Source organism: Erpetoichthys calabaricus, chromosome 5 (genome assembly GCF_900747795.2).
Source record: "Erpetoichthys calabaricus chromosome 5, fErpCal1.3, whole genome shotgun sequence".
NCBI classification, from domain to species: Eukaryota; Metazoa; Chordata; class Cladistia; order Polypteriformes; family Polypteridae; genus Erpetoichthys; species Erpetoichthys calabaricus.
Genome location: NC_041398.2, coordinates 238870581 through 239004785, shown reverse-complemented (window position 1 = coordinate 239004785; position 134205 = coordinate 238870581). Strand labels below are relative to the sequence as shown.

Here is a 134205-nt window from a genome sequence, read left to right as displayed (position 1 = left end):
CCAACCAATTTCACTCCAACCAAGCTCTTAATGAGAGGACGATTCTTGCTGTTAATTAAGCCCGTTATTTAATTCAATGGCTTGTTGCTGCTCTCATTCTGCCACAGCAGACATTTTCTAAAACTGTTGATTTTTGGTTTTTCTAAGAACACCGTTAAAATTTTTTGGTGACCTGAGAGATCTGCCTTACTGAGACCTTCACCTTTCTTTATTTTTCAGATATTGTGTGATGGGTACAGGTGGGCTGGTCATATGGCGGCTTGTTTTGTGTCTCATTATTGTTTGGCTAGTAATTAAGGAAAAAGAGACAACTAAGGGGCCTGAGTCAAGTGAATTAAAACTGAGTCAAAAGAAGTGAATTACTGCAGCAGCAAAAACTGGTCACTAATTAAGAAGATGGTTAGAATGAAAACCTGCAGCCACTGCAGCCCACCAGGACCTGAGTTCGACACCCCTGATCTACAGGTGCTGGTTATAAAATTAGAATATCATGACAAAGTTGATTTATTTCAGTAATTCCATTCAGAAAGTGAAACTTGTATATTAGATTCATTCATTACGCACAGACTGATGTATTTCAAATGTTTATTTCTTTTAATGTTGATGATTATAACTGACAACTAATGAAAGTCCCAAATTCAGTATCTCGGAAAATTAGAATATTGTGAAAAGGTTCAATATTGAAGACACCTGGTGCCACACTCTAATCAGCTAATTAACTCAAAACACCTGCAAAAGCCTTTAAATGGTCTCTCAGTCGAGTTCTGTAGGCTACACAATCATGGGGAAGACTGCTGACTTGACAATTGTCGAAAAGACGACCATTGACACCTTGCACAAGAAGGACAAGACACAAAAGGTCATTGCTAAAGAGGCTGGCTGTTCACAGACCTCTGTGTCCAAGCACATTAATAGAGAGGCGAAGGGAAGGACAAGATGTGGTAGAAAAAAGTGGACAAGCAATAGGGATAACCGCACCCTGGAGAGGATTGTGAAACAAAACCCATTCAAAAATGTGGGGGAGATTCACAAAGAGTGGACTGCAGCTGGAGTCAGTGCTTCAAGAACCACCACACACAGATGTATCATGGGTTTCAGCTGTCGCATTCCTTGTGTCGAGCCACTCTTGAACAAGAGACAGCATCAGAAGCGTCTCGCCTTTGGACTGCTGCTGAGTGGTCCAAAGTTATGTTCTCTGATGAAAGTAAATTTTGCATTTCCTTTGGAAATCAAGGTCCCAGAGTCTGGAGGAAGAGAGGAGAGGCACAGAATCCACGTTTCTTGAGGTCCAGTGTAAAGTTTCCACAGTCAGTGATGGTTTGGGTTGCATTGTCATCTGCTGGTGTTGGTCCATTGTGTTTTCTGAGGTCCAAGGTCAATGCAGCCGTCTACCAGGAAGTTTTAGAGCACTTCATGCTTCCTGCTGCTGACGAACTTTATGGAGATGCAGATTTAATTTTCCAACAGGACCTGGCACCTGCACACAGTGCCAAAGCTACCAGTACCTGGTTTAAGGACCATGGTATCCCTGTTCTTGATTGGCCAGCAAACTCGCCTGACCTTAACCCCATAGAAAATCTATGGGGTATTGTGAAGAGGAAGATGCAATACGCCAGACCCAACAATTCAGAAGAGCTGAAGGCCACTATCAGAGCAACATGGGCTCTCATACCACCTGAGCAGTGCCACAGACTGATCGATTCCATGCCACGCCGTATTGCTGCAGTAATCCAGGCCAAAGGAGCCCCAACTAAATATTGAGTGCTGTACATGCTCATACTGTTCATGTTCATACCTTTCAGTTGGCCAACATTTCTAAAAATCCTTTTTTTGCATTGGTCTTAATTAATATTCTAATTTTCCGAGATACTGAATTTGGGACTTTCATTAGTTGTCAGTTATAATCATCAACATTAAAAGAAATAAACATTTGAAATACATCAGTCTGTGTGTAATGAATGAATCTAATATACAAGTTTCACTTTTTGAATGGAATTACTGAAATAAATCAACTTTGTCATGATATTCTAATTTTATGACCAGCACCTGTATATGGTTGCGAGACATGGACGCTACCCAGTGACCTGAGACAAAGACTGGACTCCTTCATGTGTGTCTCTCTGGAAAATCCTTGGGTACCGTTGGTTTGACTTTGTGTTGCTCATGGAGTCCTGAATGAGGCACATGACCTGCATTGTGAGGGAGCGTCAGTTACGGCACTACGGCCATGTGGCGCGTTTCCCCGAGGGTGATTCGGCTCGTAAGATCCTCATTGTTGGGGACCCGAGTGGCTGGACCAGGCCAAGGGGTCGCCCACGTAACACCTGGCTGCGGCAGATAGAGGGTCATTTCCAGAGGGTGGGACTGGATCACGTGTCTGCCTGGGGGGTTCCAACTGGAATCCCGAACTGTTTCATCGTGTGGTGGGTGCGGCAACGTGCTGTACTTGTGCATGCTCCCCAACTTGACTTGACTTGACTTGATGACCTCGACTCTCTTGGTTGACTGATCCAAAGTCTTACTTGTGTTTCTGAGTGGATGAGTAATAATTTTCTCAAACTAAATAAGAAGAAAACAGAAATCTAAGTGCTTGGCAAAAAATGGATACAGTGAGGGAATCAGAAATAAACTTGATGCATTAGGCTTAAAACTGAAGACGGAGGTAAAGAATTTAGGGGTAATTATTGACTCTGACCTAAATTTAAAATCACATATTAATCAGATCACCAGGACAGCATTTTTTCACTGAAGGAATATAGCAAAAGTTAGACCCCTTATAACTTTGCAAGATGCTGAAAAATTAGTTAGAACATTAGAACACTCTAGACGAGAACAGGCCATTCAGCCCAACAAGGCTCGCCAGTCCTCTCCACTTATTTCTTCCAGAAAGACATCAAGACGAGTTTTGAAAGTCCCCAAAGTCCTCCTGTCTACCACACTACTTGGTCTCTTATTCCAAGTGTCTATTGATCTTTGTGTAAAGAAAAACTTCCAAATGTTTGTGCAAAATTTCCCCTTAACAAGTTTTCAACTGTGTCCCCGTGTTCTTGATGAACTCATTTTAAAGTCACCGTCTTGATCCACTGGACTGACACCCTTCATAAGTTTAAACACCTCACTCAGGTCTCCCCTTAATCTCCTTTACCTTAAACTGTAAAGTCTCAGCTCTTTTAATCTTTCCTCATAACTCATCTCCTGTAGCCCTGAATCAGCCTATTTGCTCTTCTCTGGACCTTCTCTAGTGCTGCTATGTCCTTTATGTGGCATGGAGACTAAAACTGCACCCAGTACTCCAGATGAGGCCTCACCAGTGTGTTATAAAGCTTGAGCAGAACCTCCTGTGACTTGTACTCCACACATCAAGGCGCTATATAACCTGACATTCTGTTAACTTTCTTAATGGCGTCTGAACACTGTCTGCCAGTTGATAGTGATGAGTCCACTACGGCTCCTAACTCCTTCACATATGGTGGACTTTTGATATTCAGACCTCCCATTGTGTATTCAAACCTACCATTTTTACTTCCTATGTGTAATACTGTCGACTAGATTATTGTAACGCACTCAACTCGCACAGAATGCAGCTGCCAGAATCTTAACTAGGAATAGAAATTCCAAGCACATCACATCGTTTTGATGTCACTACACTGGTTACCTGTGTCACTTAGAACTGACTTTAAAATACTGCTAATGGTTTACAAAGCCTTAAATCGTCCCACTCCATCCTATATCTCAGAATGTCTCTCACCTTAGATCTTCAAATGAGGGTCTGCTTAGAATTCCAAGAGCTAATCTTAAAAGAAGTGCAGAGGCGGCCTTCTGCTGTTAGGCACCCAAAATCTGGAATAGCTGACCGATAAAAATTCGCCAGGCTAATACGGTGGAGCACTTTAAAAAAACTGCTAAAAACTCATTATTGTAACATGGCTTTCTCATAGCTTCATTTTAGTGTAACCCTGTGTGACAAGGCGATATATAGGCGACCGACCCGACACAGACTGGACATGGAGGCACACGTAAAATAAATAAACTATTTATTTTTCTTCACCTGTGGGCACACGTCTTCCCTGTGTCCCACAGGCAGTACACAGTCCCAAGCACAAATACACCAAATAAAAGACACACTATTCTTCTTCCTCCACTACTCCTCCCAGGCAACCTCGTCCTCCTCCTCCTGACTCAGGCTCCCGGAATGGTGGCTGCTGGCCACTTTTAAAGTTCACCCAGAAGTGCTCCAGGTGCTCGATTGGCGAGTTCCGGCTGCACTTCCAGGTGTGGCGAACAAACTGCCCATACGGGCTCAGGAGTCCCAGCTGCAGCACCCCCTGGCGGCACCTGCAGGACCCAACAGGGCTGCACCCAACTCCAATTCCAAAGGAGCCCTGCGGGAAACCGAGGCAGCACTCCAACCCCGGGGGACGGCCATCTAGCGTGCAGGGGGAGGTATTGCAAAGTCCATGGCTGCTCCCCCTGAGCATATAACAAAGGGGCGTCCTGGCTGGTCATGGACCCCAGCCGTCCGCACACACCTGATATTTGGTATACAGGTGCTGGTCATAAAATTAGAATATCATGACAAAGTTGATTTATTTCAGTAATTCCATTCAAAAAGTGAAACTTGTATATTAGATTCATTCATTACACACAGACTGATGTATTTCAAATGTTTATTTCTTTTAATGTTGATGATTATAACTGACAACTAATGAAAGTCCCAAATTCAGTATCTCGGAAAATTAGAATATCAATTAAGACCAATGCAAAAAAAGGATTTTTAGAAATGTTGGCCAACTGAAAGGTATGAACATGAAAAGTATGAGCATGTACAGCACTCAATATTTAGTTGGGGCTCCTTTGGCCTGGATTACTGCAGCAATGTGGCGTGGCATGGAGTCGATCAGTCTGTGGCACTGCTCAGGTGTTATGAGAGCCCATGTTGCTCTGATAGTGGCCTTCAGCTCTTCTGAATTGTTGGGTCTGGCGTATTGCATCTTCCTCTTCAAAATACCCCATAGATTTTCTATGGGGTTAAGGTCAGGTGAGTTTGCTGGCCAATCAAGAACAGGGATACCATGGTCCTTAAACCAGGTACTGGTAGCTTTGGCACTGTGTGCAGTTGCCAGGTCCTGTTGGAAAATGAAATCTGCATCTCCATAAAGTTTGTCAGCAGCAGGAAGCATGAAGTGCTCTAAAACTTCCTGGTAGACAGCTGTGTTGACCTTGGAGCTCAGAAAACACAATGGACCAACACCAGCAGATGACAATGCAACCCAAACCATCACTGACTGTGGAAACTTTACACTGGACCTCACGCAACGTGGATTCTGAGCCTCTCCTCTCTTCCTCCAGACATGTGGGACCTTGATTTCCAAAGGAAATGCAAAATTTACTTTCATCAGAAAGCAGCAGTCCAGTCCTTTTTGTCTTTAGCTCAGGCGAGACGCTTCTGACGCTGTCTCTTGTTCAAGAGTGGCTTGACACAAGGAATGCGACAGCTGAAACCCATGTCTTGCATACGTCTGTGTGTGGTGGTTCTTGAAGCACTGACTCCAGCTGCAGTCCACTCTTTGTGAATCTCCCCCACATTTTTGAATGGGTTTTGTTTCACAATCCTCTCCAGGGTGCGGTTATCCCTATTGCTTGTACACTTTTTTCTACCACATCTTGTCCTTCCCTTCGCCTCTCTATTAATGTGCTTGGACACAGAGCTCTGTGAACAGCCAGCCTCTTTAGCAATGACCTTTTGTGTCTTGCCCTCCTTGTGCAAGGTGTCAATGGTCATCTTTTGGACTGTCAAGTCAGCAGTCTTCCCCATGATTGTGTAGCCTACAGAACTTGACTGAGAGACCATTTAAAGGCTTTTGCAGGTGTTTTGAGTTAATTAGCTGATTAGAGTGTGGCATCAGGTGTCTTCAATATTGAACCTTTTCACAATATTCTAATTTTCCGAGATACTGAATTTGGGACTTTCATTAGTTGTCAGTTATAATCATCAACATTAAAAGAAATAAACATTTGAAATACATCAGTCTGTGTGTAATGAATGAATCTAATATACAAGTTTCACTTTTTGAATGGAATTACTGAAATAAATCAACTTTGTCATGATATTCTAATTTTATGACCAGCACCTGTATGCATTCAATTATCATTTTCATCATGGCTCCACAATCTGTACTAAGCCCTATATTCTCTGCTGTTCTTTTTCCGGTTTTCTGTGTTGCTGATCTGCGCCCCCACCACCTGATCAAAGCACCATGCAGCCCCTCCATCGATGGATTGAAGGCCAGATGTCCACGTGACACTCATCATCTAATTCTTATACGTGAAGCCTGAACACCGTGAGGACTGATTGAGATCATTGATGTTAGGTAGAATGCCCAGTGGGGGGCTGGGTGGTCTTGTGGCCTCGGACCCCCTGCAGATTTTTTTTTCTCCAGCCCTCTAGGGTTTTTTTTTTTTTTTTTTGTCCTGGCCATCAGACCTTACTTTATTCTTTGTTTATTAGTATTGCCTAATCTTATTTTTATATTTTTTTTCTTTCTTCATCCTGTAAAGCACTTTGAGTGACATAATTTTTATGAAAACGCGCTATAGAAAGAAATGTTGTTGTTGTTATGCTGTAGCAATACATTCCCATTTTCTGTAGACATTTAACTCAAGAAGACAAACTCCAATCTTGACGTTTGCATAAGTATTTAAACCTCCGTGCTTTGGAACTCCAGGTTTATACAATTGTCAAATGAGTCACAAATGACACAGAGGTGACAGTCATAAGTAAACAGTAAACGGGTTCAACCTTAAAAAAGAAGTCCCCCAGGTGGCATACTGCATGCCCGACAATCGATGGCATCTATTCGAAGATTGTTTGGAAGGTGTGTCATTTCACGCAACGGTGACATTCCATGGCCTCCGAGATTCCCAGATCTCACTGTTTGTGATGTTGTTGCTGTGGGGACATCTTTAAAGCCAAGTGTACCGCACACGTCCTGCAACCACTGCTGAACTAAGAAGGAGGATTGAAGAGGAAATCGCTGGCATTCCTCTTGACATGTTTCGTCGAGCAATGCAGAATTTCCACAACAGGCTGTCAGAATGTGTATGGAGAAATAAATGGACAACACCTTCATGATGTTGTCTTCAAAACATAAAATGAATAATGATCACCATTAATTGTATACCCTGTACAATACATGTCATCATTAAAGGTATTTTGTAATGTGTTTATTCGTGCACTGAACGTCAATTTAAAATTTCCCGTTTCCCTCTGCCACCCTGTATCAAAGGGTTTGAATGTTGTAAGATACGGTCGGCAGCTCATCTCAGCCGGGACACACCTACGATGGAAGGATGGGGGAAGGCAGCTTCTCAAGGACACTGCCCCCTCCCCAATATGTTAGATGGCAGCTTCCCTGGAATATAGCAGTTCCCCTGGATGCCCGCAGGGCACTATGGGACTTGGAGCTCAGCAACACACCCCTGCTCAGTACCGTGGGTGCTTCCAGGGGATGCTGTGGGAGAACAAATTCTCACCTAGCCCTGAAGTACGATTGGATTATGACAACGGAAGCCCTGATTAGCTGATTAAAAACCTGAATTCCGGGTCAAGGACTATATAAAGGACTGCTGTGAACCCAGCAAGAGAGCCAGAGTCGGGACACTTGGTGGGAGGTGTGGAGAAGAGAGTATTGTGGTTGTTGATTTACTTGTGATTGTTGTGACTGTGGTGCTTTAAGGGCACTGTTTTGGAGAAGAAAATGATTAAAAATACTTCTCATTGCTTTTAACCTGTGCCCTGAGTGTCTGTCTGTTGGGTTTAAGGGGCAACATCGACCTCTAGCATCCACAATGTCCTGTTAAGCACATGTTGGATCCCTCATCAGAAAATGGAAGGTTCATCACAACACCCAGACTCTTACTAGAACAGGCCGTCCCTCAAAGCTAAACCTCAGAGCAGGACATCAACTGGGGAGAAAGAGACCACTGAAAATCCAACCGTCACTCTCATAAGTCTGCAGTGCTCTTTGGTTGAAACTCAAGTGAAGGTGCAGAGGTCCACAATTTCAAGAGCTCTCCACAAAACAGGCCTCTACATGAGGGGAGTAAGAAAGAAGCCATTCCTTAAGAAGGTCCACATAAAAGCACATATGGAACTTGCTACAAAGCAGGAGAAAGACCCAGTTAAGCTATGAGAGAAGGTTTTGTGGTCAGATGAGAACCAAAGCAGAACTTCTTGGCCAGAGTTATGTGTGGCGTAAAACTAATACTGCCCAATGACTCAAGAAACACCAGACCCTATGGTGAAATGAGGTAGTGACGACATCAAGCTGTGTTTCATGTGATAGAACTGGGTATCTTGTCAGAGTTGAAGGGACAACAGATGGACACAGAGACCCCACAATACTGCAGGAAAACTTGTTCCAGTCTGCTGTGAACCTACAACTCATCTTTAAACATGACAAGGTCCCTCAGCACAAGGCCAAAGCAATACTGGAATGGCTCAGAAACAGTAAGGTGAATGATTTGGAGTGGCCCAGTGAAAGCCCTGATCGAGAATCGGTGGCACTGTTTGACAACTGCTGTCCAGAGACGCCATCCCACCACAACCTAGAGGGGTCTCGATCAATTATGCCAAGAAGAATGGGGAAGGATCAACTGTGAACAATGTGCAGAACTGGAACAAACTCACATACCACAAAAGAATGAAGACTGTTATTGCAGTAAAAGGGGTCTCGACAAAGTATGAATGCTTGAACTTGAACTTTGTTCTTCTTCAGGTAAATACTGTAGCTAAAGAAAATTGTTTATTTAAACTTTGAAAATGCATTGTTACAGCATAAGAATTCACATTAAAAACGCGGAATGGATAAATATGTCTACAAATCTTATGTCATGCAGAAAATTAGGATGACTTTCAAGGGGACTGAATACGTTTGCATGCCACCGTATTTCTATTCAGATTATTTATGTGTTCTAAAAAGAGCACCAGCCCTAGCACTGACCCCTGCTGGACATCCCGTTGAACATCACCCAATTCTGATAAGGTTTCTCACACCATAACCCTTTCTTTCCTGCATCTTACCCAATTCAGCACCCATCTATACACTTCACCCTGAACTCCCACTTCTTTTAGTTTGGTACCCAAACTTATTACGTGCGTTCTGAAAATCAAGAAAGATGATATCGTATGTACGACTCTGATCGTCTGCCTGTGTTTCTTCCTCATTATATTAGTAGAACATGACCGTCCCCTTCTGAAACACTGACGATGGCTCCAGCCTCCCTGATTGCGTCCAGGAGCCTCTTGAACCAGGAACCGCTGATAAAAGAACCCAAGGATGAGCCTGGCAAATGAGGACACACACACACTGTCGGCAAGGGGTTTGGCACAAAGTGTTGAAGTGCTTTTATTAGAAATCAAACATACTATCCAAAATGCAGTGCAAAAGATCTAAAAATAAATAGATAATTCATAACATCAAAGTGAATTCCCTGAGTTGAAATTTTAATCACTAATCGTAAGGTAAAACTGAAAGAAAAACTCACAGTCGTTGGGTCCTTACTCATCTTTAAGTCTCGTTCATGGTGCCCAGCGCAACTTCAATTCTCCGGTCTCCCCCTGTTCTCCCAATGGATTGCTCGGCCAACAAGACCTCTGCAACTAGGCAATTCAATAGCTCTGCTGGACGGCCAATTGGATTGCAGATTTTTGTCACCTGGTTTGCTTGACTTAAGTCAGATGACTCCTCCCACATCCCTAATCTTAACCATAGTGTAACGGGGTGTTATCACTGATGTGTAACATAAAGCGACAACCTCCTCAATGGAGTGCCACTGTGGAGGTCCGCAGGTAGAGTTTGTTGCTGCCGGCGGAGACACCAGCAGCTGCGGCCCTGATTTACGACTCCATCTTGGCTGCCTCAGTTGGCGTCTGTCTTCCCTCAATTTCTCCTGGCGTCCTATGGATACCTTTAGGAGGACTCTACCACCTTTGTACCCACTCCTCCAGTAAGTCAGTGGGTAATGATCCACACCTAGCGCACTGATCGTTTGGTTTTCCAGATGGCTAGTGACCACTCTGCCTCCTCTCTCTCTCTCTTTGTCAAACTGGCTGTCAGTCACCATAAGTGAGCACTGTATCAGGTGACTGAGAGCCAGTATCACTCAGTCACCTGATACTGTGCTCAGATCTCTTTTAAAACCCCTGGGAGATGCAGATGTGGCAGTCAAGGCTCCAGCGTTTATAAGGGAATGGGTCAATCCCACACGTATATATGAGGATGCAGGATTGCACACTCCCACATCTGCTTCCGGAGCCACTCTGCCACACTGCCTGCACCCCACCTGAAAACACAAACACATTATCTGTTTACAGTGATCCCCCGCTATATTGCGGTTCAGCTATCGCGCCCCTGCGTCATCGCGATTCAGCTATCGTGCCCCTGCTACATCGCGGATTTATTAATATTATTATTACAAGTAAGCCCGCGATTTGCTGGCGAATCAGAAATCCAAGAATGGCAATCAGTTTCTGTTCCGTCCGATATCTGGATGGATGACATATCATGGAGGGCGGGTGCGTCTGGGGAAATGTCATTTAATTAAATAAGCATATCTGTACTAAAGCGGTCTCGTTTTGTGGAGACGTGATTCTGTTGCCTTTGCTGACACCGACTGCTGGCAGAGTGGAGCACAGCAAGTTTAGTTCACAGGTTGTGGTGTTCGTGTGCCAGCCACTGAGTCGGTGAAGCCGCTGGGTTTGAGTCTGTGACCGTCATGTGATCTATATTACTGGCACAGTGGATTAGAGCAAGTGCAGTGAACAGGTTGTGTTGTTTGGGCGCCACCTACTGATTCTGGGAAGCCGCCGCGTTTGACTCTGGGGCGTGCGCCATGGCACAATATGCGCCTCGGTGGGAAGCCGCTGCGTGATGAAATATCATGGAGGGTATATGCGATGGTGTGGGTGGTCGCGTCTGGGCGGCTGTACAACCTGGCGTGCACGCTTTACCTCAGGTTTAGTTCACAGGTCGAAGGAATGGTAAAGTTTCCATTTAATTCAATAACCCTATTTGAACTAAAGCGGTTTCTTTGTGTGGGCGCCTTCGTTCATTGTTTGTATCCATACGGGCTCGTTTACAGGTCGTAGCCATACGGGCTCATGTTTGTATTAGTAATCGTTGAGCTCCCTCCATTTGGATACGTGCCTCCTATGCCTGTGCTGTGTCAAAAGCGCGTTGTGGGCACGCTCGTTCATTGTCCGGGTGGCTGTACAACCTGGCGTGCACGCTTTACCTCAGGTTTAGTTCACAGGTCGAAGGCATGGTAAAGTTTCCATTTAATTAAATAACCCTATTATAACTAAAGCGGTTTCTTTGTGTGGGCGCCTTCGTTCATTAAGTCTAGTTTACAGGTGGTGTTGTTTGGGCACTCACAGGATGTGTCGTTTGGGCGCCACCCACTGACTCTGGGAATCCGTCGCGTTTTGGGAAGCCGCTGCGTTTGACTCCACAGGTTGTGTTGTTTGGGCGCCATCTACTGACTCTGGGAAGCCACCGCGTTTGACTCTGGGGCGGACACCACGGCGCAGTACGCATGCGCCTCGGTGCGTCCGCCGTGCATAAATTAACTGTGGTTTAGTAAGATAGATTATTACTGGGGGCTCCGCCCCTGCGTGCATCGTTCGCCCACCCCCGGGTTTGGTTTACCGGATAAACAATTTAAAGAGATTGTTATTTTCATGGGAATTGTTACATATACATTATTTTCATTTTTACTTTAAAACTTTTGTAAAAACAATATTTGTCCTTTATTTCCTGCCCTGGGCGATCGGATCAGCTGCTGTCTTGCCAGCTGTGTGTTGTGCTTGTCATGCTTTGTGTCAATCACTTAAAAAGCCTGTACAGCAGCTGTCATTTTGCCACTTCGTGTCTCTGCCGCTAGCGTTCTGAAGGGGTGCGGGGGGTGTGAGGGCTAAACGCACGCTAAGAAAGAAGCGCTCGGATCATCTGCTGGCTTGCTGGTGAGATACGTGTTCTGCTTGCCATTGTTTTAAGAGGTGAGAGCAACTGAAGTTTGTTTGCCAAAAGCATTCCTACAGCTGCAAGGTTAGATGTCAGTGAACTTGTTATAAATTGTTTGTAAGTAGGGCGTGACATACTAAAGTCACCGTCTCACAGGTTTCACTTCCTAAGGTTGTAATGTCTAGTCTTAAGTGTTGTCAAAGTGTCTCTCTGAGATCATCTGGTCTCGATCGCTTTGCTCACCACCAATCCCCCCCACCCCGGAGTCGCACTACGCCCTTGGCTTTTCACATCTCTCCCGTTCATGTTGTGAAGGAGTGGAGTTGAATGCACGCTAAGGAGAAGCAGACGGATCAGCTACTGGCTTTGCGCTGCTTCTGCCAAGATGCCTGTTCTGCTTGTCGCTCATTTAAAAGCCTGTACAGCAGCTGTCCTTCTATCTCACTGCCTTGTCTTGCGTGAAGTTAAAATGTCTCTCGAGGGATGTCAAATTGTCTTCTGAGAAGATCAAGCCTTGTCTCCCTGGTCTCCCTGCCAAGATTTTTTTATAATAGAGAGATGCGAGGGTTGTCTGGTTCCGTGCGGAATTTTATCGTTTGTCGAGTGTCAGCCTGTCGAACCCTGTTCTGCTCTGTAGAGGGATTATTCAAGTGGTTGCATGTTTTTGTTCAGATGTTTTGCTCCCTCTCTTCCTTCAGAATGAACACAAGAAGCAAACGATCATTCGACGAGATCTTGGCTTTACAAAGAAATGTGCCCGATGGGTTCCAAGGCTGCTGACTGTGGAACAAAAGCAAGCTCGCGTGGAATGGTGCAAGTTTTTCCTTGACAAGTTCAACAATGGCCAATCGATGACTTTCAAGATGATCACCACTGGAGATGAGACCTGGATCTACAATTTGGACCCTGAAACGAAGAGCCAGAGCATGGTTTGGTCGAAAAAAGGGGCGCCGCCACCACTCAAAGCTCGGCGAATCCGCTCGGTGAAACGCACCATGTTTGCCATCTTTTTCAACATCGATGGCATTGTCGCGTCAATTCTGCTGATGGAGAGGAAAACTGTGACCTCTGAGTGGTACTCGTACACCACTCAGCGCCTGCCTGACGTTTTTTCTGCGATGGCTAGAGGCCAGTCCAAGAACTTGCGAAGGCACTTTTTGCATCATGACAATGCGCCAGCCCACACGGCTAATGCGACGAAGCATTTCATTGAAGAACGTTTTGAACCCGCCACCCTACTCGCCTGATCTTGCACCATGTGACTTTTGGCTCTTCCCGAAGGTGAAAGAACCCCTGCGAGGCCACAACTTCGAAACTCGAGAGGAACTGATTGCAGCTGTCAAAGAACAGCTGGACAACCTCCCAAAGACAGCCTTTCGCGAGTGTTTTGCGGCGTGGGTCAGAAGAGCCCAAAAGTGCATTGATGTTGGTGGTGAATACTTGGAAAAAGTTTAAAAAGGATCGAAGTACATGAGAAAAATAGAAAAAAAAGTCCTTGGCTACTTATTTCGAGTGATCCCGCGCTGAACCCAGACAACCCTCGTATTACTCATATCCTTAGCCCGACATCCATATATCATATGTGTTTACAAAGTGTGTTTTAATACGTTTATATGTGTTTAAAACGTGTGGGAGGGGTATTTTAAGGCTTAAACTATAAAAAAAATGTTTATTTATATGGTCTTTCTATATTGCGAATTTTCACCTATCGCTGATGGGTCTGGGATGTAACTTCCGTGATAGGCGGGGGATCATTATATTTTAAATGCATGTGCCATAGACCCCTCTGTCTTACAAACCCTCATTGTTTTTTATGCAGCAATCTACTGCAAGATTCATTAAAAGAACTAGAAATTAAAAACAGATACAGTAACCCCTGTCCTCAAGTCCTTACACTGGCTTCCAGTTAAGTTTAGGGCTGATTTCCAAACCCTCTTTCTTACATATAAAGCCTTAACTGGGTAAGGCCCTGCTTACCTATCTGAACCTACCATTACTTACAAATCAGAGAGCACATTAAGATATCATAACTCACACATTCTAAAAATTCCAGGGATAAATAAAATCACAGTGGGAGATAAGTGAGATTTTAGTTACAGGGCCCTGAAGCTCTGGAATGATCTGCCTGCTTATTTAAGAGATGCCCCTCTCATAACTTTAATCTAGCAAACCCTGACTAGAGCTGCCAATGAACTGTTCATAATCCATCCCTGTTGATAGTCATTTGTACAAAAATAGACGTAACTCAGTAATTAGTCAAGAGGTCACTGGAAAGGGGTGTGTGGCGCTCCCGATATCTATGCAAAAGGATGAAGGTCCAAGTCCTTAGAGTCCTGGGGATTCCTGTCTGCTATATGGTTGCGAGACATGGATGCCATCCAGTGACCTGAGATGAAGACTGGACTCCTTCAGTACTGTGTCTCTTTAGAGAATTCTTGGGTACCACTGGTTTGACTTTGGAAATTCAGGAGGCACGTGGTCACCAATACAAGGTGTACGCTCCAGGACAGATGACAAAATTTACATCATGCGGGTCCCAGTGATGTGGATGCCTTAAGTCTAAACAAGCCTTAAGCATGCCAAATTTAAACAAAATCGGTCCACTGGGAGCCAAGTTGTTTTATGCACACAGACAGATGGGCACACATGTCTACGACAGCTGGTGCACTTTCATTATAAACAGACCAATTCTGGTGACTACTGAACTTGTCAGCCCTTTTAGTCTCCCTCCAGCTACATTTGAAGACCTCTGGGTGACCTCACTGCTCGTTCTTTCACATGATTCACCCAGAGCTCTTTAGTTTGGCACAGCTGGTATCGCAGAATGGCAGCTGGCCAATTTCAACACCTGCACGATGAGCCCCTGGAAGGGGTGACTCAATCCCACATGGTGCTGAGAAAATGTTCTGAATTCACTTGTCGCTTTGCTTGCAATTTAAGAATAATGTCGAAGAAAAATAAAAATGTAGGCCTTACTCTAGGCTGCTTCACAGATTCAGCACCTTGGGTTCACTTTCATTCCTGGTAACTGGCACCATGGAGTTTGCATGTTCTCTACTGTGCCTGCATGGGTTTTGCTCCTGCCTCAAAAGCGTGTGTGTTAGGCATACTGCCAATTCTAAATTGACCCCACACTGGTTTGTACATGAGAGGACCCTTGTGTGCCCATCCAGGGTTGGTTTCTTCCTTGTGCTTGATTCTGCTCAGACAGGCTTCAGTGTCCCCATGACACAGCACTGGATTAAACAGGCTTGAGGAAGTTATGTGATGTTACCTAACACTGCATGTAGTCCCCCCCTGCATTGGTATTAAAATATACTCAGAATGGAAAATGTACAGAGGAGAAATGAAGAGTTAATGGAGTGCATTTATTTAATGAAACATATCGTTGTTAATATTCTTTTGCTGTTGTTTCACTTTGCCAGGTATGTGTAATAGCTAGCATTATAACAGAATATTACACTCACCGGTCGCTTTATTAGTTATTAGGTTTCAACTGCTTATTAACTCTTCCATCCATCCATTATCCAACCCGCTATATCCTAACACAGGGTCATGAGGGTCTGCTGGAGCCAATCCCAGCCAACACAGGGCACAAGGCAGGGAACCAATCCTGGGCAGGGTGGCAACCCACCGCAGGACACACACAAACACACACTAAGCACACACTAGGGCCAATTTAGAATCGCCAATCCACCTAACCTGCATGTCTTTGGACTGTGGGAGGAAACCCACACAGACACAGGGAGAACATGCAAACTCCACACAGGGAGGACCTGGGAAGTGAACCACAGGTCGCCTAACTGCGAGGCAGCAGCGCTACCACTGCGCCATCGTGCTGCCTATTAACATAAATACATAATCAGCCTGGAGTTTGCATGTTCTCCCCGTGTCTGCGTGGGTTTCCTCCCACAGTCCAAAGACATGCAGGTTAGGTGCATTGGCGATCCTAAATTGTCCCTAGTGTGTGCTTGGTGTGTGTGTGTGTGCCCTGCGGTGGGCTGGCGCCCTGCCCAGGGTTTGTTTCCTGCCTTGCGCCCTGTGTTGGCTGGGATTGGCTCCAGCAGACCCCCGTGACCCTGTAGTTAGGATATAGCAGGTTGGATAATGGATATAATCAGCCAATCACGTGGCAGCAACTCAATGCATTTTGGCCTGTAGACGTTGTCAAGACGACCTGCATCAGAATGGGGAAGAAAGGGGATTGAAATTACTTTAAATGTGGCATGATTGTTAGTGCCAGACGGCCTGGCCTGAGGATTTCAGAAACTGTTGATCTACCAGGATTTTCACTCACAATCATCTCTATGGACTATGCAATGGAACAAGATTAGTTGTATTAAAAATTGGTCAAGCAATTCTAACGTAAAATTGTAACAGGCAACAAGAAAGGTAATGTAGTACATCTTCAGGGGATAACATTAGACACCAAAGGAGATTTTGTTGTATTAAAGCGTTTACTGCAATAAGATGCTGCAGATGTTCTATCAGACGGTTGTGGCGGTGGTGTGCTGGGGAGGCAGCATAAAGAAGAGGGACACCTCACGCCTGGACAAACTGGTGAGGAAGGCAGGCTCTATTGTAGGCACGGAGCTGGACAGTTTGACATCTGTGGCAGAGTGACGGGCGCTGAGCAGACTCCTGTCAATCATTGAGAATCCACTGCATCCACTGAACAGGATCATCTCCAGACAGAGGAGCAGCTTCAGTGACAGACTGCTGTCACCGTCCTGCTCCACTGACAGACTGAGGAGATCGTTCCTCCACCAAACTATGCGACTCTTCAGTTCCACCCGGGGGGGGTAAACGTTAACATTATTCAAAGTTATTGTCCGTTTTTACCTACATTTTTGTTATTTTTTAATTTAATAATGTTTTTTTGTATCAGTATGCTGGAGTATGTGAATTTCCCCCTGGGATAAATAAAGTATCTATCTATCTATCTATCTATCTATCTATCTATCTATCTATCTATCTATCTATCTATCTATCTATCTATCTATCTATCTATCTATCTATCTATCTATCTATCTATCTATCTATCTATCTATCTATCTATCAGTTTCCTGTTAGAATAGCTTTTGCTATGACAATTAACAAATCAAAGGGACAAACATTCGAAAAAGTCAGTTTATTTATTACAGAGAAAGAAATTTTCACTCACATGCAGTTATACTTTGCGTTGTCACGATGTAAGTCCAAACACAGAATCAAAATTCAATGCGATATTGATGAAAAGTTAATTGCAAATATTGTTTTAACTAAGTTTTAAAGTAAAAGTGAAAATAATGCATATGTAACAATTCCCATGAAAATAACAATCACTTTAAATTGTATATCTGGTTAACCAAACCTGGGGGTTGGTGTGCAAAGCGAACAGGGGGCAGAGTCACCTAGTAAACCCAAAAACTAAGCCTAAAATCTTTGTTGTTATAAATTTTATATTTACATTTTGATTGAGCTGGCACATTGTCTAATCATTAACCACATAATTATTAAATGACATTTCCAAATAGCCAATCACACAAAGGTACAGTCATATGAAAAAGTTTGTGAGCCCCTCTCAGCCTGCAGAATAATTGACTCTCCTTTCAACAATAAAGATAACAGTGGTATGTCTTTCATTTCCTAGGAGTACTGTGGTGTTTTCCGAACAAAGATTTTTAGTGACACAGTATTTAGTTGTAGGAAATTAAATCAAATGTGAAAAACTGGCTGTGCACAAATGTGGGTCCCCTTGTCATTGTGCTGATTTGAATGCCTCTCACTGCTCAATGCTGATTACTTACAACACCAAATTGGTTGGATGAGCTCATTAAGCCTTCATAGACAGGTGTGTCCAGTCATGAGCTATAAAGGTATTTAAGGTGGTCAATTGCAAGTTGTGCTTCCTTCCCTTTGACTCTCCTCTGAAGAGTGACAGCATGGGATCCTCAAAGCAACTCTCCAAAGATCTGAAAACAAAGATTGTTGAGTCTCCTGGTTTAGAGGAAGGCTACAAAAAGCCATCTCAGAGGTTTAAACTGTCAGTTTCAACTGTAAGGAATGGAATCAGGAAATGGAAGGCCACAGGCACAGTTGCTGTTAAACCCAGCAGGTCTGGCAAGCCAAGAAAAATACAGGAGCGGCATATGAGTAGGATTGTGAGAATGGTTACAGACAACCCACAGATCACCTCCAAAGACCTACAAGAACATCTTGCTGCAGATGGTGTATCTGTACATCGTTCTACAATTCAGCGCAATTTGCACAAAGAACATCTGTATGGCAGGGTGATGAGAAAGAAGCCCTTTCTGCACTCACGCCACAAACAGAGTCGCTTGTTGTATGTAAATGCTCATTTAGACAAGCCAGATTCATTTTGGAGCAAAGTGCTTAAGACTGATGAGACAAAAATTGAGTTATTTGGTCAGAACAAAAAGCGCTTTGCATGGCGGAAGAAGAACACCGCATTCCAAGAAAAACACCTGCTACCTACTGTCAAATTTGGTGGAGGTTCCATCATGCTGTGGGGCTGAGTGGCTAGTTCAGGGACTGGGGCCCTAGTTAAAGTCGAGGGTCGGATGAATTCAACCCAATATCAACAAATTCTTCAGAATAATGTTCGAGCATCAGTCACAAAGTTGAAGTTATGCAGCGGTTGGATATTCCAACAAGACAATGACCCAAAACACAGTTTGAAATCTACAAAGGCATTCATGCAGAGGGAGAAGTACAATGTTCTGGAATGGCCGTCACAGTCCCCTGACTTGAATATCATCGAAAATCTATGGGGTGATTTGAAGCAGGTTGTCCATGCTTGGCAGCCATCAAATTGAACTGAACTGGAGAGATTTGGTATGGAAGAATAGTCAAAAATACCTCCATCCAGAATCCAGACACTCATCAAAGGCTATAGGAGGACAGCGTCTAGAGGATGTTAGATTTACAAAAGGAGGCTCAACTAAGTATTGATGTCATATCTCTGTTGGGGTGCCCACATTTATGCACGTGTCTAATTTTGTTATGATGCATATTTTCTGTTAATCCAATAAACTTAATGTCACTGCTGAAATACTACTGTTTCCATAAGGCACGTCATATATTAAACTGAAGTTCAACCAATGAGAAACAAAAATCCAAAGAATTAAGAGGGGTTCCCAAACTTTTTCATATGACTGTATATTTATTGTTCAAATTAAAGCTGTTGTAAGAAATACTAATGTATTGGATTAAGGAATCGCCCCAGTTTGACTAGAGGCGGCACTGCACACAAAATCGCCAGTGTTACATTAACTCTTATTGTGTCAAAGTAACCAAAAAGTGTAAATATATGTAAAAAGTGAACCTACATACACATTTAAAGTGTTAATTTTACACAAGTGCAGCCCACAACTGTCTGAACAGAAGTGAAGATCGGCAAACTGAAGGTGGTCTGGACTTTCTTGTTTAATGTGTCAGCCTCTCAGAGCACTTGATCACAATAGGAGTGTGTGTGTGTGTGTGCGTGTGTGTGTGTGTGTGTGTGTGCCAGCAGCCTGTAGTGACTGAGACAGAGAGTGTTTGTCTTCTTCTGCACAGGGATAACTGTTGACCGTTTGAAACAGGTGGGGACCCCAGATTCTCTCAGGGAGTTCTATAAAAACAGCAACTAATTGGTCCCAAAAGGTTTCTAAAATGTGTCCTGAACTCATTTAAAGATCCACGGGAACAGATTGGGGCTGAATGACGAGGTATTGTAGAGGGAAGAGTTTTGTTATCTTGGAGAGAAAACGCGGACGTGATAAGATTAGGCTTCGGTGTGTAATGCGTGAACATCTGTATGCCACCTGATGAGCGCACACAGGTGCTAGTGACACAGAATGACGCGCTTCCCCTGCTGTGTCACGCCTTGACAGATCCATCTGTGTTTGCTCACTGTGGACGGCTTTTGAAAGCTTGTTAGAAACAAAGAAGAGGCAGGTCTCAACAGGAGGGGAAATGAAGGAAAAGAGTTTGGATCAACGTCTGGCCACAATAAGAGCACTTAATGAGAGGCGAAGCCCTCTCGGCTGGGTTTTATTATCTTGAAGCTCTGGTAGCAGACAGAAAAGCCCCCTGATCAGACACTGTAGTTTAAACTGGCAGCAGAGACCCACCTCTGGGTCGTGGGATGCTCCTACATCTCAATTAGGTTAACAACTCAAAACCATTCATACTGTGTTTTTGGGGGTGTTTTCACACCTACTTCATTTGGCGCAGTGTCTCCAAACTCTGGTTGTGATTTCCCTTACAATCTGATTCATTTTGGCAGATGTGAACACGCCAGTCGCACCAAAACTAGACCCTTTGGAAAAGGTGGTCTTGGAGCAGTCCAATGCAAACTCTCGAATGTAATGAATGTCTGAATGTAATCCGACACAGGACCCTAGATGAAATCCGTACATTACGCGTGACATTCTGTGTGCTGTGGTAGTCACACTGAGCACCCGCTGTCGGGAATTGGGGATTCTCACTCATAGCACAGTGAATTGAGGATTAGCATGGAGCAACAATAAAATGGTGAAAACAAAGTACAAATATGACACAATTTGCATAAAACGTCTTGCACAATCATTCGCTCAATCAGAGCAGCGCCTGATTCAGTCTCAGAGCCTCTCATGTGCGCAATGGAATGGAAAGATTTTGTAACGTTTGTGTAGATTTACAGGTAATCGGGTCGATCAGAACACAAAGAAGAAGTAAGAAACAAACAGTAGTGACCACTGAGCAAGCGTCCTAACCTTCCACCATGAATACACCATGGTGGGGTGTCCTCTCAATGCGCTCACTCTAACACTGACATCCATCCATCCATTATCCAACCTGCTATATCCTAACTACAGGGTCACGGGGGTCTGCTGGAGCCAATCCCAGGGCGCAAGGCAGGAACACACCCCCGGGCAGGGTGCCAGTCCACCACAGGGCACACCCACACTAGGGACAATTTAGAATCACCAATGCACCTAACCTGCATGTCTTTGGACTGTGGGAGGAAACCCACGCAGACACGGGGAGAACATGCAAACTCCACACAGGGAGGACCTGGGAAGTGAACCCGGGTCCCCCTTACTGCGAGGCACCAGCGCTACCCACTGCGCCACCGTGCCGCCCAACACTGACATGTTAATCAATATTAATCAAGCATTCAAAAATGAACATTAATAATAAATATGTACAATAGTTAAAACAGTAGGCCATTGACAAATAAAGAGAGGAAGTCAGAAAAAGGTTTGGGGTAGCCACCCCATATATTTGAAGATTAGTTATAAAAAAAGAGCAAAAATTCATCAATATCACTTTACAGAGTTGAGTCCAGAGAAAAGCCAAGCAAAATGACACCTTTTATTGGCTAACTTTGTGTAATCTTACACAATCTTATACAAGATTACATCTCGCCTGAAGAAGGGGCCTGAGTTGCCTCGAAAGCTTGCATATTGTAATCTTTTTAGTCAATAAAAGGTGTCATTTTGCTTGGCTTTTCTCTACATTCATAATGGCTAACACGGTACAACACCCTAGTACTACAGAGTTGAGTCCAAAACAGAACTGATGCATGGCTAACAAAATGGCATTTTTAAAGCCAGGTGGTGGAAGTGACGTGATCGGGCCCAGGTGCAGTTTCCCCTTGGAGGGTCTGCAGAAGAAAGAGAGAAATGTTTAGTGCACACTGGCACACCCCGGTCCAGGATGGAATTACCCTCATTTGAGCCCTTTAGCTGCCTCCCGTGCACATGTGTGTGACATCATTCAGCCTAACAAAGCTCCCAGTCCTAGCCACTTCTTTCGGCTGCTCCTGGCCGTGCTCTATGGCTACTTAATTCTTCTAAAATAGTTATAAAGGTCCATCAAGTCCTACTGTCTACCCAGGGCCAGCACCACCATTAGAGTGATTTAGGCCTTCACCTATGATGCAGATCATGAAGTGGGGAAACCCCAGCTGCATGGGTTAACTACCGAACAGTCAGTTGGTGCACTAATAAACTTGGCCTTGGGCGCAAAATAACCTCACACCAGCACTGGGTCTACCACACCACTTAGTCACTTATTCCATGCATCTGTGGTTCTGTGTGTGAAGAAGAGCTTCCTAATGCTTGTATGAAATTTACCATTCACAAGTTTACAACTGTGTCCCCGTGTTCTTGATGAACTCATTTTAAAGTCACCGTCTCAATCCACTGGACTAACACCCTTCATAATTTTAAACACCTCACTCAGGTCTCGTCTTAATCTCCTTGTGTTTAAACTGTGAAGGCTCAGCTCTTTTCATTTTTCCTCATCACTCATCCCCTGTAGCCCTGAATCAGCCGAGATGCTCTTCTCTGGACTGTTTCTAGTGCTGTTATGTCTTTATGGAGACCAAAACTACACCCAGTACTCCAGATGAGGCCTCACCAGTGTGTTATAAAGACTGAGCAGAACCTCCTGTGACTTGAACTCCACACATTAAGGTGCTATATAACCTGACATTCTGTGAGCCTTCTTAATTATTCTTGAACACTGTCTGGCAGTGGATGTTGTAGATAGTGACAGCTGCACTTGACTCCTAACTCCTTCTCATAAGGTGGACTTTTTATTTTCAGTCCTCCCATTGTGTATTCAAACCTCACATTTTTACTTCCTATGTGTAATTCTGTACATTTACTGACATTAAACTTCATCTGCCACAAATCTGCCCAAGCCTGTCTGCTGTCTAAGTCCCTCTGCGATGATTTAATGGATTCTTGTTTATCTGCCAATCCACCTATCTTGGTATCATCTGCAAACTGAACCAACTTGTTACTTATATTCCTATTTAAATTATTAATATACAGTATGTTCAAAGTAGCAGCACCCCAAGCACTGACCCCTGATGGACCCCACTCTTAACACCGGCCAATTCTGATGAGCTTCCTAGCACCATCACCCTCTGCTTCCTGAGTGTGAGCCAGTTCTGCACACCACACCCTGAACACCCACGCCTTTTAGTTTGATGCCCAACCTCTCATGTGACACCTTATCAACTGCTTTCTGGAATTCAAGTAATATCATATGCTCTGCTTTGATCATATCCACCTATGAGGCTACACTGTAAACATGTGACTGTAAATTTAGAGTAAATTACTGACTTTTATTTGCATTACTTTTACAGTATTTAACTGCATAATACAACAAAAACACAATATAATAAAGTGACTTCGCAGAAAACTGGGCTACAAAATTAATGTGTGTGGTAGTGTGCCTGCTAGGCATTAACACTTTAAAGCAGGGGTGTCAAACTCCGGGCCTGGTGGGCCGCAGTGGCTACAGGTTTTCATTCTAACCCTTTTCCTAATCAGTGAGTAGTTTTCACTGCTAATTAACTCCTTTTCCCTTCATTTTAATAGCCCTGTTATTAAGGATTCAGTCCTCTGAATTGATTTGTTTCTTCATTAAATGGCAGCCAAATAGAAATGAGACGTGAAATGAGCCAACAGACGACCAGCTAAACTGGGATTTCAAACTCCAACCAATTTCACTCCAACCAGTCTCTTAATGAGAAGCTGATTCTTGCTGTTAATTAAGCCCGTTATTTAATTCAATGGCTTGTTGCTGCTCTCATTCTGCCACAGCAGACATTTCCAGATCTGTTGATTTTTCCGTTTTTTCTGTCATATGGTGGCTTATTTGATGTTTCATTATTGTTTGGCTACTAATTAAGGAAAAAGAGACAATTAAGGGGCCTGAGTGAAGTTAATTAAAACTAAAGCAAAAGAAGTTAATTAGCAGTAAAAACATCTCACTAATGAAGAAGATGGTTAGAATGAAAACATGCAGCCACTGCGGCCCTCAAGGACCAGAGTTCGACAGCTGTGCTCTAAAGGAAAGAAAACATCCTAAGAATAGGGTAAAGTCCACTTACAAAATAAAAGTTAAACCACTTGCCTGTTTAAGTCGTTAAAGTGCAGGGCTCGCTTTCGTAGTCATTTTTACTTTGGTTTCAGCAGGTTCACACAGTGGGATGTTGGTGACCGGTCAGGCGCGCCTCCAGGTCAGGCCGGCTGGAGGACGCTGAACTTACCCCATTATAAATGCAAGTGTCTCTTTAGCCCTGCCGTTGGCAAAGAAAAAGGTGCGGAGAGCTTAGTTTGTGCATACCTTAGTGTGAGAAGGGGAACCTCAAGAAAAGGCAGCTTACTTTTGTAGTGCCTATAGGATCTTCAGAGGGGAGCATGTCGGGATGCACTCAAGTTTGCGCTCGTACTCAGTCGCGCACAAATGGGGCCGCTAGCCCTAATTAATACCAGCTTTTATCACTCGGTAAAATAATGTGAAAAGAGATTGAATATAATGTTTGGATTTAAACTTTATTTATTTTTTTAATTTTATTAATTTTATTCATTCCATACAAATAGATCAATTTTTACAAAAGATAGGATTGAGAACAAGTTGCCCCCCACCCCTGAGAGAGAGAGCATGGCCAACAGAGTAAAACTTAAGGTTTGTAAACATGCCTAAATTGATGAGTTTAATAGGGAAATAGAGATACATGGAGAAGAAAAAGAAATGTGGAGATAATTGCTGCCTCGGTGCATTACAAGCTTATTCTAAGATATTATTGATTAGATTCTGCAAGGTTTTGAAAAAATTCTGTACAGATCCTCTAACTGAATATTTGATTTTTTCCAATTTCAAATGGTATAAAACATCGGTTTCCCACTGACTTAAAAGAGGAGCGTTAGGATTCTTCCAGTTTAGCAAAATAAGTCTGCGTGCCAAAAGTGTAGTAAAGGCAATCACAGTTTGTTTGTCCTTCTCCATTTCAAGTCTGTCTGGAAGAACACCAAACACAAATGTTAATGGGTTAGGAGGGATTGTGACACCAAGGCGGTCTGAAAGGCACTTAAACATTTTGGTCCAAAATAATGTTAACTTGTCACAGGCCCAAAACATGTAACCCAGTGAGGCTGGAACTCGATTGCAGCGTTCGCAGGTTGGATCTTGCCCTGGATACATTTTGGACAGTTTTAGGAAAGACAGATGTGCTCGATATATAATTTTGAGTTGAATAATTGCATGCTTGGAGCATATGGAGCTCAAGTAAAGTCTCTGCATTGCTATTTTCCACTCCCTTTCTGATATATTGATTAAGAGATCTTTTTCCCATTGTCCTCTTGGATCTTTAAAAGGGAGGGACTGCAAGATCTATACTAAAAAAAGGCAAAGCCCTCACTGACTCACTGACTGACTGACTCATCACTAATTCTCCAACTTCCTGTGTAGGTGGAAGGCTGAAATTTGGCAGGCTCATTCCTTACAGCTTACTTACAAAAGTTAGGCAGGTTTCATTTCGAAATTCTACGCGTAATGGTCATAACTGGAACCTCTTTTTTGTCCATATACTGAAATAGAGTGCACCTCCATGGCCTTGGGAGGTGGAGTTGCGTATCGCGTCATCACGCTACCCACGTAATCACGTGAACTAACTGTGAACGCAGTACGAGAAACTTTTAAGTGCCGGGTCTTAGCTAACATTAAATAAAGCCGTGGACATCGCAACATCACACAAGAGAGCGGCTCACGTGAACATATGAAGCGACTGACGCATATAGACATATTCATGAGTGCAGGTACTTCGGAAACAAAGCACCGTGTAAACCTAAAGTTTAAATTAAGTTCATAGACCTACAAAAGGTTGCCATTGATTTGAGGCAAGATTGCTTTTCTCCTGTACAACTATACGTTGCATTCTCAAGGGTAAGCTTGCACGGCTTGGTCATATTACAACCGGAGTGCTGAACTGACAATGTGGTATACAAAGAGAACTATAACAATCGTAATAAACGAACAAAAAAACAGCGGAGAACCCGTGGATTAAATAAAAAGGCTGCTTCCTTGGCGAAGCAAGGAAAAAGGAAGACCTTATATGGCATTCGTTTATAAAACAGCGGAAAAGCTGTGTAAATGCTGCTTCACAAAAAAACAGCAGAGCGCCTTATATGAGCAGGCAGTCAGCTAAAGAAGGGAATCAATAAATAACTATAATCGTAATAAACGAACAAAAAATAGCGGCGAATCCGCGGACTACATAAAGGAAATGGGTACCTGAACAGAAAAGTGAGTCTCAAATAGTTACACAATAACTATAACAATCGTAATAAACAAGCAATAAAAGAATACAGAACTGCTAAGCAAGGAGAAAGGACGGCTTTATATGGCGTTAGTTTATAAAACAGCGGACAGGCTGTGTAAAGGCAGCTTCACAAAAAAACAGATCCTTAACAAATTGTTATTGGTATATTTTCCCTCAATTTAAAAAGGTTTTCTTTTCTTCTTAATAAAAATTTAAAAGCAGTACTTCGCCGCTGCAAAGCGCAGGGATTTGTCTCTCTCTCTCTCTCTCTCTCTCTCTCTCTATATATTATATATATATATATATATATATATATTATATATATATTATATATATATATATATATATATATGTAGATATGTATATATATATGTGTATATATGTAGATATGTATATTTATATGTGTATATATATGTAGATATGTATATATATATATATATATATATGTAGATATGTAAATATGTATATGTATATATATGTGTCTGTATGTGTGTGTATATATATATATATATATATATATATATATATATATATATGTGTGTATGTATGTATGTATGTGTGTATATATATATGCATATGTATGTGTATGTATATGTTGATATGTGTATATGTAGATATGTATATATATGTGTTTATGTATATGTATATATATGTTTACATAACCTCTTTAACACACTACTTCTCCGCTGCGAAGCGCTTGTATTTTGCTAGTAATTTTATATATTGCAGAGATGGTGTCTAAGTCCTTGAAATTGAGCAATATTTTTTCTGGTATGGAGGAGGGTGCAAGATGAGGAAAATTGGACAGGTTCTATTTAACAAGGTTCCTAATTTGAAGATGCTGAAAGAGATGTGTGGCTGGAAAGTTAAATTTGGAGTGTAATTGTTCATAGGATGCAAAGATGTTGTCTATATAAAGATCTCTAAGCAATTTAATGGATTTAAACTTTAAGTTGGAGACTTGCAGATCATCTAATTTGTGTTGCCATCAGGGAAAAGTAGTGTTTCTTCCCAAAGAAGAGGCGTAGCCGCAAGAATTAAAAGATTCCTAACTTTCAGTTTTATTACTGGGTGGCTATAAAAACCTGGACATGGACACAAATAGATGAACATACAGTATACAGGCTTGGTCTGCAATAGAAATAAAATCCTGCAGTACTTCTTTATATTCCTTTCTTCGTACCCCAGTAAGTACAAGTCATCGCCAATATACTTAACAACTCAATTGTGCTTCACTCACTCAGAATATGAACTAACATAGGAAGTATTTTAAGATATAGAAGCTTTTTATCTGTGGCACCTCTGCACCTTTTTCCACCCTCTCAAATGTATGCAGTTTTTAATGCCTGGAAAACATTTGGGATTAAATCACTTAGAGATCTGTACATAGACAATGTCTTTGCATCCTATGAACAATTACATTCCAAATTTAATTTTCCAGCAACACATTTCTTTCACTATCTTCAAATTAGAAACTTTGTTAAACAGAACCTGCCCAATTTCCCTCCCACCTACCACTATGCCGGAAAAAATACTGATCAGTCTCGAGGACTCAAACAGCATTTCTATAATATATAAAACCATTTTAAAGTCCCTCCCTTTCAAAGGTCCAAGACGACAGTGGGATCTTTCACTCAACATCTCAGAAAAGCAGTGGAAGGCAGCAATGCACAGAATTCACTTGAGCTCCATATGCGCAAAGCATTCAATCATTCAACTTAAAATCTTTTGTCAAGCACATCTGTCTCGTTTAAAATTGTCCAAAATGTTTCCAGGGCAAGATCCAACCTGCAAACATTGCAATCGAGCTCAGGCCTCACTGGGCCACATGTTCTGGGCCTGCACCAAATTAACATCATTCTGGACCAAAATATTTAAATGTCTATCAGACAGCCTTGGTGCCCCAATCCCTCCTAATCCACTAACAGCTATGTTTGGTGGGCTCACAGGGGTGACTTAAAGTGGAGAAGGACAAACAAACTGCAACTGCCTTTACTACACTATTGGCACGCAGGACTTATTTTGCTCAACTGGAAGAATCCTAACTCACCTCTTTTAAGTCAGAGGGTAACTGATGTTATATATTATTTGAAACTGGAAAAAATCAAATTCTCACTTACAGGATCTGTGCAGAACTTTTTCAAACCCTGGCAGGATCTGATAAATAACATTTTAGAATAAGTATTTATTTATTTATAATGATTTTACTAAAATCAGATAACATTCCATACACATAACTCAAGTTTTACAAGAAAAAAAAAGGTCAGAAACAAATCAAAACTTTATGCTAGTAAAAATAAGTGAACAGATAAATTAATAAATGAATAAAGATAAATGGAGTAAAAGAGGGGAGAGAACCTGCTTCCCCCATTTAAATGCTTATTCTAAAATGTTATTTAACAGATCCTGCCAGGTTTTTAAAAAATTGTGTACAGATCCTTTAAGCGCAAATTTGATTTTTTCCAGTTTCAAATAATATCTAACATCAGTTACCCTCTGACTTAAAAGAGGTGAGTTAGGATTCTTCCAATTGAGCAAAATAAGTCTACTAGAATAAGCATTTAAATTGAGGAAGCAGGTTCTCTCAACTTTTTCTTTTATTCTATTTATTTTTCTTAATTTATTCATTTACTTATTTTTACTAGTTTAAAGTTTTACTCTGCTGGCCTAGCTCTCTTTCTCATGGGTGAGGGTTGATTTGTTTCAAACCTAGTTTTGTAAAACTTGACTTGCTTTGTATGGAATGTTATTTTATTTTAATAAAATCAATTAAATGTAATAAATAAATAAATAAACAAAAAATAATATTTTCACTGGTGCCCTGTGTCACGCATGCACATTTGTGGACCACTCTCGGTTTATCTTAGGTGTGTAACGCTACTCTGAGTCAAGAGGGGGCGCTGACGCTAACATTCTCCTCTCTTGTTACCTCTGCTCCACGGTCTCTGCCCCTTCTGGTCTCTGAGCTATAAATCCTGCTGCTGCCTGAAGGAGGCGGTCGGCCTTGCACCAAACTCAACACAGGGCAGAGTTCCTTGCTAACTGCCTTTCTGTTACTTAGCCTGATGGCAATCTTGTTTAGAAGCTTTTTCTGTTGTGTGCTTAACCGCCCTTAATTTTAGCTGAGGTATTACAAAGAATTTTGTTTGGAATGAAATGGTAATGACCGGGTTGGTGCCCCAATATTTTCTAGTGGCGACTTGCAGTTCTTTAATTTGACTACACCTCTACAGTATAGGACTGCTTCATTCCTTGTGTCTATAGTGTCATTCCGTCCTGGGAACCACATGGTATCAGGTTGACCCTCCACATGTTTTATTGATATTGCAACCTAGATGAAGGAACACCATCTCCAGTTCAACTTGGCAAAGACAGACCTTCTTGTTGTCCCAGCTCGTCCAATACCCTATCTCTGTTCAGTTCACCTCAGCTCATTATCGCTAACACCCACCAAGTCTGCATGCAACCTTGGGGTGGTCATCGATGACCAGCTGTCCTTCCCTGACATGTTGAAATGGTCTCTCAGATTCACTCTATACAAGATCAGACCGTATCTGATAGAGTGAGTATGCAGCACAACTCCTGGTCCAGGCTTTGGTCTTGTCACGTCTAGACTGCTTGCAGGAGTACCGGCATGTGTCATCAAGATGATTCAAACTGCAGGGAAATGTTGTGTTGAACCAGCTGAGGCGGGCACATGCCACTTCTTTTTTCAGATCACTGCATGTAATCTCTGTGTATAGCAGCACATATTAAGTTCAAATCATTGATATATGCCTACAGAGTAGTGAAGGTGTCAGCACCAACGCATACACAGTCATATGAAAAAGTTTGGGAACCCCTCTCAGGCTGCATAATAATTGACTCTCCTTTCAACAATAAAGATAACAGTGGTGTGTCTTTCATTTCCTAGGAGTACTGGGATGTTTTCCGAACAAAGATTTTTAGTGAAGCAGTATTTAGTTGTATGAAATTATATCAAATGTGAAAAACAGGCTGTGCAAAAATGTGGGTCCCCTTGTCATTGTACTGATTTGAATGCATGTCACTGCTCAATGCTGATTACTTACAACACCAAATTGGTGTGATGAGCTCGTTAAGCCTTCATAGACAGGTGTGTCCAATCATGAGATATAAAGGTATTTAAGGTGGTCAATTGCAAGTTGTGCTTTCCTTTGACTCTCCCTAACCCTCTGAAGAGTGACAGCATGGGATCCTCAAAGCAACTCTCCAAAGATCTGAAAACAAAGATTGTTGAGTCTCCTGGTTTAGGGGAAGGCTACAAAAAGCCATCTCAGAGGTTTAAACAGTCAGTTTCAACTGTAAGGAATGGAATCAGGAAATGGAAGGCCACAGGCACAGTTGCTGTTAAACCCAGCAGGTCTGGCAGGCCAAGAAGAATACAGGAAAGGCATATGAACAGGATTGTGACAATGGTTACAGACAACCCACAGATCACCTCCAAAGACCTGCAAAAACATCTTGCTGCAGATGGTGTATCTGTACATCGTTCTACAATTCAGCACAATTTGCACAAAGAACATCTGTATGGCAGGGTGATGAGAAAGAAGCCCTTTCTGCACTCACGCCACAAACAGAGTCGCTTGTTGTATGCCAATGCTCATTTAGACAAGCCAGATTCGTTTTGGAGCAAAGTGCTTTGGACTGATGAGAAAAAAATTGAGTTATTTGGTCAGAACAAAAAGCGCTTTCCATGGCGGAAGAAGAACACCGCATTCCTAGAAAAACACCTGCTACCTTCTGTCAAATTTGGTGGAGGTTCCATCAGGCTGTGGGGCTGAGTGGCTAGTTCAGGGACTGGGGCCCTTGTTAAAGTCGAGGGTTGCATGAATTCAACCCAAATTCTTCAGGATAATGTTCAAGCATTAGTCACAAAGTTGAAGTTACACAGGGGTTGGATATTCCAACGAGACAATGACCCAAAAACACAGTTCGAAATCTACAAAGGCATTCATGCAGAGGGAGAAGTACAATGTTCTGGAATGGCCGTCACAGGCCCCTGACTTGAATATCATTGAAAATCTATGGGATGATTTGAAGCAGGCTCTCCATGCTTGGCAGCTATCAAATTTAACTGAACTGGAGAGATTTTGCTTGGAAGAATGGTCAAAAATACCTCCATCCAGAATCCAGACACTCATTAAAGACTACAGGAGGACAGCGTCTAGAGGCTGTTATATTTGCAAAAGGAGGCTCAACTAAGTACTGATGTCATATCTCTGTTGGGGTGCCCAAATTTATGCACCTGTCTAATTTTGTTATGATGCATATTGCATATTTTCTGTTAATCCATTAACGTAATGTCACTGCTGAAATACTACTGTTTCCATAAGGCATGTCATCTATTAAAAGGAAGTTGCTACTTTGAAAGCCCAGCCAATGATAAGCAAAAATCCAAAGAATTAAGAAGGGTTCCCAAACTTTTTCATATGACTGTATGGAGACACTTGTGAGGTCCTCTGCTCCTTCTCGACCACTCAGGTCTGCTGATGAATAACATTTGGTGATGTCACGTCTGTATGGCATCCAATCTCAGTCCAGACTCTTTCCAAGTGTAGCTCCTAGTTGGTGGGACAAGCTGGCCACCTTCACTTGAACTTCTGAGTCCCTCAATGTGTCTAATAAGCGTCTGAAGGCTCTCTTGTTTAGTAAATTTCAATCGAACTAATGTTAGGTTTTGGAACCCAGAAAGTGCAACAAGCTTGTGTTTTGTTCTGAGCTCTTCACCTGTGATGATCAGTTTTGTACCCATGTCTTGTAACACTTGTCCCCAAACAGTCCCCCAGACTGATGTTAACTTGATTATGTTGATACTCTTTTTTAAGTTGCTTTGGATAAAAGTGTCTACTAAGCAAAAAAATTTAAATGTAAATGCAGCCGAAATAGGCTCCATCTCCCTACAACATCCAGCTGCATTGAGCAGGCACTTTACAGTGCAGATTTGGATTTCTGAGAGCAGCATGGTAGTGTAATATTTAGTATGGCTAACTCTGTGGGGACTTTGCCTGCCTTCCCTGAATCAACGTACATTTTTTCTTTGGCTATTCCACTTTTCCTTTCATAACTCAAACACATGAAAGTTAGAGTGGATTGAGTGGGGACTTAAAAATAGGTCTGGGCATGAGTATGTCCTGTGATAAACTAGCACCCCATCCAGGGCTATTGTTGGCCTATTGCAGTGACGTTGAATGGGATGAGTGGCTTAGAAAATGGATGGATGGTGTAAAAGGCGCTATATCCGCGCCCGACCCGACACAGACTGACACGGAGGCACGTGTAAAAGCAACCAATAAACTTTTATTCTTCTTCACCTGTGGAGCACATTTTCCCCGTGTCCCCCAGACAGTACACAGTCCCATCGTACAAGCACAACAAAGTCACAACAACTCTCTTCACCACCACTCCTCCCAGCAAACATTGTCCTCCTCCTCCCGACTCAGGCTCCTGGAGTGGTGGCTGCTGGCTCCTTTTAAAAGGCACCTGGCTGCACTTCCGGGAGTAGTGAAAACACTGCCCACAAGGGCTCAGGAGTCCCAGCTGCAGCACCCCCTGGCGGCACCTGCGGGACCCAACAAGGCTGCACCAAACTCCGATTCCCATGGAGCCCTGCGGGAAACTGAGGCACTGCTCCAACCCAGGGGGTTACCATCTAGCATCCCAAGGGGGAGGTATTGAAAAATCCATGGTTGATCCCCCTGAACATATCCTGAAAGGGGCGTCCCGGCCAGGCATGGGCCCTGGCCTTCTGCCACAACAGATAGAAGAATGAGGGCAACAGAAAGCAAAACCCTTAGTGACTGAGCCCTAATGATTGTTCTTTTTTATTATGGAATACGTTACAAAAAGGGCTAAGTTTATGATTACATCTGGAGACTTTACAGCTACAGTTTATAACACCACAACCTCACACACTGTTAGTTCAATTTAGGATTATGGGAGCTGTAAATTGATTATAAGTGAAAAATGGACATGTGTGTCTGGTTCTTGCCCTTTGTAAATTTGGCGTTTTGGTTTGGTGATTAAAGTCTTTTCATATTGGTGTAACATCAATGATACTGACCTGGTAGGAGAAATAATAAATACACAGAACTAGAGTGACCTCTACTGGACAAGAGAAAAACAGCTCTCAGCTGATGGTGCAAGAAACACAATAAACAGCAAGACAGATGTGAAAGGCACTGTACCAGATAGCAACAGAAACCAAGACATAGAAAAGTTACGATATTGAATACTTAGATAGACAGATGTGGATGGCACAGGATAAGTGATAGACAGAAAAGACACTATATAATAAAAAGAAAAGGGCAGTATATAATAGACAAATGGCACCATATAACACAGAGAGATACAAGAATGAGAAAAGACACTATATTAGAGGCACTAAATACAGAAAAGGTACTACTGTATACTGTATAAGACAAAGACACTATATGACAGAGATATATGCAAAAATTAGAAAATGCACTATATTAGATAGTTGACTACATGACTGATAGATAGTAAAGGAAGGCACTATCCTTTACATAAAGAAACAAGCCATTATATCATGGATAAAAAGACCCTGTACAACCACAAATAGACACAATAATCAGAAAAGACCCTATATGACATTAATGTGGAAGATACTATATGATTGATAGAGAGGAAAAGGACACAATATAATAGATACAGAAAATAGAAATTATCCTATATTAGATCAATGTGGAAGGCACTACATGATTGATAGAAAGGAAAGACAATATATAATAAATAGAGAAAAAGTACTATATAATAGATAAAAAGGCTCTGTATAGCACAGATAGACATTAATCATCCATCCATCCATCCATTTTCCAACCCGCTGAATCCGAACACAGGGTCACGGGGGTCTGCTGGAGCCAATCCCAGCCAACACAGGGCACAAGGCAGGGAACCAATCCCGGGCAGGGTGCCAACCCACCGCAGGACACACACAAACACACCCACACACCAAGCACACACTAGGGCCAATGTAGAATCATCAATCCACCTAACCTGCATGTCTTTGGACTGTGGGAGGAAACCGGAGCGCCCGGAGGAAACCCACGCAGACACGGGGAGAACATGCAAACTCCACGCAGGGAGAACCCGGGAAGCGAACCCAGGTCCCCAGATCTCCCAACTGCGAGGCAGCAGCGCTACCCACTGTGCCACCGTGCCGCCCACATTAATCAGAAAAGACGATATGTATATATATATATATATATATATATATATATATATATATATATATATATATATATATATATATATATATATATATAATGGTTGAAATAGTTTACTGTCAAGTAATGCAAAGAGTACGTAACACATGTTTCGCCCTAATTCTGGGCTCATCAGGCATACACACTCACTGCACCCCCCTCTCGGGGAATGATGATCTGCTTCTCGCAACTGAAAGAGGGCACCGTGGCGGATGTTAGCCGACTTGCTGAACAACCACAAGCGTTGCCTGGTACGTAACCACGCATACAATCACATTGTGATTCACACTATGAATGCCATGAATGTAATTACCCCGATCTACATACTGTCAAATGAACGAACCACACGCTGTGGCGCAACGTTAGAGGCTTCGGCTCTAGCACTGACGTCCGAGGTTCGATCCCCGAGAGGGGGGTGCAGTGAGTGTGTATGCCTGATGAGCCCAGAATTAGTACTCTTTGCATTACTTGACAGCAAACTATTTCAAACATTCTATGATCTGCTTCTCGCAACTGAAAGAGGGCACCATGGCAGATGTTAGCCGACTTGCTGACCAACCACAAGTGTTACCTGGTAAGTAACCACCCATACAATCAGATTGTGATTCAGACTACGAATGCCATGAATATATATATATATATATATATATATATATATATATATATATATATATATATATTGTGGTCACCATATCTGACCCAGACAGATGCATAAGTCCAGCACAACACAGGCTTTTATTCCACTGAGGGAAACTCTTTTCTCCATTCCCCAGTTGCACAGCGCAACAATAAAACAAACTTTGTTTTCTTGTTGTCTCTCTTTCTCCCTCTCCTTCCACCTCCACTCCGCCTTTAGCAAGCTTCATCCCTTTTCCTCCCAACTCTGGCTCCTTGAGTGAAGTGAGGCGATCCCTATTATGCTGCACCTTGGGGGCACTTCAGGTGGCCCATCAGCATTACCCAGAAGTACTCTCAGGTGTGGTAGAAACCCAGTTTAGTAAGGCTCTGATGGTCCTCCAGCACCCTCTGGTGGCACCCACGGAACCCAACAGGGCTGTGCTGAACTCCAATTCCCCAGTAGCCCTGTGGGAATCCGAGGCCCTCCATCTAGCACTCCAGAGGAGGTATGAATATACCTGAATATCTGCTCCGCGAGTCATTCTATGCTGGCCAAGGGCCCCATATATATATATATATATATATATATATATATATATATATATATATATATATATATATATATATATATATATATATTCACAGCATTCGTAGTCTGTGTCACAATCTGATAGTGTGGGTGGTTATCTACCAGGTAACGCTTGTGGTTGGCCAGCAATCTGCTAACATCCGCCACGGTGCCCTCAGTTTGTGAAGAGCAGATCATAGAATGGTTGAAATAGTTTACTGTCAAATAAATGCAGAGTACGCGACACGTGTTTCGCCCTCATTCTGGGCTCATCAGTACACACTCCACTGCACTCCCTCTATACACATACACATATATATACTGTACTTCATGTTATTGTAAAGGTGTATACAGTCCAACTATTAAGTTTTAAACTGAAATGACGGATCCAATTTTTAGTGTCACCTAAAAAATGACAGACTGACAAATCAGAGGTTGTTCTAGATGTGTTTCTGCATCCGCTTGAGTTTGGATTTTAATGTGAATAGCCCAATGCAAATGAAAACAGATATCAGCAAGCAGGGTCACACTAGACACGCTTAGGACAGCTGAGGAGGAAATGTTTAAAGTTGTTACAACAGTAGACTTTACACCTTACCTCCTGTACACTTTTTGTGCTGTAGATTTCATTTTAGATTGATAAAATTTTCCATTTTTGCCCCATAGATCTACACTTAAAATAACCCATAATGACAAAGTGAAAACATGTTTTCAGAAAGGTTTGCTGCTTTATTAAAAATCAAAAACGGAATCATATCTGCCGATCTATTAATCATATACTGTATTTTGTTTTATAACTACTGTTTCGTATAAAGGTCTTCAAAGCGTTTCTGCCCTTCATTTCTTAAAAATATCAAATTCATTCCATCTAAATTTAGTGGCCCCGTTTACCAGTTAATTAATGCGAGTGGTCTACATGCTTCTCGATACTTTAAAAAGCTTCCGGTGTCACGTGACGCCAGATCTGCTCCACTTTTTTTATCCTCGTTCTCCGCATATCTGCAGCCATTCGTAGTTTCAAAGCGGCTTCTTGCACACTGCTGTCGGTGCGCATGTCGGTCCAAACGCTTTGCCCTCCTCTCCCTTGTCCACCCGTTTCTGTGCGTCTCTCACCATAGTGGGCGCGCACGCAGTGTTGGGGTGTTTCAGCACTTTCCACATTTTCTAACTTTTCGAGCCATACGGCGGTGCTTTGTTATTCTTGTGTAAAGCTGATTGACGCTCAGAGATCCTGAAACTTATCAGGAGCGCAGCAGCCACACCACACCGAGACGAGTTACAGAGTGGAAAAGGCTCGGCAATTAGGATATTGGCCAAAAACAACCAGGAAACAACACCGTGACAAAACACGTGATCTTCAACACTTGGACATACAAACAGACAGACCGGTTTTATACATCACTCGATCTTTGCAACTTTCTTAGAGAGAAAAGGCACTATAATTATTATCCATTGCCCGTTCTGTTTGTTATATGGTGCATCCATCCATCCATTATCCAACCCGCTATATCCTAACTACAGGGTCACGGGGGTCTGCTGGAGCCAATCCCAGCCAACACAGGGCGCAGGGAAGGCAGGAAACAAACCCCTGGCAGGGCACACACACACACCAAGCACACACACAAGGGACAATTTAGGATCGCCAATCCACCTAACCTGCATGTCTTTGGACTGTGGGAGGAAACCCACGCTACCACTGCGCCACCGTGCCGCCCTATATGGTGAATTCCATATCTAATAGTGCCATTTCTTTTAATATAATCTATTATATAATGCACTTTCTCTAAATTATATTGTGCCTTACTCTTTATAATAATAATAGTAATATAATATTATTGTAGCGTCCCGGCCAGGTTGAAGTCCGGGGTGGGAAGTGAGTTTTGGGTCGATCGAGGGAGGGCGGAGAACGGCGCGGAGGACTGACAACGGGGGTGTGATTGACGGTAAAGGGAGAAAAACGGGCGGTACACTGAACAGAGTTTCTGGATGGTTCGATGGAGAGGGCCGGGGACGTGAAGGTGGTGATACATATATGAAATTAGCGGGTTTTTTGGGTTCACTAACGGCGTTTCTCAGGGCCATAATAATGAGAGATTCATTGACAATTGTAAATAGTTCACGTTCAAAGTCGTTGGTTTTGCTTTTACAATTGTGTATTTTTGACTGTTCCAGTATGTTCTTCGTCCTTCAGTATTTCTTCCTTTTTGAACCTGTCACGTTGAGGTCGCTATGATATTATCTAGTCCTTTTACATTTATTTAACACTGTGCATTTACTAATTACCGTATGTGTTGTATTGTGCGTTTTTATCTGTTATATAATGCATTTTACGTTATTATAAAACACCTTTCCTTTCTGTCAATTATATAGTACCTTCCACATGTATTGTGTCTTTTATAATTATTGCATCTATCTTTATGCAGTCTTTTATCTATTTATGATGTACTGCCTTCCACATTTGTCTAATATAGAATCATTTCTAATTTCTGCACAAAGATGGCTACATTAGATCCTCAGTACCTAGTGATGTCTAATGGCAGACTTCAAGCAGTCACTTCATGTAAGGGATATGCGACAAAGTGCTAAATATGACGGCTTTAATAGACCTGCCATTGCTATGTCCCATATATTAAGGTGCCCTGAAATGGGGGGCTCATGTCTAAAAAGTGTTGTCATTTCTACGTAGTGTGACCGAAATGTGTGCAAATCCCCTTAAATGAAAGTTTGCAATGTGTACTTTAATGCACGTCTGAATTGTTTGCTTTATAATTATAAAATGTGGAGCAGAGGGGTACTTGTCTTTGTCCCAAGCATTATGGAGTTATATAAATACCGTATGTGGTCATTTACCACGAAGATATCACCTGCCAGTCCAATCTGCTCTGAATAATTATAGTTCTCAAAATTTATGGACATGAAGAAGAATCGATCTGACAGCATTTTCCACTTGATGGAGTAGCATGAGAAAAGACTGTCACATGAATTTGAATATTACGTTCTGGGGGGAAAAAACATTATTTTAGTATTTCTAATTTTAAACTTCCGTTATTTTTATTTTACTCATTTATGACGGTAACCTGCACCCAGGCATGCAATCAGGTCCTCTTGCAGGGGAAACTTGGGGGCTGGTGACAGTTTTGGCACTCCGGCCACTGTAAAAGACCTCACACTGTTCTAGTGTGGTGCTGAGGTGTCACCCGTTACATGGCTGTGCTCAGGTCCTAAATTGTGATCCTGATGTGTTTGTTGTGTGGTGGGTGCGGCAACGCGCTGTATCACTGCATGATCCCAACCTCCTCCTCCCCGTAATTATAATTTTCATTTACCAGTTATGTAGGTAAGACATTATAATAACCTTCATTTAAAAGTCATAAACTAAATAGTGGTTTATCTTATTATGCACTTTCAAGTTGTACATGTTGTTAAATATTAATTCATGTATTGGTAACTCTTTATAATAACCTTCATTAATAACCATCGATTAACATTACACAATATTTCTTCACTCCTTTACAATGAGCATTTATTTGTGGTAGATGTTTTTGCAGCACGCACTGTAAACCTGAAACTATCAATTCATTGTAGGCGTTAGTTAACAAATGAACATAATTCAGGGCAAAATCGCTGGTGGTAAAACTTTCAAGTGCATACGTTTGGCCATTTTTTTCATGCAGTGCCACATTAGACGCACTCGGGGAAAAATGAGGATGAAAAGTTGTAATTTGGACATTGTACAATTGTTTTTAGCAGACGCTTTTCTTGCTATAATTAAGCACGTCTGTTACAGGACGAGGTTACAAAACTGGTCATCAGAAGTGCAGGGCTCAGAAAAAAAAATGAAATTTTCTAATTCAAAACTTGTATTGATAACATCTGTACAGTATAATATAAGCCTATTTCTGCCCGTAAGGCCGTCACACTCTTACGTGATCAGCGTTAACGTTTGCTATGCGCCATCTCGTGGACTATAATGGTAATGCATGAAAGTAATAGAACAAATTAACATTTTGAGAAACCTCAAAATTAATTTCAGGTATTTTAAAACGAGTTTACGTTTTAAGATATCTGAAACTTTTTTCCAGCTATCTTATAAATATTTTAGGGAACGGATATGTGTAGCATTTGTGGTGGGAGACGGTCCTAGAGGGCTACAAATTTCAGGTTCGGCTGCTCGGTGGCTTTATGAGACGGATGGGTATTGAATGCTTGCAGGCTTTAGCGACTTGTACATATATGCTCCATGCTTAGGGCTAAAGCAACAGAATTCTGACGGTGATAACCAATGAATTATCTGCATTTTTACTGTTTATTGATTACTAGAGACATTGGGATTGCTGAATAATCTCGGTGTTGGAATCTGTTGTCGCGTGAGTATTTCACCTGTGCCAATTCAAAGGAAGTGCGCGACCGTATGTTTCTTTACATTTTATGATATCTGCATGACATTTTATGATATATCAAATGCATTTCAATATATCTTAAATCCATTTTCAGATATCGCAAATACTTTTTGAGGTATCTCCAAATGACTTTGACAAGCAGTCATTGCATGCAAGGGTTATAGATAGATAGATAGATAGATAGATAGATAGATAGATAGATAGATAGATACTTTATTAATGATACAATATGCCTGATTTAATATCCCTACCATTGCTATGTCCCAAACATTATGGTGCCCTGAAAATGGGGGGCATGTATAAAAAGTGTTATCATTTCTACATGCTGTGACTGAAATGTATGCAAATACCTTTATATTAAAGTCGACAATGTGTACTTAATCACGTCTGAATTGTTTGATTTGTAATTTTAAACTGTGGAGCAAAGGGGTAAATCAAGGGAAAACATGTCTTTGTCCCAAACATTATGGAGGACACTGTACATAAAACAAAGAATACTGAAAATTATAAACAAAAGAAACAGTAACATCCATCCATCCATCCATTTTCCAACCCGCTGAATCCGAACACAGGGTCACGGGGGTCTGCTGGAGCCAATCCCAGCCAACACAGGGCACAAGGCAGGGAACCAATCCCGGGTAGGGTGCCAACCCACCGCAGGACGCACACAAACACACCAAGCACACACTAGGGCCAATTTAGAATCACCAATCTACCTAACCTGCATGCTTTGGACTGTGTGGGAGGAAACCTGAGCGCCCGGAGGAAACCCACGCAGACATGGGGAGAACATGCAGACTCCACGCAGTGAGGACCCGGGAAGCGAACCCAGGTTTCCGAACTGCGAAGCTGCAGCGCTACCACTGTGCCACCGTGCCGCCCCAAACAGTAACATATATAAATCAAAAATGTGAAACAAAGACCCAAAAAAGCATTGGAACCCCTGCCAGGGGAGGAACCCTTGCTGAGATATATCATATTCTGTCATGGCATGTTTGCATTTCCAATAATGTTAACTTCCTTGAGTTATTTGTTTTTTATGTGCAGTCAGAAGGCGTGAGCCCAACAGGTGCTTGTTGCTGCTGTTCTTCTACGCAGAGGTGCCAATAAGTATCATTGATATCAGAGAGTCAAGTGCACTGCAGCGGACCGTACACCTCTCTATACTTCATTTGTATTGAATGAGTATGAACTATGCAATTGCATCGGCAAATTTAGAACACATGGAAGGTGCAGAGCAAATGCGCTCGCCGCTAGAAATATACCGTTCTTTGTTATCCAAATATGTACCTTACCTATGTGTATGTAAAGAATGCTGATAAGATATGAAACATAGTCAAAGTGCATGCTGGCAATTAAATAGTGAATAAGCTACTCTTTGGGGTTCAAATATTTGTAAATCCGACTCTGAAGGAGTCACCAACCATGAACCTCACCGCACATCACTGGTGGAATGGGTGGAGAAGAGTGACAGGAGTGATTTGTGACAGACGGTTATCAGGAAGGGCGGCACGGTGGCGCAGTGGGTAGCGCTGCTGCCTCGCAGTTGGGAGATCTGGGGACCTGGGTTCGCTTCCCGGGTTCTCCCCGTGTCTGCGTGGGTTTCCTCCGGGCGCTCCGGTTTCCTCCCACAGTCCAAAGGTGGATTGGCGATTCTAAATTGGCCCTAGTGTGTGGGTGTGTTTGTGTGTGTCCTGCAGTGGGTTGGCACCCTGCCCAGGATTGGTTCCTGCCTTGTGCCCTGTGTTGGCTGGGATTGGCTCCAGCAGACCCACGTGACCCTGTGTTCGGATTCAGCGGGTTGGAAAATGGATGGATGGATGGATGGGTTATCAGGAAGAGTGAAAGGGAAGGTCTACAGGACGGTAGTGAGACCAGCTATGTTATATGGGTTGGAGACGGTGGCACAGGAGACAGAGCTGGAGGTTGCAGAGTTAAAGATGCTAAGATTTGCATTGGGTGTGACGAGGATGGACAGGATTAGAAATGAGGACATTAGAAGGTCAGCTCAGGTTGGACGGTTGGGAGAGACAAAGTCAGAGAGGCGAGATTGCGTTGGTTTGGTTTGGACATGTGCAAAGGAGAGATGCTGGGTATATTGCGAGAAGAATGTTAAGAATAGAGCTGCCAGGGAAGAGGAGAAGAGGAAGGCCAAAGAGAAGATGTATGGATGTGGTGAGAGAGGACATGCAGGTGATGGGCATGGCAGAACAAGATGAAGAGGACAGGAAGATATGGAGAAAGATGATCCGCTGTGCACCACCTTACGGGAGCAGCCGAAAGAAGAAGTCTTTACTTTTGTAAAAAAAAAAAATAAAAATAAATTAAATAGGTATTATGAAACAAAGTTTTTTTAAGTTTTACAGTACATCCAATAGTACAGTACATTCCAAATTGTATGGAATCAGGACATCAGATCTTGCTGATGGATGTTAGATCACTTCATGGAGAGTTTATTAACAACGAAATTACAACCGAGCAGAAACTCAATGGCAAAAAAGCTTTTTTTTTTTTACTGCTATTCAAACTTACTGAACATGTAAAATGCACGGAGCGTCTACCCTCTAGTCGTCATTGCTATTGGAGACGCAGGAAGCGAGCCGGGGCGAGTTCCCGGATGTTGCAGCTCCCGCTTGAGCAGCGCGACGCGTCCCCTTCCGGGTCCGAGGTGCCGACTGCGCGAGAGAGAGAGAGAGGGAGAGAGAAGGGGAGGAAGGACCCGCATGGACTCGGCTTTCTTCACGTCTGTTTAGTAACCGGAGTAGCGCGTGCGGTTAAACACCCTACGGTTGGCGAAGACGCAGCAGCAGGTAAGAGCCGAAAACAGTGATCGGTGGTGGCAACAGGTGTTACGAAGCCGGCGACGTGCTCCGTAACCGACGTCAGATTGAAAGACTTACCTGTCTGCGCGAGCTTTTTTTAATGTAACTTCGTTTCAGAAGTGCCAGTGCTGACGAATGTGGGGATTGCGAGAGGGGTGGTGCGGTGTTGTTGCATAAGTTGGTAGGTTTGGGCGACTTGTAGGTTTCTGGCAACCCTCCCTGAGGTTAATTTACGTAAGGTGTTGCCGCAAAGGTGGGATTCATTGGGAGGAGAAGGTGGAAGGTGACTGTGTCGAGTGTCAGGTGCATTACAGAACGAAAAGACTTAAAAACAAGCAGCTTCAAAGACTATCCTTTTTTTCCACGGACGAGAAGTAGTTTTTCCCCTTCGAACCACTACCGTTGACGTGTCCAGTGCTTGTGTGAGAAAAATGTCAGAGAAAGTGCTTCCTTTTCCTTATCTTAAAGAGACAGTGTCGCTTTACAGTCTCTAGGAGGGCCGGCTTCGGACGTCATCCGGTACGGTGAAGTCTACGATACTCGTTAATTAGACAAGCTGCATGACACGATCGCCTACTTCATACGGTGTAAAAATCGACACTGAAAGCCGAAACGTGTTTTCCTCCTGTTTGTTGTAAATGTTATCTAACACTGCATAGTCAAGTTAGTTAGTGTTCAGTTTATATGACGAAACTGATAGTCCAAATCAGAGTTAGTTCTAATGAAATCCGCTGTTTCCCATATAACGCCATTCACATTAGCTTTTTAAAATATTTCTTTTGTTGTTATTGTTTTGTGAGAGTGGATATTCTCATTTGCTCGGCGTATTGTTTCCAGGTTGTGAACTGATAGTCCAAATCAAAGTTAGTTCTGTTAAAATCCGCTGTTTCCCATATAACGCCAATCACATTAGCTTTTTAAAATATTTCTTTTGTTGTTATTGTTTTGTGAGATTGGATATTCTCAGCTGCTCCGCGTATTGTTTCCAGGCTGTGATGATTGTCCTTTACATAAAGCTTTCTAATTTCCGAGTACAGTTCTGACTCCAGATTGTGCAGTGCTGCTTTTTCTTGTGTTTTATGAGTTAGTCCGCCTATTTCCTGTCTCACAGCATCCAGGCAAAGCTAGAACCACCCATAGACGAAGTGCCAGTTGAAAAACATTGACCAGACAAACCAATTATATTTGTTCTGTTTTGAATGTGCTGTCAGTATCTTCAGTTGTGTTCAGTCCCACTGTTTGTACAGATATTGTTTACATTCACAGCATGAAGAAGTGAGTTTGTCCAGGTGCTCTCCAAAGTCTGTCACTTAGGGTGATTTGCTACTTTAAATAAGAATTTTCCAAACTGGGTGTTGTCATACATTGTGTGTTGCAAAAGTAATGCTTATGTTTTTATATTGTATAAAAAGTTCAATTTTCACTACAAAGCAAAACAAAAATCTTAAGTAAGGCTGTCAAATTAGCCAAAATTTAAGATCTGAGTACTTGTGTTAAAAACAAGTTATATCAAGTAATATTCAAAAGAAAAACCCCAATCACACTACACAATTTCTCTAGCAATTGACAGTTGTAGCCTTCATTTGCATAATCTGTGTTCTGTTATTTTTAGTCGTGTAGTTTTACATCCTCAGTGATTCTGTCAAATCAGTCTGCGACACACCCCGACAAAAGTCACACCTACCTTAAGTTCTAGGGATGGGCTCTTGTGTGTGCGCAAGAGCTGACAACCAAATGAGTGCTCAGCCAGAAGTGCAGTGGGTACAATTTAGCAGCCACAGGTAATCCACCTGAAGCTAAGCATGTTTTGGCCCTGCCAGTGCTTGAATGGGAGACCATAAAGGAAAAGGATGGGTTGCTGCATTAAGAGGTGTTGGTGAGGCCATTAGACAGTGCCCTGTGGTCTATGCGTGGTTCCCAATGCGTCAGTGTAGTGTCAGGGATGCTGTGCTATAACAATTGACACTCTCCTTTGGAAAAGGTATAAAACTGAGGTCCCAACTCTCTGCTGTCATTAACGATTCGTGGGCATCTTTTAAAAGGAGTAGAGTGTTGACCAGTTGTCTTGGATAAACTGCCCACATTGACCTGGACCTTCTGGCCACCTAATCACCCAATCCCTTATTGGTTAAATATCTCTTCCAATTTCACCAATTAATAGCTAATTTGTGGTGAGGGTACTGGAGCAAAAATAACAGTTGTTTTATCACATAGGTTGATGCTACACATTGTTGGTAGTTGAAGTGATTCCCCCCTGTGTATGTAAAGTGCTTTGAGTAAGGTAGAAAAGTACTATATAAGCATATTTAATTAATTACCTTAATATTTGTTGCTGTCACACATCATTTCATATTACAGTACACAACTATGTGAAATATGCAAAGGAAAACATCTTATTTGTAGCTTAATAAAGAGACAAACTGAATAACAGTTAACAGTTCCATCTTACCCACTTCCAAACCTGGTAATATGGTTTAGGGGCACAAGGAGCCAGAGCCTATTCCAGCAGCATTCAGCACAAGGCAGGAACAACCCCCTGTCTGGGATGCCAGTCCATCATGGGTCATACCCAGCAGCATTGAATGCAAGGCAGGAACAAACCCCTTGCACCAGTCCTTCATAGGCCATACTATCGTAAATACCTGTACTCACTCCTACTGGGTGAATACCTGGAGTTAAGTGAGGGCTCATCTGGAGTCCTGTGTACAGTTTTGGTTGCCAGGCTATAAAAAAGACATAAAGTAGCAGTGCCAGGCAAAAGTCCAGAGAAGAGCGACTAGGTGGACTCCAGGACTTCATGGGATGAGTTATGAGGAAAGATTAAAGAAGTTTTCATCCATCCATTTTCCAACCCGCTGAATCCGAACACAGGGTCACGGGGGTCTGCTGGAGCCAAGCCCAGCCAACACAGGGCACAAGGCAGGAAACAATCCTGGGCAGGGTGCCAACCCACCGCAGGACACACACAAACACACCAAGCACACACTAGGGCCAATTTAGAATCACCAATCCACCTAACCTGCATGTCTTTGGACTGTGGGAGGAAACCCACGCAGACACGGGGAGAACATGCAAACCCACGCAGACACGGGGAGAACATGCAAACTCCACGCAGGGAGGACCCGGGAAGTGAACCCAGGTCCCCAGGTCTTCCAACTGCGAGGCAGCAGCGCTACCCACTGCGCCACCGTGCCGCCCTAAAGAAGTTTTCAGTTTAAGCAAATGGAGATTAAGAGGTGATATAACTGTAGTGTTTAAAATTATGAAATAAAATTGATCTGTGATATTTTATATTGTTTGTTAATTTGTTGTTAGACTAAGTTTAATTGCTTTATTGATTGTAATCCATTATTGTATATTTGTTACATCTTTTTCATTTGTGGCAATCAGCCTTTTGTTACCTGTCATACTACACTTGCTGAACAAACAAGCCCAAACCTACTGTTACTTGACTATGTTTACCACTTTTGTAAGTCACTTTGGATAAGTGTATCTGCTAAGCAAATAAATGTAACATAATTGTAATGAATGAAATTAGTACGATGGATTGAGACTGTCACTTTAAAATTAATTCATTAAGAACACGGGGCACAGGCTGGAAACTTGTTAAGAGTACATTTCGCATAAACATTTTTGGGATGAATGAAGGCGCCCAGAGTACATGTGTTGAAATGGAGAGAACAGTTAAACCCCACATGGGCAGTGCGCAGGCCTGCGTTTAGGTCCCAGGATTGTCACTTGTGTTTTTGTTTAAAGTAAAATTCACACTTTTTCTTATTAGTATGAAACAGTCAACGCAGCAGTTCAATTTTGTTATTGTAGTAAAACAGTTATGTTTTAAAGTAGAAGTTGATTAAAAGATAAGCAATTATTAGAACTCTGTTTCATGTAGAGACCAACAGAAACATAAAAAAGGCGAAAGTTTTGAATGCATTAATTTTAATTGTGGTATTACACAATTATACAATTACAATTAACTGTCCAATGCTTCAATTGTGAAAATAGCCAAGTAGTGTATAAAACGTGCATTACATTTTTGTCTGGAAAAATAATCTGCATACACTGGAGCAGACAGTCATTGTGCCTCTGCTACAAAGATTAATTACTTGCTCTGGATAAGCAGGTTAGGACAAAGGATGGATGGTGATTGCGGAGAAATTCCATTTGACAGTTTTTATGAAAAGTATTGTCATTTTTAAGTGAACAATATTGTGCCTTTTTCAGTAATAGAATATAAAATATAAATATTAATTGTAACAACAGCTTTGTAATAGTGATATATCTATCAAGTAATTAACCAACTATGTATTGCAATAAACTACTGTTAGCTTTCATAGATATCAAAATGCAATGCAGGGCTTCAATTTTAATGTGTGATAGACATGGGAATTCCTGAAGAGTAACAGCAAATGGGGGAATTGCAGCATAAGGGTTATAATGGACCAGCTATGCTACCCATCTAAGACAGGATGAAATGTAAGTAGTGAACATGGACCTCAGCGTTAACATTCGAAGTGCATCACGCAATACATATGTCTTGGTTATATGCCATTTGGTATGGAATTTGTAAAATCGGTCGAAATGTTTGTGATGAGCCATGTATTGGATTAACAAATGCAATTCAATGTATTACTAAAAATGTTTGTAATGCAACATTTTTCAAATTAGAGACATAACAACTGGACAGACACAGTTGCTTATCTTTTTTTCAATGTGGATGATGGTATCATCCTGGACTACCTTATTTACCTTGGCATGTGCACAGTTCAGATTTATTCTTAGATATTTACTCCTATATTTGAAAAATACTGCTTCAACTCAATACTAAAAATAAAAATTCAAACATTATTTTGTCTGTACTGTCCGATTAGTGAGTTACAAGGTAATTCAGGATCCTTTAGTTAAAACACCTCTTTAAAGTTGGTTTTAAAATCTGGTTTGTCAGAGAACCCATCTGTTAGGTTTGTAACATTTGCTATTGTAGGATATATAAGATTTATACTTGCATCATTATCAAATATGTCCCTAATCTTTTTTTTTTTAACATTTGTCCAAACTTAATTTTTTTTGTGTGAAATCAAACGTATTAGTTTTATAAGTTTATTTATTAGAAGATCCCCTATAACCACAATTTGTTGTACTGTTTTCAAAGTATCTTATATAACTGATAAGACTTTGTTATTGCTTAGCCTTGCACTGAAACTGGTAGACTGCATTACTGTCAGTGTACCTTTTAAATATACGATGTGTGCTTTCATTATGTTCATCACATTTAATGGGTTAGACTAATGGACATTAGTTTGGCTTCCAAAATTTAGTGTTTGCATAGTCATATTTAACAATGAAGTGTGCCATTTTCCGTATTCTGCTGATTTGCATAATCTGAGTGCTTTGAAGTACTAAATTAATTTTATTTTGGTATTAGCAAATGGGGCAGCTCATTGTATTGCCAGTGTAGACAAGCCAAATAGCCCCTACATTTGAATCTTACCTCAGTATTTACCTTCTACAGCTGTTACTAGTACTGCTTGTGTGCAGATTCCCATAGTTCTATATATGAGTAATAGTGGGTGCATTTGAGGTTTCCTCTGCAACTGTGAACTACTGTGTATAAACCAGTTAGAAAAAGAATGGATGTTTGGACCAGGTATTTGTAGATGTGCTCGATGCAATTAGAGAATGAATGTAAAGCCTCCATTACTTTTTTAAGGAGTGTGTAGGATATGCTACTAAAAAGCAATTCATCACACCATCATTGTTTGCTTTTATAACTTTGTGGCACTTCAAGTTAAATGATTACAACTCACATCTGATTGGTCACATGATTGTGCTTTCAAAGTCTATTTCTCTAATTGCACTGTAATAATATAAAAGTGCCAATAACAAACGGCATTTTGTATGTGTGTGTTTTGGCTTTTTTTTTTTAATTTAATAATAAGCATGATTCCCACCTTTGCCCACTGACGTTCTCCACTCTCAGGCACAAAGCATTTCTAGACTTACTTGCAGCAGCTTTTCTTTTTTGGCACGTGTTAATCTGGTGCTGTTGTATCACTACTGTGAGCCATTTTTATATGTTCTGTAGTTTTTATTCAGTTTGGTTCTTGTATTTTGTGTATTTGTAGTTATACATGAATGCATTATGGACATTCATTTGGAACTACTGATACTGTACAAAACCTAGTACTGTTATATTTTCGTAACTTTGGTAAAGAGTTGGTACTGAAGTATTAGTTCTTATGAAATCTCTACTCTGTTCTGTATTTTTTAGAAGTGTCTTTGGAGGAAAAATGTGTTTCAAAGCCAAAATCAAAACACTGCTCCCCTCCATTCCTAATTAACATGTAGAAGTTGCAAGAACTGGCCTCATTGTCTATTTCAACTCACTCTAGTTAATCCACATTAAACAATAATTGGTTAGCTTTATAACAGAATGCTGTATTTCTGAAATTGAAATGCACAGCCAAAGTAAAGATGATGAAACATTAAAAGATGGCGGGCATTTACTGTAGCTTTTACAAATAATCAAAATACATCAAAGCTGAAGTCCAACATTTACTCATTTAATACATAAAAATTGCACAATCTTTAATTTGTATCAACCTTGTCATAATTCATGTCAATAATTCAAACAAGTGCAAGTAATTCTTTTTGGATAAAATAAAAACAAAAGGCATAAAGCCACATCTAGTTTTATTTGTTTAAACCGTTTAATTCCTTATGTAAATTTATCCATCCATCCATCCATTTTCCAACCCGCTGAATCCGAACACAGGGTCACGGGGGTCTGCTGGAGCCAATCCCAGCCAACACAGGGCACAAGGCAGGAAACAATCCTGGGCAGGGTGCCAACCCACCGCAGTATGTAAATTTATGCATAATGGTTATTAATAATAAACAATGATTATTTTTTTTCAAGCAGCTTAATCTAACTCATAGTAAAAGGGATAAATCATGATCCACGGCTAAAAGAAAGCCTTTGAAAAGTGTGATACAAATACACCAGGCTTGGCATCCACGAGTAGCATTACCTCATTTGATAAATCACACCAGCAACATGGCTTTTACATAAACTGTCAGATTCTGAAAAATTTAAAAAGCACAGTTAAACTGTACTTAACTATGTCAATGAAAAGTTGTAACAGTGCCTTGCTTAATGGCTGCCTTTGTTTGTTCTTGTAGGTGGTATTAGTTTTAGAGGCTGCCTTGTCAATGTTAAAACCTTAATCTTAAAAAAAGAACATTGATTTTGCCCGGTTTTGATACTATGTGGCCTGTTTTATATTTTAACTAAACTTGATATATCTCCTTTTAGTTACTTAATGTTACTTTACCGCAATTGTTTGCTGTCCTGTTTTGTAATTTTATACTGTAGCTGTCCTATATCTCTAGAGCTCCTTTTATACTGTTCACAGGCTTTCGGGTTTACTTTCCAGCTTCTCCTGATGTCAGTGGTTGATTCATTTCTTGTAGTCGCTGTTTTTTTTCCTCCTCTTACTATGCTGTTCAATTATTGTATTTGACATAGTGGTATAGTTACACTAGCTTTGCACACATGTTGTTGTCGTGGTGCATGCAGTTAGTGATACAATATATTTTTTATAAATATATATGTAAGTATTAGATATTTGTAAGTATATTATATGCTGTATGTAAGTATTTTGACATTCAATATTTTAATTGATCTTGCAGTAATCGGCAACACTAAACAAGTAATAGCTATCCTCACAATGTGTAAAATTAACAAAGTGAAGTAAGGAAATTCTTTGCTGAAGTATTCAGATTTAGAAGCGTCATTTTTTTGTCTTTTAAGATGCTGATTAAAGCTAAAAAAATGTTTGCTTTTGGCATTGACTTAAGTTTTTATTTATTCACCTTTGTCTGTGTGTGTTTTTATCCTCCATTTTCTGAACTTATTATTTGTTGCATAGGGTAACAGGAAAAAGACAGCTATCTTGGCAGAGGGTATAAGCAAGTGAATAACTTGAGACTGCACACCAGTGTATCAGCTCACAGAGATCAATCACACATACTATATACCCACACTCAGTCACATTGGCATTGATTACAGGCCCTGAGCATCATACAATACAGTAGTTGCATTTCTTTAGATTTGGAGGCAAAGCGGTATCATATTTTCATACATTGGCTGCACCTTGAGTTGTGAAAATTTATCTTCGGCATAAATAATCCAATATAACGTTATTGTTAATTTGAACAGTTATGAAAAGTACAGTTATGGCTTCAAACTCGGGCCTTAGAACAGTACCATGGAGGTACTATACCAGAAAGGACTGCGCAAAGTTGCTGAAAGGGCTCGAGCGATGATAAGAGAATGAATGCATAAGGAAAAACACACTTTTGTGTCTTGTCAGAACTTGCTTTTGCTGCTTTTAAAATGAACATGACTGTGAAGGGCAACACTCAGACAGACACAAGAAAGGGTCAAGAGGCTTAAAATCTACTAAGAGAGCAAAACAGTCACCAGGGTATATGTAAAAGATAGAGGATCTAATGCAGCCTCGCATGCATTCTTCTGTGCTGTGTGAAACCCAGATTTAAGATAGCCGGAACTATAGAGCACTGTTTTTGATCAAGTACCCAATGGTTTATTCTCTGTAACTACAATTTATGCGTCTACAGCTTATCATCTATCTTTAGTTGTCTTCTGTTACGTCTGTAATTTTTTTGTATGAAAAAATATTTTAGAATTAGTGGTGTACTGCTTTCATATGGCACAATTTTAGAGAGATGTTTGTACTATTAAATAATAACTCGGTATCAGTGTTATAATTAAGTGAACTCCTATATATTCATGAACATAAGCATTCTTGTACAGGGCACATGCTGCTAGCTTCTTTTTATGAAGCCTAGCAAACCCAGGATGCTGGATCTGTGACACAGCAGCAGTACTTATTTTGCTATAAGGAGCCATTATAAACAGCAAACACATACATATACACACACACACACACACACACACACGCACACGCACACACACACAGACAGATGAGGCAAGATTTTAACTTTTTAGTAAAAGTGCACAGCACGCCAACAGCAAAACGCTTTGCTGTTCTTAGGAGCTGCATGACTTTTAGACCTTAAAGGAACAAGGAATTCCAAAATGCTCTGTAAAATATGAGGCATGTAGCTGAAGCTGAGAAGAATTTGGATCAGCCCTTTGACAGTGAACAGAAAAACAGGTGTTAATCAAAAATAGAATGGCAGAAAAAATATTCTGCATTTTGGAATGGTCAAGTCAGAATCTTGACACTAGTCCTACTGAAACTCTGACATAATCATTTGCATTCATACAAAATACTTCAGAAAAATAAATTAAAATAAGCAGTTCTATACTATTAGATATGGGCCAAAACTTTTTATAGGTTAAATCAGCCACTTCAAGTTTGATCTTAAAATATGTAATTATACTTCTAATGTTTTCTTGAGTGTTGCAGTTGGACTAATGTACAAGTGAGTTTGTATGTCTGTATATACTCAATGATACACTGGTCTTCCATTCAGAGTCTGGTTCATCATGAAGTGTTTCAAAAAAGTGCAGAGTTAATATTTTATTTTTGCTGTTAAATTGAGAATTATTTTTTAAACCTTTGTAACTATACCTATGCATAGAAAATGGCTTTTGCACATTTATTGACAAAGTCCAAATGACTAATGTAAATATGCTGCAGATGTGTTGACCAAAAAATGCTGCTTTCTATAGTTTGTCCAAGTCCTGTCTTTGACCCTTTTTAAGATAGTTCACATGCTTTGGAGATGTAGTCAAGTAAATTGTTCATATAGCCTGTCCCTCTCTTTTCTAAGCATCATATAAACTTCCATGGTATACTACACTAATATCACTTATTGTGGATTTTTTTCTGCTATTCAAAACATTTAATATTTAATCTTAAACATTTTCTTACAATGCATAACATCATAATATACAATAATACGGTTAAATATAATCTCAAGGTAATATTATATTCTTGATTAAGGTCTTGAATTTGAAAACATGAGAGTGATAGACCAGCATTTTTTCACAGATAAGTCATGCTGTTGCACAGATGAAAATTTCAGAGCATATACTATCACATGACACATTGAGGCCAAGTATGAATAGTTCTGAGGTTGTAAAATAATAAATGTGCATATGCATGATTCATGTAACTATAAGTGTAACCATAACACTTTAAAATCTAAAAAAAAAAAAAAAATGTAGGTGCTATTTCAAATGTGCCACAATTTGACCAGAATTAAACTTTAAGTCCCAGTGCATCTCTTGTGATCAGGCCAACAAAAATATGCCACCCCACCTTCCACTGTACATGTATGTGCCTACTCTGCAGTATTTTAGAAAGTTACCTTTTAAAAGAGTTGAACTGGAGTGCAGGACAAAATTACTGGAACAATTAGGAAATTTAAAAATGATATTTTCATCTTTTTGCAGAACTTCTATTTATTTTAAGTGCATGTATGAAAGTACACGTCATAGTAAAGCTAATTTAACAATTGACAGTTTCTGGAGAGAACTATTCATGTGACTATTTCCCTGACTTTGCCTTCTTCATCTGTGCTTTCTGCCTGTGTCGTATTTGTATTCAAACAAATTAAGGCCTCAGCTTTATTTGGCCATTACTGAATATTTAGCAGGGTAGCACTGTAGTGCAGTGGTGCTGCTGCCGCCTCACAACAAAGACAAAGGGGTTCAAGTCTCGGGTGTTACATGCATGGAGTTTACATGCACTCCCCATGTCTGCCTGAGTTTCATTCAGGTGCTGCAGTTTTCTCTCAAGACATGTTGTTCTTGTCTTGCGCCTGATACTTGGTAATACAGGCTCTGGATTCCCACAACAATCCTCTGGATAAGCAGGATTGGAGAAATAAAACATGGTGAGTGGATGGATTGATGAATATTTGGGTATTTATAGCAAAAAGGTTGCTTTTCTCAAAATATTTTAATATTGGAAAAAGCACAAAATGAAGATAAAAATCGGTATATAAGCAGGTAAAAGTGAAAAGTTTGTATGCTCCCATTGTTGGCTTCATAATTTACACTACTAGTATTATTTTACCAATATACAGTATATGCTGTCAAACCATTTAAACAAAGTACGTAATTCTGGGAAATTCCTAAGATAGAAGAATTTTAACAAAATTATTAATGGAGTTCCCACATGTAGGAGAAAAATATAAAGGAAACAACCACTGCCCACAGGTCTACCTAAATACAGCACAGGTCTACCTAAATACAGCATGTACCTCTTCTGTCAGTGTAAGGAGCTTAACTGCTTTCTCAATGTACAACTCAATATCTTTCTCTTTAATCTCATTATGGATTTGAAAATGACAAAGCAAAACACTGTTTAAGTGTTTGTTTCTTGTTTAAGCATATTGATCAATTATAAATGGTTCCAAGCTCCATGCCTTTTGTTTTAATGAGATGATCCTACAGCGTATCGGATGACTTGAAATTGAAACCTAGCTAAAGCCCAGTTCTGAGGCTAAAAATCCTCATTAAAAGCCTGTAAATTTGAATACAGAAAATATATTTAAAGCAACTAGAATTAATCATTTTTACTCACAATATATTCTTTAACCCCTGATGACACAAGGCACAAACCAGTCCTGGACTGGACTCCAGCCCATTAAACAGACTGCTTTTAAAGGAATTGAGTCTTCACATGGATAGCATCTTAGTTGAAAATTGAACAAAGGTTCAAACAGCTGGAATGCAGCACTACATTATACTGTGTGTCTGTTGTACCCATTCAATCATGAGAAATTTTAGAACAAGAAAATCACTTAGATACAAAAAGCCAATAATATAAACTCATTTATATTAATTAATAAAATGGAAGAAGCAGACTTTTATATTCCAGTCAATTTATTTTGCTGTTGTACTGTTCACTCCATACAGGCTCTGAGCTTTTTTTCCAAGTTTACTTACAACTATAAAGCAATGACATAAATAATTTAACTGTGTCATAAGTAATTAACTGTATATACAATTGAGTACACCGCAAAACAGAGCAAATTTCAATGTGATTAATATAAAATCATGACAAATTAAGTTTGTTAACATTATAATTTAAATGGCCAGGTAAGAAATGAGTAGAGGAGTCCGTTGACTGAAATTTTTCTATTTAAAACTGTACGGGCCTCACAAAGGACAGTTCTGATACACTTGATCCAGTGCGCCTGAGCAAAATGTACACACACGCTAGGAAGTCTAATAACATGATTAAGTCCTTGTATCACTGGATTCCATTCCTATTGTCTCTGGCGTCACTTCCCATGTGCAAACGCAGCAGCATGGGAATATAGCAGTGGCACAAAGTGCCATAGCAGAATACAGAGAAAATAGAATAGAGGCGGGTCCATAACATTACATAATGATAGTCATTTTGCACAAATATGCAAGTGTGACAATCAGAGATGCAAGTTGAATAGCTAATCAGCAGCTGTAATCTAGGTATGTTAGAGTAAAGTCATGGGCTGGATTTACAGTAAATGTTGAGACTGATGGGGCATCTCTTATTCAAGAAGACAGATCATTCCATAGCTGTAACTAAAAGCTGAGCCTCCCCCTTTTATTTATCATTAATCTTTAGTAGTCTGACATCATAACATACTTTCTGATATTGCATGCATCACCATCAGCAGAAAAGTAAGTTAGTTGGGCATACACCAGGGTTCTGCAAATTTTGGTCCTGGAGGGCCGTGGTTACTGCAGGTTTTATTCCAACAAGATTCCTAATGAGAAGTCAATTATTGCTGTCAAAGCACTTATGTTTATGCTTAGGTAATTTTTAGTATGCTTAATTGTAGTCATCTTGCTTGTTAAAATTCCCCAGCCTTAATTGCTTCTTCAGGTCCTAAACCCCTGAATTCACAGTTTTTAAATGTTCCTTCTCTATCTATATTATAAAACACTAATGTCTGTGTTTGTGGGTCTGGTTCTTTGGAGATATCTAATTGGTCAGTTTAGCTTTTATCCAGTTGGTCAGTTTAGCTTTTATCCAGTTGGTCAGTTTAGCTTTGATCCAATTGGTCAGTTAAGCTTTGATCCAATTGGTCAGCTTTGCTGTGGTTGCTCAGTCAAATACGATCAATGCAGGAAAGTGCTGGGCAAGGAAGGATGTAGGAGACAAACACAGGAAGTAGTGCTGGAAGGTATACCGGTTCATACCGAAAACCGTTTTTTATTTTTGTTATGATATGGATTTTTCTTATCCGCAATACCGGTTTAAATAGCCTAAACAACATTCAGAACGTGGCGCAGTGGGAAACTATTTAAGGGGGGACATTTTTCACTGCTACACCGCTAAACATGCATGCAACGGAGTACATGCGTTAGTGAAGGTATTGAGTGGTAAAAATGGACCGAGAACATTCTGAAACTTAAGCTGTAGCAGATGATAAAGTTGAACATGATTACACAGAAGAACTTTTGCCGAAGAAAGGAGCTGCGTCTGTTGTCTGGAGATTTTGGTTTTAAAAGATCGGATGTGGACCAAAAAGTTGTCGCTGGAGGCAGCAAAACGAGCAATTTGCTGCACCACCTTAGCCGCAAACATGCTTTGGAGTACCATGAATGTGTGGAACACATTCTGAAAAAGCTAGAGGACACTCAAGTCAAATGTTACTTGTAGACACATTTGCTAGAGGACTGCCTACGACAAAAAAAGCAAGCCGTGAATCGAGATGACCAATGCCATCACAATCCATATAGCTAACATGTCAGTGGGCACAAATTTTTAACATTAACAGAAAGTGTAGTTGGTTTACAAAAAATATTTACTATTTATTCCTTTTCTTAGACGTTGCTCAGTGCAATATAACTTTTGACAAGCACCTCTGGATATTTTACTAAATGCCTCTTTGGATGGTTGAAAATATGTTGTCAAAATTATAGTTTAAGTTGTTTGCAAACTTTGTTCAACAAAATGGTTCTATATTTTGATTGTAACTGTCATGCAATGTGATTCCTTCTCTTCATTAGTGCCACCCCCTTGAAAACTATCACTTTATGAGGCCATGCAAACCTGTATTAATACTTGTGTGCACATTAAAAATTGTTTTGTACAATTCTTATGACAGTGAAAAAGGTTATTATTAGCCAGTCTACTGCAGTAATTGCAGTGGAAAATGTGGTTAACATCCACTTATGCATGGGGAAAAAAAATATCGTTGAATACCGTGAAATTTGTATAATTTTGAAATATACCGTGCTATAGAATTTTGGTCATACCGCCCAGCCCTAACAGGAAGTATTCACAAGAATGCAAGTGAAGTTCACATAGCAGGTAATGGAGACCCATCTGCCATTGGTGGTATTCAAAAACCCAACAGCTGATGAGCAACACTCTTCAAAATGACAGAGTCTGAGAAGCAGGTTTTTTACGGAAGTGAGATTGAGAGAGGAAAAACTGGCCAACTCAGGTTGATTCACAGGATAAATCGAAAGAAAGGCATAGGATGAACACTGAGGATTCATGTAAGGCAAAAGATGCCAAGTATCAAATATATTTAAATGTATTCTCTTACCCTGCGGTGGGTTGGCACCCTGCCTGGGATTGGTTCCCTGCCTTGTGCCCTGTGTTGGCTGGGATTGGCTCCAGCAGACCCCCGTGACCCTGTTTGGATTCAGCGGGTTGGAAAATGGATGGATGGATGGATGGATGTATTCTCTTACCTGTCTTTGACAGGTAACATAGCTAGTTAGCAATAAAATGCAGATGACAAAGAAACCAGCTGTTCTGTGTATAACTTGTTTCTATTGTGTATTCATTATGAACTATTGTGGTTTAATAAAATATTCGAAGGAAACTAAGAGAAGGAAGTGAAAGACTGAGAATTTCTCATCCACTTTAGGCTACAATCATCCCTAAAACTTAACTGGAAGCCAGTATAAAGAGTTAAGAACAGGAGATACTGTATGTGATACTTTGTAAATGTAAGAATCATTACTGGAAATACATTTTTAATTAACGCAAAGCTACAAATGGAACAGTTTGAAGTGAACAGCCAATAAATAGCACGTTGCTGCAGTCAATTTTAAAAATAAATAGCATTTGTACATTTCTTTGTATTCTTCATTCTTAGGAAACATTACTTTTCCTATAGTTTTAAGACGTAAAAACAAGTTTTAGATTGTGTTCTACTGTGTTACCTAACAGGTAAACTGATGTCTACTAATTTGTTTGCTGATTCAGTAAAAATGTCTTAAAAAGTATCAGGACCTTTTTGTGTTTCTGGATTATTCTCGTCAATTAATAACATTTCTGATTTTTCTGTAGTCAAACATGTACTTATCACTCATCCAATTAATTGTTGACACGATTAAAGGTGAATTAGGAAAAGCATTGTTTTATTTGAAGAAAAGGTATAGTTGAATATCCTCTGCATATGTTTTAATGCAAATGATTTGTTTTCTAATGATAGTCCTCTGAAGGCAACATGCAATGTGAAAACAGTAGCAGTCCTAGTTCTTAGCCCTGAGGGATACTTTAGAATTTAATGATGGAGTATACCAAAATAAGTTTTGATAAATATTATCTAAATCCCAAGGGGAAAGTATGTGAGAGGCCTGTGTTTTTTTCAAAGCTGTGTAACACAATAAAGTGGCCAGTGGTGTCAAAAGCTAAGTATAAATCATGCAAGATAACTGTAGAATTTCTTTCATTTAAAGACATTAAAATATAACACAATACAATAATGTTATTTTCTACACTTTGAAAGCCAAAGTGTTTGTCCAACCATCCCTTTATTTTTCAAACTCCTGGTCAGGGCGCTTTCACATCACAGAATAAACACACACACACTTCAGAGGCCAATTTAGCATTACCAGTCCACTGGACGGTGGGAGACAAACATAGCACAGGGAGCATCAGGGACTCGAGCCCTGGTCTCCTGCTAGAGAGGCAGTGGCCAACGTGCTACCTTAAAGTAGTCTCAATTAAATTGTAATGAGTAAAGTGGCATTGATGCTTTGTGGCAACTTAATTTTCAGGTACTTTAGATGAACAAAAGGTAAATTTCAAATTTGTCTATAAATCCAAATCATATTATGTGATATCATCATCTACTATTAAATTCTGCTCTGTACTTGTAATATTTTTATTTTACTATTATTTTATATTGAGGATTACTTGTGTTTTGTGCTGTGTATTGTATCATGTATTCTTTTTGACACCCACTGCATGCCCAGCCTACCTGGACAGGGTGTCTCTTTGAACTGCCTTTCCCAAGGTTTCTTCCATTTTTTTCCCTACTAGGTTTTTTTTTTTTTTTTTTGGGAGTTTTTCCTTGTCTTATTAGAGAGTTGAGGCTCGGGGGCTGTCAAAAGGCAGGGCATGTTAAAGCCCATTGCAGCACTTCTTGTGTGATTTTGGGCTATTCACAAATAAATTGTATTATATAATTATTAAACACCAGTAACGGCGTACTGCACGATAACGTGCAGTGAATACACTTGACTTGAGCATTCCTAGTTCTCATCCTCTTTCTCTGTCTCTGTTTAGCATTCGTTTGCTCAGAGGTTGATGCGCTTGCTGTTTCCTGAGTAGCTCTTCTTTTCTCCACCCTAGCAGCCCGCTGCTTCTCTTGTTTCGTCGGCATCTTTTCGCGTTAAAATTGATCAAGTTAGTTTTTGTGTTGCAATTACTTAGTACGTTTTCTTTAATTATTTACTTAATCTGGCACTTAAGTCTTCAATCTGCCTCAAGAATGATTAGCGAAGGTGGTAGGGAATGAGAACGGCGCCCATACGCATGCGCCGCACGGCCGCCCTGTTGCACGCTGCCGAGAGTTGATTCTACAAAAAAATAAAATAAAAATAAAAGGAGTAATAAAAATCATCACCCCGAAAGCGGATAGTAGACGTCACGTAGTATATGTGTACCAAATTTCAGATCAATAGTTCAAATGGTTTGCGAGCTACAGGTGATTTAAAATCCTGGACAGACAAACGAACAGCCACGGTAGCGTATTATATAGAAAGATATTTGTGCAACTTAGCAACCTGTAGTGCTAAAGTTCTTGAACATATTAAGGGAATCATAAAATCAGAACGTTACCAGGGTATTTTACAGCAGAATTTGCTACCTACTATCAGAAACTAGGTGTGGGTTGAAGATCATCTCCTCCAGTAGGACAGAGACAGATATTGTACACCTAAAAGCACAAAAGAATAGTTAAAAATGAAAAAATGGTCCAATTGAAAGCATTTGGAATGACCTGAAATCTTCAATTTGGAAAAGGAATCTTTCAGAAATTCAAAGTTCAAAAGTTACAAGAAATTGGTAACACTTCAGTTTAGGTACTGCAAAAATGCATCTATTATTCATTTACCACTATGTAATAAGACCTTAACAGATGCTTATTTGGGTCTTCAGAACACTTACAAAGTATCAGTCAAGTGTTTATTCATCTCTGTGAGATTTATCTTCCTCTTTTATCCTAAAATTAGTCACACCTTGCCTGATGAAGGAGCCTTAGCTCCCTCAAAAGCTTGCATTTGTAATCTATTTAGTTAGCCAATAAAAGGTGTCATTTCACCCTACATGCTCCTGTACAACTGCAAATATTAAGTTTGTCTCTTGTGAGTTGGTGACTTACACATTATCTTTAATTTGTACATTATGTAAGCTTAATTTTGTGAACCAGTTACACCAAGTCATCTCATTAAGAGTGCCCATTTTATTTCTGAAAAATATATTTTATATGTACCTAATAGGTACTCATATATACACACTACAACTGCTGTTGCTGTATACAGTGGTGTGAAAAACTATTTGCCCCCTTCCTGATTTCTTATTCTTTTGCATGTTTGTCACACAAAATGTTTCTGATCATCAAACACATTTAACCATTAGTCAAATATAACACAAGTAAACACAAAATGCAGTTTGTAAATGGTGGTTTTTATTATTTAGGGAGAAAAAAAAATCCAAACCTACATGGCCCTGTGTGAAAAAGTAATTGCCCCCTGAACCTAATAACTGGTTGGGCCACCCTTAGCAGCAATAACTGCAATCAAGCGTTTGCGATAACTTGCAATGAGTCTTTTACAGGGCTCTGGAGGAATTTTGGCCCACTCATCTTTGCAAAATTGTTGTAATTCAGCTTTATTTGAGGGTTTTCTAGCATGAACCGCCTTTTTAAGGTCATGCCATAGCATCTCAATTGGATTCAGGTTAGGACTTTGACTAGGCCACTCCAAAGTCTTCATTTTGTTTTTCTTCAGCCATTCAGAGGTGGATTTGCTGGTGTGTTTTGGGTCATTGTCCTGTTGCAGCACCCAAGATCGCTTCAGCTTGAGTTGACGAACAGATGGCCGGACATTCTCCTTCAGGATTTTTTGGTAGACAGTAGAATTCATGGTTCCATCTATCACAGCAAGCCTTCCAGGTCCTGAAGCAGCAAAACAACCCCAGACCATCACACTACCACCACCATATTTTACTGTTGGTATGATGTTCTTTTTCTGAAATGCTGTGTTCCTTTTACGCCAGATGTAACGGGACATTTGCCTTCCAAAAAGTTCAACTTTTGTCTCATCAGTCCACAAGGTATTTTCCCAAAAGTCTTGGCAATCATTGAGATGTTTCTTAGCAAAATTGAGACGAGCCCTAATGTTCTTTTTGCTTAACAGTGGTTTGCGTCTTGGACATCTGCCATGCAGGCCGTTTTTGCCCAGTCTCTTTCTTATGGTGGAGTCGTGAACACTGACCTTAATTGAGGCAAGTGAGGCCTGCAGTTCTTTAGACGTTGTCCTGGGGTCTTTTGTGACCTCTCGGATGAGTCGTCTCTGCGCTCCTGGGGTAATTTTGGTCGGCCGGCCACTCCTGGGAAGGTTCACCACTGTTCCATGTTTTTGCCATTTGTGGATAATGGCTCTCACTGTGGTTCGCTGGAGTCCCAAAGCTTTAGAAATGGCTTTATAACCTTTACCAGACTGATAGATCTCAATTACTTCTGTTCTCATTTGTTCCTGAATTTCTTTGGATCTTGGCATGATGTCTAGCTTTTGAGGTGCTTTTGGTCTACTTCTCTGTGTCAGGCAGCTCCTATTTAAGTGATTTCTTGATTGAAACAGGTGTGGCAGTAATCAGGCCTGGGGGTGGCTACGGGAATTGAACTGAGGTGTGATACACCACAGTTAGGTTATTTTTTAACGAGGGGGCAATTACTTTTTCACACAGGGCCATGTAGGTTTGGATTTTTTTTCTCCCTAAATAATAAAAACCATCATTTAAAAACTGAATTTTGTGTTTACTTGTGTTATATTTGACTAATGGTTAAATGTGTTTGATGATCAGAAACATTTTGTGTGACAAACATGCAAAAGAATAAGAAATCAGGAAGGGGGCAAATAGTTTTTCACACCACTGTATGTCTATTAACCAGTGCTATGACCGGTGAACTACATTTTATTTTACCTGATTAATAAGAAAATGAAAACGCACCAGCTTATTTGCTCACTAAATGCATGCATTTTGTCACCAGTTCAATGTAAACCTTTTTTTTTGTCAAAAATAGGGTCATACTTTTTATTTTGCAACTGTTCATCTTTTCAGTTATCGTATTGAGGGGGTTGCCTCAGTTATTTGGTTTGTGGTACTTATCAGTTTCTTACCTTCTCTTTAGTTAGGTCAGCATGAAGCCCGGAAGTTGCAGTAGAGTTTCCTCCATTTGTATTCTGAAATAGCGGCCTGCCATTGCAATACTTTGCCACATGTTTGCCATTGCTATACTTTGCCATGTGTGCCACATGTTTGCCATTGCTATACTCTGCCATGTGTTTTGTTCTGAGGAAAATAGAAGCTCCTCAAACCTCATAATTGCACTAAGTTATTGGCACCAACTTTCTCTGTGTTCGTGGAGAAGTCTTGAATGGGAAATCACCACACTCAGCAGTGTTTTGAGACTACAGTTGTGAATATTGACAAAGGTTTTTGGCCAATTTCAGAGCATGTATGCGAATCACACTGTAGGTTTTAACTTTAAGGGTAGCTCAAAGATAGGCAATCTATTGAGCTTCCTTTGTGCTAATGTCCTGTATGTTTGTATTTTGAGATTAGGCCTTAAACCATCCAATGTATTAGATGTCACTAAAAGTACTATACTGAGAAAAAGTCTTAGGCCACCCAACAAGATTATTTTTAGAGCTAGTTAATCTGGCATTAAGTGTTTATTTGCTTATAAAACACTGTATAACATAAATGTAAATAACAAATATTAAAAATACAGTATAGTAAAATGGAGTAACTATACATACTGCTGTCCCTTGAGGAGATGGTTGGAAATGGCTAAGCTAACACATTTTGACGGGCATAAAATCATATGTTTATATTAATGAGTCTATATTCAACTAACAAAATCATACCAAATTGGATTATATGATATTCATGCTTTCATAAGGAAATATGAAAATAAAAAAGAGGCAGGTGAACAATAAAAACTCAAAAACCCATTTGAATCAGTGAACAGTCCTTCAAAGTCACTTCCTTAATCGGCAGTAGGAATTCTGGGGAGATGTTTGTGCAGTATTTGGCAGAGCCATCCAGCACCAAAGTCTACTCTTTGACCGTGTGAAGAATGTTCTTGTAGGGTATGTTGTAGAAAGGCAGGCAACGTACAGAAACAATTGTAGTGCACATATGTAAGAAGACAATAAAGAACTGTGGGAAAGTGGGAAAGTTTTATCTAGTAATGAGTTCAAATTTGAAATTTTTGATTTATAAAAACACCAGTATGTCAGAAGAAGATTTGGAGAGAAGTACATTGTTGGCTGACCATACAGTGGAGGCTGTAATTGTCTTGGGTACATTCAAAGTGCAGAATAGGGGATCTGGTCAAAAGTCTATTTAACGTGTGTGGATCCTGAGAAGCCTCACACAGTCACAGTATGAACACACCTTCACTGTGACGTGGCTGGGATTTCAAAAGACGTCTTTGGAAAGGAGAGTCTATAGTACTGACCCCTGTACTGCTGTGTTGCCATAAAGAAACGAGAGGCCATTTATATATATATATATATATATATATATATATATATATATATATATATATATATATATATATTCATTCATTAAACAATGCCTACACAGAAGACGCCAAAAAACTCAGCAAACAATTGACTCGAACCAGACCCCCCATCCCACCTGGTACACACTTCCTTATCAACACGGTGTGTCTGAAGGTGCAGCATGCATCCCGGCTAAATCAGGGATCAGAATAGCACACAAACCCACAAACTATCTGTGCACTGTCCTTTTCAACTCTAAAAACAAGAAATCGACAGCAGAAACCTGAAACACACTTTATAGCATTCCATGCAGTTCTTGCCTAGCGGTATACACAGGACAAACATCAAAAAGAATTGCAACACGTATGCAAGAACATCGTAATGCCGTTAGAAGGAAGGACTCACAATTACAGATCTATACGCATACAAAATCAACAGGACATACGTTTAACAGGGACAATGTACAAGTAAGATTTAAGGCCAGTACTAAAAGTGCCAGAGAATTGGCTGAATCTTGGCTATCAGACAAAAACACCATTAACAGACATTTGGACATAAACCCAGCATATGCAAACTTAAGTAGAACATGTTCATAATAAATAAAACATTATGACTTGTATCCCCACGACCCAGCTTCCCCCCACCCCCCACCTAAATTTGCTATATATTGCCTTTGATTCTTGTATGTCTAAGCATTATCCTCTGATGAAGGCTCCTGGTAGGGGCTGAAAGCTCAGGAATAAAAACTACTTTATGATACGTGATTCATTTTTCTCCCTTTGTGGATCTCCAGCTGCTAATATGCAAACCGTATCACAGACCTTCGCTTCCATATATATATCTATCACACACATGAGAACAGGATGGGGAAGGGTATGTGAGTACACATGAAGACATTTGCTTTTTGTTTAAAATGTCTTTTTGTTCTTGACATGCATAATTCTTTGGTGATAGGCTCATGATACTTCTGTGGAAGATAAATGGAAGAACCTTAAGTCCTGTTTATAGGTTTCTTGGTAGTCTAGGTTTGCTTTTGTCTTCCTCAGTAATGAATCACCAATACATTTAAAAGATCAGTTGTTAACTTTTTTTGTTTTACCAACCCATCATATTATTACAGAGGTCAAGATTTCGTGATTAACCTAATTACCATGACTTCTTCTATTTCCAGGTTACCCTTTGAGAAATTTGCCCTGGAGAAGTAAATGTGCTTCCCAACAACCGAGATGGGGCAGCTATACCAGTGTGGTACCAGTAGTCATTTCGGGGTGGGCAGTTATGGGTTAGCTTGTCATCACTGAATTTTCGGAACCTGGAAACACACAAGTGGGAATATTTTCCTCTATATTACCACAATTAGTTTATAATACGACTCAATGTTACCAAAAGTACAGGGTGAGTCAAAATTATGTTAACATTTGAATGGTGGAAACAATTTATTAACAAAACATACAGTACTTTATATGTGAAAGATAATTTACAGGAATGTCTCAACCTGTTTGCCATCATGTTCAACACAAAAAAAAAAAAAACAATGAGCAGCAGTACCATTTAAAGCCCGGACACACACTTCGCAGGGAATAGATGATACCACAGTCCGTATTCTATCCTTTAGGTCATTGATATCACAAACTTTCCTGCTATACACATGCTCCTTCATCATACAATGAATTACAACCTTGCACCAATTCTTCTTTGCTCTAGTATTAATCTGTCACCCATGGTGTACGTCTGTCTGCAGAACAAAAATAATCCATTAGTGTTAACATAATTTTGACTCACCCTGTACTTAATCAAAAATATGATATCTCCATCTGTGAAGAAGTAAACAAATATTTAAAACGCTCCCACTTTCAAACCAGTTACCTCTCTGCCTGGATTTCACCTGAAAGTAATGCCAAGAATGCATTTCTGTCTTTTTAAATTATTCTTTCTAACACAAAATACTGTGGCCTCAGAACAATATTAATGCTTGTCATCTTTATGCTGCATTCATGCACTTTCAAGGCAGATTTGTTGGTTAATGTAAGGTTCCAAGTCAGAAATTCCACGTGAACACCCACTTGGAGCTATGATAGGACAATGCAAAAAAAATGCAAAGTTACCCAAGTTCTCCAAATTATGATATAATGGTGACCTTTAACCTTGTATAAAATTAAAAATATAACCTGGTCATCCTCAATTGACATTTTTGTAGTTGAATTGCATTTGGAGCGAAGCAAGTGATAAAGATTTAATATGTTCAACTTGACCATTATTTTCACAGAAAAAAATACAGTTTGTCTTTAATTGCTTTTTTGCAGACCAGGTAAGAAATTTCTGAAAAATAAAACTGAAACTTCTTGTGAACACACTGAAGTGGAAAGTAGAAACGTCACAAGTCAGAGCTCCAAATACTCTTAATAGCATGTGAACGCAGGAATTGCGCTTAATAATTTATACCCTGGTCACAAAGCAACAGTAGATTCTTCAGTAGGGAGAAGATCTCCAAAGGTGCTGACTTTTCATGCTGTACCTGTTATACTCTCCTTTGGAACGCTGGGTACAGCACAAATACAATGCATCAGACATGAAGATCTAGCACCTGTAAAATCCTGTTTTCTTTTTGCAAGTCTTTAGAACAAATCTATGTAATATTCCCAATAAGCAAACTACTTATAGGAGAACTATAGGAGGTTTTCAAAGCTGAACCAATTTCTAAAGTTAACTGAAATTTTTTTAATGAAAAACTTCACATTATGCATTAATTTTACGATAATCTGATTTTGCACATGTCGGAAAATGTGTAGTTTTTGTGGTAAGTGTGAGGTTTGTCACATTGTTTCAGAAAGTCATATCACTACCATAATAAGTGAAAATTTTGGAAGGTTGAACGCGGTATCTTTGAAAAAGCAAGATATCTTAGTTACTTGTTTTGAAAGAATCTGTTTTGTGAAATAGTAGAACTTGCCTTTCAATATGTGGATTTTTGTAAACTGAACTTGTGACTGTGGCAAGATAAGAGTTACAACATGTCATTACAGCAGAGCATGTATTATGCTTGATGGAAAGATATGTGTCCGGATATTGGTCCACATTATTTCACTGTTACCAGTATTTAATCATTTTGTTTAAAGTAACCTAAAGAATTATTGCTTACCTCCTTTGTTGTTAAATGGACAGATATTGTTGTTTTTCATTTATGTTAATTAGTTTCCACTTAGTTTTTGATGTATTTTAACAAAGCTGCATTCTCATATGTGGTAGTTATATATTTAGTGAGTGATATAATTGTTGCGGTGCTCAGTGCCTGCACTTATTGAGGAGCACTGTGCAAGGACAAAGCATTTTGTAGTATTATATTGTATTTCTGAGGTGCCAGTGATAGATTGGCCATCTTGTACTGTGGAGAGGATTACTTGTGTTCTGTTTTGTGTATTGTATTTACCCCATTTTTGACACCTATCTCATGCCCAACTTATCCAGCAATGGGCCTCTTTCTGAATTGCCTTTCCCATGATTTCTTCCCAATAAGGTTACAGGGCATTTTTGGGGAAGGTTGATCTTCTTAGAGAGTTGTAGTTGGGGGGCCTTTCAAAAAACAGTGCCTATTAATCTCCATTTGGTCATTCCTTGTGTGATTTTGTGTGATGCAAGAAATAAATTATTGTTGTTGTTCAGTGTTCCAAACCATTGTTCTCCCTGTCACCCTTTTAAAGAGCTTACAATTTACTAACTATCCACTACACCCTGAACAATGCTGTTTTGTGTCAGTAAAGAGGTACCTCCCAGTTTCACTAAAGTTTTTAAACTTCTGGGTAGCAAAACACAATGCCTCTTTTATACTTTTTTTTTCCCAGTTCTAAATTAATGAACAGTTCCCCTTGCTGACGTCTACTTTAAAACAAAAGAAATTAACAAAATAGTAACTTCACTGCATTCTGAGTTGTAAAACTATAGTGCATTTCAATGAATAAGTTGCATCATAATGTAAATTGTCTATGAGCACTGTGCTCTGTACACATGTCCTTTTTTACACTGATTAAAAATCAAGTTGCATTAAAAAGCAGCAGCTTGTGATGTCTGTCCTTTTTTATCTTAATATTTCCTGACATATATGAAACATTAAAAGTATCATATGATATGCAAACAGTATTAAAGTATTGAAATGCTTAAGCATGTTTCTCAATTGATTGATAAGTTCAGAAATAGTTGAGTAAGTGTTCTGTGTCCTGACTAGCACAGGCATTTGCAAATATTATCTTGTCATGAACTGGAATAATCCTCTGAGAAATTTAGTTTTAATTGAAAGCTAACCCAACACTATTAAAAAGGTCAGATGTCCCTTTATTTTACTTTATGTACAGTATTAATCATTGTAAAGGCAATTGGAAAATTTAGAGGTACTTCATGTTAGGTGAGTTTAAATATTGACTACGGTTTAATACTGCTGTGCATTCACATTGGAACTGAACCCTCATAATCCATTTTTAGGTTGTTTGCATATAATGCTCGAAGCACCCATTGTGAAAGCCAATATCTGCCTCATGAAACAACTCATGGAGCCTCCGCCTGGACCAGTTTTGTTGAGATGTGGCACACATCACGGATATCTGGAACAGAGCTATATGAAATTTTAAAATTTCCCACTGAAAAGCATGGCATATTTGCGAAAACATCCATCTTAATATGAAGAATTCGTTTACTATTTCAATTTTGCCTTGAGAACAATCACTTGAACTTATGTTTTGTATATTTTCTTTTTTTAACTCATCTGACAGCCACTCAGATGCCCAATGCCAGGCAAAGCAAGTGCATGCAAACAGCTCACTCTCTCCTGCTGCTTTAGATTAGTTAACTGGTAGAATACAAAAAACTTAACTTCTCTAGAAATAAATGGAAGGGGAAAGCAATTATGTGCACATTTGTAAGACTGAATTGATTGAAGAATATTATCTGATTATTATTGTAAAGAACTGATGTTATCAACCTGCAGCTAAATGGTGTTTAAATGAATTAATATCATGAGAAAGATATAGATGCCCCAACTGATATAAACATGAGATGGGTTTAAAAATAGACAATGGTGTTGGGAGGTAGCGGGCTACAGTGGCTTAAGCCCTAGATCTCTGGCACCCAGACCCAATCTTTCAGTCCCAGATATACTATACACAGACAATTGCAGCAAATTCTGATCATTTTACCCATTGTTTACCATCCAATATACACTAAATCAGTTCCTTTCCAAGTTCTTACTTATTTATAATTTATTTATTTATCCATCCATCCATTATCCAACCTGCTATATCCTAACTACAGGGTCATGGGGGTCTGCTGGAGCCAATCCCAGTCAACAAGGGGCACAAGGCAAGAAACACCCTGGGCAGGGTGCCAGCCCACCGCAGTTTATTTATATAATTTTAATGAATTCCTGTGTGTTAACTAATATTACTAGCTAGATGGGAAGCTTATTTCAGCTCCTTCTCTTGTTTTCATATGGTAATATTGATACTGATTAGTATTGGTTAATTTGTAAGAAAAGATATTTTTCAATTGTGAATTACTGGATGCTACTCTATACTTTCAAAAATGCTATGGTTTAAGAAAACTGAAAATTAATCATAGACCCTCCACCACTAACGCACATTAGTCAGTGCCATTTTGTCATCACTTGAATTGTAATCTGTTGTTTATGAAAGCTATTGAGCCACGGTAAGCCTATTCATTTTAACCCCATTATAAATTGCTGTTAAAAAGCATGTTTAATGTAGTCTACTAACACACAGAATTGCATTTTATTATTGCTATTTTAAATTTGACTCATTGTTACAAATCTGTTTAATAAATTAAAATGTACTCACTGACTCTTGGATGAAGCAAATAAAAAAATGTTAAAACACTCCATCTTTCATATCATTTAACTTAGTTGCCTTATGCACCTGAATGTTACTCCACGTGTACATTGTCTAACTTGTTACGGTGATATGGAGATGTAGCCTACCCTTCCAGCATCAAGCGAAGGCAGGAACCAATACCAGATGGCAGGCCAGTCCATCAAAGGATCTGTCCATGTGCATGCTCATAGTCGTATACAGAGGGGTCTGTTCACAGTCCTTAGTTAACCAGTAACACATTTTTTTGGAATGTGGAGAGGAAGTGCAGATTACCTGAAGAAAAACCCACAAAGACACTATGGGAGTGTACAGTCTCACCACAGAAGAGAAGCATTAACCACTACCTCAAAAGATGTGAAATTTTAAAGCTCTGTATTCATCACAACACATTTTTCTTCATGCTGTGTTTTGTAGTCTCTAAGATAGTTCTAAATATTGTACATGTGCACACAGGCACTTTAATCCATGTAATACTTTATATATTAAAAAAGTTGAATGCATTGTGAACACTACCACTAACACTACCACTACCTGTCAAAGTCCAGCTGGCTAATTTCTTTTGTCACAAAAAGCCCTCGTTCCAGTAGCATTATAGTGAATATGTTTTGCCACATCATTCGCAGGTGCAGAAAATAATAGTTTACATGTATTGTGCATTCACACCTGCTTTCAGGAAATCCTTTTTAACTTTCCTTACCATTCTTACTAGTTTGTCTATATTTCTTCTAGGTTACATTCTGGCTTCTGCTTCATATTCTGGCTCAATAACATCTGTAGCACCCATTTAGGAAGGGTGTCCTGCTTGTACAGGTCTACAAAATCCCTAATTAGCCCAGATTATTAACACATTACACAACATAACGACTCGGAACAATTAAAACAGTTCGTCTACCTTTTATGCTGACAGCTGCTCTCTGACAGTCTGATTAAAAATCTTGGATAACTCCCTTGTTAATGTGACAAGGTATATTATATCTTGGAACTCTGCTCTTGTCAGATGAGTTTTAAGAATTGTTCCAGAAACTCTTTGACTAAGTGTAAATGGCAGGCGTTTGCAAGGTTTAAGCATTACTTTATTACCTTAACAGTGTTTTATCATGAGGTTGATTCTCTTTCAAATACAACATACATTGTAAGGACAACCTTATTCCCTGCCATGTTCTATATTTGCATTGATAATTAAGTTGAACTAAAATGCAGTAGCTAGTGGTGTCTTTATTTTAAATATTTCCTCAAAAATACATAGAATGTGAAGCAAAGTATCACATTTGATATGTGTGCAATATTACGTTTTTCAAATCTATACTAATAAAAGGCAAAGCCCTCACTGACTCACTCATCACTAATTCTCCAACTTCCCGTGTAGGTAGAAGGCTCATTCCTTACAGCTTACTTACAAAAGTTAAGCAGGTTTCATTTCGAAATTCTACACATAACGGTCGACAACGTCCGCCATGTTAAACTTTCTTATTTATTGCCCCATCTTCACGAAATTTGGTAGGCGGCTTCCCTGCGCTAACCGAAACCGATGTACGTACTTATTTCGGTGGTATGACGCCACTGTCGGCCGCCATATTGAACTTTCCAACGGTCTTTGTTACTTATGGGCCCATCTTCAAGAAATTTGGTATGCAGGTTCTCAACGCTACCTGAATCCTACTTACGTACATATATACGACCATAGCCTGCAGCTCGGTCGCAGTGTGAGGCGGCGTTGGGTCCCCCATCCCCACGCCTCTCACGTTGTTGGCTGCCTGCCTATATAAGGCCATCCGTCGCTCCAGTCTCTTCATTCCCTTCCTTGCTTCGCCACGGTATTCACATCACCCTGCTGATAACTGCAGCCTTTTTATTTAATCCACGGCTTCTCCGCTGTTTTATTGTTCGTTTATTACGATTATAGTTATTGTGTAGGTATTTTAGACTTAGTTTACATTGTTCAGGTACCCATTTCCTTTATCGTTCCAACCATTCCCCCATTAATATGTCTATCGAGGTGATCACCATCGATCAAAGAACTGTCACTTACCGAGTGGTTTCCATGCCTGAAGATGGCGACTGCCTTTTCCATTCTCTGTGTTACATATTGCACGGCCATATAAGGCTCACTCTTGATATCCGGAGGAACATTGTGTCTTATGTATTGAATGACTGGGACAGGTTCAAGGTGTGGACTGATGACGGTACAGGAGATAATTACACTACACAGGAGCACTATAAGAGTGAAATGCTTAAGCCCTTCACCTATGGTTCTGCATGTGAGTTGATGACTGCCTCTGAATTGTTTGGTTGTCGCTTTCAAGTGTACCGAAATGGCCAAATATTTTACACCTTTGGACAACCGTCAGTGCCTCTTAAACATCTTAGATTCACAGGTGACGATTTGAGTAGTGGACACTTTGATGTTTATGAATGTTTAAACTCTCAAAAGCTGGATGCGAAGTTATCGATGAAACCCATTTCAATTCAAATGCCTCCAATTTCCAGTAAGACTCTGCTTCGCAATGACAATTAATAAGTCTCAGGGACAGACCCTACAAAAGGTTGGCATTGATTTGAGGCAAGATTGCTTTTCACATGGCCAACTATACGTTGCATGCTCAAGAGTAAGCTCCGTGCACAGCTTGGACATATTACAACCGGAGGGCCAAACTGACAGCGTGGTATACAAAGAGATCCTTAACAAATAATTATTGGTATATTTTCCCTCGGTTTAAAAAGGTTTACTTTTCTTCTTAATAAAAAATTTAAAGCAGCACTTCGCCGCTGTGAAGCGCGGGTATTTTGCTAGTTAATCCTATAATACAATCATATAAGGACAACGGTAGTCTTCATTCCCATCCCATGTCCTATATAGTATTTAAAATAAACACTGACATTCAAGATATGCTAATAGATTGTAGCATATTTGTATCATAAACTCATAATGCAGTATTTGGTACTTGACATGGAATAAAAGAAAGAGCTAGTAAACATTGGCTTGCAAGCACTGTGTGACTGCATATTTGAGATTAGATAACAGGCAATTTTTTCCATGTTTTAATAAGGATTGAAGTAAGGAATGAAGATGGATAACCAAGAAGAATAAAACTCATCTTTCCCATCCTTCTGTACTTGTAGTAAAGTTAAATTGAATAAAGTTGTGTATTGTTTCAAGCTTATGAAAGTATCAGCACCATGATATAGCAACAGTAACAAAGATTTTAAAAATACTCTTTCATCGATATTAATCTGCTTGTTTTCAGGAATGTCTGAAAGTAGTGTTGAAGGAGATGCAGTAAAGGTTGATGCAGATGAATCTCAGAAGCATAATGACGATGCCTCTAAGGTGAAGTCGTATTTAAATTTTAATTCAGAATTAAGTAGTTCAAAAAATAGGAAGAAGTAAGTAGCTAGACATGCAAAAACAGGTTCATGCTGTTATGTCAGGAATGTGTTCATGTCAATTAACATTGGAAACTGGCCGTTCTGGTTTGGTGTTAGTGACATTCTGGAATTCTAAAATCCAATAATTTGTGTTTCAGACCTTTTTAACAGAAAATACATGTAAAATTGTGTTGATGCAACTAACAGCATGAATGTGTCATGGTGTCTTCAGTAGTTTGTAAATCATTTAAATAATAGGCTGATAAAAAATGATTAATCATTTCATATTTGGTGACATTTCTGAGGTGATTTTTTTCACTTTTGTTCTGTTAGTAATTTGTAGATACCATGAGATAATAAACAATAATTATTACAATACCTTTAAAGCAAAACTCAAATTTAAATAACTCTTTTAAAACTTCTGATTTTTCTGATTTTGAATTTCATAAATATTTCTCATGCTATCTTTTGAATAATTAAATATTAAAAAAATTCTATGAATTTTTAGTAGAATGTTTTCATTTGCATGTCAGTGTTCTTATACACACATAATAACCTTGAAAGAGTGTGCTTTTGTTTATTATACTTTAACAGAATAACCAGACAATATTTTACTATGAAATGCTGTTTATGAGCAAAATGTGATTTTATGAGCTTTGGTTTCAACAGTAATCTAAGAAGTAAGTGATTCCATTCTTCAAAGTGTGACTTTGAGATGGATCAGTAAGATAAAGCTTTGCAGAGTGTGTCTCATCTAGAGTAGGTCAGCATTCCTGGAGAAAAGCCTGGCAAGGCTGTGACATATGCCTGTCTGCACTCAAGGAAATATTTCCATACAGTGTATCCTCCAAAACAGATTGTATATTACAATCCATTTTTTTCTTTATAATTTGACGAACCACATACAAATTAATCACTCTTTATGTAGTATTACAGATTTCAGTAGTGTGCCCTATACAATGTGTATACAACGTAACCTTTCTGAAATATATTCTTTTATGTATAATTTGGTTACCATTACTGCTCAAAAAAGTTCAAATATTAAATGAAATTTTTCCTCTGTAAACATTTAGCCATAACAAATATTTAATTGTGCATTGAATTAACAAAGTATGATTTCTGATTTGCTTATAATTCAGGGCTGTATTGAACTGCAAATGGCAAGCGTAGCTTTTAAAGAAACATGTTATTTACTTGGGAGCTTGCCAAAACCTGTCTTGAACACTGTGGTGTGCTTTTTAAAATTCTTTGTCACAGATTGGTCACAATTCTTACACAACATTGAACTGTCTATAAATTAAAAAAAACATAAGCAGCTTTATTAGAAAAGGGCAGCACAACTCACAATATAATGTAGAACATACAATACAGAACAATAGCAGAGTGTAAAAGATGGAAGCAATTGAAAATTAACTTATCAGTTACCTTGGGGGAAAAAAAAATAAAAAAACAGAAAGCACCTTTTGTCTTAAAAACCTTCATTTTTGGGAACATTGTTTATATAAGTGTATCCATCCATCCACCGCAGGGCACACACCCACACACCAGGGACAATTCAGGAACGCCACTGCACCTAACCTTCATGCCTTTGGACTATGGGAGGAAACCGGAGGAAACCCACACAGACACAGGGAGAACATGCAAACTCCACGCAGGGAACACCCGGGAAGCGAACCCAGGTCTCCTAACTGCGAGGCTGCAGCACTACCGCTGCGCCACCGTGCCACCCTATATAATTGTATGCATTACATAATCAGTTGTGCTGAAAGTAGTCTTTATGTTCTCTAAGTATGTTCTCTAAGTGAAGAATGCTTTTCGAACAGAAACTGAAGTTTATTTAAAAAAATATTCGAAACTAAAACATTCATTATGTTTTCCGAAGACATACACTATGGGGCAAAGGTCTTTTAGACACCTGACCATCATGTCTAAATGAGGTTGTTGGACTTCCCATTCCGAAGCCATGATCTTTAATATGGAGTTGCTCCTTTGAGACTAGAACTATATCCATATACTATATGTTTTCAGAAGGCTTTCCACAAGATTTTGGAGTAAATCTGTGGGAATTTGTGCTCATTCAGCCAAAACAGCACTTGTGTGGTCAGCTGCTGATGTTGGACGATGTGATCTGGCTCACAGTGTGTGTTCCAGTTAATCCCAAAGATGTTCAGTAGGGTTGAGGTCAGGGCTGTGTCCAAGCCACTCAAATTCATCCATGCCAAACTTGTCAAAACATGTCTTTATGGGCCTGGCTTTGTGCACTTAGGCACAGTCTTATTGGAACAGAAAGTTGCCTTCCCCAAATTATTGCCACAAAGGTGGAACACGACAATTGTCTAAGATGTCTTTTTATGCTAAAGCATTGATAGTACCCTTCACTGGAACCAAGGGGCCTAGCCTAAACCCTGAAAACAGCCACATACCTTTAACCCTTCTCCGCAAAGTTTTACAGTAGGCACCATGCAGTCCAGAATGTAGCAATCTCCTGGCATCCACCAATCCCAACATTGTATATCAGACTGCCAGATACTGAAGCGTGATTCACACTCCAGAGAACATTTTTCACTGCACCAGAGTCCAGTGGTGGCGTACTTTACAGCATTCCAGCCGAGACTGTTAGGAGTACCAAGAACCTCGGTGTGCACATAATTGAGAAACTTGCATGGATGGCATAACACCTCATCACTAATCAAGCCCAGCAGAGACTACACTTCCTGAGGCGGCTGAAGCAAGCAAGTCTTCCCCCTTCCATCCTCACCATGTTCTACAGAGGCGCCATTGAGAGTGTTCTGACCAGCTGCATTACTACCTGGTATGGCAACTGCAACATATCCGACCGCAAGCGCCTGCAAAGGATAGTGAAGACGGCAGAGAACATTATTGGGATGCCTCTCCCTTCACTACAGGATATATTTTGCAAACAGTGTCCACAAAGCCTGCAGCATTGTGCAGAACCCCTTACACCCCTCACATGGACTTTTCACACTTCTGCCGTCCAAGAGAAGATACTGCAGCATCAAAGCCAGATCTGCGGGGCTGCAGGATAGTTTTTACCCCCAAGCTGTCAGACACCTTAACACCATGTTGCCACCTGGGATCTTCCACACGGCCTCAACCACCTCTAAAAACACTGTCCTGCAAAGACGAGTGTGCATGTAGAAAAGAACTGAAAATCTCATACTGACCTTTAAGTATTTTGACACTCTTGATATCCTTCTGCTATGAAACATTCTGACCTTTCATTGTTTACACATGTCTTAAACAACTATTATCATACACTGATAATTTCTGTATTATCTAAATCTATTATTTATTCATTATATTACATATCTATTGACTATATTTATGTATCTAGATTGCAAATACCATACATTCATATTGCTAACTACATGTCAGTATTGCTGCTACTTCTTTGTCTTGTCTGTTTGTGTTTTAATTTTAAATTTAAATTTTAATTCTATTTTTAATTTATTATTTGCACTTCATGTTATTACACTGTGGACCCTGAGCTTCGCAATTTCGTCTATCTGTATACTTGTATATGATTGAGATGACAGTAAAGTTCACTTTGACTTTGAAGTACTGTAGATAAATAAAACATAGCTGTCCACTACTATCCTTTGAAATTCCCTTATGTCCTCAGTTGATAGCAGCGAGTAAGATTTAATAGCTGTCCCAATTTTAAATATGTACATAGTCACGTGCAAAAGTTCATATCCATTTTGAGCATAGAGAAGATCTTCTCAGGTGTACACTATCTCAAAACACAATAGAAATGATAGTAGAAACTTTGTTCTGATTCTGTTGAGTCCGATGCAGGACTTGCCAAACAGGTCAGAACAGTATTGGAAGTCAGTATTTAGTCTAGCAGATATTTTTCATTTTCTGTTTACATTACAACACAGTGGACACATTTCATCAACATTTCTAGTGTACCAAGTGTACCTAAAGAATAGTACAAGGAAAGCTTAAAAAGGAAAACATTTGGAAGTATTAAAGTACTGTTGGAAAGCAAAATATTTAATCCAGTTTGGATATTAATAAAATAAAAGAACCAAACATGCTGAAAGAGCTATTGGAAAACAAAGCTTCAAAAAGAGAACGCTTGATTTTGCTTTTACTTATGTGCGCCAAAGCTCTTGAGCAAGCAACCATGGATACCAGTGATAAAATAATGGAATGTGAATCTTGGAACACAACATTGTTTGAAAAAAGTCCCACTAAGTAAAATTACTGTATAAGCATAAAATGTCTCTAAAGAGATGATTATAAGGATTCTGTTGGGGTTGGGTTGTGGGTGGGCTTCATGCTTTAATCTTTTCATTTTTTATCAAGATATTGAAAGATGGCTTTTATAAAAATCTTGATGTCTGCAGATCACATTGACTTTGTGGTAAAATTTCTTACCCAAGTGTACAGTCCAGATAATTCAGTGAGGCATCTTTACTCTCAAGTTAGTGAGGAGATAATTTTTTTCAGTGAAATGAGTGAACCTCTTTGATTGCAAGCTGTTTGTTTCTCTTCCGGTTTTAGTCACAAACAAAGGCTATCTTTCAGTAGCATTATGTTGTGGTTGAGAAATGTAGGTATTTGATACGTCTGTCATTACCAAGTACAATTAAAAGTCCCTACATGTGGTGAAATCCACCTGTACAGTACACCAAGTAATGCCAAATATTTTCTCAGCATTCACCATGAGGGCTACTAAGGTAAAAACGAACATACATTTTTATTGTAGTATTTTATATGTATCTGATAAAACAATGTCATGAAGGAGCTATGTTTCTATTTTATGGTGCAGGTTAGAGATGTAGAAATCTCCGCTGCTAATACGGAAAGCACAATGGCTACCAGGAAAGAGTCTGCGTCTCATGGTTTTTCAGTTTTATAAATTTTAAAAATATTTTTTGTCTGTTCCTGCTGCTTTCATTGGAGCTTAATGGGAACCCAGGATCCATATGTGATATAAAAAGCCTTAAAACTTAAAAATACACACATTTTTCAAGCCAGAAATGTTAAAGAATTGGTCTGTATCTTGAGAGAACGCACGTGTTACAAATCAGTATATTCATGTTATTTTAAGAAAAGGAAAAAAAGCCAAAAGATATACAGTATGGTCATTTTAAAAGGAGACTGCCTATGAGCTTTATATTTTCACCAATTCCCATTCGTCTTACTCTGCAGTACCATTGCTCTCTTTGCTTGGTAGACAGCTAGACAATAATAATGGAAAAAAATCACACTATTGATCACATATATTCTTTCACTATTTGGAAGACACTGCCTACTCCATCTGGATTGATGAAGCATGAGTGTGCTTCAGTGGGAGAGAATATTGAGCTTAGGTAGCAGACAATAAAGTGACAAAAACTAAACAAACGTTCTAGGCATACATTCTGTGTTTGCATGGGGGAAAGACAGTGTGGTGTATTGGTGTTTATTGCCCCACTTCAAGCCCTCATGCATTCATTTATTAATCCTTCCTGACACACTTACCCAGGGCAGCCTGAGCCTATCCCTGCAAGCATCAGTAAGGCAGAAACAATCTCTGAAAAGTGCACCAGTCCATTGCAGGGTGAACACACACACAAACACACTATAGGGCCAATTTAGCAGCACCAGTTCACCCAGGTTTAATCAGGATGAAGTTTAGTACAGATGCTTTAACATAGGCAGAGTGGGCTGTCATTCCAGCCTGACAGTTCCAGGCTCTACATGATCTGCATGTATTTACAGATCGATTGGCATTATGGTCAATGAATTTATTGTGTTCAGTTAATTTATTACTATATGGTTAGCAAGAGCAACTCGTTACACATTAAAAGGTAAATGGTTTGTGGCACTTCAATCTGCTCTATCATACATTTATTTTTCTGAGGGTTTTTTGTCTTGCTCATGAGTGTACAAAACACAACACAACAAAATCGAAGGCTTTATTAAAACTACAGTGCCATGTAATCAGTTCAGGTCAGATTTATTGTTGTGTGTACAAACTGCAATGAAATTACTGTGTGCTTTTTTCACTATGCTCTTGTTTGGTGAGTATCTCTCTTCACGGTCTATGTTAAATAACGACACAGAGTGTAAGGGGGAATTTCAGCATTATGTTGTCAACTTCTCAGCCATTGCCAGCACACACACTATCAAGAAATGTATCCTTACCTCAAAACAATAGGAGGAAGAATTGATTATTTTAAATTGATTATTTCTTATTTCCTTCCATTATCACAAGAATGCTTCCTAAACACAGATGGCACATTTTTGTAAGTCAAAATCTTCACTGCATCAAAGTGGACATATTTAGTAAGTTTTAAGGCTTTTCTCAGTGAAAGGAAGTTAAGACAACAGGGCTTGGGGTGAGTGTCACATTTTAATGCCATATTTATTTACTATTTTGTGAATTTACCAGAATGACAGGTTAAATAGTTCATTTTGAGCTTTTTGGGCTTCAAAATGTGAATATTTGGCAAGGGTTAGTAACTATCTATACTCACTAACTACCTAACTGATTGAGTTGCAACTGGGCTGCAATTTTAAATCTCTACTCTGTGTGGGAATTGTTCACACACACACATATATATGTATATATATATATAATATAATATAATTGTTCCCCATGAAAATGAATTGACTTTAAACTGTAATCAGAAACCTCTAGGATCATGCCAGGTGTCTTTGTTGTAATATAAAGGCTGCATGTGTGGATAATTGAGGTCTTGTCTTGAATGTCAAGAAAGAAAACAAGACTGTAATGACACTGTAGGCAATTTTTTGTTTTGTTCCTGAAACTGAGAACTTCTTGTACAGAGACTACTGTGTGCCATAAAAATAACATTTTGTATCAAATTGCCAGGGAAGAGAAAGAGGGGAACAAGTTATTAAGGGATTGAAATTCATAAAGGCATTTAGTTCCATCTTTTTCTTACTGGTTTTGTGACAGCTTATTGTTACTTTGAACTTTAAACTGAAGCATTAATAACGATGCTGTTCTTGAAAGCAACTTTCAAAATAAATGCCATAAATCTGCTAAAAAATGCAGGCACTGTGAATTTTCCAACTCACGGTAGTGGAGCATTTTGGGAGCAGTAACTCAAGGAGTCATTAGAATATGTTGAGTTTAGCTTTGTACTACTTTGTGTTAGTTCGTTTTTCTTATAAATAATTACAAACCGCATATGTGTTTGTAACTTTTAATTTCACATTAAATCTAGTTTTGCATGAAATAGTCAGATATGACTTTGAATATAAATAGAAGCAGGTCTTTTCAACTGTGAGCACTCTTTACAACCTGACCTCATTTTTGTTTATATTTTGAAAAACATGTAAGGTCAGTTAACAAATCGTTAATTTTTTCTGAAAGCATATATAAATTACTTCAGGAGGTGAATAATTTTCACTTTACTTTGCACTGAGGCTATTAAAGGGTTCTAGTGCAGGCCCTGAGAAGTATAGAATGTATAATTAACGTTCGTTAAGAGAAAAAATTTTGTGGAAGTCCAACAAAGAACAAAGTCATACTGATTTATTGTACCCGATTTCAAAGCCATGGAAGCACTTTGCTAATTGTTCACTTGTTTTGTACAGGAACACCCATTAATCAATCTGGGAACAACAACAACAAAAACATTTATTTCTGTAGTATATTTTCATACATAGGATATAGCTCAAAGTGCTTTACAAGATGTCAAAGAAATATTTACAAACAAATAAAAGTACAGGTAAAATTCCATTACAACGATTATCGTTACGACAAAATTTTCATTACAACAAATGATTTTTTACGGTCCCGACAGTTTTCCCATAAGACAGTCTATGAAAATCTCGTTACTACGAAATACATTCAGCAGATACTTTCATTACAACAAAGTGACCTTGAAATGCCTGAATGAATCCTCCACAGAGCAGTTACTGTAGTTCTGTGGCCGTAGCTCAGTTGTGCACAACAATCCCTGAACAGAAACATTGTACACTTTTCTCTCTTAGAACTTTCCTTGTACTGTTTTTTTTTTTTTTTGCTGTGTTTGTTTTCTGTGGTTTTCAGTGATACCTTTTGCTTATTGCTCTTTGACATTTGAAAAACATCCATTGGAATTTAACTCATTGTCACCCTCCTATAGAAATGGCAGACACGAAAAAGCAACTACAGCTCACATTAGAAGAAAAGCTTGACATTTTTGCAGCTCTCAATTCCAGCAAAAAGAAAAAAAGACATTGCCGGTGAATTCGAAATTTTGCAATCAACACTGTCAACTTTCTTGAAGGACTGACCAAAAATAGAAGAAAAATCTCGGATTGCACACCTTGGGCCTTCGGCGCAAACGTATACGAAGTGCTGCATTTGAAGATGTTGAAAACACAGTTTTTATGTGGTTCAGTGATGCTCATTCAAGAACTATTCCTATTAGCCTGCCACTCATTTAAGAAAAAGCAGTCACTGCTATGAGGTTTTTAAACTCTTTTGGGACCTCCCCCTACGAGACGACATGCCGAAGACCGTCCCAAAGCGCGATCACAACATCTGTGGAAGACTGTTTATCCGTTTATCCTCACAGCACTGCAGCGGCTCACTGCCGAAGCAACTACGAAAAGATCTTGATGGGTGATTTGGGCATCATTCACACCCTGAAAGCGTAATATCGTAATGAAATGCTGAGAAAAATTCTCATCAGCATAACTTTTAGGCAGGAGGAGATGAAAATTAACATGAAAGAAGCAATCAAAATGATTGTAATCGCCTGGATACAAGTTAAAGAAAGCACTACAGCGACAAATTCAGAATCTCATTACTACAAAATTTTCATTACAACGAAATATTTTTTAGGTCCCTGGCACTTCGTTGTAATGGAATTTGATCTGTATATTTAAATGAGATAAGAATAATAATGAATTAATAACATACAAAAATAAATAATGCACACTTACATAGGATAGATACATAATTAACAGAGAAGTGGAATCCTTATAAATTTAAGGTAGATAATGTAGTACACTCAAATACCCATGTTTCGCTGTGATTCTGCCCTGTTTTTCATATTTTCCACTATACTAGTGATTGTTATCCAAGAAACCTAGTATTTTATGGAAACCTGGTAGGTGAGGCTTTTTTGCTATAATTGCAATTTCATGTATCTTAATTGAGGAAAAACTCAGTCTGTAATAAAGGGTTATATAAAAAGAACATCCCATTTTTAATTTAGTTTTAATCTGGAAGTATCAATCTTTCAAATGCAGTAACAGGAAAAACTACTCCTTTTGTCTGTTATGCAAGTGGAAAAGTGCTGCTCTTTTCTGCTACCAGGTATAGTGTACGAGAAATGATAATAGGAAAATTGTTTGGAAACAAACCTGTACTTTCAGTGATTTGGGAAAAGGGATAAAAGCAAAGTGTGTAGAACTTTGATAATAAACATTTACATTTATTTGCTTAGCAGATGCTTTTATCCAAAGCGACTTACAAGAGATGTTAACACAATCAAGTAAACATCAGGTTGGAGGGACCATTTGAGAGCAAGTGTTATAGGAAATAGATTACAAAATTGATCATCTGAAGAGCTTAGGAAAAAAATGCAAGCGACATGTCCCTGGTTACAAGAACCTAACAAAAGCATTATCAATTAGAGAGAAACTTAAAGAACAAGAATATTCAAACACTTCTTAAACACATTAAGGGTGTCAGCAATTCAAATGGAAGTGGGCAGCTTGGTTCCAATAAGCTAGGAATTGAGATTTGATGACACACATAGATAGCATCACGGTATGCTGTTCATTATCAGACCCTGAGTGAGTAGGAGCATAGGATCTCACAAGTGTCCCTATATACAATATATAGATTCTAACCCTTTGACTATTCTATATGCAAGCATCAAGGATTTAAACTTCATATGCACTGTTACAGGGAGCCAGTGTAGTAATCTGAAAAGAGAAGTGACATGCCCACTTTGGTTATATGCATTTATACATGTAGCATTTATAATGTTCACCCCAAATTCTTATGTTAGTATTATAGACTGTACATGTGCTCCTTCTATGTTTCACTAAATCTCTAATAGCAAATACTGTAGCTGAATGCTTGCTCTCAGAACTTCACTAATTCTCTAACTATGCTCAATTGGTACAATAGTGTGGATTCCCATATAATCTTTGACTGTAACCTGTGATCTCCATTTCTGAAGGGGAATTCTCTACATCTAGTTTAGGCGTGCTTGAGAAATTTTTGTAGATGTGAAAATAAAACTTAGACAACTCTTAACATTAAAATAACCTGATGTTCCTAGAGAGGTTGGTGGCTCATTTTATTTTGCAGGGTGTCATTGGTGTAATTGATTCTACACACAAAACTGTAGGAAAAAAATAGCATCTCAAAAACATTCTAAATAAGATTATCTATGACCATACTTCTTCATCTTTTGGCTGCTCCCGTTAGGGGTTGCCACAGTGGATCATCTTCTTCCATATCTTTCTGTCCTCTGCATCTTGTTCTGTTACACCCATCACCTTCATGTCCTCTCTCACCACATCCATAAACCTTCGCTTAGGCCTTCCTCTTTTCCTCTTCCTTGGCAGCTCTGTCCTTAGCATCCTTCTCCCAATATACCCAGCATCTCTTCTCTGCACATGTCCAAACCAATGCAATCTTGCCTCTCTGACTTTGTCTCCCAACCGTCCAACTTAATCTAACCCTCTAATGTCCTCATTTCTAATCCTGTCCATCCTCGTCACACCCAATGCAAATCTTAGAATCTTCAACTCTGCCAAATCCAGCTCTGTCTCCTGCTTTCTGGTCAGTGACACCGTCTCCATCCCATATAACATAGCTGGTCTCACTACCGTCCTATAGACCTTCCCTTTCACTCCTGCCGATACCTGTCTGTCACAAATTACTCCTGACACTCTTCTCCACCCATTCCACCCTAAATAAGATGTGACTATAGTTTATTTATATAATACCTTTTGATTTAATTTTGTATAGCACTTTTGAGTGCTTTTTCTAATTTTAAATTGGTTTTATTTGGGGGAAAAATACAAGGAACATAACATACTTTGTATTGGCAAATTCTACTTAAAATAGGTTTATCTAAAATTTCTGTTTATATACAGTGGGGCAAAAAGTATTTAGTCAGCCACCAATTGTGCAAGTTCTCCCACTTAAAAAGATGAGAGAGGCCTGTAATTTTCATCATAGGTATACCTCAACTATGAGAGACAAAATGAGAAATAAAATCCAGAAAACCACATTGTCTGATTTTAAAGAATTTATTTGCAAATTATGGTGGAAAATAAGTATTTGGTCACCTACAAACAAGCAAGATTTCTGGGTCTCACAGACCTGTAACTTCTTCTGTAAGAGGCTCCTCAGTCCTCCACTCGTTACCTGTATTAATGGCACCTGTTTAAACTCGTTATCAATATAAAAGACACCTGTCCACAACCTCAAACAGTCACACTCCAAACTCCACTATGGCCAAGACCAAAGAGCTGTCAAAGGACACCAGAAACAAAATTGTAGACCTGCACCAGGCTGGGAAGACTTAATCTGCAATAGGTAAGCAGCTTGGTGTGAAGAAATCAACTGTGGGAGCAATTATTAGAAAATAGAAGACATACAAGACCACTAATAATCTCCCTCGATCTGGGGCTCCACGCAAGATCTCACCCCGTGGGTTCAAGAACGATGAGCAAAAATCCCAGAACCACACGGGGGGACCTAGTGAATGACCTGCAGAGAGCTGGGACCAAAGTAACAAAGGCTACCATCAGTAACACACTACGCCGCCAGGGACTCAAATCCTGCAGTGCCAGACGTGTCCCCCTGCTTAAGCCAGTACATGTGCAGGCCCGTCTGAAGTTTGCTAGAGAGCATTTGGATGATCCAGAAGAGGATTGGGAGAATGTCATATGGTCAGATGAAACCAAAATAGAACTTTTTGGTAAAAACTCTACTCGTGGTGTTTGGAGGAGAAAGAATGCAGAGTTGCATCCAAAGAACACTATACCTACTGTAAAGCATGGGGGTGGAAACATCATGCTTTGGGGCTATTATTCTGCAAAGGGACCAGGACGACTGATCCGTGTAAAGGAAAAAATGAATGGGGCCATGTATCGTCAGATTTTGAGTGAAAACCTCCTTCCATCAGCAAGGGCATTGAAGATGAAACGTGGCTGGGTCTTTCAGCATGACAATGATCCCAAACACACCGCCCGGGTAACGAAGGAGTGGCTTCGTAAGAAGCATTTCAAGGTCCTGGAGTGGCCTAGCCAGTCTCCAGATCTCAACCCCATAGAAAATCTTTGGAGGGAGTTGAAAGTCCGTGTTGCCCAGCGACAGCCCCAAAACATCACTGCTCTAGAGGAGATCTGCATGGAAGAATGGGCCAAAATACCAGCAACAGTGTGTGAAAACCTTGTGAAGACTTACAGAAAACGTTTGACCTCTGTAATTGCCAACAAAGGGTATATAACAAAGTATTGAGATGAAGTTTTGTTATTGACCAAATACTTATTTTCCACCATAATTTGCAAATAAATTCTTCAAAAATCAGACAATGTGATTTTCTGGATTTTTTTTTTTCTCATTTTGTCTCTCATAGTTAAAAGAGGCCTGTAATTTTCATCATAGGTATACCTCATCTTTTTAAGTGGGAGAACTTGCACAATTGGTGGCTGACTTAATACTTTTTTGCCGCACTGTATGGAAAATAAATTTTTATTACTGTTGCACTTGGTAGGAAGAGAGAAAAGACTTATGCTCAGAAACAGTTAAAATAAAACTAAAAACAAGGATGAAAAAAAAAAAATTTCTCTATGTGAACAGTTTTACCACACCTTTACAAGATCTTTCTGAAAGCTATTTGTAGATTTACCGGTCAGTTGACTGTCACATTCCATTAGACTATTTTTTTAGAATTTTAGAATTTTTTTTTTTAAGTAAGCCTGCACCAGACTAAATGTTCTATCTGAGGCTAAAAGCAGTCCCTGTTGCTATGGAAAATATTTGATGAAAATTTTCAAAATAGATATATACTCAATCTCTTAGAAAAATTATTTTATAAACTATACTTTTCTAATATAGTTAAACTATTTTTTGTAAATTTAGAAATAATTTTAAGAATAGCATATTATTTGTTATGTCCCATTTTCAAAACCAGAAGCCACACCTTGTTACCTAAATGTGTGTGCTTTGAAACTACCATTTATCTACTCCTGAACAAAAACTTAAACCTTTTTATTACTCAAGTTGTTCTCATTGATGAGATCATTCCACAGATAAGACTCTGTGTTTACTTTTATTCCACTCTACCTATTATTTCTTCATTTTATTTCTCAATTTTCCACTCTGTTTCCTCTCACATTTGCTCCCTTCACAGTCATTTTTCTGACACATCTCTGAATGCATTGCTGTTCCCTGTAAAAGTGGCCCCACAAAGGTAAAGTTTATCTTTAATATAGAAGAGTAAAAAGTCATAAGTGGGTTATTTCTTTATGTAGTTTTTGATTAAACCACTAGATGGTGGAATGTATCTTCAGAAGTGCAGATTACTGGTTTGTAAAGCCATAGCCAATCAATTGAAGAAGTGCATTTGACAGTTTTGCATGACATAAACCCCTGTAAATATAATTTAGCTAATTTAGGTAAATGTTCTTTTTTGCAGTAGTAACTCAGAAAGGTTAATACTACCTGTTATATTTCATATTGGCTTAATTTAACTAATTACTTTTATGATAAAACATCTCAATTTTTAGACAATGTAAAGATGGTTTTGCTTCAATTTTAATTTTTATTGTACAAGTCATTTAATACATTTGATTGTATGGAAAAATTTTACATTCGTTAGTTCCTTTTTTATTTCATAGATTGTTTCTAACCTCCTTTATTAATAATAAAAGTAAAAAAAAGTCAAGTTTAATGACATGAATACACCATAATGCAATAAAATACATGCTTGCAGGTCTCCTCTGACAGTTGACAAAAATAATAATACACCCAAATGAACTGAACTGCATTAAACTGAAGATGAACCTCTACCCCTCATTCTCTGGCCAAGAGTCCTGTGTTTAATTCAAAGTGCTATATTAAGGGAAAGCATTTCCTGTTCATGATGTACACTGATTTTTCCAGAATTATTTATTTAAAAGTATTTTAGCAAAAAATCCATTTATTTTGCACATTCTGAACATATGAGTGGACAACTAATACAAGGAATTATGCAACCTGAGTAGTGTGAGATGATTTTGTTTTTTTTTTCTTTTTTTCCATGGACGTTTTTCACATTGTTTGCCAGTGAACAGTATTGGTAACCATTGTGTTCTATTATATTATTAACCTTTTCCTTTCGGTTCTGCTAGCAAACGTGAGACAAATATATTTCTTGGCTATCACTACAAACTACACGGGGTAATAACCATTTTTGGAAGGAATATTCCTTTAAATAATAAATATATTTCTGTTGAGCAAAAAGTATTTGGACACCTGATTTTCTTCATTAATCTGTAAGTCTCATTATGGATGTTATCTAGATGTTCAGCAAAATCCTCACATTAAATAATAAAAAAAAAAATCTAAAAAATTGTGAATTCATGATGAATTTTACTCCGTGCTCTAGGACCAATTTGCCAGTACAGAGATTTCTAGGAAGACTGACCTGTCCTCAACTTCTCCATGTGAAATAGGTGGTTCTGTGGGTCTTCTGAACCTTGGAGCCAATTCTTCCCCTTTTGTTGAATACCTGCCTTGAAATGATTTGTTCTCAGTTTTGGGCTGCAAGTAGAGTATATGGGCTAATCTCACAAAAAATCACCCAAAGTTAACTGCAGAGCCTATCTGAATATGTCTAAATATACACGTTACTGAGATATTTTTCAAATAAATTTGCACAAATGATTTTCAAAAATTGTTTAAAAAAATATTTAACTTGAGTCAATGGTGTCTTTTCAGTTTAGTTGATTCACACATTTTTGCCTGTAGGGAGTTTATTCAGAAATTTAATTTGAGTGCAATAAAAAAAGGACATATGAAAGCAATATATTGCAGAATTAATTGCATAACCTTATATTTAACAAAGTATAAAAAATTATTTACTATACCCTGGCCATAGAATCGTAATATTGTATTGTGTTGTTTCTACTTCTGCAAAACAGCCTGAATTATATGCATTTATCTGTTGAAGGATGCATAATTTAATATTTGTTAGATTAAAATTTGCCAAGACAATGTTTAATTTCCAATATTTATATATATATTTGCAGGCACTTTTATCCCAACTAATTTACAGATGACGCATGTAAAGACTTAATCAAAATAAACATTCAAGCATAATGCCATTTTCTGTAGCCTGTAACACCTTCACCAAACTAACAGTAATGGCACTTGACTTTCATTCTTTCATCAGGATTTACTGTCTTAATTTCACCAAGTCATTTCTGTAAGCTTTGCTTTAAAGTGTGTGACCCATTTGTACTTAATTCTTGAACATTTATGTTGATGTGTTGAACAGATGTGTCTCATCCTCTTTACACACTCACTGTCTGTTAAGTCTTTGGCTCTGATACAGCTGGCCTTTTGAGAGACAGAGAACATTTCACATTTGGGTGTAATATTTTTTTGTTTTGCTACTGCAGTATATAGAATTAAAAACTACAAAATAAGCCTGTTTGCTAAAATGTTAATGTAACAAAAGTAAGCATTTTTCTGCCATTCTGAAATTTTTTTTATGTTTAAAATATATTTTGCAATTTTTACTTGTATTAGATGTGTAACAAAGGATTGAGAAATGAAAGCTTGTATTTTTATTTTTCTATTTGAAGGTTGAAATGGCCCAAGAATCCGTAAGAAGTTCAGCTGCAGAAATTCCTGTGACGAGTAATGGGGAGACTGATAACTTTGGTGAAGACCATTTATCTCTGGTAATTTTAACCTTTTTTTAAGCTTTTACATTCTCAATCACAATATTCAAAAGTCAAAATGAATTTAAAAAATCAAGCACAAGTTCATGGTCAGTGATATAATCCAAGATGCAGGTAAGATATGGACACATATTTACACACTTAAAGTATTTACACATATCTTAAGAAAGAAAAAAAATTCTTTGCATTGTGTTTAATTCTTGTTTTTAGATGCATCCTGAGTTTTGTGAAGTCTGATATATGTACTTAATCAAGAAAGCAATTACTGCGGCTAACGCTGTGATGAGATGACTACTTTTTAGTTTCTATAAAAGAACACATTAATTAACACAGAGGTCTTTTGAGCTCAGTCTTTTGCTGTTGTTACCTATACAGTATAAATTAGTATTCGTTTTTGCTAGAACATACTTCAGTGAAACAATCAGTCTGCATTTTTTGTATTAAATACCTTTGATATTTTAAATTGGCAAATGCAATTAGCTGCAGTTCTTGCTATTTTGCACAATTTCTTTTTGATTTTTTTACTTATTATATTAAGCATTTCATTTTTTTTTGTGGCTAGTGGCTACATACATGTAGTATGAAACAGACTAAAGTGATGGTCATAAAAACACCAAAAGGTAGCATAATATTTAATACTCCTGATTCACATAGCATGCACACTATGATTTGAAGTAATAATGAATAGTTTAATGAGACAAAGTCAACAAATGCTTTTCTTTCACAATAAATGCATTTAAAATTCATTCAACTATGTACTTCCCCTTCTGTGTTTGTTTTATCATACGCTGTTTAGTAATTGATTAGTACAGAGTGTATTTCACTTCGTTTATTAGTAATATATGTATATGTTATTGAAAAGAAATTATAAAATCTGGCTCAGATAAAAATATACCTACTATATACTATTTCCCAAATTAGGAAATCCTTGCCACTGAACAGAAAATATTAGCTGTACAGGAGGTTACAACAATATGCCTGAGTTTACCCAGAATAAATTGTTATAGTAATAATAATAATAATAATAATTCATTACATTTATATAGCACTTTTCTCAGTACTCAAAGCGCTATCCACACAGGGAGGAACCGGGAAGCGAACCCACAATCTTCCACAGTCTCCTTACTGCAAAGCAGCAGCACTACCACTGCGCCACCTGTGAGGACCTGTAACAGCTGGATGTGTACATAAGTAACATTCTGATGCGTATTATGTTTGAATAGCATTGTTTTATAGCTGTGTATCCACCATGTGTAAGTGATGATAACATGGGCATTCAACCATGTATTTTCTAACCTGCTTATCCAGAGTCATGGAGAGCAGATGCTTATCCTGGCAGTAAGAAACACAAGTCAGGAACTAACCCTGGACGAAGCGCCAGTCCATCCTAATACTCACACAAACACACACAATCCTAGGCCTGTGTAGTGCATACTGTGTTAAGAAATCATTTAAAAAAAAAATAATAATAATGTTGCTTTACAGCAATGTGCTTCAAGCTGTCTGTACACCCATGAATTAATGTTAGTAACAGCAATTTTTTATAGTGTTTTAAGAATACACATTATACTGGTAGGATTACATTGCTAGTGAGCTTGATTCTAGGCTTAGACTTACTCATTTAGATGCTGTAACTTAATGCATTTTCAGCAAAAATTGATCTTGCCGTGATCGTTCAATACTGAAATCCTCATTAAATGTCACTCATCTGTATATATCAGTTTGAGGTGGTACCTTATTAACAAAATTTTCTCTGACTCACATTAATCTCTTATTGAGCTCTGTTCTTCCAACAATTAATCGATAGCAGGGATCTGTAAATCTAACTCTTAAGACCTCCATTCTATTGAGCGTTCTGATACACTGTACACTCACATAGTATCTCCTGTCTCAAACTAGTATTCCTGTTAAATTATTGTACCATTTTTTTACCATCATTTGATACATTTGGACAGAACTGTAGATATGTAAATATTTAAGTAATACTAAGGCAGAGCAGTTTTTTTTTGGCTAAAGTATAATGTCTATTCTGTAGAAAGTTTATAGCAAAGTGGGAGCCACCTCTCTTGTGTTTCATAGGTGAATGTGACTGAGTAAATTTAGGATTGTCTTGAAATTCTGGTTTTATCAAACAGCACATGCTGTACATTACAGTATCTTCTTAGAGCCCATGATAGCAATCACATTTTAGGACATGTGCTCTATTCTCATTAGCAAAGTACTGTTTGACTGGTTTACTTCACTGTGTGCAAAAATAGAAGGGCAGTATATTCTTTTACTGTTGTGGATTATTTCTCTGGTACATGCTTAGACTTCAGTCACATTTCCACCACTTTAAACTAGAAGGATGCACTTTATTTATGGAGATGAGAACCAGCATAATTATGCTTTATGAGTGACTAACTGATACAAAACAATTTCAAATTTTGTTTTGTATGTGCATTTCTTATGCTATAGGAATGTCTGGTCACATATAATCCTGTTTTGGAAAAAGTCTGTTCAAGTGTTTGAATGAATGTTTGTATACGCTGTTGCATTTCCCTCTCTCTTGTTGGATATAGTGTTACCCAACACTATATTACAGTATTCTTCCTTTATGAGTATCTGACATTGTGTTTTGTTGTACCACAATTGTGATCATTTTCCATTATTCTTAATATTCATGCACTTAACTGAAACAAACATTTTAATATATTTCTTGGATAGGCAAGGTCAGTGTCAAGAAAATAGACATTGGGTGAGATGTGCGAGTAACTCCTGTGAAATCAAAGGTAAACGTTTCACTAACACCAGAAACTGAGTGACACAAACCCTGAATCACCAGGCGTGTTTGGTGACTGTTCGATTTTTAGAAATCACCTCAATCAGGGAGTGCTTGTGCGAGTCCATAGCGACATCATAGTTACTGATTGGTTTCAGTCCTTATCGTCATGCATATGACAAGTTTGCCTCCAAGTTTTATTTTTGCGTGCTGTTATGAAACACATTTTAGTCATTTAACCTAATACTTTTTATGTGAAATTAAGTAACGAGCTCATTGAATTCAAGATTAAGTTTAAGCACTGATTCAGAGTGGGAACCTATCCATAATGACATTGCATTGTACTGGAAAATATCAAAAAGACGAAGAAAGGGGAATTCTGTGCTTTATTTTAGAACATTTCTGACAAAAACAAGCCATTCATCTCAACAAGCTCAACAGTTCTATTAATTTAGAATCTCCAAAATAATACCAGTTTGAGATTTCAAGGTCCCTAAAGTCCTGCTCTCTACCACACTACTTTATAATTTCATCCATGTGTCTGTGGTAGTTTGTGCAGAGAAAACCTTTCTAGCATTAGGTTTGCCCTTAACAAGTTTCCAACCATGTCCCCATGTTCTTATTGAAGGTTTTATTTTAAAGTAGCAGCTGGGATCCATTGAACTAATTCCCTTCATAAATTTAAGCTGTTCAGTCTTGTCACCTTTTAATCTCTGTTCATTTAAACTAAAAAGGTTTAACTGCTTCAGCACTGAGAAAAAATAAAGCAGGCGTATAAAAAGCACAAATAACTGTTACCAATGCAGTATTTTTGTCTATAAATAACGTGTAACTAAATTACTACTGCAGCAGTTTCCTTCTTAATTTATCACATTGGTTTATATGCAAAATGTTACTCTCCAGTTCCACGACTAGTAAGGATATATACCTAAGTTGAGAAACAACGTAAATTAAATATCAGTTTATATGTATATAAATACTGTGACCAGTAGGGGGTGCCATTGAACCCCAAGCCCTCAAACACACCAACACAAGTCCCAGGTTCAAATAAAAATTTAACAATTACCTTCACCAAAGACTTCTTTGTATAGCTTACAGAAGAACGTAAACACAATTCTCTTCTCTCCCTCTCGTTCCACTCCTTGAGCTTAGGTGTTGGAGCCCTTTTATGCCAGACCTGGGTGTACTTCCGCTGTTACAGCCCTGCATGTCGGAAGCACTTCCAGGTCAGGTGAAAGTTCCTTAGACTAGGGGCGATCTGTCCCTGGAGCTCCTCCTGATGGCAACCATGAAATCCAGCAGGGCTGTCTCATGAGACTGCAGTTCCCAGCCTGCCCTGCGTGTATCTATGCAAGCACCAGGGGTATTGGTACCTATTGTATTTGGGGGAGCAAATAGTTCATGTGGGAATTCTTAACCTGTTCCTCCATTATACTGGCCTTCCGGGCAGGCAAGGTCTTTTAAACCACCCTGGGCAGAATGGCAGGCCAAGTTGGGTGTCCATGACACTACATGTACAGTATATAGGTATAAATTTAATGTAATTAGTGTATACAGCACATTGTTTTGAAGTCATGTTTATAATGTTAAAACACTGGGGATGAGGGCATTTGCTGTGGTCTATTTCTTTGTGTTAGTAGGGAAAGCACTAAAAAATATTTTTTTTATATTACCAGATAAACAGTATATTAATGTTCTGTATTAGCTGCATGGTATTTCATTTTGTCATTCATGGTTTAGTGTAGGCTGGCTTGTGATTTGTATCAAGCTGTTTGTTGTGAGGCTATGGCTTCATTGCGTGTGGTTCATCTGTGTTTTTAAGCTCATGAAAAACTCCCCTCAACAAAGCAAACATTCATATACTGTTAATACTCAATGCACAATGAATAATCAGTGATAATGAAGTGATGTATGTCTTAGTCAGCAGCACCCCTAGCATAAAGCTTCTCGCTTCTAACCTTGTTCACAGGCAAACTTTAACTTTCTGGTTTAGGAGTGAAATTCAGATGGAGATAACGTCAGTGAAAGCTTTTTAAAAATTGATCACAGCTCTCATTCACACTCTCAAAAAAATTTAAGTCATCATTTTTTGTACAAATCTGCCAGATGTATCTGGGTATTTGTAGAATTTCCACCACTAAAACCTCCTTTTTTACCCACAAATTTAAGGACAAATAATTTTAATGTCTCCACTGATTTACCTACCAAACATAATTCATGTAAATATAGATGTGTGTGTATATCAGGCACAGCCAATGAAAGCTATACAGCCAAAAAGTTGCATGTTTTTACCTTCTTTCCTTTTCAGCATGGAAATAACCTTCGCTTTTTACACACACACACACACACATATATACTCGTATATCTACGGCATATAAACTGTGTGCTGTGAGGTGCTGGGCTGGTAACATCACTTCAAGAGAGGCCCACCGAACTAACAAGCTAATTAAAAGAGTAGGGTCAGTTATGGGATACACTCTGGACCCTGTGGAGGTCATAGCAAAGGAGAGAATTAAAACAAAATTGAGTGCCATCATGAACAATGCTGCACATCTTCCAACTGACACACTGAGAATGTTCAGTGAATCATTTACCTTTAGCAGAAGTGTGCCAAGAAATACAACCATGGCTCTTGTATATCAACAGCAATATGCCTGTACAATGCCTCACTCCCAAGTCAGAACAAATAAAGTTCTGTCACTCATGTAAAACAGAGTTTTAAGACATAATAACCCTTTCACCTGACTTTTCCGATCATTGCTCTGCAAACAGTGGAATATAATTTTCACTCAGTGTTTGATGGGTAATAAATAAAAACTATTCAGAAGGTAAATGTTATAACCATATTGTAGAAGTAAGAAAAGCACTATATGATTTTTTTTTTCATTGCCACTTTGTGTAGGAGGACCTGAAGTTAAAAAAAAAAAAAAAAAAATGTTAGTTACATTTTTTATACACTTGTTATTATATAAATTGTATGTTTTTCCCATAACTTTAATGCCTAATTGATTTTTTTAATATTGGATCCCCAGACTCAGCTTACTTGGAAGATTATACTTGAACATGACCATTATACAATTATTTTGTATTACTACAAAATGTGTAAGAATTTCACTATACTTTGTACATATGACAAGAACTTCAACTTGATTTTAATTTCTATATGTAACAATTACATTTGAAATGATTGATTACACCACCATTTTAATCCATTTACAGTGCTACGAAAACAGTGATGTGTTGGAAAAAAAAATTGTTTTTACAAAAAAAGTGTTACTTGTTCTCTCAGGTGTCCTTTATCTAATATTAGACTTTTCTAAACATCTAAAAACAGTAAGTGACAAAAATTCACAGTCACATTTGAATTTAGGAAGGGGGTATTTTTTTTTTAGCACTGTAATTTATAAAGCTGAATTTTGTAATTTTCCAGTTAATCTTCTTCTTTCTTATTGTTCCCATTAGGGGTCGCCACAGCGGATCATCTTCTTCCATATCTTTCTGTCCTCTGCATCTTGTTCTGTTACACCCATCACCTGCATGTCCTCTCTCACCACATCCATAAACCTTCTCTTAGGCCTTCCTCTTTTTCTCTTGCCTGGCAGCTCTATCCTTAGCATCCTTCTCACAATATACCCAGCATCTCTCCTCTGCACATGTCCAAACCAATGCAATCTTGCCTCTCTGGCTTTGTCTCCCAACCGTCCCAACATGAGCTGACCCTCTAATGTACTCTTTTCTAATCCTATTCATCCACGTCACACCCAGTGCGAATCTTAGCAGTTTTAACTCTGCCACCTCCAGCTCTGTCTCCTGCTTTGTGGTCAGTGCCACCGTCTCCAACCCATATAACATAGCTGGTCTCACTACCATCCTGTAGACCTTCCCTTTCACTCTTGCTGATATCCATCTGTCACAAATCACTCCATACACACTTCTCCAGTCACTCCACCCTGCCTGCACTCTCTTCTTCAACTCTCTTCTACAATCCCCATTACTGTGTACTGTTGATCCCAAGTATTTAAACTCATCCACCTTAGCCAACTCTACTCCTTGCATCCTCACCATTCCACTGACCTCCCTCTCATTTACACACATGTATTCTGTTTGTTCCTACTGACCTTCATTCCTCTCCTCTTTAGAGCATATCTCCACCTCTCCAGGGTCTCCTCAACCTGATCCCTAGTATCGCTACAGATTACAATGTCATCAGCAAACATCACAGTCCACTGGGACTCCTGTCTAATCTCGTCTGTCAACCTGTCCATTACCATTGCAAATAAGAGAGGGCTCAGAGCCGGTCCCTGATGTAATCCCACCTCCACCTTGAATGAATCCATCACTTCTACCGCAGACCTCACCACGGTCACACTTCCCTCGTACATATCCTGTACAACTCTTACATACTTCTCTGCCACTCCCGACTTCCTCATACAATACCACAACTCCTCTCGAGGCACCCTCTCATATGCTTTCTCCAGGTCCACAAAGACGCAATGCAACTTCTTCTGGCCTTCTTTATACTTTTCCATCAACACCCTCAGAGCAAACATCGCATCTGTGGTTGTCGTGGCGAAAAATTGTCACCACAAGGCTTTTTACTTGAAATGAAGGCTATTAGGAGACTCAGGACAGGCAAACAGAGTCTATAGTTTTATTGCAATAAAATAACAATAATAACACAGACTCAACCCAATACGGCCAAATTGAGCTGAGCCCTGAACAGTTCAGATCCCAAAACTTATATAGTAAATTCTTATCACTCCCACCTCGCTCAAATTAGCTCATTCGCTGTTTTTCTCTGACTCCCCTCTGCACCTGTCTGGCCGAAACCTTGAGTTCTCATGGGAACCATTATTATCTCCTGACTTCCCCTACAGCTGGCCTTCGATATGTTACTGTCTATTGTCCAATTTTAGTTTCTGTTTTGCTTATTATGATTGGCCTACGCTGATCAGAAGTTCCCTTCTTCCATTCTTGGGCACTCTTTTATCATTTCCTTTCCCTTGGCCTTCAAGCTATTTTTTATTTAGTGGCTGAAGCTAAGCTTTAATTAAAAAGAAATATAGCATGTACCTTTATTTAATTCTTTGTGTGGCAGGCCTGACTTGCATTGTTTTCTGTACTGAGGTTAATGCTTATTTATTTGTCTATATTTATTTTTACTAGTACATGAATATACTAATTTTATTATGCATTACATCATCTTGACCTTGTTAGTAGCAATGCCTTTTGCTGTTTCTGCTGATTCACTATTCCAGCTGGCTTCTTACATGCCTACCTGGACCATTTTTCTATATTATGTCATTGGTATCGTTCCTCAGGTTCCTAACTTTTTGAACAACAGTTCCCCCTTCTTCTGTCCTCGATAGTTTCTGTGTGTCATTCTGTTTCTATTCTGTCCTTCCTTTCCCAAATTGATAATTCTGCTTCAAGTGTAAAAATAATGCAATATGACTAATGTTTTTTATTTAACTATTTGCTTGACATATCTTATTTGCTTGACATTCTAATTTATGCTAAATCTAATGCTTCAGAAGCTGTTAATTACTTTTATGGCTATTTATGCTAATATGCTATTTTATGCTAATATATTACATTTTTCTCTTCCATATGGTGCTCTTTTTTGACATGAAACCATACTGCTGCTCACTAATCATTACCTCACTTCTTAACCTAGCTTCCACTACTCTTTCCCATAACTTCATGCTGTGGCTCATCAATTTTATCCCCCTGTAGTTACTACAGTCCTGCACACCCCCCTTATTCTTAAACTAGCAAAATACCCGCGCTTCGCAGCGGAGAAGTAGTGTGTTAAAGAGGTTATGAAAAAGTAAAGGAAACATTTTAAAAATAACGTAACATGATTGTCAATGTAATTGTGTTGTCATTGTTATGAGTGTTACTGTCATATATATATACATATACACATATACACACACACACATATACAGATATATTATATATACATATACACATATATTTTTTATATATATATTTTTTATATATATATATATATATATATATATATATATATATATACACATACATACATACATATACACACATAGATGCACTTACAATAACATAGAAATCAATATAAACAACATTAACATCATTATCATATGAGAATATGAAGTAATATATAAGAAGCACATTTCATATAAATATAAATTATTAAACAGTAAAATCTTCTTCAATAATTTGCTACCGTGGCTTTTCGTTGGTCTGTCCAGGATTTTAAATCACATGTAGCTTGCAAACCGTTTCACGTATTGACTTGAAATGTGGTACACATATAATACGTCACGTCTGCTATCCGCTTTATGGGTGATGAATGTATTACTCTTTTTATGTTTATTTTATTTTAGAATCAACTCCTATCTGCGCACACCAGGGCGGCCGTGGGCAGATGCGTATGGTGTATTCACTCCATGTTATCGTGCATTGCGCTGTCACTGGTATTTTCATAAAAGAATTTGAACAATATATAAGAAGCGTATAAATTATTAAACAGTAAAACATTAACATTTAAGAAGTAAAGTTACATTGAGTACTACTGCAGTGCCTTCGGGTATACCTCATTTTTTCTTTGTCCATTACATGCTTAAATGTATACATTTTTTGGTGTACCTACCCGAGAACACGAGACATATAACCGACCGTGGGAGAAGCATGGATTTTAAACACGCGTTGAGTTCATCTGCTGGTCTCCCTCGTGGAATAACTGGTAATGTTTGAGTAAAATCTACAGCGAGTAAAACGACATTACCTCCTTTTTTTTTTTTACGATCTCTGAGATCTTGCTTTTTTCGGTTCAAGGCTTCATAAGCTCTTTTATGTTCAATGTTGTACTTAATAAGTACTAATTATCCCAAACCATCATCTTTGAATGTTGCAAGACTTTCGCCTTGTATGTAGATCGGGGTAATTACATTCATTGCATTCCTAGTCTGAATCACAATCTGATTGTATGGGTGGTTACCTGGCACTGTAGGGTTGCCACCCGTCCTTTAAAATACGGAATCGTGCCGCGTTTGAGAATGAAATTGCGCGTCCCGTTTTGAATCAATACTGGACGGGATTTATCCCGTATTTTTTTTATCATTTTTTTTTTTAAAGCAGCGCCTCATGCAAATCATCCCACACGCATTTTATGAAGATGCCTCCTTTCCTACTTTTGATTGGGTAATACTTGATGTCATCGTTAGTTTGATTGGTGTTTTTAACTGTCCAGTGAGGAGGGCTTGTCTTTTAAGTACAGTCTGCAAAGTGTTGGCACTGAGATGTTGCGTCAGCGCCATAGTTGAAGCCCCTAACGTTGCGGTCAGCAAGTCGGCTAACATCCGCCATGTGCCGTCTTTCAGTTGCGAGAAGCAGATCATAGAATGGTTGAAACTGTTGCCCCTAATGTTGCGCCACGGCGTGTGCTTCGTTTATACCTCGTGTCTTCTCATTAAACTTTTATCTCGCGAATATGTTATTGCAATCCGCAGCGGGAGCGTTTCTATTAACTTAATTTAAACTTACGTTTTACACCGTGCTTTGTTTCCCTTATGAACACGCTTGTATGCTTAACTCGCTCCGTTCTCAATTGTTTAATTAATTTTTTGCTCTTCGCTGTTTGCGGCTGTTCCTCCATTTCCCCCACTTCGTTCTTTTATCTCGCGAATATGTTATTGCAATCCTTAACGGGAGCGTTTCAATAAACTGATTGAAAATAGTTTTGCATTTACCTTTTTAGTAAAAGGCGAGCTTTTAAGCCTGAGAAATCACCCCGTAAATGCACACGTTTAATTGGACATGTGTTAATATGTATGGTTACACAGTATTAAAAGACAGTGAACAACGTCAGTTACCTTTCTTCCCGCGTTTGATAAAATGTGAGCTTTTAAGCCTGAGAAATCACCCCGTAAATGCACACGTTTAATTGCACATGTGTTAATATGTATGCTCACACAGTATTAAAAGACAGTCAAAAATTAACGTAACTTACCTTCGTTCCCGCGTGTGACTCGTGCTGTAAATGTCTTCCTTGTTTTTAGTTCACGTGATTACGTAGGAGGCGTGATGACGCGATACTTGACTCCGCCTCCTCCATTACAGTGTATGGACAAAAAATATGTTCCAGTTATGACCATTACGCTTTGAATTTCGAAATGAAACCTGCCTAACTTTTGTAAGTAAGCTGTAAGGAATGAGCCTGCCAAATTTCAGCCTTCCACCTACACGGGAAGTTGGAGAATTAGTGATGAGTGAGTCAGTGAGTGAGTCAGTCAGTCAGTGAGGGCTTTGCCTTTTATTATTATAGATATCGGCACCAGTACACTTCTTCTCCACTCCACAGGCATCCTCTCACTTTCCAAGATTCCATTAAACAATCTGGTTAAAAACTCCACTGCCATCTCTCCTAAACACCTCCATGCTTCCATAGGTATGTCCTCACAGGTGGCGCAGTGGTAGTGCTGCTGCTTTGCAGTAAGGAGACTGTGGAAGATTGTGGGTTCGCTTCCCGGTTCCTACCTGTGTGGATAGCGCTTTGAGTACTGAGAAAAGCGCTATATAAATGTAATGAATTATTATTATTATTATCTGGACCAATGGCTGTTTCATTCTTCATCCTCTTCATAGCTGTCCTTACTTCCTCTTTGCTAATCCGCTGCACTTCCTGACTCACTATCTCCACATCATCCAACCTCTTCTCTCTCTCGTTCTCTTCATTCATCAGCCTCTCAAAGTACTCTTTCCATCTGCTCAACACACTCTCCTCGCTTGTGAGTACGTTTCCATCTTTATCCTTTATTACCCTAACCTATTGCACATCTTTCCCAGCTCGGTCCCTCTGTCTAGCCAATCAGTACAGGTCCTTTTCTCCCTCTTTAATGTCTAACCACTTATACATCTCATCATACACCTTTTCTTTAGCCTTCGCCACCTCTCTCTTCACCTTGTGCCTTATCTCCTTGTACTCTTGTCTACTTTCTGCATCTCTTTGACTTTCCCACTTCTTCTTTGCCATCCTCTTCCTCTGTATACTCTCCTGTACTTCCCCATTCCACCACCAGGTTTCCTTTTCCTCCTTCCTCTGTCCAGATGTCACGCCAAGCACCCTTCTTGCTGTCACCCTTACTACATCTGCTGTATTTTTCCAGCTGTCTGGTAAGTCTGCACTACCACCCAGTTCCTGTCTCACCTTCTCCCTAAACTCAACCTTGCAGTCTTCCTTCTTCAACTTCCACCATTTGATCCTTGGCTCTGCCCTCACTCTCTTCCTCTTCTTGATCTCCAACATCATTCTACAGACCACCATCCTATGCTGCTTAACTACACTTCCCCCTGCCACCACTTTGCAGTCTTCAATCTCGTTCAGATTAACTCTTTTGAATAGGATGTAATCTACCTGTGTGCATCTTCCTCCACTCTTGTACGTAACCCTATGTTCCTCCCTCTTCTTAAAATATGTATTCACCACAGCCATGTCCATCCTTTTGGCAAAATCCACTATCCTCTAACCTTCTTCATTCCTCTCCTTGACACCATACCTACCCATTACCTCCTCATCTCCTCTGTTTCCTTCACCAACATGTCCATTGAAATCCGCTCCAATCACCACTTTCTGTCCCTTGGGTACACTGTTCATCACTTCATCCAACTCACTCCAAAAATCTTCTTTCTCATCCATTGCACACCCAACTTGCGGGGCATATGCACTAACAACATTCATCATCGCACCTCCAATTTCCAGCTTCATAATCATTACTCTGTCTGACACTCTTTTCACCTCCAAAACACTCTTGACATACTGTTCCTTCAGAATAACAACTACTTCATTTCTCCTCCTATCCACACCTTGATAGAACAATTTGAGTCCACCTCCGATCCACCTGGCCTTACTCCCCTTCCATTTAGTCTCTTGCATGCACAATATATCAACCTTCCTTCTCTCCATCATATCTGCTAACTCTGTCCCCTTAGCAGTCATACTGCCAACATTCAAAGTTCCTACCCTGAGTTTCACTCTCTTTACCTTCCTCCTCTCCTCCTGCCTCCGGACACATCTCCCCCCTCTTCTTCTCCTTCTTCTTCTTTGGCCAACAGTAGCCCAATTTCCGCCAGCACCCTGTTGGCTAACAGTACTGGTGGCGGTCGTTGTTAACCCGGGGCTTGACCAATCCAGTATGGAAATTTGTATTGTTGTCCGCATATTGATTTGGCAAAATTTTACACCGGATGCCCTTCCTGTAATTTTCCACTTAATATAAGCAGTTATTTTCATCTTTTATCTTGTTGTTGAGGGGAGAGATAAGCACTTTCTACAAATCTGTAGCTCAGTTGCTTTGTGTATAGTTATTGTTTTGCTAATCTGTTTTGCAATCACTATATTTACTACACTTTATTTTTGGGTGGCACAGCAGTAGTGACACTCAATGCATGGAGTTTGTTTATTATCTCCATGTCCAAGTGGGTTTACTCTCACAGTCCAAAAACGTACAAGTTAGGTAAGTGTTGCCAAATTGATCATACGTGTTCACATTGCGATGGACTGGTGCCCTGTGCAGGGATTGTTTCTACCTTGCACCTGATGCTTGCTAGGATAGGCTCCAGCTTCCAAGGAAGCTTGTTCTGGATAAGCAGGTTTGTAAAATGGATGGATATATTTTTTTGAATGGGATAAATAATGTACATGGTTTTCAGAACAAAAGAGTAAAACAAATAGCTGTGATCTTGGCAGCTGGTGGGTTGGGAGCATGCAAGAAGAAAAAGAATATTTATTTTGCATTCGTGTCTTACAGGACCTGAACCGCCATGTGCCTGGAGGATTGAATCTGTCTGAGACACACATCACCTCTAGTAATTATGGTGCAACAACAGAGGGAATAATAGAAGCTGAGCCATATAAAGGTAAAAAGCCGTTTTGGCTTTATAGCTCTTTATATTTTGTGAATTTTCTGAGAACTCTTTGGTTTTCTCTAAATGAAACAACTTTCAGTAATGTATTTTATGTAATTTTTATTTTTTTGTGGCATACTGTGATTAGCTTACCATTTCCCATTTATCCTAGACCCTTAAGCTGACTTAGAGTAGCTCATAACATTAACCAAGGAGATTATTGTGACGAGCTCCTTTCACTTCATTTCATTCCAGATTTATTCCACTTTTTTGATGTTGTCTAGGGACAGATATTGCTGGACAAAATGTATGTGGGAAAACTCACCAGGCCTTTGGCCATTTCATTGTGGGATGTAACGATAAGCCTGCTGTGCTAATGTGCTAAACATTTTTTTCTCGATTTAGCAAATTGCTTGTTTGCTTTAGCTGTCTAATGCAGTATTTGTGAAAAGTATTCAGCATGTAGAGGAAGGTGGATGAAAGGATGGTATTTTAGTAGACCCTTTCAGTCCCAGATTCTGTCTACCCCATCTAGAGCCTCATACGGCCCCTGGTACTGCCACATCTAAATATGCTTTGTAATAATATAAAAAAGAAGCTATTTGCTATTAAAGTGCATTTATACAGCCATATGATTTTTTTAGAGTAAATAATAACACGAATCATATCTTTTTTTGAAAACATTTAAAATGTTTTGTAATTGTTGTAAACGTACTTATTACTCTTTGCTCACAAGGTAAGGTTTCTCCCACAAGACAGCTAAGATTGTTGTTTTTTTTTCTTCTTGCTAATTGTCAAGCACTCTATGTAATAAACATTTTATTGAGCTTTTAATAGAAAAATGAAGTTCTTTAGGATTCATCTTTCTGTCATAAAGATTAAGTGAACAGTGGGCTCTGTTAATGTGACAAATTGTAACCTCCTCAATACCTTTTTCTCACTCTTTAATTATATTAGAAAGAAGCTAATGGTTCAGACATTTAATTGTGCAACCTGGTAATTAATAAACTGTTAACTTAGCTAATGGACACACTTTTGTAATATTTTAAGTAGGTTTTATTATTATTCCGTTAGGTAGACACACAGCTACTATTTTCTCTAATATTCCTTTTTAATCTTTCACCTGACCTAACTTTTAATATAGAGTATTTCTGTAGAATGACTAGTGATATAGAATCCCATGTCTTTTGTCCGTCCATCCATCTATCCATTCGCTAACCCTGCTGAGCAGGGTTTCAGGAAAGCACAAGCCTATCCCAGCAAGCATAGGACGCAAGGCAGGAACGTTCCTGGACAAGGCTCCAGACTGTAATCTTTTATTACCTCATATTTTCAATATTCATCTAAAATTCCCCTCTATTATCTATTACTACTTTTATCTTTTACATTGTTATTTTTATGCTCTGCCTCTGATATATTTTCTTTCTTAATGCCTTAATCAGATTTTCTATTATGCAGTACATTATAATTATATTTTTCTTTAATGCACTTTCTATGGTGGATTCTCTGTAATTTATTTAATTCAAGCATTTGTACATGTTAAGCTGTTTGCTTAGTTACTGTGTTATAGTTCTAAAATTGTGCATTAGTATGCTTGTACACTGAGAGAAAATAATTAGCTTCAAATTAATGAAATTGAAATTGGTGTTTGTTAATAGTCAGTCTTTCCCCATATAGGTTTTCATCTTTGTTTATAAATGTACTACTCCTTTTCTGTTTATTCTCGTTTATATTTATAAAATTACTGAGTGATTTATTAAAAAGTATGCCAGGTGTTGTTAGCCCATGTTCTTGAGTTGATGCGAAAATCCAGTGTCTAGAAATTAGCATTAATTAGTTTGCCTGAAGTGATGCCTGTCAACTTCCTTTGATTGAATTAAATGCTTCTTCTGTATTGTAGTTCAGCTAATGTTGAATTGTGTTTGGCTAAGATGAACATGAATATCATTGGAATAAATGCTGGGATTTAAAGGTGGTAGTACTCCAAAGCATTTGAAGCAGCTCAATAGTCTTACCTACACTATTCATGTTTCATAATTGGCCCCCTGTAGTCATTGTGTTGCAGCTGTATCACTGAGCCGTTTTACCATTCAGTAAGTATAAAAAAAGTTGTAAGCTGTAAGCAAACAAAGTATCCCAAACAAAACAGCTGAGAGGAAAAAAAAAAAGGTTTTTCAAATATTTAAAAATTTCAAGGTAAGGATCATGATCTGAATGTTGTGGCACTAGGGCAAAAGAAATTATTCTTGAAGTATTTCTGCTTATTAATATTGCATATGCTCTTTTAAGTTGGCTAGAAGGAGAGAGAACACAAATAGGTAAATAGTGTCCTCTTTCAAACAATATATATATGTAGAAATATTGAAAAATAGATGATTTAAATTAAGGTAAAGGAGTTCAAAGTAAAGGATGTAATCTTTAAAAATGTGTGAATGTTTTCTGGTTTAACCCAACGACCTTGAGTCTTCAGCATTTGTTTTTTGTTTTTGTTTTTTTTGACATTTACTTTTTATCATTTGTAGGTGATTAGTGTGGGTCAGTCCATGTGTAATGCAGCATTTCATTTCATTGACTCTCTTACATGGTATACATTCTGAATCTTTTCATTTACTTTTATTATGCAGAGACAATTTTTCTTCAAATTCCGATGACCGCTTTAGATCAACATTTTCAGACCTAGACTTTTTATGAACTCCAGAAGTTCAGTTCCGTAATACTGTGGTAGACACAATTACCTATAGTATTGTGTCTTTTGTCATGTCTTTCTTGAAGTGTAGCCATAGTCTCCATTTGATTAATGTTAACACATCTCATAGTATTCTATTAAGGAAACCTATGATGCCATTTGCTCATTTTTTTCTTCTTAGTTTAAGTTAGCATTACAAAAAAAAAATCCATGTCATTTTGTTTGGCATATACAGCCGCTGTCTTACCTAAGCAGAATGAATGTATTTCCTATTTATCTTCAGTGTACTGCCGTGCATTAATATTAATTACCTATCTAAGCTATTGTACCATATACACATTTGGTCAACTGGGATTTGATTCAGCTAACTCAGTCATTTACAGTATGTTCCATTTATATAGAAAGTCAATAACTCAACTGTGAAGATCTCCCCAGATAACGGCAGCAAACTAGAATTTGCTGTTTTTTACATTTTACAGTTTAATACCAACAAGAATAATATTATTAAGTCAGTGGTGAATCCTACATTGGGGAATATTTTGACATAGAAAATGCATTCTGAAAAATATAAATATAGCTCACGTTTTTGTGCAACTGAACCTGTTACTTATTTAAAAGAACTATAAGCATTACTGATTTTGACACATTTTATGCCCGTCTGTTGTACCATTCAATAAGAATGCTGAGGATTCTATAATGAAACAAATAATACATGGTTTTTATATCACCCAGTGTATAAGGGTGACCTGATTCAGGCAATAATGCCCACATATTAAAAGTGCGAATAAAAGGAACATGATTGTGCTTAGGAGACTGCCGTGACATAAGCCAGCAAGAACCCATGCATTTTACTATGAAATATGTATGTGGGGGCTGAATTTTGTTTTGCCTTTTTCCCTCCATTGTTTTCTCTGTGTTGATTTAAAAGTAAATGGTGGTGTCTGTTATGTTGTTGTTATCTCTCTGATTAAGTGGCATGCCTTTGAGATGTTCTGCTTTTCGAAAAAAATAATGTAACATGGGTACATGATAACAACAACAACAACATTTATTTATATAGCACATTTTCATACAAATAATATAGCTCAAAGTGCTTTTACATGATGAAGAAAAGAGAGAAAAAAAAGACAAAGTAAGAGTTAAAATAAGACAACACTAATTAACATAGAATAAGAGTAAGGTCCAATCCCCAGGGAGGACAGAAAAAAACTCCAGACGGCTGGAGAAAAAAAAAAAAAATCTGCAGGGGTTCCAGACCATGAGACCGCCCAGCCCCCTCTGAGGCTACGCCCACTGTTTTCATTTAAAACCCGCATTTGTAAATGAACACTATCTCTGTTTATATTTGAATTTTCACATCATCCAGACTAAAAGAACCAAAAACACAAATGATGTTCATATTCAACTGTAACAGTTATGCACCCATCAGCAGAAAAATCCTTGCAGTGATGGTAATGCCGCCAGCCATGGGATTTATCACAAAACTGCAGTGACCAGTAAATGACTGGCCTTTTGCATATGTATGCAGCATTAAGTCTGTAGAAAACACAATTTAGATGAATACAAGTAAGCAACACAACAAGCACCATAGAAAGTCATTCTGTTTTTACCTGCTATGTTGAAATGTTACGAGTAATGATCAAGATCCAATTACAGAAGGACTACATATTAAGCATATTTTCACCCGTCCAAGTAGCAACATCAAGCCAGTGTTTTCAGAAGAATTCAGCCCCATAAAGCATTTTCAAAGCCTTAGGTTATGGTGGTTAAAAATACTTGGGGTATTGTAGATGAAAGGCAGAAATGGAGACTAAAGTCTGCATTTTTAAATGAAAGCATAGTAGTGTAGATGTAGCCTTTGGTAGGTGATAAGTTAAAATGTATAGGCCAGCCAGCTGTTTCAGCATTAAGAAATGGATAATTTGCCTAAGATGGTGAGCTTCATTAAGGACTCCCATACTATACTGTTTTGTTTGTTCCTTAATGTTTCTTTTTGTTTTGTTAGTGTACCTCCAGTTATTCCTGCTTTCTTATGATGAGTGAAGTTAAAAAAAAAAAAAAACACGTTTAAAATACATGACCAACAAGGCTTTATGTGTGATGTTATATAAAAAAACTGCATACCTTTAAGATCATATTACAGACAGTACCGACTTCCTGTTTAGTGTCTGGAACAAGTCTTTTTGAAGATTATAAGAAAATTGCAAATGTAAGCCATTTTATGCTCAGAAAGCAGAAAATATTTTGATCATTTTATAAAAAAAAATGGCTTCTGTAAATACTTCCAAACGTTTATAGCTTTAATCTTGAAAAATGACTAAAGTAAGATGCTCTTAGCAATACAAAGAAAAGCTGAGACTGCAGAGTTGACAATTGGCAGTTGCATTTTTTGTTAAGCCTTATTGTCAAACAGGCTAATGAAGGATTTACAATTTGCCTTCTAACAGCTGATACTGCCCTTGGGGGATACATGTTTCAAAGCTAGTGGAAATCAAAGGTACTAAACCTAATAAAACAAGTTATATATTGCAGCCAAATTCAAAAGCTGTCTTTCTCACGAATATAAGAAAACATAATTAATTAATAACACATAGTATCCTAAAATTGGGTTCAAGCAGCAGGCCAAGTGCTTCTTTATTCTCCTATCCCGCCTTCTGGTATGCCTCCTCCACCCATCCCTTTAAGAGCATATTAGTTATTTAGTGTGTCACTTTCCTATGGAAATTGTCTTATTATGTCAAATTTGAATCATTCTCACATTTGTACCCTTTTACAGGCTCTTCAAGCCAGCCTTCATCACCTGTTGTCTCTCCTAGCAGTGTGGCAGCCAGCAGGTTAGCCGGAGCAGGAAATGATTTTTTTGGTCCAAGAGGTATACTTTGTGCTACCTGGAATATTAACTAGTTTCTCTCAACAGAAACTTACTTCTGCTTTGATTGCAGTTGTGCAAATGGTTTCTACAATATCCTGAAGCCTCTCTCTCGCTCTTTTACTTTGGTTTCTTCTTCTTGCAGCCCACTTTGTGCTCTAAATAACAACTCCTCCTCACTTTAGCAAAACAGCACTTTTTATACTTTTGCTGCTTTTACCTGCCATGTATGTTCACATTTTAATTCCGGATGAGAACTTTCTTATTCCCTTAATATGAAAAAAATTTTTTTTTGTTTGTTGTAATGTTTCTTTTACTTTCAGTATTGCTAATCCTTTACTTTGACCTTAGTCAAATGGAACTTTGTAGCCATCTTCTCTGCAACGAGACTGGAAATTTTCTTGGTATCTTTTCGGTCATTTTCAAGTTCAATCCTTGAGGTCAACTTTGGCTGCTGTTTTCTTCTTTCAATTTGACTCCTGCATTAATTAAGCAAACTGTTTGTTCCAGTTTGTGTATTTTTGCATCAATCCAGTAGTTATAAAAATAATTGTGCTTAATGTTTTACTGAACAAAGTAGTGAAAAGTCAAGTTGTATAAAAAGCTTGTATATTGTAATCTTTAGTTAGCCAGCTTCTCACTACATCCATAATGGCTAACACGGTAGAACACCCTAGTACTACTGAACAAAGCAGGAATTTATGGGCATAAGAATTCTTTTTTGCCTTTTCGCAATTAGTTATTTTTAATTTTCTGGTTATTTATGCAATTTAAGTGTGTAATGCTAATATAGGTGCCTTTTAGAAGTCAGGGTCACTTGTCCTGATGTCTGCTATGCCCTTCAATAATTGTCAGATATTTTTTGGACACAATTCAGTTGACAAACTCCACAGACAAAGTGAATTTAAAACAATGACATAGTTAAGCATCTTAAGATATGGCAAAAAATGCAATATTTCTTATAAATGTAAATTTAACACTAATGCATTTTTCTGAATACAAAATAAGAAAATAAATAAGACACTGCCAGAGAGGCCCACCCATTGACTAAGGCGATTCTTAAGAATATTATGATCAATAGTGTCAAATGCGGCACTCAAATCTAAGAGGATGAGAACAGATAAATGGCCTCTGTCTGCATTTACCCGCAAGTCATTTACTACTTTAACGAGTGCAGTTTCTGTGCTGTGATTTGTTCTAAAACCTGACTGAAATTTATCAAGAATAGCATGTTTATTGAGGTGCTCATTTAACTGCATAATGACTGCCTTCTCTAGAATTTTACTTAAGAAAGGCAGGTTAGAGATGGGTCTATAATTTTCAAGAGAAGAGGGGTCGAGATTATTTTTCTTAAGTAGGGGTTTAACTACCGCAGTCTTAAGACAGTCTGGGAAGAATAGAAAGAACAGCTAATTAAAAAATTAGAGCAATGAAAAGTAAAAACAACTCACTGATTGTCAAACTTGTTGGAACAAAAACCTGCGGCCACAAGTGGTACCCGGGACTGAACTTGAGAACCAGTGGACTAGATATATAATGTTTAATAAAAGATTAAGTAAAGCTCTGTTTTTTTTTTCTTTTTGGCACTTAATTATTGCTGTATAGTATATACACATAGCTTTCAACAACAACTTATAATCCGTGTCTTGATTTTTACTTTTCTGCTTGTCTCATGGTAATAGAAAACTATGGTCTTCCTTAGGTCTTTGTAATTTTGTTACTAATCAAATCTTCTTGGGTTAAAAATTCCATTCTTTTTCTTCTAAGATGTGAAGGCTTTCATGCTACAAAATCACATGTTCCTGTCTGCTAACGATTATCCATTTTTTCTTTGCTTTATTAAAATGCTTGTATTTGTTTATTGTAAATGTGTATATTTTAACTTGTAAGTTGCTACTAAGTAGCATACAGTGTATTTTCCCATATGCTGTGACCTAATGCTCATGGTCCCTTATACAATTTATATCTCTAAAAGTAAAAATCACCACTTAGCAAACTTGTATGTTCTGCTTCAGTAGGAGTGTCAGTTGCTTTACAAGAAGCTTGTTACAACACAAGTTGAAGAAGAAAGATAAGTGGCAACTGCATAGGTTTCTTTTACGTATTGCTTAGATATCCCAAGAAAACACCATTTCTTTGTCAAAGAAGCACAATTTAGTGTTACCCATTCTGTGGTTATTGGAGAAGAATTTTTAACATGACGTGCCATTTTTCATTAGTTGAATTTTGGAAAAAATTGAACAAGTTACGGAGAAGCTGGACAACTTAAGCAGAATTTGACAAAAGACTGTTAAACCACTTATTCTTTTCAGTTAAGCAAAATTTACTGAAACTTGACAATTTGAAGAAAAGTACATGGCATCTGTACTAAATTATCTTTTATTGAATGTATCTTACACTAATACTGTAAAAGGCTGGATATTTCTGCCAGAATGGATTAAAACCAAGACTTCTTTGTCCACTTACTTCACTTTGGTAGTTTTTGTTGTTTTTATCACAGATGGCATTCAGAATATCTCTTACTGGATTTTGTTTTTTTGCATATTTTGCTGTATATGGTTAAAATTAAGACATAATCTTAAAGCATTGTTTTAAGTACTTGTTTATATAAAGTTTTCATGATCATTTCATATTCAGGTAGATTTTCTCCCTTATGTTTATTTAACTGAGATATTTATAAGTTGCCTTTGCATGAGTTTGTGCCTCCGTTGCTACATCCTGGAAACATCTTTGCCATGGTGGCCAATCATCAAGGTTAGACTATGGCTCCTTGTGACATTGTATGGGATAATGTGCCCCAGAAAATAATACCATCATATAATTAACTTAGTTTTTGCAATTTTTTGCAGGTATGGTAAAATTAGATTCTCAAAGTGGGGCAGTGGTTGTTGCTGATGAGTTGAAGAATCCTGCCATTGAGAAACTGGAGCTGGTACGAAAGTGGAGTATTAACACTTACAAAGTAAGTATATCTGAAGAGTAAGAGGAAGTATTGCTCATTTCATGCCTGTGTGCACCTTTTCCCTTGAAAATTTACAGTGTAGCCAGCTTATGCAAGTAAAAACTTTTTTCCCCCCCAGTGCCCCATGATGCTTTGTGAGGTCAATATTACATCACAGCTATAGCAGCCACAGTGGATAGGGATGTCACTACCAGATCTGTGTTAACTTGCCCAGTTAGCTCTTCACAGGTACAGAACTTTCATGCATGCGTACTGTTGTAAGTATGTTCAGCGATGATAACAGGCTGAATGGTCTCTTTAGTCCTTTAGACGCAGCATCCATGTTTTCCAAAAAGAATTTCAAATTTCAATTCATCTTACCACAGAACAGTTTTCCACTTTGCCTCAGTCCATTTTAAATGAGCTTTGGCCCAGAGTAGACAGTGCCGTTTCTGGATAATGTTCACATATGGCTTGTTCTTTTCATGATAGAGATTTAATCTGCATTTGTGGATGGCACATTGAACTATGTTCACAGATAATGATTTCTGGAAGTGTTCCTGTGCCCATACAGTGATTTCCATGACAAAATCATGCCTGTTTTTAATGCAGAGCCTCCAGAGGGCCCAAATGTCACAGGTATCCAATATTGATTTTCAGCCTTGTCCTTTGCACACAAAGATTCTCTGAATCTTTTGATGATATTGCTTACTGTAGATGATGAGATATTCAAAGTCTTCACAATTTTATTTTGTGGAACATTATTCTGAAATTGTTACACAGTTTGTAGATGTAGATAGTTTTTGCAGAAATGTGAACCCTCTGCCCATCTTTACTTCTGAGAGACTCTGCCTTTCTAAGATGCTCTTTTTATATCTGCTCTTGTTACTGACCTTTTGCCAATTAACCTAATTAGTTGCAAAACAGCAAAATGTTCCTCCAGCTGTTTCTTTTTAGTACCATTTACTTTTCCAGCTTCTTGTTGCCTCCGTCCCAATTTTTTGAGACGTGTTGCTACCATCAAATTCAAAATGAGCTAATATTTTTCATGAAATAGTAAAGTGTCTCTACATTTGATATGTTTTCTTTGCTCTATTGTGAATACAATATGGATTTATGAGATTTGCAAATCATTGCATTCTTTTTTTATTTACATTCTACACAGAGTCACAACTTTTTTGGAACTGGGGTTGTAATTTGCAGTTTCTGTATCTTATGTTATATGACACAAGAATCTTCAACTCTACATTATTAAAGCAGTCTTGATCCTTTGTCTCTTCTAAAGGTCAGGATTTTAAGCCATCAGAATTGTTGACCTGAAACTGCTTGCTTGGCAAGCATAAAACAGCTAAAGAAACAGTTACATTTAGGCAGGTGCAACTCCAAGCATTAGTTAAGCATGTAGTATCATGAAATGTTTGTGAAGAGTGTTTGGTTGGCAACTTGGCACAGATAAAATTCTTGGCTCAGACCCCTATGAGACAGAGAGAGAAAAAAAAACTAGTAACTGGAGTACAGTGTTCTCCCTGGACAAGTAAAACAAGCAACTGTTCTTTTATTTAACAGATACAACAGATGAAATAGGGTCAAGGAATGCTTTGACCAAAAGTAGAAACCTGACATTTTAAAGACAATTGAATGCTTATTGGAGTTCAGGAACATTAGAAGTTGATAGAGAGATTGCAACCTTGTGTCCCAGTGGAAAAAGTAGACTCACCCCGCCGGTGCAAGTGGTTCTCAGATTTAAACACAAGTGACCTTGATCAGGGGTTTAGTCTAGGCTGGGAACGAGAGTTAGGGAAAAGGCCCAGTTTGGGCAGAAGGAGCTGAAAGGTATGAAAGAGTGCTTAAGTATACTTGAGCTGATCAAGTGGATAAGATATGCCACTAGGCAGTCATGGGTTCATCACCCATAAAGCTAGATAAAAGGGGGCTCTCCAGAACCTTGTTGTTTAATTGTTGCTTAATTGAACCTCTAGTTTTTCTTCATCCCTCCCTGAGTGATTTATTTGTAATAAACTCAGTTTGCACTTTTTTTGGGGTGGGGGGAGGAGACATTGTTTGGCATTATCCCTGTCGATCTGCACCCAGGCAGTTGCATTTAGTGCCCCTAATTTGGCCTAATTCGATAATAAAATGGATTGCTTAGTTAAAAATTTCTTAAATGTTTAAAGATGTGTTTGAAGAGAGAAATAAGAGTCTGAGCAGAGCAGTCCAATAACTTGTACCAACAGGAGTTAATTCATACAAGATACATTTGATAGTCCAAGATGTACTGTGACAATATCACCAAAATAGACAAATCAATTGGAAATTTAAACTGACTTTTAATTTGAGAGTCTTTATTAACTTTATCAAGTACCCCAGAATAACTATTTATTTTCTCTTTTAGTGTACAAGACAAATTCTCTCGGAAAAACTGGGACGTGGTTCAAGAACAGTGGACTTAGAACTTGAAGCACAAATAGATATTTTGAGAGATAACAAAAGGAAGTATGAACATGTGGTAAAACTTGCACAAACACTCTCTAACCAGCTCTACCAGATGGTACAAACACAGAGACAGCTAGGTGATGCTTTTGCTGACCTCAGTTTAAAATCTCTAGAACTACATGTAAGTTTGTTCATTCTAAAAATGTTATCTTACAAGTAAATGACATAACGATATATCAGATAATTAGGGAACCATAACAGTGATAATGAAGCAGTTTTGATTGTTAAAATAGGATGTTTTTTTCATAAACTTTGGAAAATTATTAATAGTATACATCACATGCTACTCAAATTAAGGGAAGTTTGATTTGAAGTAAGTTTTGGAAAATGTTATGTTTTACAAATGGGAAAAAATGAACCTATACTCACCGGTCCCCTTATTAGGTACACCTTACTAGCACCGGGTTGGACCCCCTTTTGCCATCAGAACTGCTGTAATTCTCCATCGAATAGATTCAACAAGGTGCCGGAAACATTTCTCAGGGATTTTAGTCCATGTTGACATGATAGCATCACACACTTGCTGCAGATTTCTCAGCTACACATCCATGATGTGAATCTCCCATTCCACCACATCCGAAAGGTGCTCTATTGGATTGAGATCTGGTGACTGTGGAGGTCATTTAAGTACAGTGAACTCATTGTCATGTTCAAGAAACCAGTTGGAGATGATCTGAGCTTTGTGACGTGATGCGTTATCCTGCTAGAAGTAGCTGTCAGAAGATGGGCACACTGCGATCACAAAGGGATGGACATGATGAGTAACGTTACTCAAGTAGGCTGTGGCATTTAAGTGATGCTCAGTTGGTACTAAGGGGCCCAGATTGTGCCAAGAAAATATCCCCCACACCATTACACTGCCACCACCAGCCTGAACTGTTGATACAAGGCAGGATGGATCTATGCTTTCATGTTGTTGACAACAAATTCTGACTCTGCCATCCGAATGTCACAGCAAAAATCGAGACTCCTCAGACCAGTCAATTTTCTGTTGTCCAATTTTGGTGAGCCCATGCAAACTGTAGCCTCTGTTGCTTGTCCTTAGCTGACAGGAGTGGCACCCAGTGTGGTCTCCTGCTGCTGTAGCCCATCTTCTCCAAGGTTCAACGTGTTGTGTGTTCAGAGATGCTCTTCTGCATACCTCAGTTATAACAAGTGGTTATTTGAGTTAATGTTGCTTTTCTATGAGTTCAAACGTGTTTGGCCATTCTCCTCTGACCTCTAGTATCAAGAACACATTTTTCCTAGAGAACTGCCGATCACTAGATATTTTCCCTTTTCTGTAAACCCTAGAGATGGTTTTGTGTGAAAATCTCCGTAAATATGCAGTTTCTGAAATACTCAGGCCAGCACCAACAACCATGCCATGTTCAAAGTCAATTAAATCACCTCTCTTCCTCATTCTGATGCACGGTTTGAACTTCAGCAGATCTTCTTGACAATGTCTACGTGCTGAAATGCATTGAGTTGCTGCTGTGTGTTTGGCTGATTAGGTATTTGTTTTAACAAGCAGTTGAACAGGTGTACCTAACACTGAACAGTCCACAAAGTAATGAGTTAGACAGAGCCTAACCACAATGAATTTAAGCAATGTTTATTAGTATTATTCATTTTATAACCTAGACTGAATATATACAGTGCATCCGAAAAGTATTCACAGCGCATCACTTTTTCCACATTTTGTTATGTTACAGCCTTATTCCAAAATGGATTAAATTCATTTTTTTCCTCAGAATTCTACACACAACACCCCATAATGACAACGTGAAAAAAGTTTACTTGAGGTGTTTGCAAATTTATTAAAAATTAAAAAACTGAGAAATCCCATGTACATAAGTATTCACAGCCTTTACTCAATACTTTGTCAATGCCCCTTTGGCAGCAATTACAGCCTCAAGTCTTTTTGAATATGATGCCACAAGCTTGGCACACCTATCCTTGGCCAGTTTCGCCCATTCCTCTTTGCAGCACCTCTCAAGCTCCATCAGGTTGGATGGGAAGCGTCGGTGCACAGCCATTTTAAGATCTCTGCAGAGATGTTCAATCGGATTCAAGTCTGGGCTCTGGCTGGGCCACTCAAGGACATTTACAGAGTTGTCCTGAAGCCACTCCTTTGATATCTTGGCTGTGTGCTTAGGGTCGTTGTCCTGCTGAAAGATGAACCGTCGCCCCAGTCTGAGGTCAAGAGCGCTCTGGAGCAGGTTTTCATTCAGGATGTCTCTGTATATTGCTGCAGTCATCTTTCCCTTTATCCTGACTAGTCTCCCAGTCCCTGCCGCTGAAAAACATCCCCACAGCATGATGCTGCCACCACCATGCTTCACTGTAGGGATGGTATTGGCCTGGTGATGAGTGGTGCCTGGTTTCCTCCAAACGTGATGCCTGGCATTCACACCAAAGAGTTCAATCTTTGTCTCATCAGACCAGAGAATTTTCTTTCTCATGGTCTGAGAGTCCTTCAGGTGCCTTTTGGCAAACTCCAGGCGGGCTGCCATGTGCTTTTTACTAAGGAGTGGCTTCCGTCTGGCCACTCTACCATACAGGCCTGATTGGTGGATTGCTGCAGAGATGGTTGTCCTTCTGGAAGGTTCTCCTCTCTCCACAGAGCACCTCTGGAGCTGTGACAGAGTGACCATCAGGTTCTTGGTCACCTCCCTGACTAAGGCCCTTCTCCCCCGATCGCTCAGTTTAGATGGCCGGCCAGCTCTAGGAAGAGTCCTGGTGGTTTTGAACTTCTTCCACTTACGGATGATGGAGGCCACTGTGCTCATTGGGACCTTCAAAGCAGCAGACATTTTTCTGTAACCTTCCCCAGATTTGTGCCTCGAGACAATCCTGTCTCAGAGGTCTACAGACAATTCTTTTCACTTCATGCTTGGTTTGTGCTCTGACATGAACTGTCAACTGTGGGACCTTATATAGACAGGTGTGTGCCTTTCCAGATCATGTCCAGTCAACTGAATTTACCACAGGTGGACTCCAATTAAGCTGCAGAAACACGTCAAGGATAATCAGGGGAAACAGGATGCATCTGAGCTCAATTTTGAGCTTCATGGCAAAGGCTGTGAATACTTTTGTACATGTGCTTTCTCAATTTTTTTATTTTTAATAAATTTGAAAAAATCTCATGTAAACTTTTTTCACATTGTCATTATGGGGTGTTGTGTGTAGAATTCTGAGGAAAAAAAATGAATTTAATCCATTTTGGAATAAAGCTTTAACATAACAAAATGTGTAAAAAGTGATGCGCTGTGAATACTTTCCGGATGCACTGTACCAGTGTCCCACCATAGATGAGGAATTGTCTTTGGTACACTTTTTGTCTTTATTCTTTAACAAAACAAAAGCAGTATTACATCTGAAATGAATTAGGTTAGTTAACATAATCATTGATTAGGCATTGACACAAAAAAATTAAATTAGCCTGCTGATACTGGTATTAAAAGCTTAGCTTGTTACTTCTAATTAAAACAGAAAACCTATGATTGTGTTACACTACTGAACATTGTTATCTTTTGTTTGTGTCGATTCATCCATTTTTATTGTGATGACTAGAGTATGCCTATAAAATTATGTATTTCATATTCTCTTAAAAAAATAAATTATTAGAAAATCGCATTAGTTTGGTAGGTATTTTTACAGTCTCTTGACATTTTTATAGATTTAATAAATTATGTTCTCCTGCAATTTGTGATTGATTGTTTTTAATCAAATATCAAAATTTATGCAAAGTCATTGATCATATTTTTGAAAATGTCTCTGATGGGATTGTGGCTAAAATCTAATCTGTAGTAAAATTTTCATAGCTATAATAACAGTTATTGCTTTTGGAGGAATACTTAAATGGGAACATAAAAGTACAAGACTCTGCATTTCATTTTAGTTGGTACCTCCTCTAAATAAACATATATTGAAAGGTATTGATCTGTTTATAAACCAATGTAAAACTGTTTATAGGCAAAAATAATTCTGTCCTGAAAGTGAAATGACCATTATGAGTGTTGGTTTCTTGTCTTTTTAAGAATGTATTGTCACATATGTTGTGTTATGTACAGTATAAAAGATGAATATATTTTCAGTTTGCTATGCAGTTAAACAACTGTATGTGAGTCTAAACCTAAAATATCTTTGGCGTGTTGTATAAATTAATAAAATACATTTAATTGTAATTAGCACACTTTCAAGTGTGTCTTCGTCCAGCTTGGGAAAACGATTACTAAACACTGAGGGAGGATGGGTACGATAGGTTGCACTCCCCATGACAGCTTAGTGATTGGAGTGGAGTGTACCTTTTACATACTAGACTTCAAGGAGAAGATCAGAAACATAATTGCTGCTCATTGTAAAAAGATATTTAATTCTTGAATGATGATTGAAATATCTACAATTGGTTTAATGTGACGTGCTGTGTTCCTTAGAGTTCCCTGTGATTGGTCTTCTATCCAGAACAAGTCGTCATTGTGTGTCCAAGTGTTCAAGTGATATTACAAGTCAGAGAAATGTTTTTTTTTTGTTTGTTCTTTACATAATTATGATGGATCTTAACATTAAATTGGCAGATTAGTTTTTTTTTAATCAGAAGTGAGTGTCATGTACTGTATACAAATTTATAAAATATGAAAGATAACTCTTATATGAATCATAAAGTGAGTACTGAAGGAAAAAAAAACTGAGTATATAACATGAATATGAGAGAGAAGTAGAACAGTGAACTGGTACTATAAAAGTAGGTTGTGACCCAGTTTAAATTTTAGCTGCCTTGAGCTAACATATTTTTACATATTTGGTTTTGCAGTAACATTTTGAAAAATTACCTGTAACTTTATTTATCTATTGTTAAATCTATTATTATTTTGTACCTAGTAGTTTAATAAAGATCCACCTTGTGGCACAGTGATTTCCACTTCTGCCTCCCAGCTCTTGAAAGTTGTTCTCTTTGTAGGTGTAAGAGTTATTTTTCTAAATACTCTGGCTTTCCACACAAATCCCAAAGACTTAGGTGTTAGGTTCATTGGTGGCTATAATTTGATCCTGAAAAAGTATGTGTGGAAATGTGAGCTATAGTAGGATGGTGTACCTGTCTAAGCATGAGTCCTGCTTTGTGTCCACTACTGCCAAGATGGACTCTGGCTCCTCGCAATATTGACTTGAATTGAGCCGGTTGGATGGAGAGACTTTAAGTATCCTGTTTGTCTGTTAATCAGTGTTTCAGTAACTATAAATGTTCAAATGCTACATATTCATTTTGGTTCCTGATGTACTAATTTTTTTAATGTTGTTATATATATTTTTTAGGAAGAGTTTGGCTATAATGCAGAAACACAAAAACTTCTTTCTAAAAATGGAGAAACACTGTTGGGAGCTATAAACTTTTTCATTGCTAGTGTGAAAACTTTGGTAGACAAGACTATTGAAGATACAATGGTCAATATTAAACAGTATGAAGCTGCCAGGTATGTAAATGAAAAAGTCTGCATGTTTATTTGTTTCACTGTGGCAATATTTTGAAATTCCAGCTTGTGTTTTTTTTCTCTAATGTAAGGTTATGTACTATGCATGATTTTATGTGAACAATTTGTTTTACATAAAGAATTTATTGTACACTATTTGATTCGTCAGTTATGAGGTTTAATGCTCTCCAGTTTTGTTGGAAGGTAGTTGAAACTGTGTCGTGCCTTTATTACTAGTTCATGTATAACCACATTAAAGATTTTAGGGCAGTTTTACTAGTAAGTTAGTATTTTTCACATAGATGTAAAGTATTTATTGAAAGACATATGACTAAAATTAGTTTACATTCATAATCATTTCAAATTTATGTAGTTTATTTAAGACATACAGGTGCGTCTCTATAAATTAGAATATCACCGAAAAGTTAATTTAATTCAGTAATTCAAAAAGTGATATTTAGATTCATTACACACACAGTGATATATTTCAATCCTATTTCTTTTCATTTTGCTGGTTATCGCTTATAGCTAATGAAAACCCAAAATTCAGTATCTCAGAAAATTAGAATATTGTGAAAAAGTTCAATATTGTAGACTCCTGGTATCACATTCCATTCATCAAGTTAACCCAAAACATCTGCAAAGGTGTCCTGAGCCTTTAAGTGGTCTCAGTCTGGTTCAGTAGGTCACACAATCATGGGAAAGACTGCTGACTTAACAGTTGTCCAGAAGACAGTCATTGGAGGGTAAGCCACCAAAGGTCATTGCTCAAGAAGCTGGCTCTTCACAGAGTCCTGTATCCAAGCATATTAATGGAAAGTTGAGTGGAAGGAAAAAATGTGATAGCAGAAGAAGGTGCACAAGTAACAGGGATAACCACAGCCTTGAGAGGATTGTGAGGCACAGCCCATTCAAGAATTTGGGGGAGATTCACAAGGAGTGGACCGCGGCTGGAGTCAGTGCTTCAAGAGCCACCTCACACAGACGTGTATGGGATGTGGGGTACAACTGTCGCATTCCTTGTGTCAAGCCACTCCTGAACCAAAGACAATGTCAGAAGCGTCTTACCTGGGCTAAGGAAAAAGCGAACTGGACTGTTGCTCAGTGGTCCAAAGTCCTCTTTTCAGATGAAAGTAAATTTTGATTTTATTTGGAAATCGCGGTCCCAGGGTCTGGAGGAAGAGTGGAGAGGCACAGAATCCAAGTTGCTTGAGGTCCATGTGAAGTTTCCACAGTCAGTGATGATTTGGGGAGTCATATAATCTGCTGGTGTTGGTTCACTGTGTTTATCAAGTCCAAAGTCAGTGCAGCTGTCTACCAGGAAATTTTAGAGCATTTCATGCTTCACTCTGCTGACAAGCTTTATAGAGATGCTGTTTTCATTTTCCAGCAGGACTTGGCACCTGCCCACACTGCCAAAAGTACCATTACCTGGTTTAATGACCATGGTATCCCTGTGCTTGATTGGCCAGCCAAATTCACCTGACCTAAACCCAATAGTGAATCTATGGGTTATTGTCAAGAGGAAGATGAGAGACACCAGATCCAACAATGCAGACAAGCTGAAGGCCGCTATCAAAGCATCCTTGGCTTCTGTAACACCTCAGCAGTGCCACAGGCTGATTGCCTCCATGCCACGCCGCATTGATGCAGTAATTCATGCAAAAGGAGCTCCGACCAAGTATTGAGCGCGTACATGGACATACTTTTCAGTAGTCCAACATTTCTTTATTAAAAATCTTTTTTTATTGGTCTTATGTAATATTCTAATTTTCTGAGATACTGAGTTTTCATTACCTGTATGCCATTATCAGCCAAATGAAAAGAAATAAACACTTGAACTAGATCACTCTGTGGGTAATGCATCTATATAATATATGAGTTTGTATGCAGGGGAGTCATAGGTAGTAAATACAGTATAAGCAATGTAGGTGCTGCACTCAATACCAGCAAGTACTTTTGCCTCAGGAAGAATGAACATTATGATGATTGAGCTGCAGGTTATCAGTCCTCAGACTTATTTTTACTCAGAAACTAGTGTTTGGTTTTCTATTTGATATGCATTCAGTTTTCCCCACAAAAATGTCTAAGGGAGATTCTGCAGCTCTTTGCTCCTCCTTGTAGCAGAGTCTCCACTGGGAAGAACTGGCATGGAGGGGAACAGCAAATGCCTCTATGAGTATGTAAAGTCAAGTGTGGTTGGTATGCCCATACGTTACACTGACCTTATTTGTTTGCATATATGTAAAGATTCATTGTCAAATAGAGGTTCCACTTTCAAAAATGAATCATTAAAAGTTAATTAACATGTCCATTTTTGACAGAACAATTGTCAAATAAATTATTCCACACCCATTCCAATATTTCATTTCCACTAGTTAAGAACATCAAGTCTTATTTGGTATTAATCCTAGTTTGTGTGTACTAACACCTGAATGTTGGGTTAGCTTCCTATAATGCATGCTTTAGCTTTTTTTTTTTACGTAGAACTTGATCTTGTGTATTGTGTGTTCTCTTATAAGTTTATTATATCTATCTCTGTATCTCTCTCTCTCTATTAGACCCAACTGATTTTAATAGTCTGTGTTCAGATTAGTTGTTGTCTTGAGATTTTTAAATTACTAGTTAAAATTCATCCAGTTTTATGTATAACCTTTCATTATTGCATAATTATTCCACTAACTAATCAAAGGTGAATTTGCCTTCTACACACAACCACTGAGATACAAGAGGTTAAATTTTCCTCTCTATAAAAATGTCATGGTTAAACAAACGTAGGCAATTAAAGGATTTGTGCAAGTAGTAGTTACCTAATGTTCCACATTAACATAGGTACTTTATAGGCTGCAAGTACATTTATTGTACATGTTACTGCAAAAAAGGTGAAAACTGTACGTATTTTATGTGTGACAGCGCTAATATATGGGTATGTATATATGGCTACAAAATACAGAGGAGGGTGATGCACTGACTCTTCTGTAAAATCCATACATACATTACATTAATCTCACTGGTGGTTTGTAGAGGTTTTTCCTCCCTTAATGAAAAAATAAATGTAAAACTGCATCTTAATACAGCAATTGTATTTTTAATATTTCCTTTAGATTTATCTTAGTGCATAAGTGACAGTCTTGTTAACTGTCTATCAATCATTATGCTAGTGTCCTCAGTTAGCCTGCACACAGAAACAGTAATACTGTAATTAATAGTACTGTAAAGGATTTATGGTTACTTTTTTAAACTTATCTCAGACTTGTGTACACAAAATAATAATGTAAGTCAGCATTGTATGCAAAAACTAAACAACTCTTTCGTAAGTTTTATAACTGATGTACTCTGCACTAACTATGTTTTGAGAAGAGTTAAGCTTAGAAGTACTGCTCAACACATTAAATTACTCCTATTAACTAGTACATGTCAAGACAAATGAAACATGTTGGTTAAATTACATCAAGTGTATTGGACGATGGATTCTAGGTGTGGATCCTAATTTTATGCACATGTAGAGTTATAGGACACATCCCAGATACCAAACTACAGTGAAATATTCAGGTTCTACGTATTTACAGGTAAAGCACCTGATTTGATATCCCCAGCATTTGAGCATTTGCATAAGTATTTCCCTCACATTTATGATTTTATAGGAGATCCCATCATAACATACATTACCACTTTTAAAGTATTGAGCACAGCATTAAGTTATAAAAACACATAGTCTTGAAATCTTATCATTCTATTTTATGGTAATGGAGAATTTTTTTGTTAATTTATTTTCTAACCTAGAATGGGTTAATGTACAAATATGTATTCTGAAGAAATCAGTTTATTAGTGATACACTTAGCAATTGTGTATTTAAGCAGTTTAAAAAAAATAAAAAATGCCTTTAATTGTTATTTATAATGTATAATTTTGTGTCTTTTTGTGCTGAATTTAAATTTTAATTCTTCATGGTGTGTTACATAAAAAAACGGTGTTAAGGCAGGTAATTGTGTTATCAGTAAAATGGATTATGTCTTGTAGAGTGGAATATGATGCCTACCGGACAGATTTAGAAGAGCTCAATCTTGGACCTCGGGATGCCACCACTCTCCCAAAGATTGAACAATCACAGCAGATCTTCCAGATTCACAGAGAAAAATATGAAAAAATGCGAAATGATGTTTCTATAAAGCTCAAATTTTTGGAAGAAAATAAGGTATGGGAAATGTTGAAACTCTGTTTGTGATGCTGTAAAGTAATTTTATGAATTTTTAATGTTACCTTTTTTCTTCCTTCATGTTTTCAAAAAGAGTTCCCACTGTAATTGATTGAAAAAGCTGCAAAGTACAGTCACAGGCTCAAATGTTCTAAAACCTTCACATTTTTATTTTAAAAAACATAGTTGAGGACACTACAGTAGTCTGGTATATACCAAAAAGTCTGTATAGTGTAAAGCAGAGGTCAGCAACCTTTCAGCAGTGTTGTGCAAACCTGTGTTACAATGTTATTCGGCGTGCTGACATAATTCTACCAGTTTTGTTATATATAGTATTAAAATTAATCAGTTATAATGGGCTGCAAAAGTATATACTTTTGAAGCCCATTATAAACAGATCTTATATTATTGCTCATTCTATATTTTAAAATACACAGGTTCATACGTGAAAAGAATGTTTTGTCAAATTTTTTTATAGCTACATTCGGTGGCTTTATTTTTGGTTCCAATTATTTGACTAAAATAAGTAGTTTGTTTCTTAAAGCCAGAAACAGCCCTTTTTATAGTTTCACTTTTCTCATCAGAGCTTTTAAATGTGGACTGATGTTTAGTTTGATAATGTCTTTGTACACTTGACGTACGACACATGACACTTTCACAGCATAATGTGCACACAGCACAATTCTTTTGTTGTACAAATTGATATTCATTCGTCCGAGAGTCTTGAAAAGAGCGAACATCAAGTTTTTGTCTTTTATGAGTCATTTTAGTGCAGTGTATTACTTAATAATAACAAGGTTTGTTTTAACGTACCATGGCCTACAATGAACACATACTTTCCCTTTATATGTGAGTTGCATGTGTAAAACGTAGGTGAGGGTGTGAATGCATGTGCTGTAATTACAATATATATATATATATATATATATATATATATATATATATATATATAATCAGAGTGCCATTGAAAATCGTTCCGCATGCCAAGTGCCATAGGTTTCCGATCCCTGGTGTAAAAGAAGCTGGTGAGCCATTAGAAAAAGTTAGTGGAATATTAAAATAAGCTATGTGAGACCTGTCCAGAGATGGCTTTTGATCTTGATGGAGATCCTGTGTCAGTGAAATAAAAAGGTGCATAGGTATAAAATGTAAATAAATGTACTAAGCAATCATTCAGTTACATTCGCTTAGCTATGCAATACCAAGTGCTTCTAATTCATGTGTTAAGTCAACTAGTGTATCTGCTTAATTAATTTTTCTCTAAATTAATGGTCAAGAGACAGGCTTATCTGTGCTTTTAATCACTATGTCAGCTTTTCAGTCGGCGAAAAGTTTGCATACGCAAAGTTAGTATTTGGTGGTGTTGCCTTTAAATTTCTTACCCTGAAGTAAATACTTTGGATAGCCTTCCACAAGTTTCTCTCACTATTTTGTAGGAATTGTGGCCAATTCATTCTGACAGAACTGGTGTAATTGAATGAGGTTTGTGGGCCTCCTTGCTCCAACACGTTTCTTCAGTTTAGTCCACAGATTTTTCATTTAGATTGATTTGAGGGCTTTGTGATGGCCACTCCAGCACTGTCATGTTGTTGGCTGCAAGCCATTTCATTACCACTTTGAAAATTGGCTTGGAATTAATGTTCTATTTTGAAGATACATTTGCAAACAAGCTTTAGCTCTCTGGATGATATCTTGAGGTATTGCTTCCAAATTTCCAGATAATGCTGTTTCTTCATGATGCCATTAATTTTATGAAGTGTGCCAGTCCCTTTCCCTACAACACACCCCTCCACAACATGATGCTGCCTTCCTCATGCTTCACAGTTAGGATGTTCTTTGGATTAAGAGCCTTACCCTTTAGCCTCCATACATGTCGCTGATCATTATGGCCAAACAGTTAAAATTTTCTTTCATGTAGCCAGAGAAAACTCCTCCCAAAAGCTACATCTTTGTCTTGGTAAGCGAGTGTACACTGTATTCTAGCGTTTTTGTGTTGATTATGGACTTTTCAGGCCATGGCAGTGGAGTGCTCTCTCCCTGGTGGATGGTGACACTTTTGTTCTTCACCAGTTCCTTACTTGTTGTTTTGGAGTTCTGATGAACCTTTCAGGCTCATTTATTTTTAACTTCACTGCTTATTTTTATGTTAAACACATGTCAAATTAAGTGGAGTTGTCACCTTAAATGCACTTTAATACTGAGTGCTTTAAAAAGCTAAATATTTAAATACTCATAACTTAAAAAGCAAGATAAGTATGTTATACTTTTAATGAATGACCACAGCCTGAGGTCAGATTAATAGAAGTAATTAAACTGTTATTACCGCTGACACAAATAGAATTTTCTTTTAAACACTCTCCATGGAAGCAAGGTTGTTAAGATTACTAATCATAAATTATTTGCAATCCTTAACTAGATAAGGAGGTTAGAAAATAATTGTAAAGAAATAATTTAATACAAATAGGTCTTAAATTGTATAACATTTACCACAGTTATGATTTGTGGGTACTGGCACTTGGGTTCAGCAGGACAAAGAATTGTGTGTTTAGTGCATTGAGCACTATTACATTTAAAATTAAACAGAGAACCGTGAGTCCATTTCCATTTTTACTGGAAATCGTTGCACAGCAAACTGTGCCATAGCCTCCCTTCCAGTGACCTCTGTACTCCAGATCTGTTAACCATAGACCATTGTCTTGGAGAAACCAAGATGTCTTAGGCCATAAAATAGTAAGGACCAAGCAAAATAGCAGGACATACAGTATGCTGGTGTATCTTGACCACATCTACTTTGGCAGTGAATTGAAGGGAAGATTTAACATTTACAGTAAATCTGACCTCCACTAGCCCATAGTCACAGACTTTCAAAGTACGTATTAGTTTTCTACATAAGTTTGTGACTTCTTCTAAAAGCTGCCTCCTGTTTCATCATAATCACATTTTCTTTAAAATGTAAATCCATAATTTTATAATCTAATTTCTGTATATAATCTTTTGTTTTACCATCACCATTGCTGTTGAGTTCTCACAGGTAATATTATATGTTGTCATTTTTGTGGTTAAAGATACCATACAGTAGTTAACATAAAAATATAATGAGCCAAATCCAGATGCATAACAGTTAAAAGATTTTGAAACTGTATTTTTTTTTTAGTGTGCAAGCAGTTTTTTTTTTTATTAAAATATTTTGTGAAAATAAAATTTGTATACTTTTTTTTTCTACCAGTGTAGAAACTGAATTTTTGTAGAATGATTTTTTGCTACATTCCACAAGCATTAGAATTTAGCAATAAAGGCAATTATTATGTAAATAAAACAAATACATAATTGTCAGGAAATTATTGGACAGACAACATTAATGTGTTCACAAAAGTAATAAAATCCCTAATATTCAAATAAGTACTTTCTTTATGTACATTTAAATTTGAGAGAGTTAGCCACCCACACTTTCTGGTGATACAGTATATTGCCTAAATGTAACAGATTGCTGTATCATTTTCAACCCACTCTTTACCTTTTAAAAGTGATATTTGTAAACTGATGAGTTGTGCACTTTGCCAGTTTGTTTATTTTTCTTATTTGTATAATTGCTGTTAGTTTTCTTAGATGTAAAATTGCTCCATAATATACATTATTCAGCTAATTTAATGATGCCACAGGACATAGATTATTGTTGTAAATTTTACAAGTTAGCATGTATTACTGCATTACTAATTTAGTAGCAACAGATAATAAAATATATATATATATATATATATATATATATATGTAATGATTTTTGTTAAACTGTTGCCTGTTTGTCTTCTCAGCTTTAGTTTTATGATGTTTCACTATTTACTTTTTCTTAAGTACTTATTTAAGGTTAATAAACTTATTTATAATTAGTATTTTTGGCATTTCTGTGGGAAAAAATATACTCTGTCAGAGTGAAGCTATGACCTCTCAAAGTATAGAATGTGAAGGGCATTCTATATGTGAAGGAAAATTCCATAGGGGACTGTTGTGCCGCAGGTTTGAAATGGCGAGTGGCAATAAGAAAGCCATACCTTAAAACAACAAAATAGGACTTTGAAATGCCAACTGTGGACTACAGTACTGCAGATTGGAAGAAAGTCTTATTGACTGATGAATTAAAATTTGAAATCTTTGGTTCATCACACTAGGTGTTTTGTATGCTGTCGAGTTGATGAAAGGATTCTTCCTCAGTGTATGACACCAGCTGTTAAACATGGAGGAGGAAGTGTGATGGTCTGGGGTTCTTTCGCTGGAGGCAGAGTTGGTGACTTACACAAACTGACTGGCATTGTGAATCAAAGGGGTTACCACATTTTAGCAGCTATATCAGCAAAGGGTGGCTACTTTGATTAATCACAAACTGGAATAAAAATTTGTACACTTAATGATTCCTTGGCCTATTTTTCTGTTTGCCATTGTTTATTTGTTCTATGACTTGATTTCATGAAACATTGACATTAAACTGTGTGTGTTTCCATTAAACAAAAAAAAAATACTAAGGTGTTCAAAACTTTTGACTGGTAGTGTGTATGCATGTGTGTATATACAGTATGTACAGTATGTATGTATATACAGGTATATGTGTGTGTGTGTGTATGTATGTATATAAAAATAAAGCTCATGTAACAGTCCAATAAAGAATAATGATAACAATATGATGAACAAATACACAACTAAGTAAATCTCTTCACCATCAAAAATCCAGATGTTTCAGAAGTAAATTCAAGTTCTGTTCAAATTAAACAGAGGTTGTGTTTCCCAAACAAGCTAAATGCATTCAGAAAAGTTATATTTGTGGAAGAAGAAATTGGTGGTTTAGATCCGTACATCCAGTCCTGTAAGCAAACAAATAATGCTTTGATTAGATGTATACAAGCTCAGTAGCTATACGTCCATGCCTCATGAAAACTACCTGGGCATGGACAGTAGTTCACTAAAGGTAGTTTTTTATTCACCAAAGAATGTGTGCTGTGATTGATTAGAAATGTTGTAGGTCACCTGAGAAATACCCTCAGAGTTATATCTGCTGTGTTATACTAAAATGACAGTGTGTAGCCCCTGCAAACAACACTGTACACCAGGCACTGGCCAAATCTCTTTCAAAAAGAATTAATTTGAGTGTTTGAAGGAAAACTTGGTTTTACTTTAGAACCAGTGAAGGTGACATGTGGCTTCAAACCCTGGATATTGTGGCTTCAAACACCGCTGTTGTTGTACCATTCAGAGAACATGGCATCTTAGATGAGGAACAAACTACACATTTTTGACTCAAGTGTAGGACTGTGAACCACAGTTTGACAGACTGTATTGAAAATGCCATTTGTGCAATTCCTTTGGGGCACCAAAAGTGAAAAGAGCTCAATAGGGTGATTCAAGAAATGTTTTCAACAGCTGCAGCTTCTGCTAGTGCAACCTGTTTCTGTAAAATAATCTAGATGGAACTGTGGAAGGTTTTGTGTTCATGTGTATTTACATTGTATCTTTACTACACTGTTTTAATAAGTATTTAAAGGTCACTTATTAAGAAGTGAATAGACTATTTTTAAAACTAAAAATGTGCAAATTGTAAGTCTGTGCTTCCGCCAAGAATGTGTATGAATATTTACTGTTATTTTTCTTTTGTTTTATCTCTGTAGGTTAAAGTGCTGCACAATCAGCTCATTCTCTTCCATAATGCTATTGCAGCATATTTTGCTGGCAATCAGCAGCAGCTTGAACAGACACTCAAACAATTCCATATCAAGTTGAAAACTCCTGGAGCAGATGCTCCATCCTGGTTAGAAGAACAGTGATGCTGGGCACCTGCATTTGGGCTGTCAGGGGTAGCGTTAACCACGTACAGTTTATGTTGTGTTTCCCCCCCCCACCCTTTTCATTTGTAGGATCACTCTCATACATATTGTTTAATATGAGGACTTTTGGGAAATTGGCTTCTACACCCAGTACTCCCACTGTATTTTCTATCTGGGTTATTTTTTTTTTTTAATTTGGTTTTTCCTAAAATCACATCTTGGATTTATTTTTATAATTCCAGACAAGTACGTAGCAAAAGGTAATTTTGGAGCAATACAAGTAGTTTTCTGTAAATGGTTGCTGTAATCATGCACATATTATCCATACTGTTCTCTGCATCATATCATGTGCTACCCACCTCAAAACAGTTGTGTATGTACCTTTTAAAGTCTTTTAACTGATGAGGCTTTCATCTGCACTTTCATATAAATTTAACAAAAAATGTATTTTTGTGGGATTTTGTTATTTTTGCAAGTACCAAATTAAACTCATTTCTTAGAAGAGTGTATCTTGTAAGTAATGACCAGCCTTAACAAAAGAATCTGTGCCTTTCATTTTATTGTATGTTTTTTTTTGAACACACATTTGTAAATTTGTATAAATCTTTCATTTCCATATATTAAAAAATTCCACAAAAATGGGTACTTCCAGGTTGTAGACTGTAGGACCAGATACTGAACTTCTTTGGTGGTTTGTGGACCAAGAAACCAGCATTTACTATTAAGACCCACTGTATAGCTGTAACTTTTCCCCTTCCTCATGCAGGAAGTTCTAGACTTTCATATTTGAATTTGTAATTCCAGATTAATTGGGGGAAATTTTATGGTATACTTCACCAAAAAAAAAAAAAACATTTTTTGTATTAAAAAATGGAAAGATGTTTATACCAATGCTATGATGTTCGAGTAACTCAAAATATATTACTGGGAGACGTTATTAGTAAAGTTACCTTGATGTCCATGTGAAAAGCCTACTAAATAAAAGCTACATATAGATTTTGCAAGTGAGGTATTTTTTGCTAACCTAAAATATATTAAAGGGTTTACTTAATCTATATTAATCAAAATGACTGATTATTTGACACTCCATTGTTTGAATAGCGTGCCTGTGTAAGGATGAAATGTATAAATTAAAGGTGTTAACATAAAAAACTGTGAATGTGTGTTAATATCTTTAACTGCTTCTGTATATCATGTGGAAACCAAATGCTCATTACATGTTGTGTAATGTAGACTGGCATCCAAGTAGTACTTTCCAATACTCCCTTTCTGTTATGAAGCCGTAACACTAAACTGGCAATATAACTTTAAAATGTTGTTTGAGCTTTAAGTTCACATTGTTTTGTACATAAGATGTATTGACATAACAGAAATTAACCCTTTTCTCTCTATGTAACATAATAGGAACCATGAAAAACGTCCCTAGGTTTGCTGCAGTGTCTTCAGATTTTTTTTGTATTGGTTTGGTTTAATGCAATAAAAACAGATATGCTAGTTTTCATTATATTTGGATTGCTATTTTTTGATTACTAATCTCAGTTTTTGTAAGTTTTTAGATCCAGAAGGAGCCTTTTGTCTGTGTAAGTAGGCAACTTATCAAAAGCTTTGTTTTTGTTGTTTGTGTATTTCACAAAGAAATTCTAATTTAAAAAGCATCTGTATTAATTAGCTGTTGTATTTTGATTATATGCCTTCAGAGAACATCTTTTTAACAGTATAATCCAAAGAAGAAAAAAAACACGCTGCTGGCAAATTTCCCTAATAAAACTGCATATGGATCTACTCTTCATTTTGACAGATTGTAACTGTAAATGCTGTGCTTGATTGCATAATTTATGTCTTAAAAAATTTGAAATGTAAAATATTTTATAATGTTTTAAGGTAAATTATATAATGTGTAAAGGAATACTCCACCCAAAATTATTTTTTTATATGGTACTTATCCCCATGAGATTTTGTTTTTAAATTATAACCTTTTGTTTTCTTGTAGAATTAATAGAGAAAAGTTTAACATAGCAGAATTCAGTAGTGGTCAATGTTGTACAATGGCAGACGATGTGAAAAATGAATGAAGTCTTTGTTACTCATATCACATAATCCATGTATACATTATTGCTCAAAACATGCAAAACAATTTTTTTTTGTTTTGCTAAAATATTGTTACTAGTACATAGTTAATTCTGGAATTGTAAGTGCAGACACAAACAGGAAACCTAAAGACTCAGGAGGATTTTGACTTGAAGACAGGACTGTTGACCAACAAATAAAAAGAAAGTCAAAAAGTCACTCCAAAGGGTTGGGTTAGCAGCCTGAAGAAGAGTAAGGACATTTGTTATAGGAGGTTATAGGAGGTTGAGCCACTCCCCTAGAATGAAAATTTGTAAATTCACAGGATCATGCCAGATGAATGACAAACTCTGATTTAAAAAAATAAATGGATGGGACAGTAGCTCTTTAAAGTGGCGGAGTTGACAAATGACTTTTTGAGTGTGGTATTGCACAAACTTGTATAAACGTAACTGAAAACTGAGGTATGCCATAAGGGCAGAACTGCGGTGTGGTGGTTGATGCTGCTTACTTCATTTTGACCCAAGACACTGGGTTCATATCCCAGACTGTGCACTCTACATGTGGTGATTGCATTTCTGGGTTGGTTTTTCATTGAACGCTTCACTCTGTTTCAATATGATCTGGAAGTTGATTGGTGCCCTGCAGTGAACTGGCAGGTCTTTCAAGTTTGCCTCCTGCCTTACATTCAGAACGGTTTCTAGTTCTTTGCAACCCAAAGAACGGTGCATAGACGGATAGAAAAAAGTTGTCCAATATGAAATTGGCAGGTCTATGGTAATACAGCAAATGTAAAGCAGGATGGTGGCACACATGTTAGTACTTCTGTCTCAAGGATACTACATCATGGGTTTGTCTGTGTGGAGTTTTCAGATTGTCCCAGTGTCCCCAAAGATGTGCAAGGCTTGATTGACAGAAGAAATTGGATCCCCTACATGATGGACTGGCACCCAACATGGATTCAGACCCTCCTGCAATGCTAAATTCAATGAAATGGCTTTGAGAATGTGTGTATGAATGTAAAGCAGCAGAAATTATGTGGAAACAATAGAACAAGCCAACCGGTAGACAGTTGGTTAAAAATTTGAGAAGCACAGAACATAAAAGACAATATCCATGTTAATTAATTAAATGGCATATTTACCTTAAGATGCTCATATATCATGACTCAAAATAAGGACAATTTAAATTCTGATTACTGTGTTTTCATGGAAATATCACAGCTAACTAAAATTGGTGAAAGTTATCAAAAGTTCTGTACATTTTGTCATTTTCTTTAAATTATACAACAGGTAAAGAGAATGAGTAGATGGAGTTTCAAACGTTAGGCCTTTAAGTAAACATTTTGGTTGGCCTGGTGCAAAATGCATGCCTTATAAATAATCTGCAACACTCAGGGTGCAATGTATGTGTCTATCATTAACCTCCTTAGCGCCACTCGGGCTGTAAAAACGGGTAAAAGTGTTAGTCCCAAGTGTCACTTGAGCAATGGTATAGACGCATCTCGTGTAAGACCCGAGGCTTACTCTGGCTGTAAAAGTGCCAACGGCGTTGCAGTGGTAGAGGTGTGTCCTGCGTAAGCATCAGGCCTGAGCGTTACCTGGGCAACAGTGTAGACATGTCCTCTCCTAGCCTCATAATGGCATCTCGTAAGAAGAGCCTCTCATCAGCAGTGATGATGAGATGAATCTGCCTTCAGGCAGTAAAATTGAAACAGTGAGTGAAACCAAAAGTGATTCTGGTGAATCTGAAAGTGATACTCGTGTCACTCGCATGTTTGCAGTGTACTGTAAATATTATTTGTATCGATGATGAGACTTAATAAAAATGTCCTTTTTAAAGCCAAAAAATGCAACACTTAATACATGTTTTTTTAAGAAAAAAAATAATACTAAGGAGGTTAAGGGCTGTCACAATGCTATATATAAAGAAAGACAGAACAACAAGGATTTTTTAAATCAGGGCTTTCAGAATAGATGCCTCCTGAGGGGTAAAGACTGATAAGGTTCAAAGGTGTAAATAAGTAACACAATAGCACGACAGAAGCTTAGTTATGGACTGTTTTTATCTCTTCTGCATAAAAACGCCAGAGAAAACCAATCTTCAAACTTGCTGCATCTGGTTAGCTTGCATGTGTGGGCGCCTGTTTAGCTACCACAAGGCCTCTGAATGCTCCTGTGCTCGGAGCCTCAGCAGATTGTTCCGTTCCTATACGCCCACTTAAAGTTCACACAGTAACCTTTTTCAATCCTGAAGGGATTCGTGTATAAATACTTTTTTGTTCAGCGGGTGTTTGAGAATTTCTTTGGCTTAAATTTCGGTCGGCCATGATTATGCCACTGTAGTTACTCTGGTGCACATCCTTTCCTAAATATACTTATTCCTACTTTAGTGACTATTCAAACTCAAGTCCACAGAGCTATAATTCAGCAATGCTAACCATTGCATCACCATTTATATAATTTTCAGCTTCTTCTTAACAAGTGAAATTGCTGCACTATAGTAAATGTTGCAGCACGGAGCTGAGATTTGTGTAGAAGAATCATCTTAGAGTATGTTGAGAGCATGATCACGCACAAACTGACACAATAGTGTTACACTTATATACAATCATATGAAAAAGTTTGGGAGCCCCTCTCAGCCTGCATAATAATTTACTTTCAACAAAAAAAGATAACAGTGGTATGTCTTTCATTTCCTAGGAACATCTGAGTACTGCGGTGTTTTCCGAACAAAGATTTTTAGTGACGCAGTATTTAGTTGTATGAAATAAAGTCAAATGTGAAAAACTGGCTGTGCAAAAATGTGGATCTCCTTGTAATGTTGCTGATTTGAATGGCTGTCACTGCTCAATGCTGATTACTTGTAACGCCAAATTGGTTGGATGAGCTTGTCAAGCCTTCATAGACAGGTGTGTCCAGTCATGAGATATAAAGGTATTTAAGGTGGTTAATTGCAAGTTGTGCTTCCTTCCCTTTGACTCTCCTCTGAAGAGTGACAGCATGGGATCCTCAAAGCAACTCTCAAAAGATCTGAAAACAAAGATTGTTGAGTCTCCTGGTTTAGGGGAAGGCTACAAAAAAGCCATCTCAGAGGTTTAAACTGTCAGTTT

At 38.4% G+C, this 134205-nt stretch overlaps 1 protein-coding gene across 3 annotated transcripts; it reads left to right on the top strand.

Moving 5' to 3' along the window:
• Nucleotides 1-42543: 42543 nt before the first annotated feature.
• arfip1 (ADP-ribosylation factor interacting protein 1 (arfaptin 1)) lies at nt 42544-130530 on the top strand. 3 transcript variants are annotated; one of them, XM_028802688.2, is made up of 10 exons: nt 42544-42751; nt 72916-72998; nt 88838-88936; nt 102488-102596; nt 108047-108142; nt 110989-111101; nt 113473-113694; nt 118869-119026; nt 123045-123219; nt 128871-130530. In XM_028802688.2, the coding sequence occupies exons 1-10, from the start codon at nt 42559-42561 to the stop codon at nt 129024-129026; spliced, it is 1404 nt and encodes a 467-aa protein (XP_028658521.1). In that variant the 5' UTR covers nt 42544-42558; the 3' UTR covers nt 129027-130530. The 3 variants fall into 3 exon arrangements, with proteins under 3 accessions (XP_028658521.1, XP_028658522.1, XP_028658523.1); XM_028802689.2 differs by lacking the exon at nt 108047-108142; XM_028802690.2 differs by lacking the exon at nt 72916-72998 and having other exon boundaries at nt 42609-42751.
• Nucleotides 130531-134205: the final 3675 nt, after the last annotated feature.

Coding starts and splice junctions, on each gene's coding strand:
- arfip1 (XM_028802688.2), top strand. CDS start 42,559: ATGTTGCAGCTCCCGCTTGAGCAGCGCGACGCGTCCCCTTCCGGGTCC. Junction 88,937..102,487: donor GTGAAGACCATTTATCTCTG/GTAATTTTAACC, acceptor CGTGTCTTACAG/GACCTGAACCGCCATGTGCC. Junction 123,220..128,870: donor AATTTTTGGAAGAAAATAAG/GTATGGGAAATG, acceptor TTATCTCTGTAG/GTTAAAGTGCTGCACAATCA.